At 42.9% G+C, this 131,787-nt stretch overlaps 1 protein-coding gene across 1 annotated transcript; it reads left to right on the forward strand.

Moving 5' to 3' along the window:
* Positions 1–15,834: 15,834 nt before the first annotated feature.
* On the forward strand, positions 15,835–99,002 carry LOC139021688 (ankyrin repeat domain-containing protein 26-like). Its single transcript, XM_070432167.1, has 21 exons — positions 15,835–15,848; positions 17,543–17,657; positions 17,820–17,993; positions 19,275–19,372; positions 21,432–21,499; positions 23,350–23,406; positions 27,362–27,418; positions 29,386–29,520; positions 32,330–32,363; positions 37,336–37,423; positions 50,616–50,776; positions 60,952–61,129; positions 63,463–63,903; positions 67,459–67,565; positions 71,755–71,884; positions 78,255–78,536; positions 79,092–79,300; positions 81,443–81,580; positions 96,132–96,296; positions 97,011–97,047; positions 98,370–99,002. Exons 3-20 carry the CDS (start codon positions 17,886–17,888, stop codon positions 97,036–97,038), a joined length of 2,484 nt encoding a protein of 827 aa, XP_070288268.1. The 5' UTR covers positions 15,835–15,848; positions 17,543–17,657; positions 17,820–17,885; the 3' UTR covers positions 97,039–97,047; positions 98,370–99,002.
* The last annotated feature ends 32,785 nt before the right edge of the window (positions 99,003–131,787 follow it).

Raw genomic sequence — 131,787 nt, forward strand, 5'->3', positions numbered from 1 at the left:
TTCTGTGGGGTCTGTTGTTATTTCTCCTCTATCATTTCTGATTTTGTTTATTTGGGTCCTCTCTCTTTGCTTCTTGGTGAGCCTGGCTAGAGGTTCGTCAATCTTGTTTATGCTTTCAAAGAACCAGCTCTTGGTTTCATTGATCTGTTGTATTGTGTTTTTGGTCTGTGGGGGGGCTGTTTCTCTCTTTTCCATGTCCCACATGGAAAAGGAAACAGTCCATTTGCTGAGTGGAGGAGCTGGGGATTAAGAAATTAAAGAAAGACCAAGATGCAGAAATAGATTTTAACCTGGGGCCAGGTGGGCGCCATCCTCTCTGATGGAGAGGTGGCAAAAAGCGGCCTGAGACACACAGCAGGTTTATTTTAAAGGCCTAGATTTACATATCTAGTTCCGCCCCTGCCTGATTAACATGTCAGCCTTATTGGGGAATCATCTTCCCAGGGCGTAGCTGCCTATGCTCTGAGTTCAGCTGAGAATAATTATAAGAAAATGCCTAGGTGTCTCCCAGGTGGCCCTCTACATTGGTCTCTATATCATTTATTTCTGCTCTAATCTTTATTATTTCCTTCCTTCTTTTCACTCTGGGATTTTCTTGTTGCTCTCTTTCTAATTCTTTGAATTGTAGAGTTAGATGATTTACTACCACTTTTTCTTGTTTTTTGAGTTAGGCAGATAGAGCTATAAACTTCCCTCTCAAGACTGCTTTCATTATGTCCCATAGTTTTTGGATTGTTGTGTTTTCACTGTCATTCATTTCAAGGATGTTTTTAATTTCTTCTTTGATCTCATTGGTAACCCAATCAATATTTAATAACATGCTATTCAGCTTCAGAGTATTTGAGTGTTTTGGATTGTTTTTATTGTAGTTTATTTCTAATAATGTAAAAAGAAATAGAAAATAAATCAACAGACAAAAACAGGAAAACAAAGAAAAAAAGAGATAACAAAATAATAAAAACTAAAAAAATAAAAATGAAAAAGTGAAGTGTTCCTATGGCTGGTTTAAGATCCCAGTCTTCTGTACTATCGTGTTTCTCAGGTTCCAATTGCTGGGACTGAAAGTCTCTCTTTAGGCCTGTCCCTTTGTACTCTCAGAAACTAATTAGGTTGTTGTTGTTTTTTTAATCCTTTGTTTTTTTGTGTCCATTCAGCTACCCAATGCTTTTTCACTGGAGCATTTAACCCAGTTACATTTAGGGTTATTATTGATAGGTGTTGGGGTCCAACCCCAGGAGGACCAGGAGTCCCCAAAGGTGTGGACGGAATCAGCCAAAAAGGAATGACATGGAGACAGATTCAGTTGATCAGCAGCCTGGCCAGGATCTCTAGCCAGGATATCCAGCCAACTTCTGTCTTTTATTGTCTTACTAGAGGCCCGGTGCATGAAAATTTGTGCACTCGGGGCGGGGAAGGGGGTCCCTCAGCCTGGCCTGTGCCCTCTTGCAATCTGGGACCCCTCGGAAGATAACGACCTGCTGGCTTAGACCTGCTCCCGGGTGGCAGAGGGCAGGCCCAATCCCTAAGTGCAGCCCCTGGTCGGGCTCAGAGCAGGGCCGATTGGGGGTTGGGGTGCTGCCCCCTATCATGCACAGAGCAGGGTGGATCGGGAGGTTGTAATGCCACCACTAGTCACTCTCAGGGTAGAGCCAATTGGGGGGTTGGGGCACCGCCCCCTGTCACACTCAAGGCAGGGTCGATGGGGAGGTGGTGGGGCCACCCCCTGTCACACACAGAGCAGGGCTGATCAGGGGGTTGGGGGACTGCCCCCTGTCACTCACAGAGCAGGGCCCATCAGGGGGGTTGGGGCTCTGTACCCTGTCACGCACAGAGCAGGATTGATCAGGGGTTTAGGGAGCTCCCCCCATCACACACGGAGCAGGTCGATCAGGGGGTTTGGGAGATCCCTCCTGTCACACACAGAGCAGGGCCCATCAGAGGTTTGAGGAGCTCCCCCATGTCACTCACAGAGTAGGGCCAATAGGGGAGTTGGGGGACCGCTCCCTGTCACACACAGAGCAGGGCCGATCAGGGGTTTAGGAGCACCCCTCCTGTCACACACAGAGCAGGGACCATCAGGGGGTTGGGGAGCTCCCCCCTGTCACTCACAGAGTAGGGCCGATAGGGGAGTTGGGGCACCGCCCCCTGTCACACACAGAGCAGGGCGGATCAGGGGGTTGGGACGCAGCCTCTATCACACTCAGGGCAGGGCCGATGGGGAGGTTATGGCTCTACCCCATCACACACAGAGCAGGGCCTGTGGCGGGGGGGTTGGGGTGCCACCCTCTATCACCCAGAGAGCAGGGCTGATCAGGGGGTTAGGGTGCCGCACCCTGTCACACACAGAGCAGGACTGATCAGGGGGTTGGGGCGCTGCACCCTGTCACACACAGAGCTGCAGGGCTATCGGGGTTGGGGAGCTACCCCCTATCAGGCACAGAGCAGGGCTGATCAGAGGGTTGGGGCAACTTCCCTGTTATGAACAGAGCAGGCCAGATAAGGAGGTTGTGGCCCCGTCCCCTGTTTCACACAGAGCTGCAGGGTGATTAAGGGGTTTGTGCGCTGCCTCCTGTCACGCTGATCCCGGTGCTGGGAGGCATATTACCTTTTTACGATATAGAATAGAGGCCTGGTGCACGGGTGGGGGCTGGCTGGTTTGCCCTAAAGGGTGTCCTGGATCGGGGTGTGGGTCCCCACTGGGGTGCCTGGCCAGTCTGGCTGAGGGCCTGAGGGCCATTTTCAGGCTGGCGTGTGACTGAAGCTCCCAACCTCTCCTTTTTTTCTTTTTTTTTTTAAATTCTGGGCCAGCTTTACCTCTTAGGCCTCGGCTGCTGAAAGCAGGTTTCTGACCTTTGTTTACCTTCTGTATTTGATACAATGTTGCAGTCCAGCTGGCTGAATCCCGGCTGACTAAAGCAGGTTTCTGGGGTTTTGTTTAGCTTCTATATTTGCAACATAGTTGCTTAGAGTTGCAGCTGAGAGGCCGGCAAGTCAGGCAGGGAACGTTGGAGTCTGCTGTCACTGGAGCAAGCAAGCCTCCCTGTTCGCTTCAAGCTGAATGGCTGCCTGCCACCATCTTGGCCGGCAGATAGGTACTTATTTATTGCTATTTTAATTCTGTATGCCTAGGTTTCTCTCTGTGTTTATCCTTCTCATTACAGCAGTTCCTTTAGCACTTATTTTAATGCTGGCTTGGTGGTGATGTACTTGGTTAGCCTTTTTTTTTTGGTCTAGGAAGTTTTTTCTTTGACAATCTATATTGAATGATAGCCTTGTTAGATATAATAATTTTGTTTCAGATCCTTGTTTTTGATTACCTTGAGTACTTCATACCATTTCCATCTGGCTTAAAGGGTTTCCTTTTTTTTTTTCCAGCTAATTTATTCTTTTTCTTTTTTTTTCTTTTTTTTTAATTAAATCTTTATTGTTCAGATTATTACATTTGTTCCTCTTTTTTTCCCCCCATAACTCCCCTCCTTCCAGCTCCCACCCCACCCTCCACCCTCACTTCCCACCCACTGTCCTCATCCATAGGTGCACAAATTTTGTCCAGTCTCTTCCCGCATCTCCCACACCCCTTTCCCCCCAAAGAATAGTCAGTCCATTCCCTTTCTATGTCCCTGATTCATTACAATCACCAGTTCATTCTGTACATCAGATTATTTATTCACTTGATTTTTAGATTCACTTGTTGATAGATGTGTATTTGTTGTTCATAATTTGTATCTTTACCTTTTTCTTCTTCTTCCTCTTCTTAAAGGATACCTTTCAACATTTCATATAATACTGGTTTGGTGGTGATGAACTCCTCTAGCTTTTCCTTATCTGTGAAGCTCTTTATCTGACCTTCAGTTCTGAACAATAGCTTTGCTGGATAAAGTAATCTTGGTTGTAGGTTCTTGCTAATTATCACTTTGAATATTTCTTGCCACTCCCTTCTGGCCTGCAAAGTTTCTGTTGAGAAATCAGCTGACAGTCATATGGGTATTCCCTTGTAGGTAACTGAGTTTCTTTCTCTTGCTGCTTTTAAGATTCTCTCTTTGCCTTTTGCTCTTGGCATTTTAATTATGATGTGTCTTGGTGTGGTCCTCTTTGGATTCCTTTTGTTTGGGGTTCTCTGTGCTTCCTGGACCTGTAAGTCTATTTCTTTCACCAGGTCAGGGAAGTTTTCTGTCATTATTTCTTCAAATAGGTTTTCAATATCTTGCTGTCTCTCATCTTCTGGTACCCCTATAATTCTGATGTTGGTCGTTTGAAGCTGTCCCAGAGGCTCCTTACACTATCTTCGTATTTTCGGGTTCTTTTTTCATTTTGCTTTTCTGGTTGGGTGTTTCTTGGTTCTTCGCATTTCAAATCTTTGACTTGATTCTTGGGCTCCTCTGGTCTGCTGTTGGGAGTCTGTATAATATTCTTTATTTCAGTCAGTGTATGCTTACTTTCTAGATGGTCCTTTATCACACCATCGAGGGTCTCATTAGATTTCCTGTACATCTCATCAAGTTTATCGACAGACTCTAGAAGCCTCTTGAGAGACCTCAAAAGTGTGGTTCTGAACTCAATATCCTCCCTTGATAGTTTTGTGCTGTTTCTTTGTCTCCGCATTTTTTACGCTTTCTTGGTGCACCCCCTAGTGGTCTTTGTGTGCAGTCTTGTTGTAGTTAAGACTTGATTGTTATAGTTAATACTAGAGGGATTTTACCTCCAGGCCGACTGGCTGTGAGAATCAGCTGTGTTTGCAGTGGGAGAACTTCTGTCCTCTAGGGAGGTGCTAATCTAGCCTTTGCCTGAGGCTATCCTGCAAATGCCTCTGTGCAGGGCTTGGGCGGGGCGGGTCCCAGGGGATCAACAGGGTGGACGAGAGAGCAGTCATGGCTGCTCTCAGTCTGTCCCCAGGGGCTCTTGCCTCTCTGTCCCAGCAACTGCTGCAAACCTCGGAGGGACCGAAGCCAGACAGTCCCGCTTCTCCCGTTTGAGTCTGGGTCCCTAGAGACTCGCCCGGATCTGTAGCTCAGAGTCTGAGGCTCCCTCCGGATTGAAACAGACAACCACGCCCTCAGCCACCAGCCCGCGCCTCGCGCACTCTGCCCCTTAGTATTTTACTTCAGCACTGCGCCTCCTCTGATTCTCGGTTCCTCCTAGTTGTAGAACCTCCACTCAGCCAGCCTTCCTGTGGTTCTGGATGATGTCCGTTTTGTCTTTTAGTTGTATTTTTGAAGTGGTTGTTCGAGGCAGCAAACTCCGGCGTTAAACTATGCCGCCATCTTGGTTTCCCCCGCTTAAAGGGTTTCTGATGAGAAATCAGGTGTCAGCATTATGGGATCTCTTTTGTAGGAACAGTTTGCTTTTCTCTTGCTGCCCTTAGGATTCTCTCTTTGTCTCTAAATTTTGGCATTTTAATTATGATGTGTCTAGGGATGGGCCTGTTTTGTTTCTTCTTACTTGGGGTTCTCTATACCTCCTGAACTTATATGCCTTTTTCCTTTACCAGGTTAGTGTAGTTTTCTGCCATTATTTCTTCAAACATGTTCTCTATTCTTTTCTCCCTTTCTGCCTCTTCTGGTACACCTGCTATTCTAAAATTGTTACATTCCATGTTGTCCCACAACTCCCCTAAACTGTCCTCCTGTTTTTTAATTTTTCTTTTTTGTTGTTGTTCTCTGATTGAGTGAATTTTTTCAATCCTGTATTCTAATTCACTGATTTGATCTTCAGTTTCCCCTAATCTGCTTTGTATTTTTTCCAATGTGTTATATCATTCTTTATTTCCAACTGTTCTTTTTTCAGTTACTATATCTTTTTTCATGCTGTTGAGCATCTTTACCGTCATCACTCTGAACTCTGTTTCAGATAAAATTCTTATCTCTGCTTTATTTATCTCTTCTCCTAGATAATTCTCTAGTTCTTTATGTGGGGGTTGTTTCTTTGTTTCCTCATTTTGGCTGTCTGTTTGAGTTTGTAACTATAGCTCTCAGTTTCTGGTGCAGAACACTGTTAAAGGCTGTTTCTGATTAAGTAGACCAGGTAAAGACTCAAAGCCTCCAGAGACTGCCTCTGCCTAGAATCGTGGTTCTCAACCTGTGGGTCGCGACTCCTTTGGGGATCAAATGACGCTTTCACAGGGGTCGCCTAAGACCATCAGAAAACACATATATAATTACAGATTGTTTACAGTAGCAAAATAACAGTTATGAAGTAGCAACAAAAATAATTTTATGGTTGGGGGTCACCACAACATGAGGAACTGTATTAAAGGGTGGCAACATTAGGAAGGTTGAGAACCACTGGCCTAGAGACTGATAGACTTGAATTGCCTCCAGGCAATCATCCTCAGGTGTGGTGAGAGATTTTTCAACAGGGTGGGACAGTTGCTTCTGCCTGGAAGCTAATTGTTATTTTTTTGTCTCTTAGGTGGCCTCAGGGCATGGTCTTTTCCAATAGGGTGAGTCAACTGTCTTCCCCCGAGGCAAGGCAGGTGTCTATGTGGGAAAGATGTCCTTTGCTGCATGAGAGAATGACTCAGCCCAGGAAACTGGGGGTGTTTGTCTTTTGGGCTCTAATCCATGAGTCTACAATCCTGGCTTCTGCTCACACAGCTCCAGTCCACTCCACCCTCCCTCTGCCAGAGCACAAGGTGGGAGACTCCACAGGGAATGTTTTGCATTGGCCCTTTAAGAAGGTGCCTGAATTTTCAGCTGTCACTCCCTGGCAGATAGCAACCTTGCTGCTTTTCACAGCCAGATGGTATGTGGGTACCGTCCTCAGTTGTGTTGCTCTCTGCTGAGGGGCCCAGCTTGGGGATTAGATTCCAGAGTTCTTAGAGGCACCCCCTTGCTCCCTCCCCTCCCCCCCCGCCACAGCTGAGATATCTCTCTGCAACTTCAGTTGCTGTCTGTAGGCATCCAACCAGCCCTTCCCCACCTCTGCCCCTCCTACCAGTCTTTATGCAGTCTCCACTTTCCGTACTTGGGTATCAGGGTTCTCTCCTGCAAGTCTTCCGTTGATTATTCAGGAAGTTTTTTTGTATTTTAGTTGCAATTCCAGTTTGTTCTTGGGAGCATATCCATGCACCATCCTCTTACTCTGCCACCATTTTTAATCCCTGGGAGTTGATTTTCTTTTTCAAGGGTTGTCCTTGTTTTGTCTAATAAGTTTCCTCCAGCAAATTTGTGAAGTTTGTCCCTTCTGGAGTGTGCAGACATTCATGTATGTCCATTTATAAAATGTTTAAATCTTGCTTCCTAAGATTTGCTGCTGGGTCTGCATTGCTTAGCATTTAGCCAAAGATTGGATCAAAGTTCTCTTTACACCTCATCAGTTAGGACTTCCACTTGCTGATGGATCTGTGTGTTGGCTCACAAGGACATTCAATGATCAGGTCATTTTCAAGTCTTCCCTGGTTTTGCACATCCCAGAGAATGAATGAATCGGTTGTGGAAGAGTGTTCCACATGTTTCTTGGTTGCTCTTACAGGGAAAACACATTAATGACAGCCTTTGAACTGGAATTGGAAAATGTTTGCTAAGGGATTTGGTAAGGCATCCATCTCTCAGTCATTTTTCATTACAAAACAAATACTAGTCTACACATTATGAATTCCATTAGCATAACTTAAATGAGTGTGCAGGGAAAGCTGAACCAGGGCATTATTTGAGTCTTAGATAGGCATGAGGATTCCAAGCAATACCTTTCTACAGGGCATCTGCTCTGGGTCCAAAATTAGTTCCACAAAAATCTAGGAATGGGAAATTTTAAATTCCAACTGCTCGTTTGTCCAAGGAAACACAGAAACTCAGCGTTGGCCTAACGTTTACTCTGAGTTTCTCTGGTCCATAGAGAAACTCTAGATTCCACTGACCTGGAGTCCTGGTGACTGGTTCCTACCTCTCTGCAGCCGGGTCATGTCTTTGATCCTCAGTGCAGGCTGAATCAGGAATGCCAGAGCCTTCTGGTCACCTGTCACTACAGAGAGCCTCTCCTGTAAATCTGAGGAGCAAATAAGGTACAATAGGTCATTTTCTAATTGGGCTGCTGAAGGAGGCAAATGCTTGGTCATCATAGTTTAAAACACTCCCACACCCAAAAAACCAGTTGGTCTAGCTTAGCTGAGTTGTCTTGAGAATGTTTTGTTGTTGATTTGGTTAATTGTTTTTTTACCAATGAAGGCACTCATCCCTCAGCAGGGACCCCTTCACCAGCAGCAATTTTTGCGGAAGGTCCAGGCACTCAGCTTCTGAGTTTCCATTTCCAAGCAATTTTGTGAACTATTGAACCAAAGAACAAAATGGCAATAAATGGCCTCAGAAGAATAACTCCCTAAATTAAAATCTATGTGTTTGTCTTGCTGTAAGATGTGTTTACCAAACTTTCACATTTTCCTGGTGCATTTTATGCAATGTTGGTTTCTGTTACTCTTCATTTTGGCTAGCTCCTGAAATCATTAGCAAATGTAGTAGGAATGTGGTGAGCTCTGAGTTAGATGGTTTTGCATTAGCTGTTGCCTTGGGCCTGCTCCTGCTCCTGTGCGTTTCACCCACCATAGCAGGTGTGGTCCTATTGGAATTGCTGGATCAAGAACTACACTAAAAGGAGTCTCTCTTGGCACTCACATGTTTATACCATTTACTGTGGAATATGGAGTCAACCTATTTTACCTTCCTAAGAAATGGACTAAAGATGAAAAGACAGGAGTTGCTGATAGAGAAAGATGTAAGCAAGGGGAAATGAGTATTTAGATTTTAAGTTTGTAAATCTTAAAGAATATAGAACATGTATGGAGCACAAGAGGCTTCATAATGGTGAAGATGATCAGCACAGTAAGCGAATTACTGAAAAATTTGGCTAAAGCGATTTGAGGAAAAAATAGATATTTTATGTCATTAAAAAAATTATCTTACCCTTCAATAAAAACAGCCTCTCTTGCTTGCATTTTGCTTTTCTTGTTTTTTTTATCTGCATCATAAAATTCCTCAATAAGACATCTTCCTGGTGAAATCTTTACCATCCAGTTTGCCTTCCCTGCGAACCTTCGATAAACTGTCAACTCCTTCACCAGTTACAAAAGTACAGCTTGAAAACTTCTTCAGTCTGATTGTCAACTGTAAAGATATTAATATAATAATAATTTATAATGATAATGGAAAAGTATTCCATCACAATAAAAAATGAAAAATCCTGATATGTCTAAAGTGGGCAGGATTTACAGAAGGAAAAATACTACCACATCGCCAATAGTGTCAACAACAAAAACAAACCAAAAATCCAAACATGAAAGTATCGCCCTGCCTGGGAGCTCAGTTGGTTAGAGCATCGTCCAGGTATGCCAAGATTGTGGGTTTGAATCCCAGTTCAGGCACATAGAAGAAGCAACCATGAAAGAATAAATAAGTGGGACAACAGATGTTTCTTTCTGTCTAAATAAATAAGAATATTTTAAAAAGCTTTATTTAAAAAAGTAACTACCAAAAGATAAGAGGAACATATAATAGGACTTAAATAAATTGAGAGACATCATATGTATCTGCATATACTGATTCGAGAGATTATCAGTTAAAATTAATTCTCAAGCTAATTAAAATTTCACTAAGATTTCTTTTAAAACTTGGAATACTGATTAGAACTTCATTTCAAATAATTTCAAGGTAAACATGGCCAGGAAGAGACAGAAAAAGAATATTAAAGAGGGGGAACATTGTAACTGTAAAACACTACAATACGTTTTATAAAGAAGTTAAAATAGTGCGGTGCTGATGCAAAAAGAATCAGACAGTCCAATGGATAAAACAGACCACCCCAAAACAAAAAAACATAACCTGAGAGTTTAATGCACGGTAAAGTGACATTTTAAACTAGGTGAGAAAAGGTGGTTTGGGACAGGTGAATAGCCATTTTTTAAGGAAGTTCTTAAATGTGAACACCATGCTCCAAAATAAATCTTGGATTGATTAAAGATTTATTTGGCCCACCTCTTACACAAATTAAAATGTAAGAGGTGGGCCAAAGGGGGAGGATTAAGAGGCCTGCGGAAAGGTGCTTTCATCTGGAGAGCGGGCACTGGTTTCTCATAAATTTGCACCTGCAGACACATATTTCCACAATCTCTGAAACCATGAAAACATCCTTCTGTTGTTGCATCTGCTATATTCCCTGGAGGTTGTCTGGGGCCAGAGGGATGTGGAACAGATATAAACGGGGGCACTGGGAGATTTAGAGGTGTTTTTAATGGGAGTTTTCTCAGGGACCAGACCTTGAGCATCCTGAAGTTCTACACCACCCTGTTCATAAGCAAAGACTCCTTTTTCACCGGGGTAACTATTGCAAGTCTCTGGAAACACCTGGCCAACTCCCAGGGATGTTTGAAAAGAACCCAGACCTGCCCACAGACAATCACTGAGATTTTTTTAATTTTAATTTTTGTTAATCCTCACAGAGTATATTATTTCCATTAATTGTTTCTTTGTGGAAGGAAGGGAAGGAGGAGGGGTGGGGGTGGCAGAGAGAGAAACACCAATGTGAAGGAGACTTTGGTTGACTTCCTCCCGAATGCACCTGATGGGACCAGGGATCTATCTGCAACCTAGGTTCATGCCCTTGACCAGTTATGGAACCCACCACCCTCTGATGCTCAGGCAGAAGCTCTAACCAGGGAGACACATCCACCAGGCAGTCTCTGTGATTTGAGTTACTTGGGCTTTGCACATGGGCTCTGGCTGCCCTTGACCACAAGGTCCTATGCACATGCCTAGTGATGTCAGAGGCCGTTGCTTGGTTACTGTGATTCCGAGGGGAGAGATGTTAAACTGCCAAACTGCCCTGCTTGAATGCTGTGGCGTGAGGTGGTTGGCTAGAGAGCTAGTATTGAGCTCAGGAGGCGTGAAAAGTGGAGGGAAGGTGAGGCTTCTCTGAAGCCCTGACTCTCCACCATGAAGAAGGTGTTTTCTTTTCTGAAAAGTCCCAGGGTGGCGGCCATGGACTCCCCCACCAATCCTGGGAGGAGTGGCTTGGGAGCCCCAAGGCCTCTCTTTCGAGACACAGATATGGGAGCGATCCACAAAGCTGCCAGCGTGGGCAACGTGCGGAAAGTGAAGAAAATCCTATTGTTCAGGAAAAGTGGCCTGAACGATCGGGACAGGATGAGCAGGTAATGGGGACTGGGAGGATGGGGTCCTGGGGTCCACTGGGAGGAGGTGGGTGGACTTGGGAGAGACACCCCTTGCAGGTCTCAGCAGGTGGGAGCAGCCTCCTGTCAGCCAGGGCGCTGTAGCTCCTCCCTGGTGGACACCTGACCTGGGGTCTAGCCCTCAGACCAACTTTATGAGCAAAGACAACAACATAAGGACCCTCTCACAATGCCTCTTACAGAACACTTCACTGACAACCTTTAAGTGATGTAACTGCATATCAATAATGGAAACACAATTAAGTATATACAGTATTTTGTATTAGACAGAGGCCTGGTGCACAGGATTTGATCACTGAGGGAAGGGGGGAGTCCCTCAGCCCGGCCTGCACCCTCTCACAGTCCAGGACCCTTCACTCCTTACCGCCAGCCAGCCTGCACACTGCTGCTTAGTGCTGCCGCAGAGGCAAGAGAGGCTGCTGCCACCGCTGCTGCCCTCACCAGCCTTGAACCCAGCTTCTGGCTGAGTTGAGCTCCCCCTGTGGGGGCACACTCACCACCAGGGGGTAGCTCCTGCGTTGAGCATCTTCCCCCTGGTGGTCAGTGATATCATAGCGACTGGTCATTCTGCTGTTCGGTCGATTTGCATATAAGGCTTCTATTATATAGGATGTACACATTTTTACACTATAATGTTACATGCTATAGAAAAATGCATAATGAGAGAAATAATTCCCATAATCAATCACCTTCTGAGCTAAAAGTTCTTTGGATAAAATCCAATACCCGCTTTATATCAGTGTGCACCTGTGTTCTTTATGGAGGGACCTCAGAAGGAACTTTGAGGTGGGAAGATGGCTGTGGTCCTGATTAAGAAGACTCACTTTCTCAAAGTGTGTGCTCTTCCTATGTTTATCAATTTTACAACCAAGTAAATATGTTTTAAAATTGTTTCACTTACATGCTATCTTTCATTGATCTGGTGAAATTAAAAACATTTTGTATAATAGACACAGGTTTATCCTTCTAGCTATCATCAGGTGCTATAAACTTTCAGAAAGTATTTATTTACAGATAAATAGTTGGAACAGAATGGGAAATGCCCAAACACCCCAAATATATGTAAGACCTTAGAAATTGATACTGGTGACATTTCATGTTTGTAGAAAAAGGTCAATTAAAAATGGTGGACATTTTATGTTAAGTATTGGGGGGAAAATAGCTAGATTAAAATAAATTTCCAATTAAAAATTTTAAATATAGAAAGTGAGAAAAGTACCAGAAGAAAGCACAAAGGTTTATTTATGCATTTTTAAAAAAATGTTGACCAAGACTTCAAGAGCAAGATTTCAGGAGGTTGATTGAGCAATATAAAAAATTCAAACCCTCTGTGTATTTGAAAATAATATTATCAAAATCAAAGAAAATGTGCTTGCAAAATATTTGCAATGTATGTGTATCAGAGGAAAAAGTATGCCTTCCTTTTACAGAGAAGCCTTTAAAATCAACAAGAAAAAACTCTAATTTGAAAGTGGACAAAGTGCTTTTTGCATAAGTATAAGTGACCAGCAGACAAAGGAAAAAATATTTAGTGTTCCTGGTAAGAAAAGGAATAAGTTAAAAGAGGAGTTAAATAATATTTTCCATCCACAAAATTTGTGAAGTTGACCAGCGATTGTCTTTATATTGCTACTTCAAATTTAAGTTGCTTTTGATTTTGAAATAGGGAATTTGATGCTGAGTACCACACTTAACATATGTATTCTCTATACCCATCAATTCTCTTTATACTAAAATATCATTATGAAATAATTAGATAAATTACACAATTTGTTTTACTCAGCACTTCTTAAAATAGCAGTGTATTAATAAGAAAGACTCAGCTTGGTTATACATACAAACAGACTATGATCTTCTGTTATGGAAAAATATGTGCAAAATGTGATAAAATTTATTTCTGAGCATTTGTATTATAAACTAGAGGCCCGGTGCACAAAAATTTGTGCACTTGGGGGGTCCCTCAGCCAGGCCTGTGCCCTCTTACAGTCTGGGACACCTCGGGGGATGATCACCTGCTGGCTTAGGCCCGCTCCTGGGGAGATTTGGCCTAAGCTGGCAATCAGACATCCCTCTAGCAGCCCAGGAGCCCTCAGGGGATGTCCATTTGCCAGTGGAGAGCAAGCCTAAGCTGCAGTCAGACATCCTTAGTGCTTCTGAGGAGGCAGGAGAGGCTCCCACCATCACCACTGTACTGGCAGCTGGCAACCTGGCTTGTGGCTGAGCAGAGCTCACCCCTGTGGGAGCGCACTGACCACCAGGGGGCAGCTCCTGCATTGAGCATCTGCCCCCTGGTGGTCAGTGTGTGTCATAGTGAACAGTCATTCCCAGTTGTTCTGCTTTTAGGGTTAATTTGCATATTACCCTTTTATTATATAGGATGAACATTTCCTTTAATGAACATATACAGACATTCTAGTAAATATTATGAATTGATTTCTCACTTTCTGTTTTTTGGACATTTTTTTGAGATTTGGTATCTTCTGACAACTATTGGCCTCTTCAGAAGTAAAGGGAATATTTTTATGTTTATTTGATGTTTACTGTTGACACTGTTACAGATGTCCCCCATTTCACCCCCTTAGTGCCCTTCCACCCAGCCCCCTTCAGCCTTCACACATTGCTGTCTTTGTCCATGGGCTGTGCACATATGCACATATGTTCTCTGGCTAATCTCTTCCAGTTCCCCCACCCCTTCCCTCTGAGATCTGTCAGTCTGGCCCATGTATCCATGCCTCTTCTCCAATTTTGTTTGTCATTTTATTTTGTTTGTTAGATTCCACATGCAAGTGAGATCATATGGTATTTGTCTTTCTCTGACTGGCTTATTTCATTTACCATAATAACCTCCAGATCCATCCATGCTGTGGCAAAGGGTATAAGAGCTCCTTTTTTACAGCAGCGTAGTATTCCATGGTGTAAATGTACTACATCTTTTTCATCTACTTATCTACTGATGGGCATTTGAGTTGTTTTTCACCTATGCCTGTAAGCACATCATATGTGTTTTACTTCATATAGCTTTATTACATATAATATGTAAATGATTATAGATAAATATTTTTAGTTGTGTGGTTATAAAAATGAAACATTCAAAATAGTGCCCTGACTAGTATGGCTCAGTTGGTGGGAGCATCGGCTGGTACCCCTCCTGTACACTGAAAGGTCTCAGGTTCTTCTCAAGTCAAGACTCCTATCCAGGTTTCTGGTTTGATCACTGCTTGGGTGGGTGCCTATGGGAGGCAACCAATTGATGCTTCTCCTTCACCTCGGTGTTTTGCTCACTCTCTCCCTCTCCTTCCCTCTCTCTCTCAAATCAATTAAAACTAATTTTTAAAAAACATTTAAACATGTTCTTTTTGTTTTATTGTTGACAGTATTACAGACTTCTCCCATTTTTTTCCTTTTTTGTCCTCCCTCCACCCAAACCCCACCCCACCAGGCAACTTTCCCATATTATTGTCTGTGTCCATGGGTTATGCATATACGTTCTTTGGTTGATCTTTTCCTGTCCTCCCACTACCACCCTGATATCTGTTGATCTATTCCATGCATCCAAAGCTCTGGATATATTTTGTTCATCAGTATGTTTTCTTCATTAGATTACACATATAAGTGAGATCATGTGATGTTTTTCTTTCTCTAACTGGGTCTTTTTCTTTAAAAAAGTAATAAAACAGAAAATATAGGAGAACCATGGCCTGTGGGGATCGGCCAAAACAGGCAGTCCAACACCACCTGCCACTCCTGCCTGCCACTTTGGCTCATCCCAGCCCACTGCACTTGCCCCCACCGCTGTTCCTGCTGCTCTGCTGCAGTCTCCGGGCTGTGGCGGCCAGCCATAAGCCCTGTATCTGGCGCCTGTCCATCAGCTGAGCCACACTCCCTCTGTGGGAGCACACTGACAACCATGGGCAGCTTCTGTGTTCAGTCTCTGCCCCCTGGTGGTCAGTTCACATCATATTTACTGATCGAGCACTTGCATAGGCTTTTATGTTTATACTAGAGGCCAGCGCACAAAATTGAGTGTGCCTGCCCACTCATTTGCGCTCCACTAATCGACACCCCCCACACATGTGTGAACCTCACTGTGCCCGCCTCACTGCGCCCACCTTTCCACAACCACCCGCCCACCACCCCGCCATCTGCTGGCCACCAGCTTTGCTGTGATCAGAGCTTGTGGGTTGTGGGGGAGGGACTGAGAGATGCTCCATGCACCTCCTGGTGACTGGTCATTTGGTCATTACGGCATGAAGGCATTATGTCCACTGGCCTTTTTATAATATAGAATAATGGCCCAGGGCATGAAATTCGTGCACATTAAAAGGGAATTAATTAGAGGAAATATTTTAATATTGCTATTTGCCCTTTCTCTATAAAAGAAGTATCAGAGCTGAAAGAAAATTAGTAAAGTGTATATGAAAATCTTCCTCCTCTCAGAGTCTGGAGAACACCACGGGACCCAGAGTCAAGTTCCCAGCCACCCGCTGCACCTCGAAATCGAACGAGACCCAGACCCAGCAGAACCTAGCCCCATTGGGCAAGATCCAGCCCCAGCCAGCCCCACCACCATCAATCCTCGCCGGGTGGGGAGGAGGGGGGCGCAGCTTCAGGTCCCTTGGCCTGGCACCAGGGCAGGGGGCATGGCCTGAGATCACCCATCTACCTCCACCAGGTGGGTGGCGCAGCCTCAGGTCCCCACCCCGACTCAGCACCATGCAGCCCCAGGTCCCTGCTGATCGCTCATTACGGCTTGTTATGGGAACCCTGCCTTTGCTGTGGGCATAGCCATCTTGTGATGGCCTGATGGAGTGAGGGTCAATTTGCGTATTATCTCTTTATTATATATAGGACTAGAGGCATGAAATTCGTGCATGAGGGGTTCCCTCAGCCCCACCTGTACCCTCTCCAATCTGAGACCCCTCTGGGGATGTCCGACTGCCGGTTTAGGCTTGTGGGATCAGGCCTAAACTGGCACGGATCAAGCCTAAACCATCAGTAGGACATCCTTCTCACAATGCGGGACCCCTGGCTACTAACCGCTCACCTGCCTGCCTGCCTGATTGCCCCTAACCACCTCTGCCTGCCTATCTGATGGCCCTTCACTGCTCTCCCCTGCAGGCCTGATCACCCCTTACTTCTCTCCTCTGACAGCCTGATCATCCCTAACTACTCTCCTCTGCTTGCCTGATCACCCCTAACCACCTCTGCCTCAGCCCCCACCGCCATGGCTTTGTCTGGAAGACATCTGGAAGGACATCAAAAGATGTCTGGTCTATCTGGTCTAGTTAACATATTACCCTTTTATTAGTATAGATGATAATATTCCATTGTGTAGGTATACCACTGGTTTTTAATCCATTCATCTGCTGCTGGGCACTTAGGCTGTTTCCAAATTTTAGCTATTATAAATTGTGCTGCTATGAACATAGGGGTGCGTATATTCTTTCTGATTGGTGTTTCTTATTTCTGGTGATATTTTCCTAGAAGTGGGATTGCTGGGTCAAATGGAAGTTCCATTTTTAATTTTTTGAGGAAACTCCATACTGTTTTCCACAGTGGCTGCACCAGTCTGCACTCCCACCACAGCAGTGTACAAGGATTCCTTTTTCTCCACATCCTCACCAGCACTTGTTGTTTATTGATTTGTTGATGATAGTCATTCTGACAGGTGTGAGATGGTACCTGGTTGTCATTTTAATTTGCTTCTCTCGGGTGATTAGTGACTTAGAGCATCTTTACATATGTCTCTTGGCCTTCTGTAAGACATTCTGAATTTAAAATTGGATTCCAATGTCAGAGATGTTAAAGTGAGAGAATATAAGCATTTTAGAATAATTGAAATTCTGTGTTCTTTCTAATCTTTAAAACACATATGCAAAGTAGGTATAATGATATCAGTTTGCTAATTGACATGTTGTCTTTGTAAAGTGGCGGTAATAGTAATAATGATACTAATATCACAATTATTAAGCTGTTTTTTATGTGCAAGTTAATGTAGTAAACACTTTGCATAGATTCTCATTAAAACAAACAGCGGTGTCCTGTGAGATTCCTATTATTTTTATCCCCATTTTGTTGATGAGGAAATTGAGGCCCAGAAAGGCCAAGTGACAGCTAATAAGTGACAATTAAAACAGGATCAGAACCAAGTTGAGCTGAATTCCCAGGTCATCCTCTCCGTATTCAAATAGGCTTTTCCTTCACTAATGTGGTGAGTAACAAAAACTAATAAAAATTGTACTGTCTCCAGAAGAAAATTAAATATTTGCTTTGAAGGCATAGAGAGAAATGTTTACAATTATGTGGATATTATATGCTTTCATCTGGTGTCCTCTAATTCTCTAAGCAGTCCTCTCACTTTCATAGGACTGCTTTGCATGTGGCCTGTGGCAAGGGCCATCCGAGAGTGGTGAGACTGCTAACACGCAGACATTGCCTATTGAACCTCTGTGACATTGACAACAAAACAGCTCTCATTCACGTATGTATTAGCCAACTATGTCAACATGAGGGGGGTTTAATTTAATTACTTAGAATAAAAATGAGTTTGTCTCATTTAACTAGAAGCCATTGGTGAAACTTGTGGAATGTTTACTTTGAATTCCTAGAACTTTTAATCTATTTCTTGGCATAATACTGACAGGCTATACAATATGACCAAGAGGAATGTGCAACCATTCTTCTAGACCATGGTGCCAATCCAAATGTAATGGACATCCATGGCAACACTCCTCTTCACTATGCTGTCCTTGGCAACAATACAGCTATAGTGGAAAAGCTACTTTCCTGTATGGCAAATATGGAAGCAAGAAATAAGGTATAGACCAAGTAACTTTATTTACAAAATACTTGAAATACATGTTTTTCCTTTAGTTTCAAGCCTTTTAAAAATTATATGTTCTATTAATTTTAAAGAGAAAGGAAAGGAGAGGGAGAGAGATAGAAACATCAATGATGTGGAAGAATTATCCATTGGCAGCCTCTTGCCCATCCCATCTGGGGATTCAGCCCACAAACTGGACATGTGCCCTGACCTCCTGGTTCTAGGGTCAGCACTCAACCACTGAGCCACACCAGCCAGGCACAAGGACTTTCTTTCTCCTTCCTTCCTTCCTTCCTTCCTTCCTTCCTTCCTTCCTTCCTTCCTTCCTTCCTTCCTTCCTTCCTTCCTTTCACACAAAGATTTTCTTTCTCACATACATACACTGAATACAAGAGATCAGGCCCTATCACCATGGAGACACTCCAAAGCCCAATCAGGGAGGGCTGGAGAAATGTAGTGTCCATGGAAGGGGCAAAGCTCTGCCTCCCAGCTACCCTTCCACTCCAGAAGGAAGAACTTCCTGTTAGTGCCTTGGAGTGGGAGATGGGCTCAGAGCCCACTAAGGCTGAAGGCCTGGGGGAGTGAAGTGATGCTGGGGCCTGGCTGCTGTGCTGGCAAGGGCTTAGGAAATGGTGCTGCTGGGGATGGGTGGGAGGAGGAGGCCTAGTCCCCAGCAAGGGGAGCTGGGTGAGTGCAAGAGGGAAGAGGAAGCCCCAGTCCACAGGCAACAAAATAACAACAGGATACCACGATAGGAACACAGATTCTGGGAACCCGTACTGTAAATGTTGGAAGTGAGATTTGGAGAAGGATGCTGCAGTTAATCTGTTGAAGAGGAAGTGCAGGGCATTTTAAAGGGAAGAACAGCAGTGACTGCACAGGGGTGAGAAGATAGGGGATCCTTTTATTTATTTTTCCTCCTCACCAGAGTATTTCCAATCCTCCATTGATTTTAGAGAAAGTGGAAGGGAGGGAAGGATGAGGGGTGAGAGAGAGAAACATTAATGTGTGGGTACCTCTTGCATAGGCCCAGACCAGGGCTGGGGACCAAATCTGCAACCCAGGTACAATCTTTTGAATGGGAATCAAACCTGGACCCTTCCATGGGCAGACCAATGCTCTAACCAGTGAGAACACCAGCCAGGGCAAAAGGGGCTACTTTTTATTTACTTTCTATATTATATGTGTAAGTTCAGAGGATCTTTTATAAGTTTTAATGTTCAGTTTATATTTATATAATTTAATAAATTATAAACTGTTTTTCTGTTTATACAGGATGACTTCACACCACTTTCACTTGCTAAATATGAAAACAAAGAGAAAATGGTGGAGATTTTAGTAACTAGAGCTTCAAAAACCAATCACATGGAAAGGTACAATTGCTCATTCCTTGTTTTATATTTGGAGGGTACATTTATTAAAGCTGGGGCCAGTGAAACAATGAAGGGCTGAGTTGGAACTATTCTAAGCTGTCAGAGAGACTGAAATAAAGCTGCAGGAAAAGACCAGACTTTCTCCTTTGTTACCAGACCTGCCCCCCAAGGACACTAGAACATCTTTGTTCAGGTAATGGAAGGTCCCATGTCGCCTTTCCCAGAGAAGTAGGCAGCAGCCTGCCTGAGACTCCATAACTGAGGTTGGCCCCTCAAAGGATCTCTTTGCCATAAGAATGAAACATTCCCTAGTGAGTTTAATTTACCTCAGGTTTCAAAATATTTTAAATTATGCCTCACATGGAAGCCAGTTAGAAATCTCTGATTCAAGAGTAGGTTATTGGTCCTTACAATTGTTAAGGCCCCATAATGACTCATCAGTATCCATTAGTGACAGGTAGGATTCTGTCATCCAACCCAGTTGGGTGTGGACAGGGATATTAAGCATCATTCTCATAAAGATCTGCTGGTTCACAGTGTGAGTAGATAGGGAAGGGATAGTAGTGGTCCAGGCCACATCCTGACTTCTATTAGTTTTCTGTGGTCGACATGATTCACAACAAAAATAAGGGAGCATTGTGTTATCGGACTTCATGAGGTAATGTGTTTATACATACATTTAGTTGCAAGTTATATAGTAGCTAAAAAACCCTGAATTATAAACCCCAAAGAAAGAATAGGTAATAACCAAAATCCTATATAATAAAAACCTAATATGCTAAGTGTCTGGTTGTCTGGTCATCCATTCAACCAATAAAAGCATAATGTGTTAATGATATGCTAAGGCTGCTCAACTGTTCACTGTGATGTGCACTGATCACCAGAGGGCAGATGCTCCAACTGGTAGGTTAGCTTGCTGCTGGGGTCCAGCCAATTGGGACTGAGCGAGATGGGCCAGACATGCCCTGGAGCTCTTCTGTGGTCCCTCCCTGGCTGGCCAACCTCCTGCTTCCCTCCCCAGCTCCAATTGTGCACCAGTGGGGTCCCTCTGCCTGGCCTGCACCCTCCCTCAATCCAGGACCCCTCAGTGGGGCACATTGACTATCAAGTAGTTCCATCCTATATAATAAAATGCTAATAGGCAAGTCAACCAAATGGCAGAATGACCAATTGCTATGACGCACACTGACCACCAGTGGGCAGAAACTTAACACAGGAGCTTCCCCCTGGTAGTCATTGCACTCCCACAGGAGGAGTGTCACTCAGCCAGAAGCCCTGAGATGGCCTCATGACTACCAAGCACAGAGGCAGTGGCGGGAGCCTTTACCACCACCGCTGCAGCACTAAGGATGTCTGACTGCCGGCTTGAGGGCAGGCCTAAGCCGGCAGTTGGACATCCCCCGAGGGCTCCTGGACTGTGAGAGGGCACAGGCCAAGCTGAGGGACTTCCCTGCCTCGAGTGCACGAATTTTGTACACCGGGCCTCTAGTTAATATTTTCTGAGAACTGCAACATTTGAATGTTAGAAACTATGAAAAACCCACATTGGGATTTCATTTGGATTCTAAATTAGTTTCAAAAAATAAAGCTCATGATGAGAGTTTTCCTTTGCCTTGCTGTTTCTCCAAGCATCTCTTTTTGCTGTATTATGTCATTTAATTCTCCAAAAAACCTTCAAAAGTAAGGTAGTAAAACTATTATTTTGTAGAGGAGGACCTTGAGCCATAGAAAAGTGACTTGTTTGAGAAAAAATAGCTGTTGGTTATAGAACAGGGATGTCTGAGTTCAAGAGACTTGCCATTATGTCAAGTTAACTCTAGTTAATTCACCAAACTATGTTACCCTCAAATCCTGACTGTTTCGTGCTTTTAAAAAAAAAATTACATGCTTCATAAGAAGTTTGTAGAACTTACAAGTTTGAAGTGTATAGTAGAATTAAAGTTTTAATATTGACTCTGATGTTATCTGAAATATTCTAAGAATTTACAATATTAGGGAAATATTTTTATGTGTGTATTGACATAGTAATATTATTTATAACCTTTTTTTTAATTGATAGTGAACAACAACTACCTTCGAAATATAAAGAAGAAAGACCTATAAGATCTTCTGACGGTAGCAATCTTGGTAAGACTTCTGATAGTGAATTACTCTTGGTTGTCCTACCATGGATGAATTAAGAGTAAGTTTTGCTAATGAAAGAGCAATAAAAGAAAACCCACAAATAATGTGTAAGTTGCATGTATAGTTTTTCTTAATCTCTTTCTTAATAGAATAGTATTCGGTATTTTTAAAACAGTTAATTATAGGTAATTTTAATACCTGGGGCAACAGTGAAAAGAGGTTCATTTATTTAGTCCTTAACCCTAAAATCCTATATGATATCTTTATGTAAAAAAGAAAAATGACTTTAAGTTACGTTGTTGTATGTTTCCTCTATATTCATTTTGTAACTAATTGGACTTGTTTTAAAAATGAATCTTTTGTTTAGTTTTTACAGCCAGTAGATTACATTTAGTAAATGAAAACCTGTTTTTTCATAGTGATTTGTCTGACTAAAAAAGTCACTAAAACTGGGAACTCAACAATATTTTCCTGGTACCACAAACAAATGGCAAAAAATAAGAACTACAGAACTTAGTTGAACTACAACGCTCAATGAGATTGTTTTTCTTGATTTCAGAGAGGAAGGACAAGGAAGAGGCATAGGATCATCAATGATGAGAGAGAATCATTGATCAGCTGCCTCCTGCACACCCCACACTGGGGATCGAGCCTGCAAAGGGAGCCTGTGCCCTGACTGTGAATCAAACTTTGATCTCCAGTTTCATAGGTCAATGATCAACCACTGAGCTGTGCTGTCAGGGCCCAATGAGGTTATTTTTCAAAGATACCTACCGACAGCACAGAAGTCAGAAAGGCCAAACCTGTTGAGAATCATGGAGTATTTCATATATAATGCCAACAAGATCTCACTGTTATCACCTTTATTCCTCAAATGTCAAGACAGAATGAGATATGATGATTCAGTAGAACAAGATGTTTCCTTCTGTTTGTTGGATAATTGTCAGGACATTGTCATTTCTTAGAACAAGATACTCTGTTACCATTGATCAGAAGGTAATCATAATAAGTATTCAAATAACCCAATTCAGGACTCCTACAAATTACAATAAAAGTACAAAAGTGTTTCACAATGACAAAAATGCCATAGTGCTACCCAGATGTGGCTCCTAGTTCATTGTGCAATCGGAAATGTATGAGGACACCTTGGACTCGGTAGACCTTTATCAGAGGACTTGTGTAGGCCGGTTTTGCAACTTTTAGGAAATACAAGGATGAAATGGTGTTTTGACCCTGAAGTTTCTCATAATATGAGAGCGCTGTCCCTGGTTTATTTCTGTTTTTTGTGTGTTTTTTTTTCAGCAGAATTTTCAATTTTTTCCCAAAATCTAATTATTAATTTACTTACTGGTCTACTATTTAACTCTCAGGTGCCTTTTAGGTACTGAATGACATTCTTATGTTGCAGAATTGAAATATTTTAAAAACACAGTCCCTGCCCTCTAAGAATTTGTTAATGTCATTGTCATTCCTATTACTTACTATACTTTATTCAGTGCTTACCAGGTGGTAGAATGCACTAGGACTTTATAATTATCATTTATTTTATTGATGTGAAGTATGTGCCAGCCACTTTAAGTCCATGATGAGAATTAGAGTTTTAAAAATGTGGGTTAGGCCTTGGCCCTGTAGGTCAGTCCTTAAAGCATTGTTACCAATATGCCAAAGTTGTGGGTTTCATCCCTGGTCATGCTACATACCAGAACCAACCAATGAATGCATAAATAAGTGGAACAATAAGTTGAAGTTCTCTCCTTTTCTCTCTCTAATCAATGTTTTTAAGTAGTTAAAAATCAAATAAAAATAAAGGTGTGCTTGCACGCCCAAGTCTTTCTCCGTTTCTTTTCCCACAGGGATGTATCTCCCAAACTCTGAGGGACCCCAGGAGGCTTACAACCAGAGCAACAATGGTCAGTGGCAATTTATCCCGGGCAAACCCTATAAACCTGTCCCCAAGACCCTCTTTTGTCTGACTACTTAGTGAGCCTAGGCTAATTTCTCCATCCCTTTCTTGTTTCACTATCCCCAACTTTAATAAATGTCCTCTAAAATTCACACACACACACTATAAAAATTAAAAAAATTAAAATCTGGGTGGGATTTAAAGTAAGCATGCAGATGGAGGAGAAGTTTGCCAGGTAAAGGGGCAGAAAGGTTATGTTTGGCAGGGGGAACAGGTATTGCAATTACACGTTAGGCAGCAGGAACAGCAGGGTAAGAGCTAAGATGCACACGTGAAGTTTATGGGATTCATGAGCAGTACCGTTTCAATGTGAAAATGTGCACTACGGGAATGGTTGGGAATGAGGTGAGTGCTTAGCTAAGGCAGGCTTATGAAAGTCCTTAGTACTACAGAAAGGACTAGATCTTATCTTGTAGATCTTGGGAACTTATCAGATAGAATGCTGTTAGCTTCAGATAATAGGTGGCCTAATTAAGAGGCTGAAACAATAGGAACCAGGATTGTTTTGGTGGCTCAGTGATGACATAAGGATCCCAGGTGTTGTCCCTTATTCAGCTGTGAGGTTGTCAGTGTTTATGTCTGCTTTCCTGGTCAGTAATTGGCTATGGCTCCAAAGCATCCTATTCTCACATGGCAATATGTGAAGGCCAAAGCACTGCTTTGTTCATTTTTAATTTTTTTAAAAATCTACTTGGTACACAATATATTACTTTCAGGTGTATGACATAGTGGTTTGACGTTCACATATCTTATGCTGGGTTCACAGTGAAAAGTCTAGTAACCATCTGTCACCGAGCAAAGTTATTTCAATAATTAACACATTCTCTGTGCTGTGGACTAGATCCCAGTGGATTACATATTTTATAACTGGAAGTTTTTACTTCTTATTCATATTCTTTATTTCATCCCTCTCCTCAACTATCCTCTGGCAACCATCAGTTTGTCCTCTGTAGCTACAGGGTGTGTTTCTGTTTTGTTTGTTTTGTTGTTTTAGATTGCACAGGTAAGTGAGATCAAACAGTACTTGTCTTTCTTTATCTTATTTCACTTAGCATAACATCCTTTTGGTCGATGCATGTTGTCCTAAATGGAAAGATTTCATTCTTTTTTATGTCTGAGGATACATGTATATACACACATATATAATCTTATATACATATAATATATATATACTGCACCTTCTTTATTCATTTATCTATGGAAAAACATCTATGCTGCTTCCATATCCTGGCTATTGTAAATCCTGCTGCAGTGAATATGGGTGTGAATATCTTTTCAAATTCGTGTTCATGTTTCTGTTGGATACATATCCCGAAGTGGAATGGCAGTTCTATTTCCAATTTTTTGAGGAGTGTCCATGCTGCTTTCCACAGTGACTGTACCAATTTACAATCACTTGAACAGTGCATGAGGCTTTCTCTTTTCTCCATATTCTCGCCAAAACTTGTTAGTTATTCATATTTTGATGACAGCCATTTTGAGAGGAGTGAGCTGGTACTTCATTAAGGCTTTCATCTGCATATCCCTGGTTAGTGATGTTGAGATATGTGCTTTCTTTAACTTAAAAAAATAAAACAACAAACAGACTGTCAAACTACAGCAGGAAGACCTGGGAGGGTTGGAGAGGGAGGGGGTAAGAGATCAACCGAAGGACTTGTATGCGTGCGTATAAGCATAACCAATGGACACAAGACACTGCGGGGTAGGGGAGGCTGGGGAAAGTCAAGGGGGGGGAAAAAGGAGACATATGTAATACTCTTTGTAATACTTTAAGCAATAAAACAAATTTTGAAAAAAGAATAATAACCGAGATTGAAATGTAATTGAACTCTTTATGTGATTAAAAATGTTTTGACAAATTAGTTTACACATCAAAAAAAATATGGTTTTATTGATATTTAGTGAGAGAGGATAGGAAAGGGAGAGAGAGATGGAAATAGCAATGAGAACCATCACATTGATCTGATGCCTACTGCCCACCCCTTCTGGGTATCAAGCTTGCAACCCATGTGGCCTGACCAGGAATAGAACCAGCGACCTCTTGGTGCATGGGACAATGCTCAAGCCTCTGAACCACACTGGCCTGGCCTATGTGTTTCCTGTAAATAGGGAGAAAATGGACAGACTTTCAGTTGACTTCCTCTAGCAGTGGTTCTCAACCTTCCTAATGCCAAGACCCTTTAATACAGTTCCTCATGTTGTGGTGACCCCCAACCATAAAATTATTTTTGTTGCTACTTCATAACTGTAATTTCTCTACTGTTATGAATCATAATGTAAATATCTGATATGTGGGATGTGTTTTCATTGTTACAAATTGAACATAATTAAAGCATAGTGATTAATCACAAAAACAATATATAATTATATATGTGTTTTCCGATGGTCTAAGGCCACCCTTGTGAAAGGATTGTTCGACCCCAAAGGGGTCGCAACCCACAGGTTGAGAACCACTTTAGAGTGAAGTTTTATAGGCCTGAGTTACATCACATGCTCATTCCTAAACCAGTTATTGGTAAACTAGGTACTGTGATGAGCTTAGTATAATCATTTCCCTTTTTGGAGCTGGGGAGACACCACCTTCTTTGTGTATCAGGACAGTAAATGTCCAAATACAGTTGTGGTTGTCCAGCAAGAATGAAGACTGACGTAGGAAGCCAGCAGTGTTTACTGCAGGGATTCATGGGAGTTTTGAGCGGAAGAGGAACAAGATGAGATTTGATTATGGCCCTCTGGTTGTGATAGGACGGAGGGATCAGCAGGCTTTTTCTGTAAAGGGCCTGATTTTAGGCCATGTGGTCTGACATGTCTACTCAAGTCTGCCACTGTGGTGTGAGGGCAGTCCTAGAGAGTCTGTAAGTGAACAGGCATGGCTGTGTTCCAGTGAGACTTTATTTGTAAAACCAGATGGCAGCTTGTATTTGGCCTTGGGCCCTCCTTTGCTGACTGACCCCTCATGTAGTGGGTACATAGAAGGAAACCACATAAAGAAACGTGGAGACAAGGGAAGCTTTTGCCTCCTTGAACTAGCATCAGTCCATTATGAAGTTTTTACCCATCCATGCAGAAATGAGTCAGGAAACTATATTTACTCCATTTGAAATGTTAGTTTTTTTCTAGGTCTATGTCTTTCTCACTTTTTCTGCTTAAAAAAATCTTATTAATTTAATATGGAACAATAATAGTTGGTGGTATTTCCCTCCCTATGAAAGCCATTTCTTAAGAGCCCATGTTTGACGGGCAGTTGACAGTGGCAAAATAAGTGGAGACAGTAGGAGGCTAAGTTCATATGATTTCCTGGTGATTGCATGCAAAAAGTGGTGAGGAGAAAGAAATCTAAGGTGACTGATAAGTTTCCAGGTAGTGCACTGGCATTTAGGTCGGACATGAAGACTAGGACTTTTTCATATGAGCAAGAAAGAGCAACAGTTCAACTGGAAAGAGCAGTAAGTTCCCATACATGTTGAGTTTGATGGAATATCCATGGATATCCCTACATTTTGGATACAATTTCTTTACTTTGACTTGGCCTGCCAATAACTGCCTTAAACAGGTGAACCATGATTTTAGTTTTATTATAAATTAGGAACAAGTTAGGGAAGAATTCTGTAAGCACAAGGATACTATTATACTAATATGACAATTATTGTTTTTCTGTAGTTATCACAGTTACTTGATTGATTCATAACTATTCTAAAAAGGAATTAAGCCCTGTTTAGTTGAAGAAAATTGTCAGTGTGATGTTTTCCTTTTCTTGAGCGGAACTTCCATGTTATAGAACATGTTGCCAATCATTAGAGCTCTGTATTTTCTATTCTGCGTAAATAGGGTTGTTGCTTGTTTCACATTGTTTTCTGACATCATTGTTTTATTTATCCCTTTCTATGCCTTTCTTCCAATAGCTGAAGATCTACAGGGATCTCCAAAACAAGCACTGAGCAAAACAAAATCAAAGACAGGTATTCTGTGCAATCAGCTTCTGACTGTAATTATATATAACACCTCAAATCAAATAATAACAATTTCACATAATGCAATTTTGTTAAAGATCCTAAACCATAACCTAAGTTTGCTTATTCACTAGAGAGATTTATAGGACTCAGCATATAGTCGTGCTCATACCTGAGATTTATTACAGTGAAAGACCAAAGTAAAACCAGCAAAGAGAAAAGGTTTGCCTGTGACAAAGGGTGGAGGAAACCAGGCACAAGCTTCCAAGAGTCCTCTCCCTGTGGAGTTAGCAGGAGGTCTTCATTACTCCAGGGTCAAATTCTGACAACACACGTGAACTGTCATCTACCAGTCCGGTTAGACTCAGTGCCAAGGTTTTTATGTCATGCTAACCACATAGGCATCTTCCCCATAGCATGTACCAAAATTCCAGATTTCCAAAAGGAAAGCCAGTGTTCAACGTGAACACCATAGGTTGTACAAAATGTTTAGGCACAGGGAGCCTCTATTATCAGTTTGGAAAATGTGAGAACCCTGATCGGATTCAGATTTTCAGACACCAACTGAAGGCTATGCGTTTAAGCAGGACTTTCTAAGGATAGTAGACTTGAGCCTGCTGCATGAAATGTTTCTGCACAGCAGGTATAGCCCTGACTGAATCTTTGGCGCTCACCTACAATTTTATTTTAAAAGCAAGTAATATAACATGGTATTAGTTTCAGTCGCATCATCCATAATTGCCTGCAATGCTGATTACATTTGTGACTCTCGGTGAGTATTTAACAGGTATTTGTACATAAGTTACTAGTGCAATATTAGGGAATGATAAACGTTTCTTTTTATCCAATTACCGTTTCAAGATAATTTTTAGATAAAATCAGCATAATAATTTCTGATTTAAAATTAGAATATAAAGTGTCTTTTAATTACAAATAAAAAATCACTTTTTGTTTGTGTTGCACTAAATCCCCATTTATAATTATCAAGTAAGATTGGTATACTTACCAATTATTTTCTTGTCCTAGTTTACAATTAAGATTATTGGCTTTATTTACGTCTTTCCATATGCTTCACTCAATTTGGGATAATACCCATATTCTGATCTTTATGTTAATTTCTAAGGTGACTGTGTCTTCAAAATAGCATTAATATGTTGATATATATTAATAGCAGATTCAGCGGATACATTTTTTAAAGAAAAATTAATAAGCCTTATTTTTTGAGCTGTTTTAGATGCACAGCAACATTGAGCTGAATGTACAGAGTTCCCATCAACCCCAAAGCCCCTACACACACAGCCTCGCTCATTTTTTATTTCCTGCACCAAAGTATATTTATTACAACAGATGGACGTGCATTGACACATCAGTATCAACGAAAGCCCATAGTTTACCTGAAGATTCACTCTTGGTGTTGTACATTCTATGGGTTTTGACAAATGTATGATGGCACATATCCACCATCAAGAGTATCGTATAGAATTGTTTCATTATCCTAAAAATTCTCCCTGCTCTGCTTATTCATTCCTACCTCCTCCCTAACCCTTGGAAACCACTGAATTTTTTTTTTTTTTTTTACTGTCTCCATAGTTGTGTATTTTCCTGAGTGTTGTATAGCAGAAATTATGCAGTGGATATCTTTTTGAGTGTTTAAAAAATTAAAATGCTAAGGTAATTGGATGTAGTGATCCAAGATGTTCTTTGAACTTTGTCGTTTGTTGTTGTTGTTCATCAGCATAGGCTATGATGACATATGCGGTACAAGCTGAAAGAGAATGATTTCTGTAGGCATTTGCCACCTAATGTTGAGGGTTGAGAAAAATGACCTCACGCTCTACTGCAGAGCACTAACTGTCTGGACCACCCTGCTCTATGAGCTGGGACAGATATACTGTAGCAATGGAAGGAAATAGTCTCATGGGTTCTACTTTATCAAATTGGACTCACAAAGTCTCTCTTACTTACCTTGCAACTAGAGTCTCGATGCATGAAATTGGTGCAATGGATCCGGCTCCCACCGTTTTGGAGGCTGCCTCGGCCCCCGCCTGCCACAACAACAGCCTCTGCCTCAGCCACTGCTGCCAGGGCTTCATCCGGAAGGTCATCTGGAAGTACGTCTGGATGTCCAGTCTAATTAGCATAATACACTTTTATTATTATAGAATGGAAATGGGGCCAGAAAGAGTCTGCTTCCTATGTTTTGCTGTGCTGGAATGTGTAGTGTCTAGTGACCAAGCTTCCTTTTGATGGAGTGTTCCATCCTAAACTGGCTGTATTCACTGAGAGCTGGAGAGGTCATACTGTGCTACGCAAAGTAATGTAACTGCTCCTAAGGGAAGGAGTCCAGAAAACTAATGCTATTTAAGTTTGACATTGTTATTCTATGACTAGAGGCCCCGTGCACATATTCATGCACAGGAGGAGTCCCTTTGGGTGGCCTGTGGGGATCGGGCTGAAACCCGCAGTCCAACTCTGCCTGTAGCTCTTACCTGCCACCCCCGCTCATCCTGCCCCACTGTGCCGGCCGTGGGCTGGTGCCCATTTAGTCCCTATCCAGAGAGGCTCGTACGCCAGCAGCAGTGCTTGCCACCCCTGAGCCCTGCATCTGGCGCCCTCCTGAGTGGAGTGGCCTCCAGGATTGGGTCGAAACCGCCTCTCCAACATCCCCCAAGGGGTCCCAGATTATGAGAGGGTGAGGCCAGGCCAAGAGACCCCACCGGTACATAATCAGGGGTGGGAGGGACCTCAGGAGGGCTCCAGGATGTGTCCGGCCCATCTCACTCATTCTTAATAGGCCAGACACCTACAGCAGGCTACCTATTGGTCAGAGTTTCTGCCCCCTAGTGGTCAGTGCAGGTTATAGCAAGCTGTTGAGCTGCATTAGCATATCATTAGCATATTATACTTTAACTAGAGCACCAGTGCACAAAAATTTGAGCATTCGTGGCGGGAGGGGGTGCCCTAGCCTGGCCTGTGCCCTCTTGCAGTCTGGAACCCCTCAGGAGATAAGGACCTGCTGGCTTAGGCCTGCTCTCGGGTCACAGAGGGCATGCCCAATACCTAGGTGCAGCCCCTGGTCAGGCTCAGAGCAGGGCCAATCAGGGGGTTGGGGAGCTCCCCCCTGTCACTCACAGAGCAGGGCCCATCAGGGGGTTGAGGAGCTTCCCCCTGTCATGCACAGAGCAGGGCTGATCAGGGGGTTGGGGAGCTCCCCCCTGTCACTCACAGAGCAGGGCCCATCAGGGGGTTGAGGAGCTCCCCCCTGTCATGCACAGAGCAGGGCCGATCAGGGGGTTTAGGAGTTCCCCTCTGTCACTCACAGAGTAGGGCCAATAGGGCAGTTGGGGCACCGCCCCCTGTCACACACAGAGCAGGGCCCATCAGGAGGTTGAGGAGCTCCTCCCTGTCACGCACAGAGCAGGGCTGATCAGGGGGTTGAGGAGCTCCCGCCTGTCACTCACAGAGTAGGGCCAATAGGGGAGTTGGGGCACCGCCCCCTGTCACACACAGAGCAGAGCGGATCAGGGGGTTGGGGTGCCACCCTCTATCACCCACAGGGCAGGGCCGATCAGGGGATTGGGGCGCCACCACTGTCACACTCAGGGCAGGGCCAATGGGGAGGTTATGGCTCTACCCCATCACACACAGAGCAGGGCCCATGGAGGGGGGGAGATGGGGTGCCACCCTCTATCACCCACACAGCAGGGCAGATCAGGGACTTGGGGTGCTGCACCCTGTCACACACAGAGCCACAGGGCGATTAGAGGGTTGGGGAGCTCCCCCATATCAGGCACAGAGCAGGGCTGATCAGGGGGTTGGGGCACCTTCCCTTGTCACAAACAGAACAGGGTGGATGGGGAGGTTGTGGCCCCGCCCCCTGTCACAGACAGAGCCTCAGGGCGAGCAGGGGGTTTGGGCGCTGCCCCCTGTCATGCTGATCCCAGTGCCGGGAGGCATATTACCCTTTTACTATATAGGATAGAGGCCTGGTGCACGGTTGGGTGCCAGCTGGTTTTCCTTGAAGGGTGTCCTGGAACAGGGTGGGGGTCCCCACTGGGGTGCCTGGCCAGTCTGGGTGAGGGGCTAAGGGCCATTTTCAGGCTGGCAGGTGACTGAAGCTCCCAACCGCTCCTTTTTTTCTTTTTTTTTTTTTATTAAATTCTGGGCCAGCTTTAGTTCTGAGGCCTCGGCTGCTGAAAGCCAGTTTCTGGCCTTTGTTTTTCCTTCTGTATTTGATACAATGTTGCGGTCCGGCTGGCTGAAGCCCAGCTGACTGAAAGCCGGTTTCTGGGGTTTTGTTTAGCTTCTATATTTGCAACATAGTTGCTTAGAGTTGCAGCTGAGAGGCTGGCAGTGGCATGCGGGGGACGTTGGAGTCCGCCATCACTGGAGCAAGCAAGCCTCCCTGTTCGCTTCAGTGCATGGCTGCTGGCCGCCATCTTGGCTGACAGTTAATTTGCATAAGGATATGCTGATTAGCCAATGGGAAGGGTAGTGGTCGTACGCTAATTACCATGTTTCTCTTTTATTAGTGTAGATTGGTTGAACAGTTGACTGGACTACCAGACACTTAACATATTAAGTTTTTATTATATAGGATTCTTCTTCTACTAATGTTGCCATTTTCTGTCAGCCTTATGGGATTTGGTTGGGATTATGTTCATTATAGATAACAGTTAATAGGTAGGTATCAAATTTTGAAAGAGCCCATTCTCTTTTATTCTTGGATTTGATATATTTAAAAAGCGAAAGTAAGTGTTGTTAATGGCCTGCTAATAATATAATTAATAGTCCCTCTGGTATAGTCTTTGTGTGTGGTCCTAAAGGAATACTTTATAACAAAGCATTACTCTGATACTTTTAGTGTCTTGTATTTTTCTATTGTTGTTTTAAAATGTATTTTACTTTTTTCCTTAATAGTGCATGATCTCTCTGAAGAAGACCCTTTATGCAGGTAAGATTTTATGGGTTTTTAAAAGCTATAAGTTACCTAAAGGAAAACAGAGAAAAGAAACTAAAAGTTCTAGAGTGTTCTACTGTGTGCTAGACCATATATTATATATAACCTGTGTTATATAATCATCACAATAGCTGTCAATGTAGCTGTGTATTGTAGCCTACTTTTTATTAATGAGGCAACTATAATTCAGGGAGGTGGATGAATTGACCCATGATTCTATAGTTAGCAAGTGGCCAACCTATGACTTGACTGTCAACCTGTTTGACTTCCCAGTCTATTCTGTTGTCCCTCAACATACACTGATAAGTTCCTATGTAGCGCTGGCATTGAGATATATATGTGAATCAGACCGACTCAGAAAGTGAAGTCTGATTGTGTGTTAACTCTGATTTAGAGATTTTCTAAGAGGCTTAATTAATCTAAGCATTTATCTTACTCTCCTTGACAATTGTAGTGGTAAATAGGACCTTGCTCTTTTTACCAAAGCTTTTAGGGCCCTTCTCAGTTAGCTATGGCCACAGAACCAAAGGTTGTACCTAAGCAAGGCCTCATCAGTCAAGCGTTGTTAGGTAAAATGATATCTATTTTTCTTGGAATGAATTACAGTGGGGCCTTGACTTAGGAGTTTAATTCGTTCCTTGACGGAGCTCGTAACTCAAATTACTAGTATGTCAAATCAATTATGAACGAGTGAGACACGTGATGATGGGCTGATGTTGTGGCGTTCACTGTGACATTTGCTGTGCCAACTAGCGGTGGGGTATCTGAAGCTGGCTCATAACCCAAATTTTAGCTCGCAACTCATAGCAAAAAATCGGCCGAGAGACGGCTCATATCTTGAAAAACTCGTTAGCCGGGACACCCGTAAGTCAAGGCCCCACTGTACTTACCTGTAAGTAAAGAATATCTATGTATAGTTCATGTCATATTAATTAAATTCAGCATGTATTTAAAGGATATTTGTAATTGATTCCTCTATTTACTGACTTCCCAGCTTGGTTTTCTCTTCAGGCTACGACCTTTGCCTAGTTGTATGAGGTTTTTTCCTTGATCCTATGGTATTTTTTCCTCTTCCATGAATTCTTGATTTATTTTATTTTATTCTCTGCTTTTTTTAGTGTTTCTTTCATTGTGCTTTTTTCCCCCAATGCTGCCAGCTATGGTGTTCTCCATTTTTCTATAGACAGAATCAAAGGCACATAGAATTTCAGTAGTTTAAGGAAGCCTAGTAATTAATTAAACAAAACTGCCTCTAGCTATTCAACCTGTATTTAATATCATGCCTAACTAATTGTTGGCATAGAATACTGGAAATGAAAAGAGATTAAAGTGACTCATTGGGATATATAAGGTGGTGAAACTGACTTATAAAATCAGGTTGCTAAGTGTAATACACTACCTTCTTTATCAAATCTGTAGGAAAGTTTCATAATAGAAAGATGGGGAGTGGTAGTGAACACAGTCAATAGGGGGTAAAAATGGAATTAGCAGGAGAATCCCAAGTTTCAAGTGGAACACTAGGTTGGGATTGAAGATGAGAATATTGGGGTTTGTGACAAGTTAAAGGTAAGTTATAATAAGGAAGGCCATAGGATGTTGGGAGTTCTCTAGAAAGGCAGATTAAAACATGAGGCTCAAGGAAGTCCTGAAGAGATTGCTACTCTTCTATTTGTTTGTTTAATAGAAGGAAATAGCACCATTCAAGGTTTCTTTTCAAAGATATTTAAAACATTGGAGCCATTGGAAAGATTCTTTTGATCACAAATAGGACTGTGGTCGCATCAACCTGAACTCTGATTCACAGAGTGGGACTTAGGTACCCTTGAGTCCTAGGGTGGGCTCAAATGGAAAAAAAAATAGGAGCTCCCTATTTCCCTGGCAAACAAACTAAATGGAGTCGGAGTGATCCACTCATTACATAGGTGTGTTACCCAACTCCATTACTGATGTGACATCTAGTCCTTCCCCTGCCCAACTCTCTGTGTACATGGGAAGCACATCAGCTAATTGGTTTATCCACATGCTGCTACACACAGTATACAAGCTGTTGTTTAAAGACTGACCCCATGTCAAGCAATTCATTCCAGCTCAATGGAGTGCCTGCCCAGATTTCTGTTTGGGTGTTCTCCTTTTGGAGCTAATTGGGTCATGCTCTGAAGCCCTCCACTGAGTGTGTTGTTTCTGGGGCCTCTTGGGAGGGACACTCTTGCAAGTCAATGTCAGCCTCTGCCTGTGACTTCCCCTGGGCTACCTGTGTGGAACAACAAAGCGATCCAGCTTGTGACTGCCTCTGCTGGGCCTGGATGCACCTGGGAGGGGCCAAGCTGCAGAGCAATGCCTCCTTCTACCAGCACCAAGCCCATGGGGCAGCTAAGCAAAAAGCCCAAGTCACTCCGAGATCTACCTCCACCTACCAGCTTTCTGTTGGGGCCAGTCTCTGAAAGAGCTCCTGTTGGTATGTGAGTTGCATGAGGTAAGTGAGTCATCAGGTAGGTGCCAGTGGTGTTTACCATGTTGTTGCCGATTCAAACTTGGCTTCATTTTTTGGTATTAGGCCCAGTCAGCAAAAGTCCCAGGGTACACAAATGCCAGTTATCACCCACCAGGTACCTGTGGACCTTTGTGTTTGATGGGTCTCAGGGAGTCATTAGGATAAGGCCAGCAGAATTCATCAGGCCCCCAGGTATCAAGATTTGGCTGTGTGAAGAGAGGGCTCAGCACTGGAATGGTGGCCTCAGTTAGACCAGTAAGGGAATAAAAGCCCCAACCCAAAGTCACATAACTCAATCTCTGATACCCCCTGGGTCCATCCCGACCTCCTTAAGAGACCTCCATGAAAGTCTACACCATGGGCCCAGGCAGCTGGCTCCTTTGTACTGTATAGCTTTACAGGGTCGGGGACAAGGATTCAAGATGTATGTTCCCCAGGCTGAGGCCATAAGGAAGGGAGGGCTTGACCCAAGGGTGATGGCATCTGCGAGAGGGACTCAGCACGGGGAGGGCACACAGAGGCCATCCCCTCAGCTCTCTCCCAGAGCCACACAAAGCAGTCTCTCATCACATGACTCCCAGTGCACTCTGAGCCACCCTTTCTTCATAGGCCCCAGGGTGAGTGGTGGGACCTTGTGTACCGGACCTTTAAGAGGGCTCTTGGCTTCCTAGCAGACTCTCACCTTTCCTGGGAGGGCAGAAGCCCTGCTTATTTTCACAGCCAGATGTCCTGTGAGCTCCTCTTCCAGGCTCTGGTTCTCAGGGCATTGTGATCATTTTCAGAAGATGACCAGGGAGAGTCTACTAGGGACTCAGGGTCTGCTTGAGATGGAGGAACAATTTTGAGAGTGGGTTCTCATTCAGGAAATATTTGTAATGCTGCAGAGACAGACATTCCAAATGCATCTTTCCTTCACAATCAAGCATTTTACCTGTCAAATTAGAAGGCATTTGTCTTAAGCTTGCTCCTTCTTTAGAGTTATCACGTAGTGGCTCTTCCTCATGGCATTCTGTCATTTTGAATTTTACAGAAAATTCATGTGACCTCTGCTTTGACTCATCTTTGGAAAGTTGCAAGTTCTTCCTCTGCTCTAATGTGCCCTGTTTGATGCCCATTTCCTCCTCCTTTTGCACAGAAGTGTGTCCTGAATATGCAGATGTATCCTCTTTGTCACATGCCCTATTTATTTGTGATTCTTGAGACATTTTTTCTAAATGCAAAGGTGGGAGATGAATATGCTTGCTTTGATTTTCAGATGTCTTTGCTGTTGGGGTATATGTTTTTGAAATAATTTATCCTTGAGTAATCAAGTATGGACAAAGATAAGTTAGAAAATAATTAAAATTTAACTGTTAGGATTCTTAATCTATGATTAGTTAGTTCCAATCACAGGATTGAAACTAAGAAGTAAAGAGTAATAATAACTTGCCTTGGCCTAAATACAAATAAAAATATGAACCCTCACACCTAATTTTGGCACTATTGGAATTATACAATTTATTAGATGCTAAATCTATCAAAATTAAATTACTAGCTGAATTTTAACATTACAGATGCTTCCTTCCTCACTTAAAATATTTCACCTCACCATATCCTAACAGTGAGCCCCTAAAGTGCAGAATTTGTTAGGGGTGCTCCAAGATGGAGGCAAAAGAGGTGAAAGTCACACTCACCTCCTCCCTGGGCCAAATTGGAACGAGAACTAAATTATATAACTACCAACCTGAAGACTATCTGAACATTAGTCTTATACCCAAGTTCTACAGAAGAAGCCTCAGCTACACTGGCAGGAAGGACAGAGATTCCAAAAGGGCTGGCCCCACATCCACTTGTGGTGGCTGAGAATGCAGAGGCATGTCTCAGGGCAAAGGTCCCCCTGAGGAGCATGTGGTCTCAACTACATGCTGGGCTCCCACCCTTGTTTCAGGAGTCTGTGCCCTCATAAGCTGAAGATGTAAATGTTCTGGAGCCTGCAGAAGGGTGATCTGGGAGTGGGAAGGCTAGCAACATAAGCATTTGTTTTTTGACATTTGGACATAGAACTTTCAACCATTTCAGGAACTTCCTGTATAGTTTTAAGGTAAAAGGAAGGAATGGGTTCTCCTTAATAGGTGGTTTCCATGCTAAAGAAGCAAGACTGCCATTTTTGACTGACATCGTTTAGTCTTTGGACCAGAGACAGATGATGAGGAAGGGACAGTGTATCTTCCTACCTTGACTTAGGTCATCAGATGTGTTCCAGTTTAGGGAATAAAAGTTATGTCTGCCATTAATTGGTGAAAACAGATTAATCTCAGGCAGAGTGTGTCTTCATTAAATAGCTCACAGGTTGGAAGAGGTAGCAGCAGAAATAGATAATGGAAAGTATTTAAAAAAAAAAAAAAACTAAGGCCCAGTGTTAATTATATTAAGAATCTTTATTTGATATATAGATAGCTGATTTTTCACTTAAATTGTTTTGTTGTTTTTTCAAAGAAATGGACTCACTCATTTGTGTTGTATATTTTACTACAAATCTCGCATTATTGATTCATGCCCTACATCAGACCATGAAGACTTGAAGGTAAAGTGATCTCTTGTGAAATTAATTTTCCTGTTCTGAATTGAATTATGTCTATCACTTACTCTTAAAGTTTCCTAGTGGCTTCCCTATCATTGTTTTATGTTTGTAATGCAAAATTAGTCATATTATTGTTAAATCCTTCAGTGAGGAAATATGTTTTGAATTGATTTTAGAGAGAGAGGAAAGGACTGGGAGAGAGAGAGAAAGAGAAACATTGATGTGAGAGAGAAACGTTGATTGGCTTTCTCCTGCATGGCCAATCATGGGAATGAACTGACAATCTGTGTATATGCCTTGACTGGGAATTGAACCCCTGACCCTTCCGGGCATGGGACAACACTCCAATCACCAAGCCCCACAGGCCAGAGTAGAAAATATATTTATTTTATTGTGTGGTTCTTTTTATATACAATGTCCACAAAAAGGTGGGTCCATAGAGACACAAATCAATCAAACAGGTGGTTGTCAGAGACTTGGGTAGGGGGGATGGGGAGTCTCTATTTCATCGGAATGAGGTTCCCTTCTGGAGAGATTGAAAAGTTTTGGAACTAAATAGAGGTGATCATTGCATAGCATGGTGTATGTGGCAAATGCTACTGAATTTTTTACTGGTTTACTTTATGTTTGGTGAACTTTAATCATTAAAAAAAGAATACTGTCACAATCAATCAATCAATCAAATGAAGATAATGTTACCCCTTTTAAAACAATCCAATAGACTTATTTAAAACATGTCTCCTGGTGAAAGGTTACAGTGTTAATTTGAGACTTGTCCTGTTTCTTGAGGTAGGCCTATATGGTTGTGAATTTCCCTCTTAGGGTTGCTTTCATATGTCCCATAGATTTTGGGTTGTCATATTCTCATTTCATTTGTCTCTAGGTATCTTTTAATTTCCTCCTTGATCTCATTGTTAACCCATTCACTTTTTAGTAACAGGTTGTTTACCCTCCATGTGTTTGTGTGTTTTCAGCGTTAATTTGGTAATTGATTTCTAGTTTGATACCATTGTGGATGGAGAAAATGATTTCAGAGAGAGAGGAAGGGAGAGGGACAGAGAGATATAAACATTGATGAGAGAGAAACATCAATCCTCTGACTCCTTTATGTTCCCTGCAGGGATTGGGCCCACAATCTGGGCATGTGCCCTGAAAAGGAATCAAACCAGTGACCTCTTGTTTCCTGGGTCAACACTATTTCCTATCTCCTCCCTATCTCCTCCTTCTGGTACTCCTATAATGTGGCTGTTCCTATACTTTTTGTTGTCACAGAAGTCTTTGAAACTAGCCTCATTTAAAAATATTTGTTTCCTGCACTAATGGGATATTACCTGCTCTCTTGTCTTCTAAATCAAAGATTCTATTTTCACCCAGCTGTCATGGCTCAGTGGTTGAGTGTCAAACTTTGAACCAGGAGGTCATGGTTCAATCCATGTCAGGATATATGCCAGGGTTTCAGGCTCTGAACATGTTTTAAACAAAAATGAGGAGAGTTTTTATAATGATACAGAAAATAAAAAAGTAAGGATCCCAGTAGTTATGTCTGAAGTGAAAGAAGACCAAGACTTTGCTATGCAGATGAAAAAAAATATGACCCCAAATACCATGGATTGGAAATTAGGCATGTGGGGCATGCAGTAGGCAGATGATCAGTTATTCTCTCTCATCATTGATGGTTGCTTTTTTAATATTTTTATTGATTTTAGAGCGGAAGGTAGAGGGAGTGAGAGACAGAAACATCAATGATGAGAGAAAATCATTGGTTGGATGCCTCCTGCACATCCCCTACTGAGGATAAACTGGAATCAAACCCAGGACCCTCAGTCAATGCTCTATCCACTGAGCCAAACTGGCTAGGGCTCATCATTGATGTTTTTATCTCTTCCTATCCCTTTATTTCTGAAATCAATCAAATGTATTTTTTTAAAAAAAGATTCTGTTCTCTGCTTCATCTAATCTGCTACTGATTCTTTCTAGTGTATTTTTCATTTCAGATATTATATACTTTATGAGTGGTTATTTTATATGGTTTCTTTGTCCTTTTATATACTTGCTATTTCTTTGTTGAAGTTCTCACTACATTCCTTGATCATCCTTGTAATCATGTTCTTGAACTCTGTATCTGGTGAACATTTTTCCTCCATTTTATTTAGTTTGTTGTTGTTTTTTCTGAGTAATTCTCTGTTTGTGTTTTTGTTTGTTTTTTTGTTTTGACTTGGGTTATGTTTCTTTTTATTACCATTTTAGCTGCCTCACTGTACTTGTTTCTGTGTATTGGGTATATCTGCTTTGCCTCGCACTCTTGGTATAATGGCCTTATGTATTAGGAGTCATGTGAGTCTCATTGGCATATTCTTTCTGATCACCTGAGCTAGGTGCTCCTGAAATGTCACTTGTGTGAGTTATTGTGTTAGGTGAGCCTGCCTTGGTAGAGTTTTCATTGCTGTTGGTCTGTTCATGGAAATTGGGCATTGTACCTACACCTCAGTTTAGTGATCTGAAAAGCAATCTTCCTTTGTGCCTTGTCTGTGGCAATGGTTCAATTAAAAAGCCATGATATGTCTGCTGTTACAAATACTTATAAAGAAACAAAGCCAAATCAAGACTTGTTCCACAAGCCATTATGTGCAAATAATTGCAGTGCTAATTATTGTAAAAGCATGGACTCTAAATTAAAAGATGAGAGTTCCTCTGCACTGCACAATGACAGAATAGCTGGAGTACCTATAATAATAAAAGCGTAATATGCTAATTACACTGGACAGCCAAACAACCTTCTGAATGTCATTCTGGACCTCCTTCCAGATGAAGCTGCAGCAGCGGAGGCCAAGGAAGAGGTGGTTAGGGGTGATGAGGCAGGCAGGTGAGCATTTAGGGGCGATAAGGCAGGCATGCAGAGTGGTTAGGGGCGATGAGGCAGACAGGCTAGCGATTAGGGGTGGACAGGCAGGAAGATGAGCAGTTTGGGGTGATCAGGCAGGCATGTAGAGTGGTTAGGGGTAATGAGACATGCAGGCAAGTGGTTAATGACAATCAGGCAGGCAGGCAGAGGGGTTAGGAGTGATCAGGCAGGCAGGAAAGTGGTTAGGGGCAATCAGGCAGGCAGGCGAGTGGTTAGGGGCAATCAGGCAGGCAGGCAGAGGTGTTAGGGGTGATGAGGCAGGGAGACAGCATGGTTAGGGGCAATGAGGCAGTCAGACATCTCCTGAGGGGTCCCGGATTGTGAGAGGTTGCAGGTTGGGCTGAGGGACCCCCCTCCCCATGCATGATTTTCTTGCACCAGGCCTCTAGTATTTAAATGAAGAACTACAGCAAGATATACAAAGGCTTAAGAATGACATAGACATGGTAAAAGTAGAGAGCCTGGCTTGGAAAAAAGAGAAATTTCAACTTCAAAAAGAGGTATATTTTCACTTGCCTTTGTTCTCTTTACCAATTCTCTGATCCATTCTCATTTTCCACTACTAAAAAAAGTTTGTGTATAAAATGGGTTTGTCTAAATATGTAATTCTGCCGGAACCGGTTTGGCTCAGTGGATAGAACATCAGCCTGCGGACTGAAAGGTCCCAGGTTCGATTCCGGTCAAGGGCATGTACCTGGGTTGCGGGCACATCCCCAGTAGGAGGTGTGCAGGAGGCAGCTGATCAATGTTTCTCTCCCATCGATGTTTCTAACTCTCTATCTCTCTCCCTTCCTCTCTGTAAAAAAATCAATAAAATATATTTAAAAAAATAAATAAATATGTAATTGTATATTTAAGTAGATTCTATCAACTAAATAATAGTTTAGGAAAACATTCTCAAGTTTGTTTTTTAATTATGTCTCTCTGTTAGTCGTTCTTATGAATTGGGAAACTAAGTTAGCTTTGTACATGTGACCTTCTGAACCAGTGAAAGTATAAAGGAGATTGCTGAAAAAAAAAAAATGTAATAAGCACTAGAGTTTTGTTTTGTTTTAAGTCCATTGGTTTAAGTATAAATTATACCCCATAGCCTGGCTGGTGTGACTCAGTGGTTGAGCATTGACCCATGAACCAAAAGTTTCCTGTCTGGATTCAGGGTCAGGGCACATGCCTGTGTTATAGCTGGATTTTCAGTAGGGGGTGTGTAGGAGGCAGCCAATCAATGTTTATCACTCATCAATGTTTCTATCCCTCTCCCTTCTGCTCTCTTTAAAATCAACTTAAAAAAAAACACCCATAAATTGCATCCCAGAAACAATAAAATGGAAGGAAGTTATGACTGAGAGAAGGGATATAAACAAATAGCCCCAGCTAAACTCATCTATTTTTGTGCTATAGTGTGTGCAATCTTCAATGGTTTACTGAAAACCTTGGAACCTAGAATTCCAATATGATCACTTCAAGATATTTTTATTTTATTTTACTTTTGGGTTATTGTTTCTGTTCAATATTATTTTTATTAGTTTCACATGGACAGCATAGTGGTTATTCATATACTTTGCATCACAGTCCCCCCAACTTTGAAGTACCCACCTGCACTGTACCTAACCATTGGAATATTATTGCGATATTTTACAAACAAACATATATACTTTCATGTATATTTGTTATCACCACTCTCAGATGTGTTTGTTGAGTCAAACCTTTATGTTGTTTAATAAAGTATGATACTGCCATAAAAAAACAAAATCTTACCATTGTGACAGCATGGATAGGCCTAGAAGGGATTATGCTAAGTGTAATAAATCAGACAGAGAAAGGTAAGTTCTGCGAGAGTCCACAGCCAGTGTGGCTTTCGAGGGTTCTAAGGCTTGGAAGAAGAGCTGACGCACAAATGATACACAAGATGAAATATTATTTTTAATACCGGGATAACCAGAGGACAACTTAACCATAGCAGTCAAGTTCTCCCTGTTGCTCCTTTCCCGGCTGCTTTTATTAGCTAGAATACACAATTGCCTTTAGGAATGCAAACAGACATACCAATGGTAATTGTTTATTAAACAGTAAGATTGTCAGGTTTGGGGGAATTTTGCTTTAGGCCATTGAGTCAGCAGCAGGTAACAAAATGTAGATATTCATCCTGTGAATGTCAAAAGGAGTCCTGGTCAGCCTTCTGCCAGACTCCTCACATTTATATCTGTTACTGTTGATCTTGGTCTCCAGCAAAGTTCCATCTGATTTCACTTACTAGTATATGTGGAATGTAGAAAGTAGAATAGATGATCTAATAAATTTAAAACAGACTCATAGGTAACAGAGATCTGACTGAAGGATGCCAGTGGGAAGGAGGTTGGTGGACTGGGTCAAAAGTAAAGAGATCAACAAGTACAAATTGGTAGTTACAGAATAGTCACAGGGATGCCAAGAGAATATAGTCAATCATGTTGTAATAAGCATGAATGGTGTCAGATGAGTATTGAAATATCAGGAGGATTACTTTGTAAAGCGTCTGATTGTCTAACTATTTGCTACACAACTAAAACTAATGCAAATAATGTTGAATGTGAATTGTAATGGAAAGATTAAAATATATAAAACCATAGAATACCAACCATAGAATACCTTCCAAAAATAAAAGCATAGCAATTATTATTTTTAAAAAATATTATTTATTTTTCTTTATTGATTAAGGTATTACATATATGTCCTTATTCCTCCATTCCCCACCCCCCCTCAAAGCTCATGCCCTCACCCCCCTGGTGTCTGTGTCCATTGGTTATGCTTGTATGCATGCATACAAGTCCTTTGATTGATCTCTCCCCTTTATTCCCACCCTCCCATACCTTCCCTCTGAGGTTTGAGCATCTGATCAATGCCTCTCTGTCTCTGGATCTGTTTTTGTTCATTAATTTATGTTGTTCATAATAATCCACAAATGAGTGAGATCATGTGATATTTATCTTTCTCTGTCTGACTTATTTTGCTTATCATAATGTTCTCCAGCTCCATTCATGCGATTACAAATGGTAGGAGTTCCTTCCTTTTTACAGCAGCATAGTATTTTATTGTGTAGATGTACCAGTTTTTTAATTCACTCATCTCCTGATGAGCACTTAGGCTGTTTCCAAAACTTAGCTATTGTAAACTGTGCTGCTATGAACATAGGGGTACACATATCCTTTCTAATTAGTGTTTCTAGTTTCTTTTTTTTAAAAAATATATTTTATTGATTTTTCAAAGAGAGGAAGGGAGAGGGATAGAGAGCCAGAAACATCGATGAGAGAGAAACATCGATCAGCTGCCTCCTGCACACCCCCCACCGGGGATGTACCCGAAACCAAGGTACATGCCCCTGACCGGAAGCAAACCAGGGCCCCTGAGTCCACAGGCCGATGCTCTATCCACTAAGCCAAACCCATTCTGGCGGTATTTCTAGTTTCTTGGGATATATTCCTAAAAATGGGGTCACTGGGTCAAATGGCAGTTCCATTTTGTTTGTTGAGAAAACTCCGTACTATTCTCCACAGTGGCTGCACCAGTCTGCATTCCCACCAGCAATGAAGGAGGGTTCCTTTTTCTCCGCATCCTCTCCAGCATTTGCCATTTGTTGATTTCTTGATGATAGCCATTCTGACAGGTGTGAGATGGTCATTTTGATTTGCATCTCTCCGATGATTTGAGCATGTTTCCATGTCTCTTGGCTTTCTGTATGTCCTCTTTCAAAAAAATATCTATTTAGGTCTGTTTCCCATTTTTTGATTGGATTGTTTATCTTCCCTTTGTTAAGTTCTATGAGTTCCCTGTAAATGTTGGAGATTAAACCATAACGTTGGCAAATATGTTCTCCCATGCAGTGGGCTTTCCTGTTGTTTTGTTGATGGTTTCTTTTGCTGTGCAGAAACTTTTTATTTTGATGTAGTCCCTTTTCTTTATTTTTTCTTTAGTTTCCATTGCCCGATATCTTCAGCTGTATAGGTGAAGATATTGCTTCAGTATATGTCTGATATTTTGCTGCCTGTGGATTCCTCTTAAGATTTTTATGATTTCCTACTTTATGTTTACATAAGTCCTTTATCCATTTTGAGATTATTTTTGTGTGTAGTGTAAGTTGTTGGTCTAGTTTCATTTTTTTGCATGTATCTTTCCAATTTTTCTAACACCATGTATTGAATAGACTGCCTTTATCCCATTGCATGCTCTTGCCTCCTTTGTCAAATATTCATTGAGCATAGTGGTTTGGGTCAATTTCTGGGTTCTCTATTCTCTTCCATTGGTCTATATGTCTGTTCTTCTGCCAGTACCAGGAAGTGTTGAGAACAGTGGATTTGTAATACAGCTTGATATCTGGTATTGAGATCCTCTTACTTTGTTCTTTTTTCTAAAGATTGCTGCAGCTATTTGAGGTCTTTTTTTATTCCAGATGAAATTTCAGAGAGTTTGTTCTAGTTCTGTGAAATATGCTGTTGGTATTTTAAGGGGGGAGGTGCATTGAATCTATAGATTTCTTTGAGTAGTATGGACATTTTAATGTTGATTCTACCAATTCAAGAACATGGTATGTTCTTCCATCTGTTTATGTCTTCCTCTATCACTTTTTTCAGTATCCTGTAGTTTTCTGAGTACGGGTCTTTTACCTCCTTAGTAAAGTTTATTCCTAGGTATCTTAATTTTTTTGGTGCAATGGTAAATGAGATTCTTTTTTTAATCTCTTTTTCTGAAAATTCACTCTTGGTGTATAAAAATGCCATAGATTTCTTGGCATTAATTTTGTATCTTGCTATATTGCTGAAATCGTTTATTAAGTATAACAGTTATTTGATGGAGTTTTTAGGGTTTTTTCTATGTAAAATATTATGACATCTGGGAATAATGACAATTTTAGTTCTTTTTTTCCAATTTGGGTGCCTTTTATTTCTTCTTGTCTGATCGCTATGGCTAGTACTTCCAGTACTATGTCAAACAAGAGTGGTGAAAGTGGGCGTCCCTGTCTTGTTCCTGTTCTTAGGGGAAATGTATTTAGTTTTTGCCCATTGAATATGATCTTGGCTGTAGGTTTGTCATATAAGGCTTTTATTATGATGTGTTATGATCCCTCTATTCCCACTTTGAGCAGTTATCATTTTGACATGTATGTTATTATCATACTAGAAACCCAGTACATGAATTCGTGCACCAATGGGGTCTCTTGACCTGGCCTGCAGGATCAGGCTGAAGCCAGATCTCTGAGATCTCTTGAGGGGTCCCGGACTTTGAGAGGGCACAGGCCAGGCCGAAGGACCCCACCAGTGCATGATGAGGGCCGGGGAGGGATCTGAGAGGTTGGCTGGCATGGGAGGGGCCGCAGGTGGTTGGCCATCCAGGGGGAGGGACCACGGGAGATTGGCTGGCCAGTGGGGGGGGACCACAGGAGGTTGGCCAGCCATGGGAGGTTGGCTGTGGGAGGATACTGACCATCAAGAGGAAGTTCCTGCATTGAGTGTCTGCCTCCTGTTGGTCAGTGCACATCATAGTGACCAGTTGACTGGTCGTTCAGTCATTCAGTCATTTGTTCACTTAGGCTTTCATATATATAGATAAGTCACAGAAATTATTTGCAATCCTCCTATATAATAAAAGGGTAAAATGCAAATTGACCCTAACAGCAGAACAACCAGAATGACCTCTGGACCAGTCACTATGAGGCACACTGACCACCTCTTGGTCTCTTTCCCTGGCCAGCAGGCTCCAATTGCCTGATGGCCACCCACGGCAGGGGAGGGGCTGACGAGCGGGCGGGAATAGCCAACCTCTCAGTCCCTTCCCCCAGCCATCAGGCACTAATCACGTGATGGTGAATGGGGAATTGGCAGTGGGTTGCGGTGGGGGGTGGGGCCAGCTGCAGGAAGCTGGGGAAGATGCCCTGATCACAGGCCAGACCTTGGGACTGTACCTGCTCATGAATTTCATGCGCTGGGCCTCTAGTATCTAATAAAAGAGTAATATGCAAATTAACCATCATTCTGTCACTCTGTCACAAAGATGGCAGCAGGCAGCCACAGAGCTGGAGTGAGCAGGAGGCTTGGGTTGCTCCCGGCAATGGAGGAAGCCAAGCTTCCAGCCTGCCCTGGCTGGGCCTGGGCTCCACTCAAGGCTACAAAGTTTCAATTATAGAAGATAAATAAATCCCAGATACCTGCTGAAAAAATAAAGAAAAAAGGAGAGGCTGAGAGCTTGGGTTGCCGGGGGCATGGCCAGCCTGAAAACAGTCCTCAGCCCCTCACCCAGGCTGGCCAGGAACCCCAGTGGGGACCCCGACATTGAAGGGGGTGTGGCTAGCCTGAAAATAGCCCTCATCCCCTCACCCAGGCTGGCCAGGCACCCCAAGGGGACCTCCTCCCTGATCTGGGACACCTTTCAGGGCAAATCAGCCGGCCCCCACCTATGCACCAGGCCTCTATCCTATATAGTAAAAGGGAAATATGCAAACTGACCCTAACAGCAGAATGACTGGGAATCACTGGTCACTATTGTACACACTGATCACCAGGGGGAAGACGCTCAATGCAGGAGCTGCCCTCTGGTGGTCAGTGCGCTCCCACAGGGAGAGCTCTGTTCAGCCACAAGCCAGACTGATGGCTGCCAGCACTGCGGTGGTGGCGGGAGCCTATCCCGCCTCCTCAGCAGCGCTAAGGTTGTCTGACTGCAGCTTAGGTCTGCTCCGTGCTTTCAAGTGGACATCCCTCGAGGGCTCCCAAACTGCCAGATGGATGTCTGACTGCCACTTAGGCCTGTTCCCCCGGGGAGCAGGCCTAAGCCAGCAGGTGGACATCCCAAAGGGGTCTGAGATTGTGAGAGGGCACAGGCTGGGCTGAGGGACACCCCCACCCTCGAGTGCACAAATTTTTGTGTACCAGGCCTCTAGTAAACTCAATATTTGTCTCTAAAGAAGAAAACTGAGTTTTGAGTTGGAAAGAGATTGAGATATTATGCTCCTTATAAGAAAAAGTGGATGCCACCTCTCATTACACTAGGCATTAAATTACTTTTCAAAAGTTATACCTAATTTATGTGATTAATTTGATGAGATTTTATGTTTATTTATCTGATTCAGCATTATAGAATTATATCCTTTCTTTTGGTGCCATAAAATGCTAGGTAATGCACCTTTAAGAACTTTGGACAGATCATTAAACCTTGGTTTCATTTCAGTTATCTGTAAATATGGGGCTAACATAAGTATATGTCTACTTGTATATCCTCTAGCTATAAGATTTTATAGTGATTGTTTGTGAAATTATGAAAGCATTACTTATTTTCCAGAATTATACATTAACTAACAATTCATTGATTTTCCTCTCCTCCAGTGTTATGGTAAATTTTGGTTCATATATATTTTGAATACCACCACTTTTTGATACCCTCAAAGATCTTAGAAAAATTAGTTTTAAAAGGCGATGGGGGAAGGAATAGGATCCTGCAAAAAAGAGGATATCTTCCTATTTGTTACTGATGCACAATGTCATATCCTCTAAATCTAGTGGGTAATGTAAGACCCAAGTGAGAAAGACAAAAGGGGCAAATTTTGCATATTTTGTCTTTTTATTTCCTTGTCTCTGTCAGATAAACATATAGGTCACATATATTATTTGCAATAAACTTAATATTTGTCTCTAAAAAAAACTGAGAAGAGAAACTGAGTTGGTTTTTTAATTTAAATTCTTAATTGTTTAAAGTATTACATATGTCTCCTTTTTCCCCCATTGACTTCTACTGGGCTGCGCCCAAGCCTCCCAGCACATACCCTCACCCCCCTACTGTCTGTAGCCATGGATTATGCTTATATGCATACATATATATCCTTTGGTTGCTCTCTTACCTTCCCCCCCACACCTCCCCTGCCCTCCCTCTGAGGTTGTATTGTCTGTTCAATGCTTCTCTGTCCATGGATCTATTTTTGTTCATAAGCTGATGTTGTTCATTATATTCCAGAAAGGAGTGAGATCATGTCATATTTATCTTTCTCTGACTGGCTTATTTCACTTAGTATAATGCTCTCCAGGTCCATCTATGCTATTGCAAATGGTAAAAGTTTCTTCTTTTTTATAGCATCACTAGAGGCCTGGTGCATGAATTCATGCAGAATGGGGTCCCTCGGCCTGGCCGGCTGACTGGAACTGTCTTGCCCAGTCCCAATCAGGGCAATTGGGGCCATCTGTGTATGTGTGTGGCAGGGGGTTGTATTGTGGAGGTTGGTCAGCCAGAGATAGGGGCCGATCGTGGCCATTGGTGGTGGGGTAGGGACACGGGTGATTGGCCGGCTGGGGTGGAGAAGAGGGACATGGGACGTTGGCTGGCCAGCCCCGTTGGGGGCCGGTCCATGGGGGGGCGGGGAGGGAGGGACCACAAGAGGTTGGCTCTGGGAGTGTACTGACCACCAGGGGGCAGCTCTTGCATTGAGTGTCTGCCCCCTGGTGGTCAATGCGCATCATAGCAACTAGTGGTTTGGTCACTTAGGCTTTATAGAAATATAAATAGAACTAGAGGTCTGATGCACAGAATTCATGCAAGGGGCTCAGGCCTCACAGCCCCACCTTTGTCCAGAAGGTTGTCCAGACTGTCATTCTGCTGTTGGTCTAATTAGCATATTAGCTCTTTATTACATAGGAATCCATTGTGTAGATATGCCACAGTTTTTTAATCCACTCACCTGCTGCTGGGCACTTAGGCTGTTTTCCAATCTTAGCTATTGTAAATTGTGCTGTTATGATCATAGGGGTGCATATATCCTTTCTTTTTTTTTACTTGAGGATATTTTTCCATTGATTTTTAGGGAGAGTGGAAGAGAGAGGGAAAGAAAGAAAAAACATTAATGTGAGAGAAACACATTGATTGGTTGCCTCCTGCACAAGCCCAGACCAGGGCCAAGGCCGGGGAGGAGAATGTAATTGATGTATGTGCCCTTAATTGGAATTGAAGCCAGGACCGTTTGTTCCAAAGGCTGATGCTCTATCCACTGAGCCAAACTGGTTAGGGCCATACATCCTTTCTGATTGGTGTTTCTTATTTCTTGGGATATATTCCTAGAAGTGGGATTACTGAGTCAAATGGGAGTTCCATTTTTAACTCTTTGAGGAAACTCCATACTGTTTTCCACAGTGGCTGCACCAATCTACATTCCCACCAGCAGTGCAAGATGATTTCTTTTTCTCCGCATCTTCACCAGCAATTGTCATTGTTGATTTGTTGATGGTAGCCGTTCTGACAGGTGTGAGATGGTACTGCGTTGTTGCTTTGATTTACATATCCCAGATAATTAGTGACTTTAAGCATGTTTTCATGTCTCTTGGCCTCTGTATGTCCACTTTTGAAAAGTACCTATTTAGGTCCTTTGCCCAGTTTTTGATTGGTTCGTTTATTTTCCTTTTGTTAAGTTGTATGAGTTCCTTATAAATTTTGGAGATTAAACCCTTATCGTATATAACTTGGTAAATATGTTCTCCCATGCAGTGGGCTCTCGTGTAGTTTTGTTGATGGTTTCTTTTGCTGTGCATAAGCTTTTTATTTTGATGTAGTCCCATTTCTTTATTTTCTCCTTAGTTTCCATTGTTCTAAGAGTTGTGTCAGTAAAGATATTGCTATGCCATATGCCTGATATTTTGCTGCCAGTGGGTTCCTCTAAGATTTTTAAGGTTTCCCATTGTGTGTTTAACTCCTTTTTTCATTTTGAGTTTGTTTTTGTGTATGCTATAATGTGGAGGTCTAGCATGTATCTGTCCAATTTTCCCAACACCATTTATTGAAGAGACTGCCTTGACTCCATTGTATGCTTTTGCCTCCTTTGTCAAATATTCATTGAGCATAATGGCTTGGATTGATTTATGGATCCTCTGTTCCATTCCACTGGTCTATATGTTTGATCTTGTGCCAGCACGTGGCAGTTTTGAGAACAGTGGCTTTGTAATATAGCTTGATAGTTGGTATTGTGATCCCTCCAACTTTGTGCTTCTTTCTCAAGATTGCTGTGGCTATTTGGGGTGAGAAAACTGAGTTTTAAGGTACGTTTTAGATGATATGTGAATAGCAGCACAAAATTAAGAAAGCTCTTTGAGAAAACTTGAAAAATTCTGCTTCTTTATTAAAAAAGAAATGAAGCAGAATTTATAACAATTTTAATGATAAAATTAAACATACAAAATACTTTTATTGATTCAAGTCATAGCAACTAAACTAAGATTCAAATGATCAAATTAATGAAGTATTTTTAGTTAATAAAGTAATAACAATATCCTTAATATCCAACTTTCATCAAAGGTTGAAGAAAAAAAGGAGCAGAAAGTCAGTAAAAGGGAAACATCCAGAAACATGTATGATGGTGCTGATGACAGTGACAGTGGTGGATTGAGTCAGCAGAGCAACAGTGAACAAACTGATAAGCACCAGGTTTCTATTACGGAGAATGAAGAGTCTGACAGGTAAGCCTACAGCAGTACTTAACAGTAGGTAATCTTTCTTTTCCTATAAACAAATTCCAACTTGAGCTAATATTCCTGATTACCAAATTTTTTATTTTTACTAGACAGAGAGAACCTTGCTTGTAATCAGAAAGATGCAAATCAACGAACAATGAGATACCATTTCTTGAACTAATAATGATAATTATTTTATTAAAGAAAATAAAAACCAGAATTGGCACGTGGGAGGAAAAGGCATTCTCATGCACTCTCTGTAGATGAAATTGGCACTTTTTTTTAAGGGAAATTGAACAAGTTTTGAAATTTCAAGTATTTCATTCCTTTATCCCAATAGCTTCACTTCCAGAACTAGATCCTACAGGAAAACATGACTTGTATAAACACACACCTACACATTCAAAGGACATTAATTATATATTATTATGTATATAAAACATACAGTAGGACACTGTAATATATATATATATATATATATATAGATATATATATAGATATATAGATAGATATAATATGACATAGATGTTCAAGATATATAATATACACATATGCATTAAGGATATTTATATAAATGCTACAAACATATGTATGTATGCTAAGGATATTTCTTACAACATTGCATACCAAAAAGTTGCATATATTGTAAATACCTATCTATAAGGAAATGCATTATTATACCTACAAAATAATGTAGTATGCAGCCAATGGAAAAAAATGAAGGTAGCTCTGGTCTACAGTATAATGATTGTTTCACAATGGAAATGTATTTAAAGCATTGGGTTTATATCATGTCTTCAACAAATTTTGTGAGAATACTTTTAATATCTGCTCAAGTATAAAAGGAAGTCATATGCAACACTGTCACTCTACTTTGTTTCTATCTAAATTGCTAGATACTAGTTTTTTGTGTTTTGTTCCTAATACCGGCGTGCTCAAATATTGGACACTCAAATTAGTAGGAAAGCCCAGGGATTTTCACAAGGCAGTTTGTTCCATGTCTTATCTACAAAGTAGAGGCCTGGTGCATGAAAATAATGCACTCGGGTTAGGGGATCCGTCAGCTTGGCCTGCAGCTATGGGGAGCAGGCCTAAGCCATCAGTTGGACATCCTTAGCCCTGCAGCGGAGTCAGGAGAGGTTTCTGCCACCGCCGCTGTGCTCACCAGCCGTGTGCCATGCTTCTGGCTGAGTGGCACTCCCCTGTGGGAGCGCACTAACCACCAGGGGGAGGCTCATGCATTGAGCATCTGCCCCCTGGTGGTCAGTGCATGTCATAATGACTAGTCCTTTGGCCGTTTGGCAATTTGCATATTAGTCTTTTAATATATAGGATTTCGATATATTGAGTAAAATCTATTAAAACACATCATGAGGCTAATCTGCTAGACGAGGGGTAGACAGACCTTTTCTATAAAGGGCCAGATAGTCTGTAATACAGTCTCTATGAACCATTAGGTCTCTGAAATCTGTCATAGACACTAGGTAAAGGAGTGGGATTGGCTGTGTTCCAATAAAACTTTATTTACAAACACAGGCTCTGGGCTGGATTTGGCCTGCAGGCATTCCTTTGTTGACCTTTGCATTATAAACCAAGGTGTTCCTAATGTAGTGAATATTCTTTTTGAAGGTATGCATGCATACTTTTATCTTTCTTTTTTAAGAAGAATGCATTTCAGTATGCACCACACACAATTTGTCAACAGGGACATCATATTACACAATTGACAAAAATTCAGTTTGTAAAGTAAAATTATTACCTGCATGTTCCCCCTTTATTTATGTTACACAATTTAAAGATTACTAACTACAGTGTACTTTGTACATTTGAGTAGTGTAACATATTCTAGGATTGGATGATTTTCATCTAGCAAGAAATCCTCCTGTCGTCTTAGTAAACACGAGAAACATGATAATCAGGTTATATAATATTATATATCTAGCAACATTTCATGGGATCTTTTAGTTGTATAATTTTGTGAATTTCTTTTTTTAATTCTTAGCCTGAAATGTTTTAAACCAGTTAGTGCCACAGGTATGTAATGAAAAAATTTTTAAGTATTACAAAAATGCTTCATGGTCACTATGAAAGGATTGAAAGTGACAGCTAAACATGAAGATGATGAGATCATCCAAGATTGTGCCATTTAACTACAAAGTCCTGGAAAAAGAAAAGGTCTATACTCACTGATTCTAATTTCCCTCCCATGCTCTCTTGAACCCACTCACATAATTTTTAGTCCCACTTCTTCTGAAAAATTGTTTTTCTCAAGGTTAGTACTTATTCTCCTCTAATAAATCTGGGGTTAATGTTTTAGACCTGGCCTTACCTAACCTATCAGCAATATTTGAACCAAAGAAAAACTTTTTTCATTCATCTTTCAGGACTTTGAGTTTTCAGGGGGTTCAAACAGACTAACTCAGTTTCCCCCTTGCTCTTCCTAGTCTGTCCTTCTTAGTCTGTTTGGTTTCTCCTCATCTCCCACCTTTTACACATTCAAGTATCCCAGCATTCAGTCTTTGATCATATTTCTCATGACTTTTATTATATAATATATACTAACTAGAGGCCCAGTGCATGATTTCGTTCATGGGTGGGGCCCCTCTGGGTGGTCTGCAGGATTGGGCCAAAAACCGCAATCTAATGCTGCCTGCAGCTCCTACCTGTTGCTCCCACTCATCCCGGCCCCACTGTGCCTGCTGCGGGCTCACCTCCAGTCAGTCCCATGAGTCCTGCATCTGGCACCCTCCTGAGGGGTGTGGCCTGTGGGATAGAGCTGAAACTGGCTCTCCTTTCACCCCCTGAGGGTTCCCGAATTTCAAGACAGCACTGGCCAGGCTAAGGGACCCCACCAGTGAATGATTGGGCCTGGGAGGGACTGTGGGAGGGCTCCAGGGCATGTCCGGACGTGTCTTGCCCAGTCCCATCAGGGCCAGCTGGCTGAGAAGAGACCGCGGGAGGGCTCCAGGGTGTGTCTGCAGCAGTTGACAGTTGACAGGTCTCTGGATGACTGAACACTTAGCATATTAGGCTTTTATTATATAGGATTAGATGCTAGCCTAAAAGTCTACAAAAGTTACCAAATAATTTAATTTTCAAAGAAAATCATAACTAATTGGATTATCACCATTTTCTACTATCCTATCTAATAAAAGAGAAACATGGTAATTAGCTGTACCTCCGCTACCCTTCCCAATGGCTAATCAGGGTGATATGCAAATTAACTGCCAGCCAAGATGGCGGCCAGCAGCCAGGCAGCTTGAAGCGAAAATGAGGCTTGCTTGCTCCACTGATGGAGGAAGCCAATGTTCCCCGCCTGCTGCTGCTGGCCTCTGAGCTTGCAGTTTGAAACATTGTTACAAATATAGAAGTTAACAAAACCCCAGAAACCTGCTTTCAGCAGGCAGGGATCTCAGAGCTGGAGTTGAAACAGTGTTTCGATTATAGAACCCAAACAAACCAGATACCTGCTTTCAGCAGCTGAGGTCTCAGAGCTGGAGCCAAGCCTCAGAGCTAAAGCTGGGCCAGAATAAAAAAAAAAAAAAAAGAAAAAAAGGACAGGTTGGGAGCTTCAGTCACCCGCCAGCCTGAAAACAGCCCTCAGCCCCTCACCCAGACTGGCCGGGCAGGGTGGGGATCCCCACCCTGAAGGGTGTGTGACCAGCTGTAAACTGCCATCATTCCCTCACCCAGGCTGGCCAGGCACCCCATTGGGGACTCCCACCCTGATCCAGGACACCCTTCAGGGCAAACCAGCCGGCCTCCACCCGTGCACCAGGCCTCTACGCTATATAGTAAAAGGGTAATATGCCTCCCAGCACCAGGATCAGCGGAGCCCAGAGGACTCCCGGAACTGGGATCAGCATGACAGGGGGCAGCACCCAAACCCCCTGATCGCCCTGTGGCTCTGTGTGTGACAGAGGGAGGGGCCACAACCTCCCTATCCGCCCTGCTCTGTTCTTGACAGGGGAAGGCTCCCCAACCCCCTGATCAGCCCTGCTCTGTGGGTGATAGAGGGTGGCACCCCCCCTCCCACGGGCCCTGCTCTGTGTGTGACAGGGTAGAGCCATAACCTCTCCATCGGCCCTGCCCTGAGTGTGACAGGGTGCAGCGCCCCAACCCGCTGATCTGCCCTGCTCTGTGTGTGACAGGGGGCAGTGCCCCAACTCCCCTATCGGCCCTACTCTGTGAGTGACAAGAGGAGCTCCTCAACCCCCTGATGGGCCCTGCTCTGTGCATGACAGGGGGGAGATCCCCAACCCCCTGATGGGCCCTGCTCTGTGCATGACAGGGGGGAGATCCCCAACCCCCTGATGGGCCCTGCTCTGTGCATGACAAGGTACAGAGCCCCAACCCCCTGATTGGCCCTTCTCTGTGCGTGACAGGGGGTGGCGCTGCAACCTCCCCATCGACCCTGCCTTGAGTGTGACAGGGGGCGGTGCCCCAACCCCCCAATTGGCCCTACCCTGAGCATGACTGAAGGTGGCATCGCAACCTCCTGATATGCCCTGCTCTGTGCATGACAGAGGGCGGCGCCCCAACTCCCCAATCAGCCCTGCTCTGAGCCCGACCAGGGGCTGCACCTAGGAATTGGGCCTGCCCTCTGCCACCCGGGAGCAGGCCTAAGCCAGCAGGTCATTATCTCCCGAGAGTTCCCAGACTGTGAGAGGGCACAGGCCGGACTGAGGGACCCCCCTTCCCTCCGGAGTGCACAAATGTTTGTGCACCGGGCCTCTAGTCCTATATAATAGAAGCCTAATATGCTAAGTGTCTGGTCAACTGGTCGTCTATTCAATCAATCAAAGCATAATATGCTAATGACATGCTAAGGCCATTCAACTGCTCACTATGACATGCACTGACCACCAAGTTGCAGATGCTCCAACCTGTAGGTTAGCTTGCTGTTCGGGTCCAGCTGATTGGGACTGAGTGACATGGGCCAGACATGCCCTGGAGCTTTCCCACAATTTCTCTCTGGCTGGCCCACCTCTCATGTCTCTCTCACATTTCCATTCTTGCACCTGTGGGGTCCCTCGGCCTGGCCTGCACCCTCTTGCAATCAGGGACCCCTTAAGGGATGTTGGAGAGCCAGTTTTAGCCCTCTCATGCAAGCCAGGCTGAGGGACCCCGCTGGTGCATGAATTCATGTACCAGGACTCTAGTATATATATATAAAATGGTATGTGAGTATTTTATTTTTTCCAATTTCTAATTTTTTCTAGTTTTTTGAGATATAATTGACAGATATCATTGTATATCTTGAAAGTATACAATTCTGTTCATTTTATACACTTTTAGGTTGTTATACTAGAGGACCAGTGCATGAAATTCATACATGGTGGAGGGTGGGGGGGGGGGTCCATCAGCCCAGCCTGCACTCTCTCCAATCCGGGACCCCTTGGAAGATGTCCAACTGACTCTCACAATCTGGGACCATTGGCTCCTAACCACTCACCTGCCTGCCTGCCTGATCACTCTTAACCCCTATGCCTGCTAGCCTGATTGCCCTACCTGCACGCTTGATCACCCCTAACTGCTCTCCTGCTGGCCTGTTCACCCCTAACCGCCTCTGCTTTGCCCCATACCTAGGACCCAGGATTCCCTCATCTGGCCAGTTGTAGGCACTTGGGACCCAGAATTCCCTTCCTCTGACTGGCCACAGGCAACCAGGAACTGGGCTGGTTTCACCCAGGCTGGCTGCAGCCACAGGGGACCATGGGCGGGTGGCTTTGCCTGGTAGGTAGCCATGGCCGCCTGGGACTCTGGGGTTGACAGCTTGTCCCTCTCCCAGGTGGCAGGCACAGGTGCAGCTGCTGGCACCAAGGACTGTGGGGCTGGTGGTTTGTCCCTCTCCCAGGCCACAGCAACAGCCACTGGCACCTGGGACCATGGGGCGGGCAGCTTGTCCATCTCCCAGGCCCCAGCCTGACTGGTCTCCATTTCTCTCTTGTGAGCTCATTTGTGTCTGGCTGGTCCCCATTCCTCTCTCAGGAGCTCATTTGTGCCTGGCTGGTCCCCATTACTCTCTCCCAAGTGTTCAGTGTCTGAACAGCTCCGGTGCAACAGCAGGAGGGCATGAGGGCGTGATGACCATTTGCATATTAGCTCTTTATTAAATAGGATTAGAGGCCCAGTGCATGAAAATCATGCATGGGAAGGGGGTCCCTTCAGCCTAGCTTGCACCCTCCTCAATTTGGGATTCCTGGGATCAGGCCTAAACTGGCAGTCAGACATCCCCCTCACAATCTGGGACTGCTGGCTCCTAACTGCTTACCTGCCTGCCTGCCTGATCACACCTAACTGCCCCGCCTGCCAGCCTGAACACCCTAATCACCACTGCCTGCCAGCCTGATCGCCCCTAACTGCCCTCCCTGTTGACCTGGTCTCTCCCAACTCCCCCTCCCACAAGCCTGGATGCACTTTACTGCTTCCCCTGCTGGCTTGGTTGCCCCTAACTGGCCCCCCTCAGGCCTGATCGCCCCTTACTGCCTTTTCTGCAGGCCTGGTCACCCTGAACTGCCTTCCTTTGCTGGCCAGGTGGCCCCTAATGCCACCTCTTGCTGGCCTGGTTGCTGCTCACTGCCCCCTCTGCGGGCCTGGTCGCCCCACACAGCTTGCTGTTCAGTTGTTTGGTCATCCCTCACTAACACCCCTGTCAACCTGGTTGCCCCACGCAGCCTGCTCTTCGGACATTTGGTCATCCCTCACTAATCCCCCTGCCAGCCTGGTCGCCCCATGCAGCCTCCTGTTCGGTTGTCCATCGAGTTGTTTGGTCGTGATGTCTGGCTTTTTATATATTATTAGAAGCCTGGTGCACAAAAATTTGTGCACTCAGGGGGCGGGGGGAGGGGGGTCCCCAGCCCAGCCTGTGCCATCTCGCAGTCTGGGACCCCTCGGGAGATACAATCTGCTGGCATAAGCCTGCTCCCGGGTGGCAGAGGTTAGGCCCAATCCCTAAGTGCAACCCCTGGTCAGGCTCAGAGCAGGGCCGATTGGGGAGTTGGGGCGCTGCCCCATCATGCACAGAGCAGGGCGGATTGGGAGGTTGCCGTGCCACCCTCAGTCACGCTCAGGGTAGGGCCGATTGGGGGGTTGGGGCACCACACCCTGTCACACACAGAGCAGGGCCGATCAGGGGGTTGATGCACCACACCCTGTCAAACACAGAGCCGCAGGGCAATCAGGAGATTGGGGAGCTCCCCCCTATCAGGCACAGAGCAGAGCTGATCAGGGGGTTGGGGTGCCTTCCCCTGTCATGAACAGAGCAGGGCAGAGAGGGAGGTTGTGGCGCCTTCCCCCGCCACACACAGAGCCGCAGTGCGATCAGGGAGTTTTGGCGCTGCCCCCTGTCACGCTGATCCCAGTGCCGGGAGGCCTTGCTGGTCCGCTGATCCCAGTGCCAGGAGGCATATTACCCTTTTACTATATAGGATAGTGGCCTGGTGCACTTGTGGGGGCTGGCTGGTTTGCCCTGAAGGTTGTCCTAGATCAGGGTGGGGGTCCCCACTGGGGTTCCTGGCCAGGCTGGCTGAGGGGCTGAGGGCCATTTTCACGCTGGCAGGTGACTGAAGCTTCCAAACGCTCCTTTTTTTCTTTTCTTTTTTTCATTCTGGGCCAGCTTTAGCTCTGAGGCCTCTGCTACTTTGTTTACCTTCTGTATTTGATACAATCTTGCGGTCCGGCTGGCTGAAGCCTGGCTGACTGAAAACTGGTTTCTAGGGTTTTGTTTAGCTTCTATATTTGCAACATAGTTGCTTAGAGTTGCAGCTGAGAGGCCGGCAAGTCAGGCGGGGAACGTTGGAGTCTGCCATCACTGGAGCAAGCAAGCCTCCCTGTTCGCTTCAGTGCATGGCTGCTGGCCGCCGTCTTGGCTGACAGTTAATTTGCATAAGGATATGCTGATTAGCCAAAGGGAAGGGTAGCAGTCGTACGCTAATTACCATGTTTCTCTTTTATTAGTGTAGATGATGATTACCACAGGATTCTTTGTCCACATTTCCATTACATTGCACAGTTACCAATTCTTTATTTGTGGTGAAAATCTTTAGATCTACTCCTTTAGCAACTTTCAAGTATATATTACAGTATTAACTATAATCACTATGCTGTACATCAGACAGGGTTTAATCATATATGAAGATATATGACATTTATTCCAATAATGCTGACAATATGAGAGAGCAGCAGGTCATCCAAGAAAATTTGCTTTGCAACCCCCACACCAAAAGCCAACTTATATGTGGTAGTAAGACAAAGATTACATGGGTAAGGAGGCAAAAAAAAAATAAGAGTGGGTATGATTCAAAAGCAATAAAAATGGATATTACAGGAATGGGAAGAAGGCAAAAGAAATAAAATTGGATATAATGGTTACAGATTACACCAATGCAGGCTGGGACTCCATTGTTTCACCAACAAGGTTATTAATCTTTCCATGATAATAAGCAGTTAAGGAAGATGGACCACATTTCCAGGGTAGCTCTCAAGTCTAAGGGAGCTGGGGGAAATTCCCAGACAGATGAGAATATGTTGTCTTTAACCAGAACAAAACAATCACTGTTAATAAAGCATGATTGATATTTCTTATAATTATTTTCCACTATTCAATTTCTGCCCTTAGGAGTAGGATTTCCTTCCTTCTCATGCCTCATAAAATGCCTCTGTGTGTGTGTGTGTGTGCATGTGTGTGTATTTGTGTGTATACACACATATATTATATATATACATACAGATACATATTCATATATATAATACACACATACATACAAACATATATACATACCACATCTTCTTTATTTGTTTATGTATTGGTGAACACTTAATTTATAAATTTTGCTATTGTGAATAAGGTTGTAGTGAACATGGGAGTGCAGCTATCTCTTTGAAACAGTGATAAAATATGTATGACTGTTCTATAAATGTTTGTTATGTCCATTTGGTCTAATGTTTTGTTCAAATTCAACATTTCCTTGTTGATTTTGTGTCTAGTTGATCTTTCATGGCTGAAAGTAGAGTATTGATTCCCCCTACTATTATTGTATTGTTGTTTATTTCTACCTTTAGTTCTGTTAGTATTTATTTAATATTTTAGGGTAACCAATGTTGAGTACATACATATTTATGATTGTTATATCTTCTTTATAAAGTAACCCCCTTATAAAAGACCTTCTTTGTCTCTTGTTCCAGTTTTTGGATTAAATTCTGTTTTGTCTGATACAGGTATAATTACAACTGTTCCCATTTGATTTCTACTTGCAAGGAATATCCTTTCCATCTCTTTGTGTTGCGCCTTTAAGTATCTTTAAGAATGAATTGAGCCCTGGTCTGTATGGCTAGGTTGATTGGAGGGCCATCCATTATACCAAAAGTTTATAGATCCATTTCCAGTCAAGTTTGATATCTGGTCTGGATATAATGGGAGGCAGCCAATCAATACATTGGCTGCCTCACATTGATGTTTCCCTGTCTGTCTGTCTGTCTGTCTTTCCGTTTCCCTCTTTCTAAAACCAATGAGCATATCCTCGGGTGAGGATTAAAATGTTTTAAAAAAATAAATGAATTGAGTCTCTTGTAGGCAGCATATAGTTTGTTCTTATTATAATCCATAAAGTCATTCTAGGCCTTTCTCTTTATTGAATTTATTGAGGTGCCTTCGGTTAACAACATTATACAGGTTCCAGTTGTGCAGTTCTATAGCACACTCTCTGTCCACTGCATTGTGTGTTCATTACCCCGAGTCATCCTATGCCTTTTGATTGAAGTCAATCCATTTACAAAATAATTATTGACAGGTAATGACTTACAATGCTCTCTTGTTGTTTTCTGGCTGTTTTGTAGTTCCATTGCTCCATTCTCCCTCTCTTGCTGCCTTGCTCTGTGAACTGAAGATTTTCCATAGTGTGGTTTGATTTCTGCTCTTTATTTTTTGTGAATCTGCTGGGGGTTTGGCTTTGTGGTAACCATGAGGTTTAAGCAAGACATCACCCTATATAATAAAGAGCTAATATGCTAATTAGACCAAACAGCAGAATGACCGTCCAGACGACCTTCCGGATGAAGCTGTGGCTGCAAAGGGGCTGCGAGGGTTCAGCCCCTTGCAAGAATTTTGTGCTTCGGGCCTCTAGTATAAATATAACAGGCTATCTTATGTTGATCACAGCTTTGGTTATATTTAACTGCAGATTCACCTTAAGAGAAGAAAAAGAGAAGAGACGAAAAGCTGATCTGTTATATGAGAAAAATAGGGTGCAGTTAAGAAAGAAAGAAGAGCACTCTATTAAAGAAGTTGAAATGAACCCACAACTTGAAACCACTATTAGAACACAAAACATCACATTGGATATTATAACAGAGAATGAGGTAAATTTATCTTTGGGAAAAATCTCTTATATCTAACAGTACTTCATCAATATTTATATCCCTTTAATTTTAATGTATATTATTATGTTTAAAGCAAATCCAAAAATGTCATCTCGTTCAAAACCTGAACTTTGGCCAAAAGCGGTTTGGCTCAGTGGATAGAGCATCGGCCTGCCGTCTGAAAGGTTCCAGGTTCGATTCTGGTCAAGGGCATGTACCTGGTTTGCAGGCATATCCCCACATCCCCAGTAGGAGATGAGCAGGAGGCAGCTGATCGATGTTTCTCTCTCATAGATGTTTCTAACTCTCTATCTTTCTCCCTTCCTCTCTTTTTAAAAATAAAACAATCAATAAAATATGTCGTTTTAAAAAAATCTGAACTTTGACATTTATGACTAAAATTATTAATTTGTTACTAGTCATGGCATATAACAGATGATCTGTGTATGTTTTTTAAATGAAGAAATGGAAAATAAATTGAGCTTATTCATTAACATAAATGCTAATTTTGGCTTTTAAAAAATGTTAACATACAGGCTAAATTGCTTTGAGATGGTGATGGAACTATTAAAATGTTCATAAAGAAATTTTATTTCAGAATACTGTATTTTTGCTCTATGACAAATGCGGCAATCACTTAAAATTTGACTTTTTCATGGGGAGGAAAAATCACTGTGCTAAAACAGGCTACTTCCTTTTCACAGTTTGTTTAAGGTACTGCTCTTAAGCTTCGGTTATATTTTTTAATGGTATGAGACCAAAAACTCAATGAAATGTGTCCCTGGGTTGTAGAAGAGTGAGATTACACTCAGAGCCAATTTTCTCAAGAACAGAATGCCAGAATATTACAAGATGGAATTCTGACCAAACACCTTTGCAAACCAAAAGAGATAGAAATAGCTCATAAGAAAATGAATTCTGAGATAGCTTATTTAGTCATTTTCAAATGTGTGTGAGCATCCATGGGTGTGTATATATTTAAAAAAAACAATACTGTACATATGGAAACTATAGAGGATTTAGAAAATGTGTGTGTGTGTGTGTGTGTGTGTGTGTGATAGGGGTGACATTTTGGGTCCATTAGATAAAATGATATTGTTAATTCAAATCCATTTGTCTCAAACAGTCAAGTAGTGACTTCACAATGGCCTCATCCTAAGGGGAGGCTTTTAATATTTTCCGTAGGAATCAATGTGTTTTCCATAATCTCAAAGATATTGTTACTAACAACAGATATTCCAAATTTGGGCAGTGATTTTATTTCCTTGATATATCAATAAGGAGGCTAGTTTTCACTTCCACTGAAGGAGGGTATAACCAGTTCAAAGATGTTATTTTAGATGTCATTCTTCTACTTTTGAGAAAAGTAACACTTTGCTCTAAGTAGCATCCCATTTTAATACAGAGGACTTCTGAAAAGAATGGCATGCTGCAATATATACTTAGTGACAACTTATTGATAATTATCTTATTCCTACTAAAGTAGTTCAGTGTATTCCTTCTCCCCCCCCCACACACACATTGCTCATTTAGTATTACTTTAAACATCATGAACAAGAAATGAAAGTTATTGCAGCAACAAAAAACTCATGATTTTCTAAGAAGACTCTGTAAATTTCACTTATTCATCATTTGATTTTTGAAACATAGGCTTCTTTTGTGTTTTTATATCCACACTGGAGAGGAACTATGGACTGGTGCAAGAGCACGAATTGTGGAGTCTGAAAACCTGGGGAAAATCCTGAACTTGTTTATCTTTTATCCCCTCCACTCCAGATTGTGATAACTGAATGAGGTCATTGATGGATGTAGAAGTGCTTAGGAAAATGCTTGGTTATCCGTTGTTCATGGAGGTAGTCTTTATAACTATCTAGGAATGTATTAGAAAAATAGAATATCTATGGGATAATATTGGGGAAAAAATTTTAAGAAATTTAGTTTATCCTAATATATATAGGGTTAATACTCTTACTGTGGAGCAGCTGTGTGTTCAGACTGTAATCTCAATTTTTAAGTGTAGGAGTTAGTAATCAATTACTTAATGCATTCTGGATTTGTGGTGATTCAGGAAAACCCTTTCCAATTTTGAGACTCTTATAATTCTCTTGTGATATTTTTCATTTTAAAAATTCATAATTGTATATTAAATTTTTGAAATTAAGAGATTTTGTGCTTGGAAAAAGTTAAAGAATTGGATCCAACTCTATTTTTTCCAGAAGGATACCTACTTATTGCAATTTTTGAAATTATAAACATAGTTATTCTTTAATTTCAGAAGCTATCATGGCATGTTTTTCAATGTTGTAGCTAAAAGTCTCCTTTGTGTTATTTAGGTTCCTGAAAGTTCTGAAAAAGAAGAAAGTCTATTGCGTGAAAATTGCATGTTGCGGGATGAAAATGCCAAGCTGAGACTGGAAATAGACACGGCAAAAAATCAGAAGCAAGAAATGGAAAAAGAACATTTTGAGGACATTGCAATTGTCAACAAAAAGAATGACCATCTTCAAAAGACAATAAGAGAAACAGTATTTCCACACAATGAGCAGCTTGAAGTTCTGAGAGTTGAGAATACTGTGCTAAACAGTAAACTGGAGGATGAACAACAAAACAGAGGAAGACTGGAAGCAGAAGATGAATCATACCGGTCTAGACCGGCTACCGCTGCACAGGATCTTGAGCATTGCCAGACATCAAAAGGAGACCTACAACTTGCTTCCCAGACAGCAAGAGATGAAGGGTTTTGTGCGGGAAGGTCACTCTACAAACCAGTTGAAGTAGGCATATCTTTCATTTTTTCTCACTTGGAAATATTATGAAAGCATGGAAATGTTCAGATCATTGGAATATGTACATCCACAAATGACAACTAAAAAAATTAATTCTAGATCCACTAATGGATATTTTTAAAATATTGATATAATTCACACATTGTATAAATTATATGATTCAATATTTTAAACATATTCAGAAAGTTGTGCATCTATCACCTCAGTCAATTATATGATATTTTTATCACTCCAGAAACAAACTCCACACCACTTAGCAGTAACTACCAGTTCCTTGCAAAAACCAGTCTCATTTCTGTCTCTATTGATTAGCTTATTCTGGATATTTCATATATATGCAATCACAGAAGTTATAGTCCTTTGGACTGGCTTCTTTCCCTTAATCTCATATTTTAAAGTGTGTGCACATTATGGCACATAACAATATTTTATTTCTTTCTTTTTATTGCCGAACAATACTTCATCATGTGGCTCTTCCACTTATCCATTTATCAATTGATGGAAATTTGTATTGTTTTCACTTTTTGGTTGTTAGTAATTCAACTATGAGTACTATTTGTACAAGTCATTGTGTGAACACAGGTTTTTCTCTTCTTGTTATGGGATTTATTTTTTGAATATACTTTATTGATTTTTTACAGAGAGGAAGGGAGAGGGAGAGGGATACAGAGTTAGAAACATCGATGAGAAACATCGATTCAGCTGCCTCTTGCACGCCCCCTATTGGGGATGTGCCTGCAACCCAGCCACATGCCCTTGACCGGAATCGAACCTGGGACCCTTCAGTCCGCAGGCTGATGCTCTATCCACTGAGCCAAACCAGTCAGGGCGTTGTCATGGGATTTTTATCCTCTGAGATAACTGGCCTGATTTCAGCATCTCTCTGCCTTTACTCATGCTGTCCATTCTGTCTTTTCAGTTTCTTTCCCTCCTGCCTCATCCTATATCTATTCGGACCTGGCTCCCAATCCCCCCTCTATGAAGCATTCTCTGTTTCAACTCTCACTGACCTCATTCATTTCTGCACTTGTCATCTCATTTGTGTGGAATGCTTTAGCCTTGAATTCCCCATTGTCTTAATTTTCTTCCCAAGATATAATCTTGTCTTTCTATGTGTTAATTTGCCTGTGGGGGATATTATTTGATATAAGTGTACCTATCTGTGTATACATTGAACACATTTGAGCTTAACTATAGTTAAGATACAACTAAATACTTGATATCAGTGGCAGTCTTGGAATTCAAACCAAGATATTTGATCAACAGAATGTTGAGGTAAAGAGTCTTCTGCATTGGCAAGAAGAAGATAGCTCTAGCTTTCCCAAGCCTTCAAACAATATAGTTGAGATAACATGTGAAAAGAACTTCAGAAGACTTTTATTGGTCAGGTATCTATGAAATAAGAATGTATTATTATTTTTAAAGGCAAGTAATTGATAATCTGCCACTTGCAAAAATAACATTTGCATTATAAGAGAAAAACAAGACAGAGAATGCTGGTCAACATCCTAAGGGTGAAGGTGCCCCCAAACTCAGAACACAACAGTAGTACACTCAAAGTAACGCCAGTAAGAATCAACATAAAATGTACAAGCTTAGCAATCTACAAGGGCGATCCAGGTCACTCATGGTTTATGAGTGTGTGGTTGAGGATATTGTTTATGAGGAGCAAGAAGGGAAAAGGAAAAGTACAGATGACCTCAGTAAAGGGGTCAAGGCTAGAAATGTTGATTAGGGAATCTGGTTTGAAGTGTTGAGATTGAAGTATCTCTGAGAGAATTTTAAGAAGGGAATAGACTGCTTTCTGGAAGTCTGTTTCTATTTTGCTTGGTAGTTCAGTTTGTTCATTAAATTCCATATATGTGTAAAATCATATGGTACTTGTCTGCTGCTTGCTGTGGTGGTGTTGGGGGATGGTGTAGGGATGGAACAAAAAGAGAAAAAATTAGAGAGAACTCATGGACATGGACAACAGATGATTTCCAGGTGTGTGATGGAGTTGGGTGGAGATGGAAAAGGCCATAGTGGGGATACATTGTGATGGAAAGAAAATAAAAAAGAAGTAAGGTAGAAAAGAAATTAAAAATAAAATTGTAAACCAGGGCGATGAACCTATGGAGGGCCAATATAATATTCTATCTTCTTTTGTTTGTTAGAAATTTTCCATACTAAAAGGTGAAAAAACACCCTATTGTCTCTGGTGACCACTGTCTCTAGCCACTGCTGGACTGGAGCTCCCCTAATTTATTCTTCAGGGTATTCCTCTTCTGTGTATGTCTGGGAGTTGATCCTATTAGCTTTCTGTCTTTTAGGGATTCCTTGTTAGATGCTATTATCTTTCTGTCCTTTTGAAATTCCTCATAATTTCTGTGGTATTGATTATATACTTATTTTCTCATGCTAAGTACATAATCTTTAGCCCTTATCTTTAGTTTAAATATTCAAAACAAAGGTTATCAAATTGTAAAACCAGGTATTGAGTTTCTTAAACTTGTTACATCTCCCTTCAACCTCAATGTAGTTCTAGTCTATGGCATTCAGCAGGGTGAAGAAAAATAAACATGCAACCACTTCTTTCCCCCCAAAACCAAGCAAAAATAAATAAATAAAAAAGCAATAGACAGTGTGGAAGACTGTACATCATGTTTACTGTTTAGAAATGATGCGCAGTTGAAGGACTGGAGGGACAGTGTGTATATGATCACTGTTATCAGTCTCTGCTGAGAAGTAAAGCATTAAAGGACTAAAAGAAGATGACTCTCCAAAAAATTTTAGTGAAATTATAGAATTGAAAGTCAGCCTCTTATGTAAAAAAAAAAGAAAGAAAGAAAGAAAGAAAAAAGATTGAGTGGTGAAAATATGAATAAATGGGTGAGACCTTTGCATTAAAAATAATGTTATATTTAATGGGTGGGGACAACAGGATGACAGAAAAAGCTACAAAAATCAAGTAAAAGTTATGATTTTATGTAACATAGAGAAGACATTTTATTTAAAGAGGAAAGTGTTTAACAGAAAAGTAGAAAATGAAACCTATGGAAGAAGCTTACAGAGAATGAGATTCTACCTCATCCTAAAGTCAGATTACCCCCATAAGGTAATGGGGACTGCATGGGAAGCTTTCAAAGATTACCTTAGTAAGATGTGATTTAATTGAACCTGGAATATCTTGAACTATTGATGAAAATGTTTCTAGGGCATCTTTAGAAACTAAAAGGTCAATGTAGCCTTAAAAAGTATTTTAGCCCTTAGTAATTTATATATCAAAACCTCTGTTTTCACAAACTTTGGCAATTTAATTTCCATAAAGAAAGTGGTGAAAATGTAAAATCAATTTAAGCTGCTGTAAGAAGTCATTATTTTTTAAATCTGTCCTATTGGCATCAAGTTTATAAACTAGATTTTATAAACCTGTCTACTACCATTTATAAACTTGTCTACGCATGTTATTCATGAATTCATTAGAAATCATATTTTTAAAAAAGAAGAGTCTCTAGATTTTTAAAAATAATTTTCTTTAAATTTTTTTTTTAAAAATGTCAGCACAAAAAAGAAGAGTTAAAGAAATATATTGACTTAAATATATTTCTGCAGCAGAGGTTGCAGCAAGAAGTAAATGAAATTGGTGATTTAGAAAAAGAGATTACTCGGTAAGATTTTAATATTTCAGAACATTTCTGCCATGAATTAAGATTTAACTTTCATTTTACTTTATTAAAACTAAAATAAAATTTATTTCCTCTGTGAATTTTTACAATTAAATTATCCTCTTTAAAAACTTACTGGAGAAACACACACCACAATCTGAAACTGCTTTGAAGGACATGATATTGTACTTACTTTTTTATGATTCGTAAAACCATAATGAGGATGCCTTTTGCATATCCTGTCAATTGTGCTTTTCATGTCTACCTTGAGTTGTTAATTCTGCTACATATCGGCTCTCTTTGGTGATATTCCCTTCTTCTCATAGTGTGCATTCCTTCTGCATGCAAATCTATCCTATCTAATAATAGACAAACATGGTAATTAACTGCAACTTCGCTACCCTTCCCATTGGCTAATCAGCGAGATATGCAAATTAACTGCCAACCAAGATGGTGGCCGGCAGCCAGGCAGCTGAAGCGAAGAGAAGGCTGGCTTGCTCCAGTGATGGAGGAAGCCAAGGTTCCCCACCTGCTACTGCCGGCCTCTGAGCTGCACTCTAAGCAACTATGTTGCAATTATAGAAGCTAAACAGAGCCCAGAAACCTGCTTTCAGCCAGCCGGTCCTCAGAGCTGGAGCTGTAAGAGTGTTTCAATTATAGAAGCCAAACAAAAGCAGATACCTGCTTTCAGCAGCCGAGGTCTCAGAGCTGGAGCCAAGCCTCAGAGCTAAAGCCATCTCTCAGTTCCAGTGACAGCCATAGAAGGTAAATAAATCCCAGAATCAAAAAAAAAAAAAAGAAAAAAAGGAGAGGTTGGGAGCTTCAGTCACCCGCCAGCCTGAAAACGGCCCTCAGGCTCACCCAGACAGGCCAGGCTCACCAGTGGAGACCCCCACCCTGAAGGGGGTGTGACCAGCTGCAAACAGCCATCATTCCCTCATCCAGGCTGGCCAGGCACCCAAGTGGGACCCCCAACCTGATCCGGGACACCCTTCAGGGCAAACCAGCCAGCCCCCACCCGTGCACCAGGCCTCTATCCTATATAGTAACAGGGTAATATGCAAACTGACCCTAACAGCAGAAGGACTGGACTGGCTGGTCACTGTGACACATACTGACCACCAGGGGGCAGATGCTTAATGCAGGATCTGCCCTCTGGTGGTCAGAGTTCTCTCACATGGGAGGAGCTCTGCTCAGCCACAAGCCAGGCTGATGGCTGCCAGTACAGCGGTGGTGGTGGGAGCCTCTCCTGCCTCCTCAACAGTGCTAAGAATGTCTGACTACAGCTTAAGTCTGCTCCCCGTTGGCAAGTGGACATCCCCCAAGGGCTGCCAGACTGCCAGAGAGATGCCTGATTGCCATCTTAGGCCCAATCCCCCGGGGAGCGGGCCTAAGCCAGCAGGTGGTCATCCCTGAGGGGTCCCAGACTGCGAGAGGGCACAGGCTGGGCTGAGGGATTCCTGCTCCCCCCTCCCTTGAGTGCACAAATTTTTGTGCACCGGGCCTCTAGTCCTTCCTAATAATAGGCAAGCATGGTAATTAATGATACCTCCGACATGCTTCCCATTGGCTAATCTGGGTGATATGCAAATTAACTGCCAACCAAGATGGCGGTTAACTGCCAACAAAGATGGCGGCTAATTTGCATACTACAGGCTTGACAGGACAGCACCATCCTGCCTGTCCCGCTGCCATCCAGGCCTGCTATCTGCGACCCGGGTGGCAGGAAGAGCGTATGGGACCGACCCAGGGCTGACCACAGAGATCTGCCACTGGACACACCCAAAAATGGCCCACCCGGGGATCCCGGGTTGGCGGGTGCTAATGCACTGATCAGCCACCTGCTGCACCTGCAAACGGACCGCCCAGGGATCCCAGGTTGGCAGGTGCTAATGCACCGATCTGCCAATGGCCACGCCCAGAAATGGCTCTCCTGCTGGGATTCGTGGCTGGCAGGTGCTAATGCACTGATCAGCCACCAGCAGCGCCCACAAACAGCCTTCCCGTGGGGATCCCAGGTTGGCAGGTGCTAATGCACCAATCTGCCAATGGCCATGCCTAGAAATGGCCCTCCCGTGGGGATTCTGGGTTGGTGGGTGCTAATGCACGGATCTGCCAACACGCACACCCGGACCACCTTTGCTCTGCACAAACTATGCAACTGGGAGAGGGGAGTGGGCCCCCTGGGAGCAGGGTGGGAACTGCCCGGGGTTTGCGTCAGGCAGCCCAGAGCGGTGTGCGAACTATTGCTACCAGTAGTTGCTTGCTCATTCATTTACTTGCTCATTCATTCACTCATTCACTCGCTCATTCATTCAGTCATTCACTCACTCAGCAAACCCTCTCAGGTCCCTGGTACCAGGGCAGGCACTGAAATTGAAGCAGGATAAGACAGAGCTATGTTCTCAAGATGTTAGGCGGCCAGGAGAGGGGCTCCAGGCATTGGGAGCAGGGCGGGAACTTTCCCACGTGGGCTTCAGGCAGCCGGGAGTGGGGCCAGAACTTCTGCCCTGTTGCCATGGCAACACAGCAGAAATTCCTGCCCCTTAGCTGCTTGCTCATTCATTTACTCAATCATTCATTCACTCATTCACTCACTCATTATTCACTCACTCAGCAAACCTCTCAGGTCCTTGTCACCAGGACAGGCACCGAAATTTGAAGCAGGATAAGACAGAGCTATGTCCTCAAGATGTTAGTAATTCAGTAGGGCAAAGCAGGCACATGAATGAGGCAGTTGTATGCACAGATGCAGTGTACTGGGTTCAGTGAGGGCTGTAACTAACGCTGACTTTGTTCTCTTGATAAAATGGGGCCTCAGGAACCAGGCCACCCCAAGCCTGTAGGCCTGTGCCTAGGCCAGGAGTGGCCAGGGTCTCGAAACATGACAGAGGATGCAGGTCGGGCTGAGGGGTCTGGCCCCACCCCTCACCCTCACCCCCAAGTGCACAAATTTTTGTGTACCGAGCTACTAGTGTATATATAAGTGACTGTTACTACCGGTTGACTGAACGACTGGTCCACTGGTTGAAATGATACCCACTGACCACCAGGGGGCAGATGCTCAATGCAGGAGCTGTCCCCTGGTGGTCAGTGCACACCCAAGGCCAACCTCCCGCAGTTGGCCTACCTCCCACAGTCCCTCCCCTTGGCCAGCCAGCCCCGATTGGCCCCAATTGGGACTGGGCAAGATGGCCAAAATCAGCCCCAATCACTGGCCAGGCCGAGTGGTGCCACCTGTGCACGAATTCGTGCACTGTGCCTCTAGTAATTTAATAACTAAAACCTATCTGTGTCACTGTTTAACAATGCCAATAATTATCTTGATTTGGCCTATGTTTCTTTCTCTTTTTTTAGTTATAAAAGAGATCACATATACAAAATGTTTGTATGATTTAAAGAAGCTGGGTAATCCTGTGTTTATCACTCATAGAAACACAATGGCATTTTTCCCATGTCTGGGGAGCCCCCACATGGCTTCCTTTCTGTTTGTTGGCTGAATTCTTAAGTTTGTTCTTTGATTCTCTCAGTGTGTTTCCTCTCACTTTACTGTCTTTCTCTATATTATAACCCTTTCACTTTCTTAACATTGTGCTAGCAAAGATCTTTTCTTAAAACAGTCTTGAAGAGACTTTTCCACATTATCTCTCTGATTTACCTTCTTCTAAACCCCTGCCTCTTTCTGCTTTCCCCTTCCACTCAGACTTCAAAGATTCTTCTTTCTTGTTTCTCCTTCTATTTTGAATGATCTCCTGGATGTTGGTACTTTTCTTCCTTCTTGTAGACTATTGTCAGTAGGTACCAAAAGATATTTTTGTGTCTTTCCAAAACTTTCACATGTAATTGTGTTTTCTTTTTCACCTTGGATACTGATTTCTGGTTTCTAGTTGATATTTAATAATAGGTTAATGTTTTATATTAACATAGTCAAATGAATATAAGGACTCTATATAGTTACAATATTAACTATATACCCATATCACATATGTCATGGCTTTTTTTCATTTTATTTACAGAAGATTATAATTTAGCTAGTATGCTTTCAGAAAATATTAGATTAGAACAAATGAGAGCATCATAATTTATAGATTTGTTTATTTTATATGATTTTATAAACATAATATCTGTTTAAATAATAACTAAATACTTAATCTTAAAGAATTTGACATATTTGTTTTGTACATTTCTTCAGACTTAAAAAACTCCTAAAAGTTGCAAAACAGAAATTACATGAATGTGATAATGAAAAGCTTGGTTTCCCTGGAGATTCAAAACCAAGTCCAGCTGACATGGAAATTCAGTCTAAAAAGCCAAAACAGAAGGTAATTTTAAATCAGTTTTGGGACCCAAAATTCACCTAATTTGGGGAAATAGATATCATTCAATGCTTTAAGTAGTGAAATATAGATTTTTCTGTTAATTTTATAGACTTGGTATAAGTGAAAAAGACAGCTTTTTCTTTATCACTTTTCTATAAAAAGGGCCTACTGTTAACTCTCTATGTCAGTGGTTCTCAACCTGTGGGTCGTGACCCCTTTGGCGGTCGAACGACTCTTTCACAGGGTTCGCCTGAGACCATTCTGCATATCAGATATTTACTTTACGATTCATAACAGTAGCAGCATTACAGTTATGAAGTAGCAATGAAAATAATTTTATGGTTGGGTCACAACATGAGGAACTGTATTTAAAGGGCCAGAGGCTTGAGAACCACTGCTCTATGTCCTGAACCCTGGCACCAGCACCAAGTCCAAACAATTTTGGTGGCAGCTTTACTGAGACATAACGAACATACCATGCAGTTCACTCATTTAAAGTGTACGGTTCAGTGCCTTTTTCTGTATTCACAGAGTTACACAGTCATCATCACAGTCAGTTTGGGGACATTTTCATCCCCCTAAAAAGTAGCCCTGTGCCCTTTACCAACCACCCTGTGCCAGCTTCCACCTCCCCACTCTTCCTGGCCCTCAGGAACCACTACTGTCCTCTCAGTCTCTCTAGATTTGTCTGTTCTGCACATTACATATCAGTGGAATCACACAGTAGGTGCTCCTTTGTGACTGCCTTTTTTTATTTAGCATAATGTTTTCAAGGTACATCTCTTTTGTAGCACGTATCACCAGTACTTCATTCCTGTTTATTGCTGAGTAACATTTCATTGCATGAAGTGACCACATTTCTTAAAATCTACTCATCATTTGATGAACCTTTGGGTTACGTCCACTTTTTGGTGTTGTTACTAACACTGCTTTGAACATTCCTGTCCAACTTTTTATGTGAACATATTATTTTCATTCTCTTGGGAATATAATTATAAATGGAATTGCTTGATCAGATCTTTAACCTTTTGAGAAACTGCCTGATTGTTTTCCACAGTGGCTGCACCATTTGTATTTAATTGACGGTGCATGAGGGTTCCAATTTCTCCACATTCTTGCCAACACTTGTCATTACTTTTTTTTTATTGTGGCCAACCTAGTAGGTGTGAAGTAGCATCTTATTATTGGTTTTGATTTACAATTTTCTAATGACTAGTGATGTTCACCATCTTTTGACATGTATATATTCTTTGAAAAACTATCTATTCAATTCCTTTGCCCATTGTTAATTGGATTGTTTTTGTATTATTGAATTGTAAGAGTTCTTTAAATGTCCTACATACAAATCCTTTATTAGATAAAGGATTTTCAAATATTTCTTCCATTCAGCAGCTTACCTTTTCAGTTTCCTGGTAGTGCCTTTCAAAGCACAGACGGTTTTGATTTTGATGAAGTCCAGTTAATCTATTTTTGTCTTTTGGTTTCACATCTAAACTTGAAGTAAGGCAGAGGAGACATTGTATTTAAATGGTGCCAAATCCAGTCATGAAGATATACACCTATGTTTTCTTCTTAAGTCTTTTATAGTTTCAGCTTTTACATTTTAAGTTAACTTTTATGTATGGTCTGAGGTAGAGGTCAAATTTTATTCATTTGCGTGTGGATATCCAGCTGTCCCTGGACAATTTGTTAAAAAGACTATTCATATCTGATTTAATTGTTTGGCACCCTTGTCAAAAAGCAGTTGGCCACAAATTGGGCTTAGGTTTGGTGTCTCCCTTCTACTTCACTGAAGAATAAGTCTGTCCTTATGCCAGTACCAAATCAAATTTTATGAGTATCTTTCCCAGTCATCTTGCATAGTACCAGCTGTTTTATGTAATAAAAAAAAGTCAGTGTAGTGGCATGTTTTTACCTCTACTTTCATGGAGATTTCTTGTTTCTTGATAAAGCTTATTGCCAGCTTATGTTGTGCTGACTCTGTGACATGATGGGAAAGTAGGCTTACAATGATAACACCCATTCCTTTTTGTCTGCATTTAAACCTTCAGCCTCTAACCCAGTGCCTCCCACTTCACTTCCATTTCCATGAAATTCTAGTAACAGGATCTGCTGACTTAGCCATTTCTTTCATTGTGTTTAACTCATAATTCATAGCCTTGCCAGTAGCTTTCACCACCTGGGGAGGAGAAGATTAAAATCTGGACTGTCACCTTACCTCTTTAGAAATGCCTGACTTTGAAATTTCAAATTTTATTTTATTTTTAAATATCTACACTAATAAAAGAGAAACATGGTAATTAGTGTACGACCGCTACCCTTCCTATTGGCTAATCAGCATATCATTATGCAAATTAACTGTCAGCCAAGATGGCGGCCAGCAGCCATGCACTGAAGTGAACCGGGAGGCTTGCTTGCTCCAGTGATGGCAGACTCCAATGTTCCCCGCCTGACCTGCGGGCCACTCAGCTGCAACTCTAAGCAACTATGTTGCAAATATAGATGCTAAACAAAACCCCAGAAACCGGCTTTCAGTTAGCCGGGCTTCAGCCAGCCAGACCACAACATTGTATCAAATAGAGAAGGAAAAACAAAGGTCAGAAACTGGCTTTCAGCATCGAGGACTCAGAGCTAAAGCTGGCCCAGAATAGAAAAAAAAATAAGAAAAAAAAGGAGCAGTTGGGAGCTTCAGTCACCCGCCAGCCTGAAAAGGGCCCTCAGCCCCTCCACCAGACTAGTCAGGCACCCCAGTGGGGGCTCCCACCCTGATCCAGGACACCCTTCAGGGCAAACCAGCCGGCCCCCAAAGGGTAATATGCCTCCTGGGACCAGATCAGCAGAGCACCGAGGATCCAGGCCCTGGGATCAACGTGACAGGGGGCAGCGCCCAAACCCCCTGATCGCCCTGCGGCTCTGTGACAGGGGGCAGGGCCACAACCTCCATATCTGACCTGCTCTGATCATGACAGGGGAAGGCGCCCCAAACCCCTGATCAGCCCTGCTCTGTGCCTGACAAGGGGGAGCTCCCCAAACCACTGATCGCCCCGCGGCTCTGTGTGTGACAGGGTGCAGCACCCCAACCCCCCTCCCCGCCCATTGGCCCTGCTCTGTGTGTGACTGGGTAGAGCCATAAACTCCCCATCAGCGCCGCCTTGAGTGTGACAGTGGCGGTGCCCCAAACCCCTGATCGGCCCTGCTCTGTGGGTGATAGAGGGTGGCGCCCCAACCCCGCTCCATAGGCCTTGCTCTGTGTGTAACGGGGTAGAGCCATAACCTCCCCATCGGCCCTGCCATGAGTGTGACAGGGTGCAGCGCCCCAACCCCCTGATCCGCCCTGCTCTGTGTGTGACAGGGGGTGGTGCCCCAACTCCCCTATTGGCCCTACTCTGTGCCTGACAGGGGGGAGCTCCCCAACCCCGTGATCGACCCTGCTCTGTGCGTGACAGGGGGTGGCTCTGCAACATCTCCATCGACCCTGCCTTGAGTGTGACAGGGGGCAGTGCCCCAACCCCCCAATCGGCCCTATCCTGAGCATGACTGAGGGTGGCATCGCAACCTCCCAATACGCCCTGCTCTGTGCATGACAGGGGGCAGCGCCCCAACTCCCCAATCGGCCCTGCTCTGAGCCTGACCAGGGTCTGCACCTAGGGATTGGGTGTGCCCTCTGCCACCCGGGAGCAGGACTAAGCCAGCAGGTCGTTATCTCCCGAGGGGTCCCAGACTGCGAGAGGGCACAGGCCAGGCTGAGGGACACTCCCTTCCCCCGGAGTGCACAAATTTTTGTGCACCGGGCCTCTAATATATATATATATATATATATATATATATATATATATATATATATATTAATTTTATTGGGGTTCATGGCATTTGAAAAGCCACCTCACCACTTGTTTTTAGAGAGGAAGGGGGGGAGAGAGAGGGAGAGAGACATCAATGATGAGAATCATTGATGGGCTATCTCCTAAATGCCCCCTACTGGGGATTGATCCCACAACCCAGGAATGTGCCCTTACTTGAATGGAACCCATGACCCTTCAGTCTGCAGGCTGTCCTCTATCTACTTACCCAAACCAACTAGGGCTGAAATCTCAAAATTTTAAAACCAATTTGTTTCCTATGGAGAAACACTGTGGTATAACACATGAACAAGCTTGAAGTGAGCTAGAGAAATTGTATTTAAATGGTGCCAAAAGGCATTGCTGTTGTTTTGCCACTGATATTTAAAATGATTTCATAATCCTCTCTGTTTCCTCACTGAGGAAAGGAAAGCTTAGTCCTGACCTTGGAGTGCTTCTCTGTTGCCCTTGGCTGTTCCCTCTGAGACTTTGCTCTGTCCTTTTCATAAGAAATGGCCGGTGCTTGCAGCTCTTTTGACAGCCTGCGTCCTCCCTGTGGAACATCTAAGGCCCAGAGGCCCTTTTGATTGTGTACTGTCTTGGTCTCCCTTCAGGAGGCCAAGCTAACATTCTCTTAGGAACTTTGAGTGTCTGTCCAGTTAATTTTATTGGGGTTTCATGGCATTAGAAAAGCCACCTCACCACTTGTTTTCAGATCAGCTCTTCACCTGGGCTTCCTGGAGGTGTTATAGAACAGTGTCGTTAAAATTCTTACATTCTGAAAATCCTTTGAGGCACCACGTAAATGTTTCTAAGGTCTTAAGAATTTTATGAGTTTTGGCTTCATCCTTCGAACATGTTTTCTGGACATCCTGGATTTGATGTTAGCCCAGAAGCCATTTCTTTATGTTAGGATTATTTGACAATTGGACATGTGGGAGAAGGTATAAACAAGAAATCAATATTTTAACCCGGTAAATGGGGTCCTTTTATATTTATTTGTCTATTTTTAGCTTATGTTTCTCATCAATTTCACTTTCAGCTGCTTCCTAGTGAGAATCCTTTCAGTGTCATTGTGTTCACTTGCCCAGAAGCCCTTGCTGTCAACCTCCTCAGGGGCCATCAGGCCTCCACTCACCCTTTCTTGGAGGCCCTTTTGGTTTCCATTCTCATGCTTCTCTACATTATGCCGGGTTCTACCTGCCGCCTGTTCAAAGGTGCTCCCATATGTGTGTGTGTTTCTTTTTTAGTGTCAGCACTCTATTTTTAATGTCAGTATCTGTGCCAGTTACTTATTGCTGCTCAGTAACCACCTCCAAACTTCGTGTTTTAAAGCAGCATTTACTTGTTCACAAATCTGCAGTGAGGCCAGCTCATTTCTTTTCCACTTACCATCAGCTGGGATGACTTGAAGCTGGGAAGTTGAATCATCTCTAAAGGCTTGGTCATTCACGGGTTTCTCAGGTGCAGCGGGCTTTTGGCTGGGGCGTTCGCTGGGACAGTCTCATCTGGACACTTGTGTGAGGATGACCATGTGGCTTGGGCTGCTTCGTTCTTCACAACGTGGTGGCTGGGTTCCCAGGATGAGCTTCCCTGGGGAGAGAGTCCGATGGCACCCAGACATAGCAGTCACACAGCAGTCACCATATCCTATTCACCAGAACCCAGGTAGCACTGAGGCCAGCACCTATTTCCTGGACAAGTGCCAGAGAATCTGGAGACGTGCTTCAAAAACTCGACATCCCTCACCTTGTCTTACCAAGTAATCATTGTATCTGAAGGAAAGTAGTTCTTCCCAAGTCATGATCACTGACATTCCAGCAAGTTTGTTGTTGTTGTTGATGATGTTGTTTTGTTTACTATGTTTCCTTAGTTTGTGGGAAGTAACAGAGAATTTCAAGATAGCACTATTGGATTAAGACCCATCCCCATTTTTTTTTATTATAAAAAATGTAGGGCTCATCTCGCTAAACTTTTACAGTGAGAGATGTAATTTCTCAGTAACGCAGGGAATCATTTCTTTTTGGAACGCAATTCAAATTAGCATCAAACGTTCACAGTTCAATAAAAGACATATGACATTAGAGTCTATATTTATAAGATTAATTAGTCTCATTTCCAAAGTCTTATTTTGTGAGGCATTTTTTGACTCAGTCCTGAATATCTGAATACCATACCCCTAAAACTTTTGTGTTAAGATTATGAAGTGTTAAGATGGGGGAAGAGATATGAGACTTTCTATTCAGGAGCAATGCATAGTCATTTTGTGGAGGAAAGACATGAAATAGTCATAGAAAAAAAGAGTATAAAATCAAGGGCAGAAGAGATGTTGTGTGGCAAAGATGACAACAGTAAATACATTTTTGTGACTCCTGGTTGTTTTAACTTTGATCTTGATTCTGAGCAATTGAAGGTTTCACATTCTAAGACCCTACCAGAGTATAGGTAACATTTTATTGCCACTGAATTCATTTCAAAATTTCATACTGGTGTCCACACCTTCATAACCAAACTATATTCTTTTATTCATGCAGAATGATGAGCTTATAGCAAAACTGCAACCATCATCTTCAAAATGTATATGTCTGGATGAGGAAAAGACACCTCAACAGGAGTTATCAATGGAACCACTTCTAAAGCGACGTGAAGAACTAAAGGATAGAGTAAAGAAGGCGAAACAAGAAGCAGTAAACCTCAGAAATATAGAAAAGAATATGGTAGAAATCTGTGAATTAGAAGACTATAAAAAGAAGCTTGAAGAAAGAGCAATACGGGATGTAGCAGACAAAGTAGAAAAAGTCAATTCACTTTTACAGGTTAATTTTTTTGATTTATTGTGCTTTAATTCATTTCACTGCAAATTACCTTTTCGATAAATACAGTATTTTTGCCTCTCCTTTACTCCCTTTAATAGCAACTTATTTTGAAGATTTCTGGAAGGAAGGTGGCATTTGTTTTTCCTTTTCACTATTTTAGTTTCTAACATTATCACTAAATTGATCTTTCCAAATGATCCTTCATTTTAGTTTTAAGACCAGTTGATGTAAAATAAGACTATTAGGAAGAAAAGGTAAAAAACATGATTTCAAAATTGTACCATACTCTTGAATTAAGTTATATTTTTTAACTTTTAATATCTTAAACTGATTCTATTATTCTTTGAATTATCAGATTACATGAGTACTAATAGAATAATGATTAACTTTATAACTCAGATTCAATTCAGTGGACATTGATGATAACTATTTTGAATTTCAGCTTTTTTCACACTTAAAGCTTATCTCTGAGTTGATGACTCAAAACTAAAGAAAACAAATATAAGTGTTCAGCTTATAATTACTTTAAGAATGTATCCTTTTTATTTGTTGTAGAGACAAAGAGCATCTCAAAAAATGTCAGAGCAGATGATAAATGATCAGGCTTCAACAAGTCACTTGGAACTCAGAAATAAAGAGTTGGAGTCAGAAATCTCTAAAGTGCAAACTTCTCAAGATGATATCGAAAGAGAATTGAAAAAATATGTGCGACTCTACCAAGAAGAATTGGAAGGCAGAAAGTTACTGGAAAATCAGCTAACTGAGTAAGTCAAATGCAGAATCAGAGAAAATAAATTTAATTCATTAATTAGCCTCTAAACTTTAAACATAGTTACTATTGGGCCAGGTTCATAGATTAGTAGGGCGTGAAAGCCAACTAGGTCGTTTAACTTTGGAAAGTGATGTTAGTAAATAAACTCACCTTTCAAATGTCCCCTTAAGATGGTTTCATCTCTCCCCCTTTTTTGCTTTTACCTGCCTTTATTTTCCCAACTTAATATTTCCATGTAGTTATCTGGGTCTACTACTAGTCTTTAAGCTGAGTGTCTTGAAGCTCTAAAATGTAAACAGCGATATTATTATAAAACTAGTGGCCCAGTGCATGAAATTGGTGCACAGGCGAGGAGGGGTTATCCCTCAGCCCAGCCTGCACCCTCTCCAATCTGGGAACCCTTTGGGGGATGTCCGACTGCCAGTTTAGGCTTGATCCCTATGGGAATCCCCACAGGGATCGGGCCTAAACCGGCAGTCAGATAACCCTCTTGAAATCTGGGACCGCTGGCTCCTAACTGCTCACCTGCATGCCTGACTGATAGCTCCTAACCACTCTGTCTGCCAGCCTGCTCGACCTCAGCTGCCCCCTGACCAGCCTGATAACCCCAACTGCCCTCCCCTTTTGGCCTGATTGCCCCTAACCACCTCTATCTTGGCCCCACCAATATGACTCTGTCTGGACAGACATCCAGAAGGTCTCCTGGTCTAATTAGCATATTACCCTTTTATTAATATTGAAAGAGGCCTGATGCATTGGTTGGGGCTGGTTGGTCTGCCCTGAAGGGGGTCTCAGATCAGGATGTGGGTCACCTTGGGGGGCGTGGCCGGCCTGGGTGAGTGGCTGGGGTGGTTTGCAGGCCAGCCATGCCCCCATCAGGGTGGGGGACTTCACTGGAGGGCATGGCCAGCCTGGGTGAGGGGCTGAGGGCCGTTTGGGGGCAGTTTGCAGGCTAGCCAAGCCTCTGGCTTTGTCAGAAGGTCTTCAGAAGGTCTCCGGTCTAATTAGCATATTACTTTTTTATTAGTATAATTGCTTGTCAGAAGCCCCCGAAATAGAAATAGTTAAGATAAAAACTTAAACACAAAGGGTTAAGTTACTCCAACACATTCTGGTACTTGGTATATTTACTTTCTTGATTGTGAACTTTGTTATTATCAATAGACTAGAGGCCCAGTGCATGAAATTGGTGCACAGATCGGGTCCCTAGGCCTGGCCAGCGATGAGAGCCTATCAGGGCTTTTGGGCTGCCAGCCTGGGCCTCCCTTCATTCCTCACCACCCCCTGGTGGTGAGCACACATCATAGCAAGTGATCAAATGCCCGGTCTTTGGTTGAACTCCCAAGGAGACACTTTGCATAACTAGAGGCCCAGCAAGCAAAATCACACAAAACCCACACCCGCCATGCCGGCAGGACCCCAGGCCCACCGTGTGAGAGTAGCTCACTGCCTCTGCCGCGCAGGCCTCAGACCCCGACTCTGTGCCAAACGGCTGGCGGGCTGGGGGCAGCAACTGAGAGGTGCTCCATGCACTTTCTCGTGATGGGTTGTTTGGTTGTTCTGGCGTTCCAGCATTATGGCCACGGGCCTTTTATAATATAGATAGATGGCCTCTAGAGCTGTTTTCATACATTTGATCAGCAGCCAGGATATCTTGTTCTCCCTTACAGGTTGTTGTTCTAAATAATGCCTGGGTGTTAAATGATTAATATCTCCAAGGTAATGAGTGTATTGTACAAGGGTGGTGAAGGCAAATGCTTGACAATGTCTTTGAGAGTTTTTTTTTAAATCTCTAAAGTGGCTACTAAATATGTCCAAGGGCATCTTAAAAGGTCTTGTAAGTACAGCCCTTCCAGAGGCAGCAAGTATTACCTGATAAGCCGTCTGCATCACTGATAGCCTCCCCACTTTGGATTAAGTACTTAGTTAGGAACCCGCTCCCCCTACTGCCTGGAAACATAAGTATTTTTTTAGAAAAATTAAGAACCTGTACTTGAATAGAGCAGATCTGCTCTGACACGTTTTCATTGCTAAAATGCTATTTAATGGGCAATTCCACTTACTATCCTGGCTACTTTAAAAAATTGCAAGTCACTTAGAGAAAAATAAAATACTAAGCATTTGTTGTTTACAGTTTTCCTAGGATTAAGGAGAAGCTAGCAGAAGTCAGCAACAAACTTTTCTGGGAGAAACAGCTCAGCAAGAGAAATTCCATTCCAAGAGAAAACTTGGGGATTCCTACCTCAAATCCATGCACTTCAACTTACCACAGGTTAGTTATATTATCTTTTTTCCTCTTGGGTTTCAGATTTCTGATATAATTCTTGTGTTTCATTTGGTGAAATTCCGAGTTGCTTAATTGACTAGTACACACTAATAAAAAGTCTTAATTATTGTGCTAATGTAGAAAGGAGACAGAAATTTTATAATCACTTTTAAGTCCCTGGATGTCTCATTTGCAAGAGATACCTATCATTAACTTTATTCAATTACTATGCCTGAAGTGACACATTTTAAACTTCTTAAAAAGCTGCATGTCACTTTGATTTTAGAAATTATATATTCTTGCCTAATAACCAGTGGTGTACTTGGAGATGCTTTGGCTTACTTTCTAATGGATTTTAAATTGGTGATGGTTCATAACCATTTTTAAGTTTTGTTGAACCCCAACTTTTCCACCCCTAACCATAAGTGAATGATTGACATCTAGATATTTAACCATTTATGGATATTTGCTACTTAAATGAAATGGAGATAAATCATTTTAATGAATTAAATAAACTTGTAGCACTAAAAGGTTAAATTTCTCTCTTTAAGTGAAAATGTTTGTCATCTTCTTAGGTCAAAGGACAGTGTTAATTGCTATTTACTTCTGCAATTTCATTCCAATTGTTATAAAATGTCTTGCTGAGCAGCTGGTCATTCATAAAATAGTTAAATTTAACAAATATTTGAATTTTTATTTTTAAATTTATGTATTAATATTTGAATTTTTAAATGAAGTGTACTTCTGTCTGTTTATCTGGACAGCACTTGAATGATTGATGACTAAGATGGCAATGATAGGGAGTCTTGAAAAAGCAACTAGCTTCCATTGTGTATCAGTGCTATTAAAATATTCCTTCTTCATCTTATTATTGACTTCTTCAGCAGCAGAATTTCTGTTTGGTTCTTTTTTATACTTCTCATCTGTTTGGTAAAGTACTGCTTCTGTTCATTCATTTCATTCCTGAGCTTGTTGAACTGATTTTGAGTTTTCTTGTATCTCGCTGAGTTCCTTCATGACTATTTTGCTATTTTGATTTCTCTGTTCATTTAGATCACAATCGTCCAGTATTCTGAGTTTCCTTCTGGAGAATTATCATTTTCTTTCTGTGTTAGTGTTACTATGGTGGTCCAGGCTGCTTGATGGGTTGTTCCTCTGCTGGCACATTTGAAGTGCTGAACACTTTTCTTAGGAATGTTGTGATTTTCACAATTCAGCAGGTTGATAATTTCAGGTCTTTCTTTTGTTTTCCAGTAGATGGTCTTATAGTGCAGTTTTTCTTTTCTCTTACCTGTACTACTGAAGCTTGGGGAGGGTGTGCAGTGAGTCAAGGTGTTTGAGGCTTACCCTTGGACATGGGAGTGGCAGCCTGGGTAACTAGGGTGGTGGGTGCCAGTGCTGTATCCTGGTCGCCTGGGCCTCAGGGCACCCCATGGTGGTAGGTGTGGGTGTGGCCAGTTGAGGGGAGCCAGTTTGTGAGCCCACTGAGTTGCTGCCTCATTCCCTTTGGCCACTGGCAGCATTGTGCTGTGGCCTGGAGGCTGGAAACTTGGCTCTGCTGCTGCTCCTGGTCTGTGGTGGTGTGAGCACAGCTGCAGCTGGGGAGGGATCTGGATTTGGGGAGGGGAGGGACTCCTACTGGGCAGTGGTATGGGCAGTGCACCCTGCCTCCTCCACCAGTACTGTGTTTGCAAGGGCTATAAGTTCAGCTGTGTCCTTGGAGAACTGCAGTAGGGGCCTGTCCCTGCTCCTCTCTCCATCCTGCCTCTCCTGCACATCCCAAGACGTCCACTATCCAGGTGAGTAGAGGTGCCTTTGTTGGGTTCTAGATGTTCCACTTGTTGTAGATTTAAGAGGAGACACACTTTGTCATGATGCTGATGTCACCCACTGAAATACCCATTTCAATCAATGCACGATGGTTTATGGTTTTCATTATTTTTTATGGTGTTTTCATGCAGGGAAAGGTAGCACAGGCCTGTGCTAAATGAGACTTCAACCTCTTTTTCTTAGTTTGCTTCATCATAACACAACATAGAAGAGCAAAGCTAAGAATTTCTAGACAGCCTTTAGGCCAAATACAGTCTCAGTTGTTAAAAATTTGTAAAACTGGGCTACTGGTACAAAAAAAAAATCAAATGCTTTTGTAAATTGTTAAGCAATACTATGATGCAGACTTGAAATGTCCTCACCAGAAAATCAGAAAATACCTCATTTTGCAAAATGAAGAGGGAAAAGAATGCAAATGCAGAAGCAATGCAAGGGAAGATATTTATGGAAATGTTTTTGTTTAATATTTTGGAAGGAATGAGGTGCTTACTCTTAGTATTTCTATATGAATTGAAAAAAATAGTTGATTTTAAACTTAACATTGTAGTTTCAAGGTATACATAGTTTCCCTGAGGGGCATTGGTTTGCCAAATCATGCTAGACTCAGGAAGAGAGAGTCTGAAGCACCAATCTATCAAGATATAGAGATAGGCCGCCAAATTTCTATAGCAGTTGGGGTTTACAAAATTCTTAGACTTGTGGAAAGAAGGTGCCTTGTAGAGTCACTGGGAAGGTAATTATTGCCATTAGGAAAACAGCTAATTCTATGAGAGATGGTAACATGCCTAAAATAATAGAAAGGGGTGGGTTTGGGGATAGGGCATTATAAAACAAACAGACTTCTAAAGATTATTGAGTTATGATTCTAAAGAGTAAATATTACAAATGCATCAATATTGAATTTGTTTATCAATCCCCTTTATTTGCAAACTTTAAACATTTTGAACTATTCCTACTGTAGTGCTCTGTCTTATTCGGCATTGTTTTTCCAACTTTAAGGACAATCCTATCTAATAATAGACAAACATGGTAATTAACCGTACCTCCAACATGCTTCCCATTGGCTAATCAGGGTGATATGCAAATTAACTGCCAACCAAGATGGCGGCTGGCAGCCAAGCAGCTGAAGTGAACAGGAGGCTTGTGCTCCAGTGATGGAGGAAGCCAAGGTTCCCCGCCTGCCTTGCCGGCCTCTGAGCTGCAGTTTAAGAAACACTGTTGTAATTATAGAAGCTAAAGAAAACCCAGAAACCTGCTATCAGCCATCAGACCTGAAGCAGCAGGACCGAAACAATGTTGCAATTATAGAACCAAACAAACCCTAGATTCCTGCTTTCAGCAGCTGAGGCCACAAACTGGAGCCAAGCCTCAGAGCTAAAGCTGGATCTCAGCTCCAGTGACAGTCATAGAAGGTAAATAAATCCCAGAATAAAAAAAAGAAAAGAAAAGAAAAGGAGAGGTTGGGAGCTTCAGTCGCCCACCAGCCTGAAAATGGCCCTCAGCCACTCACCCAGACTGGCCAGGCACCCCAGTGGGGACCCCCACCCTGAAGCAACAAGATGGCAGCTAATTTGCATACTGAAGGCAGGCGGCAGCGGGCAAGGCTGTCCGAAGTACGGACCCGGATCTGTGACCCTGCTGGGCGGGGTCAGTGCTTGAGGCTGTCCGCGGTCTGGGACCCAGATCCATGATCTGCCAGGCTGGGGGCACCGCGAGAGGCTGTCCATGGGACCAAGACAGGGATCTGTGACCCTGTTGGGCAGGGGACTGCACTTGAGGCTGTCCGTGGTCCTGGAACCTGGTTCTGTGACCTGGCGGGCGGGCGGCAGTGCTTGAGGCTGTTTTTGGTTGTAGGACCGGATCTGTGACCCTGCCAGGCGGGGGGCAGTGCTTGAGGCTGTCCGAGGTCCTGGGACCCAGATCCATGACCCTTCCTGTCAGAAGGCAGCTCACACAGGGGCGGATGGGCCGGGGTTGGGCAGGGCAGGACGCCTGGCTTCTGCCCAGCCCCAGTCACTCTGGGCAGGTGAGCAGTGCAGAGAGCCTCTGGACAGGGGAGGCAGGCAGGCGAAGGGCGGCCTGTACTCCACACATGGCGGTGGTGACAGCTGTGAGTGCGCCAAGCGGACCCTTCAGGCTGAGCTGAAGTAGCGCCTGCAGGCCCCCAGGAGGGGCTGTGCAAGATCCTCCTCCTGGCCCAGAAGGTGCAGGATCGCAGTGACAGCCACCATGGCGGGCCAAACTGACGTCCTCCTGGCCACAGCACAGGGGTTTGTGGATCTGCAAAGCCAGAGGCCTCCCATGTGCACATCCCCCCCTGGCGTGCAAACATCCCCCAACACACTGTCACCCTCTCACACCTGCAACAGTTGCAAACCAAGGCGTGCACAAGTTCCCCCCGCCTCTCCACCGCACTTCCATCAACCCGGCATGCCTAACACCCCCACAGGATGTGCACACATCCCCACTGATGGACTCACATCCTTTGGAGAGTGTCTGGGTGTTCTGGGTGTTGAGGGCGGGCGCCTGTGAGATGACAGTGAGAGGGTGGAGTGGTGATGCCCTGTTCCCATGGAGGCCAGTGCAGCTACGAGATCACCTCTGGGGCGTGGTTAATGCAGGTGCTGAGGCGGGAGCAGGTGCAGACAGACACACCTGGTGGGCATGGGGGGCCCTCGCTGAGGTGCCTTCGGTCAGCGTTCAAGATCAAGAACCCAGAGGCAGAGAGGAATTCTGTCCTCTCAGTGAAACAGTGGGATAGTTGGGGCGACTATAGAGGAGGAATATGCACTTTGGGTGCCAGCACCCATAAGCGAAGGCTGCCCTGACTGAGCCTCGCTTGCTTGGGGCCTAGTGCACTCCTGCTGGGCAGCAGATGACAGGACGTGCTTTTCCGAATTAATTAGAGAAAACATTGATTCTTCTGCTGCCCACGAAGGTGGAAAGTGAAGTGGGGAGACATGTGCGGAGTGAGCAAGGTTCCCCGCCTGGGGGTTCCAAATCTGCTGTTGGTTTCTTTCACTGCTGACTAGAGATATACAGGGTGTCCCCCCAAAATGTATACACACTTTGAATACCTACTAATTCCAATGGTTTTAAGCATAAGAAAGAAACAACAACAGGGCTGTTATCTGTTAAAAGTGTGGGCACAAACAGGACATATGGACATTCCCTGAGGGGTTTCAGATTGGAGAGGGTAAAGGCCAGACTGAGGGACCCCTTTCCCCCACCCCCAGCCCAGTGCACGAATTTTGTGCACTGGGCTACTAGTCCTATATAATAAAAGAGAAACATGCAAATTAGTCATTCCTCTGCTAAGCAAAAGCCCTGCTCACAAGCCACAACCACCAGCCACGCCCACCAGTCAATGAAGAGTGAGTATGCAAATTAACCTGACAAAGCTGGTGGGTGATTTGCATACACAGAGCAAATTACTGGGGAGCCCACAGCTTGGGGGGATGTGGCTGCCTCAGTTGGGGAAAACCCAGAACCTGGGGAGCACCAGGAATTCTGGAAATAGTAGTTTTGGTGGCAGCCCCAGGACCTGAAGTGGAATCCCAGAGTGCAGGGAGCACCAGGAATGCTAGGAATCCTAGTTCTTCTAGAGACTAGAGCAGTAGTTCTCAACCTGCTGGCCCTTTAAATACAGTTCCTCATGCTGTGACCCAACCACAAAATTATTTTCGTTGCTACTTCATAACTGTAATGTTGCTACTGTTATGAATAGTAATGTAAATATCTGATGCAGGATGGTCTTAGGCGACCCCTGTGAAAGGGTCGTTCGACCGCCAAAGGGGTAGCAACCCACAGGTTGAGAACCGCTGCACTAGAGCAAAGTGGGCCTAGAGCAAGTTACTGTTGAGGTTGGGGATGAAGCGAAAGCAAAAGTGAGAGAAATAAGTAAAATCAGAGTGTCTAGGAAAAATTAAAGGGAAGATATCCTAAAACTTCCTGGAAATCTCCACCAATGAAGCAAAGAAAAAAAAATGCCTCTATTAATCTGTGAGCAACAAACCAAACTGGGTTGGGGGTCTCAGACAATTCGCTCATATGATTGCAAAGACAGATAGAAACTCTCGGATTAGAGAGGGCTCCCCTGAGGGCTCCCAGATTGGAGAGGGTGTAGGTCGAGCTGAGGTTCCCGCCCGCCTGCCACCCCCTCACCCAAAGTATTGCTCCAATCTGTGATTTCAGTTCTCTTCACGTTCATGATATTTAGATTTGTTGCCTTTGCCGTCATTACATGGAAGTGAGCCTTACCCAATTGATTTCATTGTACTGGTATAGCTTGCTACTTATCTGATTTGTTCATTCTTACCATTAATTTTCACATTCTAGTTTAATTCTGGATGTTTGTCCAATACACCAGAAGTGATTTCACAGTTTTATTTAACTCTGTTATTTAGTTTATTATGATAAATTACAAAAGTTAAAATTAGCTTGAACCGACGTATCACTACATTTTCTTGCACTTGGAATTGTTTTCTTAGAACTGAAAACTTAAAAATTTATTCCCGACAATTTTATAACAGATAGAATTTCTCTGATTTCAAAATTTTTTATATTCAACTGTTTTTTAATATTTGTGTTCCTAACACAATGCATGTCACCTAGTTCCTCATTGTCCTTTCAATCTGTGTTAAATAGGGAGACTCAATTTTACATTGACTGATTTTGGACTTTTGGTGCATTTCTAAGACTTTCAGAAAACATTAGAACTCTAATAATTTATGTAAATAATTTTTTCTATTTCTCAAATGTGTATTCAGTTAACAACTCTTGCTATACAAATACATGAAAGCTAAAACAGTTACTATTCCTAAGACTTTAGCTTTGTACATGGCAGACAGAACATTGTGTCTCCACAAAAGGTTGAGTCTCAGTGCTTCCCCACGAAACACAGACCACATGTTTACATCAACAAGGCAGTGCCTTTCTACTCTGAATTTTACCTCTTTTCAAACTCTCACAGTGGTGATGCTGGTTTCTCAGAAGGCAGAAACAGAGCTTAACAAACTTGTTTATCACATAAGTTATATGCTCTATATAATTCCTCATGTCTTCACTTTATTTTGTCCACTTACACAATTGCCCCGTAGTCGTTTTATCTTTTAAAGGCAACCGATAATTGCTCAACTTCTTCCTATGCTTTTTTTCCATTCATTTTTCTCTGTACTTAACTTTTCAGCTCCTTGATTAGCAAATTTTTCCTTGGTTCTTTTTTTTCTGCAATAAAATACATGTTTTTGATATTTACAAGCTGATAATGTATTTCCTTCTCACATTAACCTTTTTACAATTAGATAATGAATTGCTATAGTTCAAATGTGCAAATGTACTTGATTTTATTTTGTTTATATTACATTTATTTTTATAACTTTTAAAATAAGGATGATACCAAAATTTAACTTAAAAATATCAATAGTTACTGACCATATATCACACACGGGAATGTAGATGTGTGTGTCGTTTGTATATGTGTATCAATTGGTCTCAAAAGGAGAAGGCAACATTATTTTTCAACCTGTAATATCAAATGTAATAGAATGGTAGCCTATCAATAAATTAGTGTTAAATGAATGAGCATATATTTGCATTTTTTGTGTTTTGCTGTTGTTGTTGGCTTCTCTGCATTTTTCTATCAAAAATATAACTTTTCCCTCTTTAAAAGGGGGTTGTTTTGAACAACGTACATTAAGTATAAAGTCAAGGAAGGAGAAGACATTTCTGTAAGTGTAGAGTAGTCATCTTTCTTGTTGGAGCTGTGCTGGAGTAGATGGCAAATGACAGCCCTGCTTCCCTTTTGAGATTAGATCATAGAGTCAGGCAGATGGAGATGGACTTACTAGCTTGGTTACTCACACATAGTAAGGAATTGGAAAATGTGGTTTAGATGTGGGGTCACAGGGCTTCTGAACACTCATCCCAAATCAGGCAGTTTCACACCCAGTTGGGAGTGGAGGGAAGAAATACCTGACACCTGTCCCTGGGCAGGCTGCTCCCTGCAGAGATGAGAGCAGACCCAAGTTCATGTGACTGTGGGCAGCCATGTCTTTTCAAAGAAGTGCTTTGGGGCTAAGCAAGCATCCCCAGTTCCTTCTCTCAAGTGCACACATCAGATATCTCTTCTGTCCCCTAGTGAGGAAGGTAGAGAGAGCCTAAGGCCTCCTGTGGAGACTGGAGGGCAGAGAAGTGAAGGTGCTCCTATGATTTCTGATGGGGTTAAGTCATAATGGAAATTAAGTTCATGTCTTGTGTACAGACCAACTAAGGATGAAAGAGGTTGGGCAGAAGTATGCCAAACAGTAAAGAGAAATCTGTTTTGTGTTTTAAATTTTGCTATAGATAACCCCCAACACAGATAATTCATTTGTTGGTTGATTTGGGTAAACCAAGTTTTATTTGGAGGGAATGGATAGTTCCTTTAAGGAAGAATTTCCTTAGTTTAACCAAAGATTTTCTCCTTCAAGTTTCTTGTCCTGTGGCTAAATAATCTGTGCTTTATTAATTGAGTGTAATGACTGCTACAAATAGGATGTATGATATTAATTTCTGTTTCTATATTTTTACTCATTGCTTAAAAATTGATAGTTGAGTTACAACGCTATTATTTTGTGTCTCATGCTAAAACATTATTGAGCTACATGACAGTTTTACAGATTCATTTTCTCTGAGTTATAGTTAAAGTTTTGTTTATTTTTCCATAAATATGAGGAAGGAGCCGGCACAGAACCTTAGGCCTTAGAGCCCACTTTGGGCCTGCAGCTAATTGGTTTTCTGACCTCAGGCAACCTGTAATCTCTCTGAGCTTTTGTTGCCTCTTAGGACAAATTAGGAACTTGGACTAAGTCAGTGATTTTCATTGATTATGCTTATATGCCTGCAACAAGTCCTCCGCTGTCCAAAAGAGACAAGAACCAGAAAGTAAATGAAACTCTGAGTAACCACAAGAGCTGCCACAAAATAAAAACATTAAATATTGTGCAGTTTATTCAGGGGACATTAAAGCCTTCAAGCAGAATTGTGTATTTGGAGCCAAAGTTTCAAAGTTTGCTTATCTGGTTTCTCAATTACTAACATATTAGAAATGACAATTAAGGGGAGGTAAAAAAGACTAGCTGCTAATGATAGACAAACTGACATTAGCAAGAAATACAAGAGAGAAATAGAGCATGAAGGAAGATATACCAATTCCAAATCCTGGCAGTTTGTGCATATATTTTTGATGTTTTTGTAACTTTATTTTTCAATTACATTTTACATTGAATATTATATTAGTTTCAGGTGTACAACATAGTGATTAGACATTTATATAACTTACAAAGTGATCACCCCATAAGTCTGGCACCCCCTGGCACCATACATAATTATTACAATATTTTTTTTAAATTAAATCTTTATTGTTCAGATTATTACAATTGTTCCGCTTTTGTCCCCCATAGCTCTCCTCCACCCAGTTCCCACCCCACTCTCTGCCCTTACCCCCCACCACTGTCCACATCCATAGGTGTACGATTTTTGTCCAGTCTCTTCCCATACCCCCCACACCCCTTTCCCCCCAAGAATTGTCAGTCCACTCCCTTTCTATGCCCCTGATTCCATTATATTCACCAGTTTATTCGGTTCATCAGATTATTTATACACTTGATTTTTAGATTCACTTGTTGATAGATGTGTATTTGTTGTTCATAATTTGTATCTTTACCTTTTTCTTCTTCTTGCTCTTCTTAAAGGATACCTTTCAGCATTTCATATAATACTGATTTGGTGGTGATGAACTCCTTTTACTTTTTTTTGTCTGTGAAGCTCTTTATCTGAACTTCAATTCTGAATGATAGCTTTGCTGGGTAAAGTAATCTTGGTTGTAGGTTCTTGCTATTGATCACTTTGAATATTTCTTGCCACTCCCTTCTGGCCTGCATAGTTTCTGTTGAGAAATCAGCTGAGAGTCATATGGGTACTCCCTCTTAGGTAACTGACTGTTTTTCTCTTGCTGCTTTTAAGATTCTTTCTTTGTCTTTTGCTCTTGGCATTTTAATTATGATGTGTCTTGGTGTGGTCCTCTTTGATTCCTTTTGTTTTGGGTTCTCTGTGCTTCCTGGGCTTGTAAGTCTATTTCTTTCACCAGGTAGGGGAAATTTTCTGTCATGATTTCTTCAAATAGGATTTCAATATCTTTCTCTCTCTCTTCTTCTGTCACCCCCATAATTCGGATGTTGGTACGCTTGAAGTTGTCCCAGAGGCTCCTTACACTATCTTCATATTTTTGGATTCTTTTTTCTTTTTGTTTTTCTGGTTGGGTGTTTTTTGCTTCTTTGTATTTCTCATCTTTGACTTGATTCTTGCAATCCTCTAGTCTGCTGTTGAAACTCTGTATAATATTCTTTATTTCAGTCAGTGTATGCTTAATTTCTAGTTGATCCTTTTTCATAACCTTGAGGGTCTCACTAGATTTCTTGAGGGTCTCACTAAATTTATCGGCAGTTTCTAGAAAATTCTTGAAAAACCATATAAGTGTGGTTTTGAACTCTATGTCCAGTAGTTTGCTTTCCTCCATTTCTGTCATTTGTGACCCGTTCCTTTGTCTCTGCATTTTGGCTGCTTCTCTGTGTTGATAGATTGGCTTTCTGTGCTAGGTGTCCTATAGGGCCCAGTGGCTCAGCCTCCCCAGTTACCTGAGGTGGACACTCTTAGTGCACCCCTTTCTGGGTTTTGTGCACTGTCTTGTTGTAGTTAAGCCTTGATTGTTGTAGATATCACTTGGAGGAATTGACCTCCAGGCCAGTTGGCTGTGAGAATCAGCTGTGTCTGCAGTGGGAGAACTTCTGTGCTTTAGATACCCCTCTGGGGCAAAACTTGCTTCAGTGGGGCTTTGGTGCTCACTGAGTCTGCCCCCTGAGTGTGTCCCTTATGGATCTGAGGAGTTGTAATCTGGATGGTACCAATCTGACCACTGGGTACACTGGCTCTTGGATCTCTAAGGAGGTGCTAATTTAGCCTCTGCCTGAGGCTACCCAGCAGGAGCTATGGAGAGATCTGCAGATTCCTCTTCTTTGTTTGGGGTTTGGAGGTGCCCAGATGAGGCCCAGCTGTGAAGCAATGCAAGCTGCTGTGGGGCCTTGGGCCTTCTTTTGGAAGTTCTGGGTCTCTCTGACCAAGCTGCAGTTTGTTAGGTAATTTTCAGGTTGCAAAGTGCCAGGCCTTTCATATGCAAATGCCTCTGCACACAGCTTGGGTGGGGCAGGGTCTCAGGGGTTCAACAGGGTGGAGCAAGCAGCTATGGCTGCTACTCAGTCCTACCCTAAGAGGCACCGTGTCTCAGTGTCCCGCAGTAATCACTGCAAGCACCTCTGAGAGGAAGTCGCCCTCAAGTTCCAACCGATGCCAGACAGTCCAGTTTTTCCCTGTATGAATCCGGGTCCCCAAAGACTCGCCCAGAAGTGGAGTTCAGAGCATTTGGGAGCTTGTGACTTTCTCCTGATTAAAAAAGACAACCAGGTCCTCAGTTGCCTGCCCTTTTTGCGTGCGCCTCCCTACCTCTGCACTTTACTTCCGCACCTCCTCTGAGTCTCAGTGTTCTTTTCTCTTTCCTTCTAGTTGTAGAATTTCCACTCAGCCAGCCTTCCTGTGGTTCTGGATGATGTCCTTTTTGTCTTTTAGTTATATTTTTGAAGTGGTTGTGCAAGGCAGCAATTTCTGGTGTTTACCTATGCCGCCATCTTGGTCTCCCAATTTGCTCATATTTACCTTCACTATGCTTTTTGTATGAAAGCAGAAATCTATGGAACTTTCCATTAAATATGACATATATATGCTTGATAAAAAATTAAAAAAAATAAATCAGTGATTTTCATACCTTAAATATTTTTTTAGACTAGAAATTTTATTTTTAGAATTTGCATGAAAATGTTTTATATAATACAGACAAATCGAGCTGCCTAACTAAGGGGGGATGGAGACTCTGAAGCCCTGCAATCCTGCAGGTGTCCACAGGGGAAACAGATTCCTATGGGAGAGAGTTTGGGAACTACCAGTTCTGAGAAAAATCCTTCTAATGACAAATCCTTTGAATTGAATGTTGCTGATACATTGTTTTAATGTGTATACTTTTTTCACCTTTTTATATTGTTGAAAATGACACAATAGGAATAAAATGGCAGATGTGTTCTCCTTATTAATGTTGGAACTTCAAGCTCCTTCCACCCTCTGGACAAAGTCCTCACCTAGAAATAAGCATAAACATCACAGAAGTAAATATTTAGGAAAGGAGCTTTTGTGGGAACAGAGAATAATGTTCCATGGGTAGTTTCTTAATTCAAGTTGTGTAAAAGTGTGATTCAAATAATACCTATTTTATTAATGGTGACAGAAAATTGATTCAATAAAGGCCTTGGTCTTTATCTAGTATCGAGCTATTTATTTTACAAAGTCTGTCTAGTAATGTTGCCACATTATCCATTTAATAAGGCCTGTCTGTCATGCTATTGTCATAAGTGTTAATAAAAACAGCCTCCAAAAATACTGGGGAGCATGTTAGTCATAAAATTTGTCTTCATACCTGAAATTTGGCATTGGGTATCACATGATAATGATCACCACAGTGTTTAATGCTTAATATACTATTTTAAACCCTGTTTCAGGCATTGAGTGAAAAGATACCTTTTTAAAGAAAAATTTTATTAAGAACACTCTAGATCAGGACACTTTTAATATAATTGGAAGTATTCCCACACATTTCATTATTAAGTAGACTATAATTATAATTGTTTGTTTCCAAATGTAGCTCTAATTTCTAGAAAGAAAACAAGGTTATTACAATTACAGAATTATATATTGATTTTTGTTACTGTTATTTATCCTCACCTGAGGATACTTTTTCCATTGCTTTTCAGAGAGACTGGGAGGGAGGGAGGAGGGGGAGAGAGAAAAGAAACATCCATGTGAGAGAGAAATATTTAATGGTTGCCTCCCGCATGCAACCCTACTGGGGGCGGGGAGCAAACCTGCGACCCTGGTAATGCCCCAGACCAGGAATCAAACCTGCAACCCTTACGTCAAAGGGCTGAAGCTCTTTGAGGAAAACCGGCCAGGGCCATATATTGATTTTTTTATTCCTCAAATCAAAGATTTTCTGAAACTTTTGTTGTTCATATGAATAAAGAAATGTCTCAGTCGTAATACAGACAGTAGCATAGTTTCAGTTATCTTTTGCCAGCAGAATTTTCATGTGACCTTATGAAAGTACCACTTTTGTAATTTTAGATTGAAAAATTAATAGCATAGAACATATCTTAAACTTTTAATTTTCTAAAAGTATAAGAATAGAAAGCTCATTTTGTTATTATTTTTTGTCTTTTTGAAACAAGTTTATTAATTTGTTAGTAATATATATGATTGTTAGGCAGAATGTGAAGATGAAGGGTTGCTCTCTCCTACTGGCAAATCAACTACATAATACGTTACAGTATGTGCAGACGTGTACATTGAGGAACTTGGCAAAAGTTTAATCAAATCCCGCTTTCAGTTTATTAAAGAATTTCTCAAGAGTGCCCTTGGGGGAGGTGCAGCAACTTCATGACCAAGTCACAGATCTCTTCAGAATTCATTCTTATAAAGGCAGTTTTGATTATGTTGATCCAAGTTATGCGGTGGTGGCAGGATGGGTAAAGGCAACGTTTCATTTTTAGTCTCCCCAAATGCTGTCTCACTTGATTTAGGAGGGCTTGGGAATTATCTTCCAGGGAATTTCTGCCATGTGAGTAATGTTCCTGAAAGTTTGTGCAGTCATGAGGAATGGGTCTCTCATTATCTGTGCATGATGGGGAGCTGCTTTCTCTGATAAAACTTTTCCATCTCCTAGTAAAGGGGAAGCTGTGGTAAGACAAAGAGTTTTGCCATTTGGTGAGAGAGGGGGGTGTCTTTTGTTTGTTGCAGTGAAATTCGTCAAGTGCAGTTGTGTGCTGTCTTTGCCAAGGTCTTACGGGAATCCTACGGGGCACAGGCTTTCTTGATGGCAGTTGGGGTTTTCAGTTCAATCTGTACTTGAGTCACCAGATGCAAATTAGACATTTCTCCCTTCAGCTCCCAGTATACATTTTGCATATCATCACTTGAAATACTTAGTCTTTGGAGAGCTCTGCTCTGCAGATTGTCTTCCTGAGATGGATGTGTTTGTTTGGCTTTTTGAGGCTCTATTCTGAGAGAGTTACATTCTTTTTTCATCAGTTCTAGTTCTTGTTCCAAGCCATGGATCTTCAGGTCACAACTCAGCTTTTCCACCTCCCAGTTTGATGAAGGTGGATTTAAATTCCTTATCACCTGCAGTGTTTCCACCTCTGTTCTTAGCCTGAGGACTTCTATTTCTTTAGACTGCTGCTGTTCATTCAATACTTTTAAACATTCAGGTTGCCTTTGTTCATTTTATCCAATTTTCTCTTTAAATTATCTCTATCAATGCAAACCTCTCGGCAGGCATGATAAAGCCTTATTTAATTGTTCTCGGCGCACAGAACATGTTTTTTCATCTAATAGAGCGCCTGTAAGCTTTTCTTCCAAAAATCTTACTCATTTTTTTAGGAAAGGGTTTTTTTTTCTCTGAATCCTTAAAGCGTTTTTTGATGTCTTCATCAAAAAACAGTGACAAGGGCAAAATGTGAAGCAACAGACTCATCTGAATATATTGAGTCCGAAGTCACTTATCTCTCCTATGGGCTTTTCCATGATTTAGAATGCAGACACTGTCTTCTGCCAGCATATCCATGACAACTCGAGTCAGGCTGCCTCTGGATCTCCAGCGTTGGGAACAGGGTCACCAGGGGTCACCACGGGCTCCCTCCGGTTTCCTGGAAGACACCAGACACCGCCTCTTTCCCAACGAAGGCCTCTGCTCCAGGTACACCGTGGAAGGGTCCCCATTGCCTTGGCCTGGGCTGTGCCAGGACCAACCACTGGGCTGGGGCCTGGGGATCAGGAAGGAGTGGCAAGAGGGGCAGGAGAAGCTGAGGCGCCCCCGGGAGCAGACCCCTACCCAGCAACATGCATGCAAGGCACAGAACCACGTGTGGCCCCTCAGCGCCCCCATGGGCAGCCCTCTCCCTCCGCCCCCCAGCAGGGAAAGGCAACTCAGGGGGGCTGTAGGCTAGCAGCACCTGGCCTGAAGGGGGATGTAAAGATCATTTAAAATAAAAATCAATTCAAGTAAAAAAAAAACTCACAAAAACCTAAATTTTTATAAATAGCATTTTTTCTTGGAATCGCAAAGTAATGCATTCAGTGTTAAATATGACTTGACTTGTTTAAACTTCTTTAAACCAATGGTATCAAATATTACTTTTCTGAAGTTATGGTTATTCAATGGACCAATAATAATTGTATTTCTATCAGATTAATCTAAATAGCATTATATATGCATGCTCTCTATTATCTAAAATTAAAATGAGTCTGAATTAATTTTGTTTATGTGATTATTTTTCTATTTGTGCAATCCCTAATGCTCCAGTCTCTAAAAGTAGTATTTAAAAGACACATTTCATAAGCTATATATCATTTCTCTAATAATGTCTCTTATTTAACCTAAATACTAAAAATAATATTTGACCTATTTCAGATATGGCAGGAGTATGGAGAAACCCTAACTAGAGAAGGTATGTTGCCAAAACTTATTAGATATCGTTGATTTTGTAAATAAACTGAGAATAGGAAATGGCATCTGTTTCCATGTTTGGATAATATATACTGCATTAAATATTTTTTTCCATGTGAATGAAAAATGTGAAATATAAACAGTCATAAGGAAGAATATACTTATCCCACATGTAATCACCATGTTCTATGGCTCTTTAAAGACCTCAGAAGTCTACCAGCATGCATCTCTCTTCATTTCTGGCTATTCTCTTCCTTCCCTCTGCCGTGGACTGTCGACCTGCACACTGAAACTATGGTCAGAAAACTGGCTTCATCACTTCTCATGTTTTTACTAGTGATATAAGGCCAAATAACCAGACTCATCTAGTAATACTGTCAAGCAGTTACAGTTCATGTAACTGTCAACTGAGGGGAAATATTCAAAACTCCAGTCATTGACTTGTCATTCTTTTACCTTCATGAAAACTCCAAATTCCTTTACGTGGAGTAAAAACACTGAAGTCCATTTAGTTGTTGCCAAATAATGCAGCCTTCTATTTGCTGCTCTGCCCCTTTGCTCTAGCAGCTAAACTAGACATTTCCAGTTCCACAAATGTTCTTCCTCATTTCTAGTTCTCGCATCTGCTTCATTTCTCTTTCTGGCATACTTTTTTTTTTTTTTGTCCATCAGATATCAACTTACATATCACCTCCAGCAAAAAGCTGACAATATTGACACAAAACTGGGATGTCTCCTCTGTGTGCTCCAATAGTGCCCTGTGTTATATTGGTTGGTGGTATCTATGACTCTGAGTGAAATTGCTTGCTCGTTTGTTGCTTTTTCAGTTTACAGTAAACTAGAGGCCCGGTGCCCGAAATCTGTGCAAAGGTAGGGTACTTAGGCCTGGCTGGCAATCAGGGTCGATTGGGGCCTTCCAGCTCTGGGCCCGGGCCTTGCTTCATTCCACGCCACCTCCTGGTGGTCAACACACATCATAGCAGCGTTCGAACTTCCGGTCTCCCAGTCAAACTCCTGAGGGGACACTTTGCATATTAGCCATTTATATATATAAATGATTGTTCAGGGGTGGGCTGTGTCATCTTCATCTTGTAACTCCAGTGCTTGTCACACTACCTTAGTGCATGGTGTTGAATATGGGGAAAACCAGAAGCTCTGATACTTAGCCATGATACCAATTAATACAGTGTGCAACCACTGAATTAATAATTACGTTTCATAGTATTCTTGTGTTGTATATTGTACCCAGATATAGAAGTCTTTATTGTTTTTAACACTTATACTTAGTTGTAGTTTAAAGAATACAATTCTTTTTCTTTCCAGATGCTGCTAAATTTGAAGCTGAATCCTATAGAGTTTGTCCTGTAGGATCTGTAGGATCAATCAGTCAGTCAAGTTCATGTCAAGATTTACTTTTGAAAACACAAAAAGAATATAAAGAGATTTTGCTGAAAAATTACATGATCTGAAACATAAACAGTAAAAAATTATTTACTGTACTGTTTACATAACATTTTGTTTTCCATTAGACACATGACGTGAACTTGTATTAAAGAAAAAAATTTTTGATCATATATTTGATGAAAATTTATATAGTATTTTAAACTGGAGTATTTTGGGGGCATCTAAGTAAGTTTTAAGCAGATTTTGTAAATGAAAGCCAGCACTATTGAATTATACACATTCAAATTGCTCAAATACCAACTGTTTAAACAACATCAAAGCAAACAACTTGTCCTTCATATTTTAGTGAAGCTAGTTGATAGATATTTTTACATATTCCAATTTTATCACAATATTTGATCCTAAAGATTTAGACAGAGATAATTTTGGTATCTGCTGCTATGGCTTCTGTTTAGCTATATTAAAATGTTATCATGGCATTGGACTTATGCAATTTTAAACACATATTTAAAAATTTTTCCTTGTGGGGGAAATAAAGTTTGCCTAAGGCTTTTCTACTTTTCCATTTATTGAATGAATTTTTAGAAAGAGTCTTAAAATTACAGAAAGTTCCAAGTTTTAGTTCAAAGAACTCTGTTTCCCTGAACTATTTGAGAGTAAATTGTTACACTGTGCCACCGTGCTTTATTGTTTTAGTACATTCCACTTGTCTACCATACCACCTCCACAATCAGAAAATTCACACTAATACATTCTATTGTTTCATCCTCACATCCTTTTCAAATTTTGCCACTTGTCTGTATAGCATGAAGACCCTGTTCAGATCCATAGGTTCCATTGAGCTGTAGTGGCTATTCTTTTCCTTCAGGCTGGAACAGGTCCTTAGTCTTTCCTTGACTTTCATGACATTGAATCCTTTGAAGAGGAAGTTCAACTAATGTATGTCGAACGTCCTTCAATTTCAGACCATGGATTTTTCTGATGTTTCCTTATGATAATACTAGAGGCCCAGTGCATGAATTTGTGTACCAGAGGGATCCCTTGGACTGGCCTGCAGGATTGGGCTGAAACCAGCTCTCCAACATCCCCTGAGTGGTCCTGGATTACGAGGGGGGGGCGCGGGAGGTTGGCCAGCCAGGGAGGGACCGCGGAAGGGCTCCAGGGCATGTCCAGGCCATCTTCATCAGCCAGACTCAAGCAGCAAGCTAATCTACTGGGTCGAGTGTCTGCTCCCTGGTGGTCAGTATATGTCATAGCAAGTGGTTGGCCTTAGCATAGCATATTACACTTTGATTGGTTGAACAGATGACCAGACACTTAGCATATTAGGCTTTTATTATGTAGGATTCAGATCAGACATTTTTAGCAAGAGCATCACAGAAGTAGTCCTATACTCTTCTCATTGCATCCTGTGATGTGACCTACAGTTTTGATTTGTCATTCTTTGTGATGTTAATGTTCATCAGTGAAGGCAGTATCTACTGGGTTTCTCCACTGTAATGTTTCTTTTTTCACTTCACAATTATTGCTTTATAGGGAAGTTTTTAGAGTCAGTGTAAATATCTCTTCTTCATTAAACTTTTAATTTATTCATTTATCAATATGAATTTGTGGTTTATTTCATAAAATGGGTTATAATGTGTTAAAATTATTTTTAAAATTTTTCTTTTAGAAATATTTTGTATTAGAAGTTTCAGTCTTATAGAAAAGTTATAACAATAGTACAAAAAAATTCCTAAAACCATTCCTCAAATGTTAACAATTTACTACATTTACTTTATCCTTTCTCCCTTCCTGTCTATTGCCTAAATAAATGTAAATGTAGGTCTGTTAGATATAATATATGAACCATTTGTAAGTTGCACACATGATACCTCTTTACTCCTAAATACTTTAGTGTGCATTTCCTAGGAAAATAGAATTATCTTACATAATCAACACTAATAAAAGACAAATATGCTAATTAAAGCAAAAGAGCCACAGAAGTCCAAAAGTGCATTTGGTATCTTAGTAGTAGTACTATTAGTAGTGCAGTATAAAAATTTTAAAAACTATTATAGTTTAAAGTGAATACTTATCTAATCTAATAAGAGAGAAACATGTAAATTGACCTCACCTCTGCTATGCCCATGCCATGCCCACCAGCCAATCAGAGCGACTATATGAAAATTAACCCAACCAAGATGGTGGCTGGCAGGCACGGAGCTGAAGCAAGCAGGAGGCTTGGTTGCCCTGGCGATGAAGCAAGCCAAGCTTCCCACCTGCTCTGGCTGACTGTGGCCTCCTCAAAAGGCAACAAAATTTCAATTATAGAAGCTAAATAAATCCCAGATACCTGCTTCCAGCCAGCCTCCACTGGGAGTTTGGGTGGCTGGGGGTTGTGGCCAGCCTGCAAACAGCCATCAGCCCCTTACCCAGGCTGGCCAGGCCCCCCAGCGGGGACCCCCACCCTGAGGGGCTGTGACCAGCCTGAAAATGATCCTCAGCCCCCTCACCCAGGCTGGCCAGGCACTCCTATATAATAAAAGGGTAATATGCAAATTCACCCTAACCGCAGAACGATGGGAATGACTGGTCACTATGACACACACAGACAACCAAGGGGCAGACACTCAACGCAGGAGCTGCCCCCTGGTGGTGGTCAGTGCAGTCCCACAGGGGGAGTTTGCTCAGCCACAAGCCAGGCTGATGGCTGCCAGTACTGTGCTGTTGGTGGGAGCCGCTCCTGCCTCCTCAGCAGCACTAAGGATGTCTGACTGCAGCTCAGGTCTGCTCCCTGCTGGCAAGTGGATATCCCCTGAGGGCTTCTGGGCAGCAAGAGAGATGTCTGACTGCAAGCTTAGGCCCATTCCCCCAGGGAGTGGGCCTAAACCAGCAGGTGGACATCCCCCAAGGGGTCCCAGACTGTGAGAGAACACAGGCCGGGCTGAGGGAGCCCTCGAGTGCACAAATTTTTGTGTACCAGGCCTCTAGTTATGTTGTGTTTAGGATGTATTCCTTTTGATTTGCTTAGTTTTGGGTTTTCATCAATTGTGGAAAATTCTGTGTTTATTTTTTCAAGTATTTCTTTGGCATTCATCCTATTCTCTTTTTCTGGAACTATGACTAGATAGTTAACATATGTTGCTAACCCTAGTTTTCATATTATCTATTTTTGTCTGTGTGTATTACATTCTCCATAATTTCGTCAGACCTATTTGCTAGTTTATCAATTCCCTTTTTATTACTTTGTTGCCTAGTCTAGCTACTAAGTTTTCTATTTCAATTACTATACTATATCCTTCATTTCTAGAAATTCAATTTGTTTCTTAATAAAATATCTTTGTTCACTTTTAAAATAGTTAATTTATTTTGTGCTCATAATTGTTATCATCTCAACTTCTTTATCGATACCAAAAATATGTTATATTATATTTTCATATAATGCAAAATGTTGGAATCTGTTTCCTTGTTCATGTTGTGATATTTTTTGGTTTGTTTTGCAATAGTAACCACTTCCTTGGAACTTTATTGTTGAGAGTTGTTAGAGCCTTAGGTTGAATGTGAGTTTTGCCAGATAGGGTCTGAATTTGCTTCTATTGAGTACTCAGAAGCCAATATTTCAGGATCACTTTTAGACAGATTTTCTTCACTGACTTTGGAACACAATTCAGCATGAAGTTATACATTTTTAGTGGATACTCTCCCACAGATAGGTTTAGCTGCTGGCCCCATCTTTAGGGCAGGTTTACCTCAAATTCACCATGACACTGGGTTCCAGCTTTGTATGGATAAGGGAGAATGATTTCTGCTATTACAGGTCTCCCAAGCTAGGCTCTAGTGTAGTCTCCTATACTCTCATAGTTCTTAAAATAAATTTCAAGTTCATTGGTGTTTTATGGAAGCCTTCAGGGTGAAAGCTAGATTAAGGGCTTATTTCTCTCTCTTATACTTTGTATTGGTGTCCTGATGATTTCCTGTTTCCTTGATAGATAAAATATACATTAAAAAAAACTTAAAATATTTTTCAGATGTTTTCATTAGTAAAAGTAAAATTTTTCATTGAGTCTTATCTACCATATTGCTAGAGATCGAATACAACATTCCATTTTTTTTAACCCTCATGGAATTGTTCCAGATTTTCTAGGCTTATGATGCAATTACAGTTAAATAAATAAAGGGCCTTTGGTATTTTCCAACAGCTATAGGGGCTGAAATTTCTATGCAGTATTAGAGGTGTAGGAGCAGGAATTGCCAGCTATTAAATTTTACTTTCTCACAGCATAAACCCACTTTTATACTAAATTCAGCCAGGTAGAATTAGGGGTTTTCCACTTTAATAAACTTTATTATCTCACTAGAGTCCCGTTTGCAGGAAGGTTCCTGCAAGAATAGGGCTTCATTCCTGTCTCTGCAGTTCCTACGCCACCCGTCTCTGCTACTCCTACCCTGCCCTTCTCTGCCACTCCTACCCCACCCTTCTCTGCCGCGTCTCTCCCACCCATCTCTGCTACCTCGGCTCTGTTGCTTGGCTTCCTTCTACGATGTCTTCAGTCTTCACTCCCAGCCAGTATATGCAAATTAGCTGCCATCTTTGTTGGCGGGTTAATTTGCATATTGCTCTGATTAGCCAATGTTGGGCATAATGAAGGTATGGTCAATTTGCATTTTGTCTACTATTAGGATAATGAGATCTGGTTATCCACTTATTGATGAGAACAAATAATTACTGTGTTAATAAGTATACTGTATATTGGCAATATACTTGGGCAATAAACATACTTTGATAATATAAATTATATATTGACTAGAGGCTCAGTGCACAAAAATTTGTGCACTCGAATGGGTCCCTCAGCCCGGCTTGTGCCCTCTCGCAGTCTGTGGCCCCTCAGGGGCCCCTTCCCCTGGCTGCTGGCACCAGTTTTCCTCCAGGGCCCGGAACCCAGTCATTCGCTCTTTGCTGGGAGGGGCCCCGGGCCCCGGGGGCGTGGCCAAGGCCGGCGTGGCGGGCTTCCCTCTTTGCTCTTCATTTGCCACACCGGCCTTCGCTTGCTGCTCCTGCCTGGGGCCAGCCAGCTTCCCTCCGTCGCTTGGCGCCTATGTATGCAAATTAACCGCGCCATCTTTCTTGTCAGTTAATTTGCGTATCGCCCTGATTAGCCTATGGGAAGCGTAGCGAAGGTACGGTCAATTACCATTTTTGTCTTTTATTAGATAGGATGGAAATAAACACTGTGTCAATTTAAAATTTTTTTCTACATTAAGACAACTTTTTTAAACCTCGAATTTTCTTTTTCTTCCCCATATTCCCCATATTCAAAATACATAGCAAATGTACATTTATAAGATTTCCATAAATCACATTTAATTCAGTTAATAATTTACTTTTCATTTATGATGTTGGTAATTTGCATATTCACATGCAACATTTACTTCTTAAGAAGAATACTTATTTATTCTGAATGGGCACAGGAAGTAGTATAGGAAAAATGCAGTCTTGTAAGCCTTAGAAATAGAAGTACAGGAAAACAAGTGAAAAAGTATGTATATACTGAGTCACATTTCTCTGGTACTTTTATGGACAATGACTATAGAATTTTTTAAAAATTAGTCTCAAAAATCACAGCATTAACTTATACCCCATCTTTATCTGTTTTACTGGAAATGTTTTAACTGGAAATGTGCCATAACTTAAATGGTGCAAGTTTAAAAAAATATTACAAAGGATATTAAAGGTATTAAATTATCTGTAGCCATATTGACTATATGGCTATATTTTGGAACATAATTTTCGCTATGTGTTTTAAGTGAAGTTTGAGGTTTCTTTTTCTCATGGTAGTTTAGAAACATACCTAATTTCATTGAAAACATATCAAGACCCTAAAGTATATGTAATGTATTATACTTGGCATCCAGTGCCCCAGTTGAGAATGGTAAAAATGTTAAGAGTTCCCAAATGAAATGCAACTACAAAGAAGTGAGTCTGATTTTTCAATGAACATAATTTCTAGATCAAATGTGTTACTTTTTCAACATATTTACTTTGGGAGGCAATATATTTATTTTGGTGATGCTGTCATTCCTCAATACAATTTGTAAAATTATTTTTAAATTTGCCTTGACAGGCAATTTTCAAACCCCTTCCCCTTTTTCCTATTATACTACACATCCTCCGATGTACATAACACACACATAAACACAAACACATGCACTTCCTTTCTTGAAAAAAGCCCAGTATTACTTAATTTGAACATCCATTTATTCAACAAATTGGTATCAGAATAATGTTTGGCTGCCTCCAAAACCAAATCTATGCCTAAAAGACAAATAGATCTCAACCCTAACAATATTCAAAACCAGGTTGAAATAAATTCCCCTCCAAAAAATTCCCCCAAATATTTTAAGTAATAACACCTTTATTGGAATAAGTTAATTGCAAACCAAGATCTTTACTTATAAAATGACACGATTAATTCGAAAGTATAAACTGAGCTGTGTTCCCTCAAACATCAGTTGCATTAACTCACAGTAATAACAAACAACTCTTATGTAGTGCTTTTCTGTTTACAAGCAATTTCTAAATCACTTTTCTCATTGGATCCCTAACATAATCCTGTGAAATAACTCAGATATAGTAGCTTAGGGACCTTAGTTATTTCATTGTGTTCATGGATATCTTTTAAAATCCTTAGTCTCAGCAAAATCTGTTAAAAATTGATGTTACTTGAGAGTTTTCATGACAAGAATTAAAATTGTAACTACGTGAGATGATAAATGTTAATTTAGCTGTTGTATAAATCATTTCACAATATATACATACTAGAGGCCCGGTGCACAAAAATTTGTGCACTCGGGGGTGGGGGGTCCTCAGCCCGGTCTATGCCTTCTCGCAGTCTGGGACCCTTCGGGGGATGACCACCTGATGGCTTAGGCCTGCTCCCCAGGGGATTGGGCCTAAGCTGGCAATCAGACATCCCTCTGGCAGCCTGGCAGCCCTCAGGGGATGTCCAGTGGCCAGCGGGGAGCAGACCTAAGCTGTAGTCGGACATCCTTAGCGCTGCTTAGGAGGCAGGAGAGGCTCCCACCACCACCGCTGTACTGGCAGCCATCAGCCTGGCTTGTGGCTGAGCAGAGCTCCCCCATGTGGGAGTGTACTGACCACCAGAGGGCAGCTCCTGTGTTGAGCGTCTTCCCCCTGGTGGTCAGTGTGTGTCACAGTGATCAGTCATTTCCAGTCTTTCTGCTGTTAGGTGTACTGGGCTGCTGTGCTGTCTGTTCCTGGAACAGACAGATAGGAAGGTACTGACATCAGGTCAGGCCTTGAGATATGGTCTCATGGTCCTTCCTCAATATACTGTGCTCTCTGTTCCCGGAAAACATAGATAGGAAGGTGATAATGCTATACTGTATCGGGAACAAATTGCGTAAACAAGGCTTTGTAACTTTGTAGTTTTTGCAAATAAATATGCTGTAACTTTTGCAGTCTACACCACAGTTCAGCCTTTTGCTTTGGCGGGGTGCTGGGACTGTGGTCAGCCGGCCGGCTTAATAAAGGCACCTAAATTTAAATTCTGAGTTGGTGGTCTATCTCGCTGAGTCAACCCATAACATTTGGAGGCCTGCAGCGAGATTCCCGGCAGGGAGGAGAGGGACCCCTTGTTTAGGACAGGAGGCTCTCCCACAGCAGGGAGCAGAGGGACCCCCTATTCAAGGCAGGAGGCTCTCCCCCACTTGTTGCCGGGCACTCAGCGAGATACCCCACACCTGTGGAGAACGACTACCAAGGAGGCCTCCAGTCCACCCAAAACTTTCAATTCGGAAACCGAGCCACCTGGACTCTCAAGAGAGGTAAGGACCTGTTGTTAAACAGGAATTGGGACGTCCCACGGAAGGACCTATATGGAGGGCTGGACACAGCGGTACTCCTGGTCCTGACCCGGGGCCACGACAGTGGCCGGGGTCCCTGGTTTGTGCGGCTGTAGGCTGCACTGGGTTTGTCTGTCTGGTATATGTTTGTCTTGCTGTTTATTGTTAAAAAGTTGTCTGCTTCTGTGTACACCCTGCTGCAATGTTTTTTGAAAAATTTCAGGACTTCAAGGAGCAAGCTGCAGGTTCCAGGCAACCTTAGGTTGCATTTGGCTGATTTATTTTGTCTTTGTTCTTTGTTGTCTTTGTCTTTGTCAAATGCGATAGGGTCAGTTATCTTTGTCGACCCCCGATCAGTCAGGCCCACTCCGGGTGAGTGGAAGGGGAGCTTGATCACCTCCCGGGAAGCTATAGAGCTCCCTCAGGAATTAGGAAATTGTTAGGAATTGTGTGGATTGTTTAAACTCTGAGTGAATGTCTGGTGAAAGTGTGTGAGAGTGGAGGGAGGGGGCCTGCCCTCTCCTCTCCTTTATGTGGCTCAACAACTACAGTTATGGAGTCCGAGTGGGCCCCAACCTGCAGTTCCGTGATTCGTCATATGGCATAACGGTGACTCACCCCCATGTGGAGGTGACCAGGCCCGGGGTTTATATGGGTGCACTTTAGCTACAACGAATCTAAGCTCCCAAGGGATGCGGCCAGGCGGGCATCTGCATGAGGATCTGTGGAAACAGGTCATCCCCTCGCTTGTCTGTCTCTCATCACCGATCATCATGGGGTTGGGACAAAGTTTGTTTGTGTGGGACTAGCCAATTTACTACAGAGAAGGAGGAAAAAAGTGTAAATCATTACTGGTCTGTGTGAAGTAAGAGCTACTTTGATTTATTCTGCTTTCTGTTGATATACTTGGCTGAACGTTTGGGCTGGTCCCTTAGCAGTCTGCAAATAGTCTCTCGGCAACTGCAAGAATTATTTTTCTCAGAGTCTTTTGCTCACTGTTAAGGAGAATCAGCCCACTTAGTTAATAAAGATTTCTGTCTATCAGCTGCTCTTCCCTAGGTTGTAATTTACTGTATTAAACTGAAATTCTAGGGTAGATTTAAAGTTTATAATGTTAATTCTTTTGATTTACAGTGATTCTGTGAATGAGTGGCCCACTTTCCAGGAGAGGTGGCCGGATGCAGGGTCTTTTGACCACTGCCTACTGGGTCCATTACGTCATACACGGCCACCCAGGGCATCCTAATCAAATTCCTTATATTCAAGTTTAGGTTGACATATTGTCCAAGAAGCCCTGGTAAATGAGGGCTTGCCTCCCGAGGGAAAATTGGGACAGAGACAGACAATTCTTTTGGCCTGGCCCCAGAAGGGAAAGGCTCCCCCGGTCCTTCAGGGAGAGCAGGAAGAACCCATTAGCCGCCCCCCCCCCCTATGGTCCCCTGGCGCCGGATTCAGGTGAGCCCGGGCCTCAGGCCCAGGCCAAGCCACCAGCTCGACCCAGAGCCCCTGCCTCCCCTGATGCCAATTGTCTTCCCTCTGCACCCACCGACAGGAGGGGCTTTGTCGTCCTTCAACCCCTTCAGTCCATCCCATACTAGACAGGGACAGCGTATGGGGGGGGGGGGGGAGAACCTGCAGGACCTTATGACATCCGCCAGTCCTGCAGTTCCTATGTTGCCACTACTGCAGGCCGGCCCTCTAGATCTGGGCTAGACAGGCAGCCCTCTGGGGAAGCAAGGCAGACCGAGGATCTATTCCCAGCTCCAGACCAGATTAGGGAGTGAATGATCAAAGAAGGGGGGCTGGATGCCTGAGCTGCCTGCAGTGACCCTAAAAAAGAAGCAGCAGCAAGAAAATAGACCTGACATTAGCTTGCAGGCTACAGCAGTTAAGCCATAAGGCTGAGATCTATAAAAGCTGCAGATAGAGTTAGTAAAAGCTCCCTGCTTGCAAATGTACTGAAAGGGTTTAGTACCTGTTCCTGCTGGAAGAGGAGGGGCTGATATCCCCTTTCAGTACACTCCCTTCAAAGAGGCCTGGTCACTGCTCTGCCATAAAGGGGACTGGTGGGAAGACAGGGAAAGCAGGGCCCTGTAAATATAAACAGAGTTAAGAAAAAGGCACTCTCCCTGGACCTGGGAGCCATCAGGACTTTGAAATTCTCCAAGAGTGGAGAAGTCTGACTCAGAGACTAGCTGAAACCTCGTTGAGTTAGGAGGACCGGAGGCTGCATATTGAACTTATAGACTGCAATTTGCTAGGCAGAGGTCCAAGCCCAGTTGTATAGGGATTAAGCTACCTATGTACAGCAAAACAACTTTCTCCTGTGCCAGAATACATTTTAAGGACATTGGACAAACTGTATTTGTGGCTAGAAAGAAGAACTGGCCTATGTGTAAACTGTCCATGAAAAAGGCTCTGTGGAATGAACTCAAAAAGTAAATGGTGTCTAGCTGCCGAGAGGGCAGTTTCCCAGGTGGGCAAAGAAGAATACCTATTAAATTTTGGTCTCTTGCCGAAACCGGTTTGGCTCAGTGGATAGAGCGTCGGCCTTCGGACTGAAAGGTCCTGGGTTCGATTCCGGTCAAGGGCATGTACCTGGGTTGCGGGCACATCCCCAGTAGGAGATGTGCAGGAGGCAGCTGGTCGATGTTTCTCTCTCATCGATGTTTCTAACTCTCTATCTCTCTCCCTTCCTCTCTGTGAAAAATCAATAAAGTATATTAAAAAAAATTTTTTTTGGTCTCTATTGAGAGACAGTTGACAGTTAGCAACCTGTATACTGTCTTATAGGCTTGTGTAACCATGGCCATGTCAGGGGTGGCACAAAACCTCAACTGTAGGAAACTGGGGAAGGCCTGTCTAGAACAGAGGGGGTTAATAAAGTGGTGAATACTAGCCTTCTGTTACAGGAATTACAGACCCTGTAAGGTCCTGTGACAGATAAGACCCTGTAGGGAAATAAAGCTACTTTAGTCCATTCTGAAAGAACAAATAAAAGACAGATTAAAGGCTGTGTTTTCCTCCAGGCAACCCAACTGGAGCCCCTATAGTGACAGGGGAAAGGAGGCTCTCGATCGGTATCGCCAGACTCTATTAGGGGACATCCAAGCTGCTGCTTGGAGACCCACAAACCTCTCTAAGGTGACAGAGACAGTCCAGGGGCCTAACCCTGATGCCCTGGAAAGTCGGAGGGCTGTCAATGTTGCATTTGTTTCCAAGTCGGCCCCAAATATTAGGAAAAAATGACAGAAGTTAGAAGGCTTTGAGGGGAAATCAATCTCTAAGTTGGTTGAGGTGGCCCAGGAGGTTTTTGACAATCTGAAGGACCCACTGGCAGGTTTAAACACCTGGATGGCCAAGGTCCTCCTGGCCCTAAATGAGGAAAATGGCCCAAGGGGCCAGAGAGACAACAAGGGCAAAGAAAAGCCTCGTGGAATAAAAGGAGTTCAACCCAGGCTTGGGAAAAATCAATGTGCATTTTGCAGAAAGGAAGGACATTGGAAAAGGGAGTGCCCTGAACCTGCGGGGGAACCGACTCCCTCCCATGCTGGTGGAGGAGGTGGATTGGGATTGTCAGGGCTCAGCTGGCTCCCAGGAGCCCAGAATAACCCTGACAGTGGGGGGTCAAAAGGTGGACTTCCTTGTGGAACTCATAGCACTCACTCAGGCCCTCTGGTAGGGAAAGGGGAAAAGAGTAAACATTTCAGCTTCCTGAAAACAGCTGCCTTGAACCATGCCACACTCCTCCCTGACGAGAAGGCAGAGGCCCCTTTGCCTGACTGCGAGGAGACACTGACTACCCTTACTTCCCTCCGTGAGGACCTTGTGGACCAGCCCTGCAGAATCCGGATGAGACCCTCTACACGGACGACAGGAGCAGCTTCGTAGAGGAAGGTACCTGGTAGCGGGGGGTACATGAGGAGCCAGGGGAGATCTAAGAAGCCCTGGTAAGTGCCCTGACACTGGCCCTGCCAGACCTACCTAGGGACTACAGGGATATATCTCCTCACACTGCCCTTACAGGAGGACACGGGAGCCACCTTAAAGAAGTCTCCTGACCTCAGGAGGAAAGGAAAAAGCTCCTGAGATACTTAACCACCTGGCAGCCATATAGGAGCCAAGGAATTGACTAAAAGACCAGTAGGGCCCCTAGAAGTTCTCGTAGCCCTGCCAGCACGAAGGCTCCCAGAGAAGCCTACTCATCTTCCAGAGGAACAGAGGCTAGTTGAGAAACTAAGGGCCGGGAAAGGAAAGGCTGGATGGCTAATTCTGCCAGATAGGAGGCCTATAATGCCAGAAGCCCTGGGGTGGACCATCGCTTCCCAGACCCACCAGAGCACCCACCTGGGGGAATGAAGCTATCAGAACTACTGGGAAGAGAATTTTACATCCCAGGGCTCCCGAAAATATCTCAAAAGTTGGCTAGAAGGTGCCAAGTGTGTGCCCGGGTGAATCAAGGGCCCCCTGTTGTGGCCACACTGGGACAGCGATTCCGAGGTCAGAACCCCAGAGAACACTGGGAAGTGGACTTCACCGAGATACCAGGAGGACAAGGAGGGTATAAATTCTTGCTGGTTTTCATTGATACCTTCTCTGGCTGGCCTGAGGCATACCCAACCAAGGCAGAGACAGCACAGTTAGTAGTTAGAAAACTCCTCACTGAAATCGTCCCCCGGTTTAGCCTGCCACTATACATGGGGTCCGACCATGGCCTGGCGTTTATCGCCAAAGTTACAATCCATAGTTAAGGCCCTAAGAGTTACTTGAAAATTGCATTGTGTTTATAGACCACAGAGTTCTGGACAGGTAGAGAGGATAAATTGGATCTTAAAGGAAACATTAACTAAGTTAAAATTAGAGACTGGCGAAAACTGGGTAAGTCTCCTTCCTTTTGCTCTCCTCAGAGCTAGGTGCACCCCATACATCCAAGGGCTAACTCCTTTTTGAGATAATGTTTGGGCAACCGCTGCCATTGGTGCCCAGGTTGAGGGAGGAGGAAGTCGCCCATCTCTCTACCTAAAATTTGCTTAAATCCTTACAGGCTTTGCAGAGCAGCGCCAAGTCAGCATGACGGGTGGCGAGAGCCATACTGGAGGAGGACTTGCTGAGATCCAGTCCAACACAGCCTGCCTTCTCTCTGGGAGATCTCGTTTGGGTGAAGTGTCATGACCCTGGCAGCCTGGAACCTAGATGGGATGGACCCTACCAGGTGGTGCTGAGCACTCCAACCGCCATCAAAGTCGCAGGAAAGAGGCACTGGATCCATCGTGTATGCAGGTTAAGAAAACAAACGACAGCGTCGAGGGATGGCGGGTCCAGAAGACCAGAGACTCGTTGAAGAGAGGTTCGACCTGGGGCCCGGAAGAAGAACTGCACGATCGGAAATTGTAACCCTGCCCTCCTCATGCCTCTCGCCTGGTGGACTGACCAATGGGAAGGGGGAAAGACCTGGGGACTAAGACTCTATGTAAGTGGCCGAGACCCTGGCCAACTCTTCACCATTCAACGCCGGACTCTTCCCTGGTGGTTCAACCCGATTGGTCCCTTGCATCCCCTAGACAAGCCAGAGAGGCCGAGCCAGCCACAGCACCCAGCCCCAGCTAAACCTCCTAGTTCCCCTGGGTCACAAAGGTCTGGGAGCCCCAGCCCTACTCCACCTGCAGCCACGACCTCGCCAGCCCTTGGGGACCTACAACAGCTTTTGGATACAGGTGCAGGAAAACCAAACTGGAAGCTGCTGGGAACCTTGGACTTAATGTTTTCTTTCCTAAATCGCACCTCCCCAAACCTGACTGCGGATTGCTGGCTGTGCCTCAACCCTGAACCCCCTTATTATGTTGGGATAGGGGCAGGGGCCCAGCTCGGGAAGGACGCTTCTGCCATCAGAAACCTTTCGGCAGAAAGTCTGCCAGACGGATTGTGTATGTGGGGACACAAACACCAAGGACTTACTCTTGGGGACATCTTAAACCCCGGGACTTGTGTGTACCTTATGAACTACCCCGTTAGCAGTTCCACCTATACAGATCTATGTAATTCATCTATCATACTTCCAAAGAATTATACAGGAGAGACCCCCACCTACTTAGTAGCTCCAGAGGGGACTTGGTGGGCATGTACAACTGGTATAACCCCTTGCATCTTCTCTCCAGTCCTCCAGAATCCGATGGACCCTGGACTATGCATTCTAACTCATATCCTCCCACAGGTATATTATTATTCGGGAGAAGGGGGCAGAGAACATTTAAACCTCGAACCCAGAAGGGTTAAAAGGGCCCCCATCCTAGTCCCCCTCCTTATTGGAATAGGACTAGCAGGGTCCACGGCCATCGGGACAGCCACCCTAGCAACCGGCCACCAGAATTATAAAGAGTTAAGTAGGCAGATAGATCAAGATTTAAGCTCTCTCGAAAAATCTGTTAGCCAACTGGAGGACTCCCTTGGTTCACTCGCAGAGGCAGTATTACAAAACAGACGAGGCCTAAATCTGCTTTTCCTGAAGCAGGGAGGCCTCTGTCTGGCCCTAGGGGAGTCTTGCTGTTTCTACACCAACCACTCGGGGGTGACCAGGGAGAGCCTTAGCCAGCTGCGAAAACGGCTGGCTGACCAAGAAGAGACTAGAAGGGCTGAAGGCAATTGGTATGAGAATTTATTTTCCTGGTACCCCTGGCTAACTACCCTGATCTCCTCCTTGGGAGGACCAGTCGTTCTGCTCCTCCTAGGGTTCATATTTGGCCCCTGCATTGCCAAATGCCTCCTCAATTTCATATCGTAGAGGAGGGCGCTGAATCAAAGATTTGATTCGGGAATAAGACCAGTAGGGAATGTACTGGGCTGCATATCGGGTCCCTCCTCATGGTCCCTCTCATGGTCCCTCCTCAATATACTGTGCTCTCTGTTCCCGGAAAACATAGATAGGAAGGTGATAATGCTATACTGTATCGGGAACAAATTGTGTAAACAAGGCTTTGTAACTTTGTAGTTTTTGCAAATAAATATGCTGTAACTTTTGCAGTCTACACCACAGTTCAGCCTTTTGCTTTGGCGGGGTGCTGGGACTGTGGTCAGCTGGCCGGCTTAATAAAGGCACCTAAACTTAAATTCTGAGTCGGTGGTCTATCTCGCTGAGTCAACCCATAACAGTAGGACAACTAAGTTAGAAAAGTATAGTGAATGTATGTAATATACTGTATGATAAAAATGCTACAAACACCATTTAGTTGCCATCAATAAGAAATTCACTTGTTTTAAAAAAAAATAAAAATTCTGGCATTGTCCAGAAAAATTTAACAGGTTTATTTATTTTACCTAATAATAGACAAACATGGTAATTGACCATACCTTCGCTAAGCCTCCCATTAGCTGATTAGCGAGATATGCAAATTAACTGCCAACAAAGATGGCGGCCAGAAGCCAAGGAGCTGGAATGAGCAGGAGGCTTGCTTGCTCCAGTGATGGAAGAAGCCAAGATTCCCAGCCTGTCGCAGCCGGCTCTAAGTTACACTCAAAGCAACAAAGTTTCAATTATAGAAGGTAAATAAACCCCAGATACCTGCTTTCAGCCAGCTGTGGCCACTGAGCTGGAGCCTTGGGTTGCCCCTGGCAATGGAGGAAGCCAAGCCCCGGCTGGCTCTGAGCTCCACTCCAGGCTAAAAAGTTTCAATTATAGAAGGTAAATAAATCCCAGAAAAAAAGAAAAGAAAAAAAGGAGAGGCTGGGAGCTTCTGTTGCTTGGGAGGCTTGGCCAGCCTGAAAACAGCCCTCAGCCCTTCACCTAGGCTGGCCAGGCAACCCAGTGGGGACCCCCCACCCTAAAGGTGGTGTGGCCAGCCTGCAAACATCCAACAGCCCCTCACCCAGGCTGGCCAGGCACCCCAGTGGCACTCCAGTGGGGACCCCCACCCTGAAGGGCAAACCAGCCGGCCCCTACACATACACCAGGCCTCTATCCTATATAATAAAAGGGCAATATGCAAACTGACCCTAACAGCAGAATGACTGGGAATGACTGGTCACTATGACACACACTGACCACCAGGGGGCAGATGCTTAAAGCAGGATCTGCCCCCTGGTGGTCAATGCACTCCCACAGGGGGAGCTCTGCTCAGCCACAAGCCAAGCTGATGGCTGCCATTACAGTGGTGGTGGTGGGAGCCTCTCCTGCCTCCTCAGCAGCACTAAGGATGTCAGACTGCAGCTTAGGCCTGCTCTCCACTGGCAAATGGACATCCCCCGAGGTTTCCCGGGCTGCCAGAGGGATGTCTCATTGACAGCTTAGGCCCAATTCCCTGGGGAGCAGTCCTAAACCAGCAGGTGGTCATCCCCCAAGGGGTCCCAGACTGTGAGAGGGCACAGGCCTGGCTGATGGACACGACCCCTCCCCCGTGCACAAATCTTTGTTCATCAGGCCTCTAGTATTGTTATAAAGTTGAACTGTTGAAACTTGTTTACTAAAACATTTGACTTGCATAAATGCTTTATGTCCCCACATTTATATTTAAAAAATTCACACACAAATGAAAATGGAAAAACTGCCAATACCTGATTTCTGTCCCCTATTTTCAACTTGCAATCATATATTAGGTTCCTTTTGATCCCATGGGAAAATAAAAATGACACAAAAACCTAACATTCAGAACTACCAATAAGCGGAGGAAGAAACATTTACTTTTTTTTTTTAAACAAAGAAATGCTTCATTGTAAAATGTAGCATGCATCAGAAAAGTGTATAAAATATATATATAAGATGTAATAAATATTTCTAAAGCAAGCATGGTATAACTAGGTGCAGGTCAAGAAATATTGTGATGCTACCACCCCATATCTCTCTCTCTTTTTTTTTTAATTAAATCTTTATTGTTCAGATTATTACATTTGTTCCTCTTTTTTCCCCCCATAACTCCCCTCCTTCCAGCTCCCACCCCTCCCTCTGCCCTCACTCCCCACCCAGTATGTTCATCCATAGGTGCACGATTTTTGTCCAGTCTCTTCCCGCATCTCCCACACCTGTTTTTCCCCCAAGAATAGTCAGTCCATTCCCTTTCTATGTCCCTGATTCTATTATAATCACCAGTTCATTCTGTACATCAGGTTATTTATTCACTTGATTCTTAGATTCATTTGTTGATAGATGCATATTTGTTGTTCATAGTTTGTATCTTTACCTTTTTCTTCTTCTTCCTCTTCTTAAAGGATACCTTTCAGCATTTCATATAATACTGGTTTGGTGGTGATGAACTCCTTTAGCTTTTCCTTATCTGTGAAGCTCTTTATCTGACCTTCAATTCTGAATGATAGCTTTGCTGGATAATCTTGGTTGTAGGTTCTTGCAATTCATCACTTTGAATATTTCTTGCCACTCCCTTCTGGCCTGCAAAGTTTCTGTTGAGAAATCAGCTGACAGTCGTATGGGTATTCCCTTGTAGGTAACTGAGTTTCTTTCTCTTGCTGCTTTTAAGATTCTCTCTTTGTCTTTTGCTCTTGGCATTTTAATTATGATGTGTGTTGCTGTGGTCCTCTTTGGATTCCTTTTGTTTGGGGTTCTCTGTGCTTCCTGGACCTGTAAGTCTATTTCCTTCACCAGGTGGGGGAAGTTTTCTGTCATTATTTCTTCAAATATGTTTTCAATATCTTGCTCTCTCTCATCTTCTGGTACCCTTATAATTCTGATGTTGGTACGTTTGAAGCTGTCCCAGAGGCTCCTTACACTATCTTCGTATTTTTGGGTTCTTTTTTCATTTTGCTTTTCTGGTTGGGTGTTTCTTGCTTCTTCGCATTTCAAATCTTTGACTTGATTCTTGCGCTCCTCCGGTCAGCTGTTGGAAGTCTGTATAATATTCTTTATTTCAGTCAGTGTATGCTTACTTCCTAGATGGTCCTTTATCACACCATCGAGGGTCTCATTAGATTTCCTGTACATCTCATCAAGTTTATCGACAGACTCTAGAAGCCTCTTGAGAGACCTCAAAAGTGTGGTTCTGAACTCAATATCCTCCCTTGATAGTTTTGTCCTGTTTCTTTGTCTCCGCATTTTTTATGCTTTCTTGGTACACCCCCTAGTGGTCTTTGAGCCCAGTCATGTTGTAGTTAAGCCTTGATTGTTATAGTTAATACTAGAGGGATTTGACCTCCAGGCCGACTGGCTGTGATAATCAGCTGTGTCTGCAGTGGAAGAACTTGTGTCCTCTAGGGAGGTGCTAATCTAGCCTTTGCCTGAGGCTATCCAGCAAATGCCTCTGTGCAGGGCTTGGGCGGGGTGGGTCCCACAGGATCAACAGGGCAGAGGAGGGAGCAGTTATGGCTTCTCTCAGTCCGTCCCCAGGGGCTCTGCCTCTCCATCCCAGCAACAGCTGCAAACCTCGGAGGGACCGTAGCCAGACAGCCCTGCTTCTCCCGTTTGAGTCTGGGTCCCTAGAGACTCGCCCGGATCTGGAGCTCAGAGTCTGAGGCTCCCTCCGGATTGAAACAGACAACCACGCCCTCAGCCACCAGCCCTACTGCGCGCACTCCGCACCTTAGTATTTTACTTCAGCACTGCGCCTCCTCTGATTCTCGGTTCCTCCTAGTTGTACAACTTCCATTCAGCCAGCCATCCTGTGGTTCTGGATGATGTCCGTTCCGTCTTTTAGTTGTATTTTTGAAGTGGTTGTTCTAGGCAGCAAATTCCGGCGTTAACCTATGCTGCCATCTTGGTTTCTCCTGGATGTATTGAGACATTTCTTTTTAAAGAATGAAATGTTTTCTGTCATAGAGGATTCTTAAGCACATTCTCCATGAATGCAGCATGCTGTACTACTTAAGCTTGGGGAGGGGATGTTTGTGACTCAAGGTGTGGAAAGCTTAACCTTGCAGGTGGAAGTGGTTGTGGGGTGACCAGGGTAGTGGGTGTTGGTGCAGAATCCAGGTTGCCTAGGTCTCAGGGCACTACCCTCCTGACAGGGATGTGGTCAGTTGAGGGGGGCCAGCTTGTGAGCCCACTGAGCTGCTACCTCATTCCCTATGGCCACTGGCAGCAAGGTACTGTGGCCTGGAGGCTGGAGACTTGGCTTTGCTGCTGCTGCTGCTGGTCTGGGATAGTGTGAGCACCTCTGCAACTGGGGAGGGATCTTGATTTGGTGGGGGAGGGATGCTGCTGAGATGTTGCCCTCTGCTGTTCCTGGTGTGAGGGCTGCACCCCCCAACTCCTCCATCATTACTGTGTTTGTGAGGCCTGTCAGCTCAGCCTTGCTGCAGTGATGTGTTTATCCCTGTTCTCCCTCCCGCGCCCTCTACCCTCATCCTGCCTCTCCTACACATTTTAAAAGCCTACCTTTGAAAGTACTGGCCTGTGGAACTTTTAGTGTGTGGGCCAGAGGAAACTTTGTTGGGTTCTGGATGTGAAACTAGTTGTAGATTTCAGGGGAGATACAAAGGGGTGTCTCACTTGGCCATGATTCTGTCACTCAGTAAAATTCCAATTTCAATCAGTGTACGTCGGCTTATGGTTTTGATGGTGCTTTCATGGTCTTAATGCAGAGAAAAATAGCACAGGCCTGTGCCAAATGAGGCTTCAACCTTGTTTTCCCATTTGGCTTTATCGGAACACATCACAGAGGAGCAAAGCTAAGGATTTTTAGACCGCCCTTTGGCCAAATAAGGTTTAAATGCTTCAAAGTTGTGAAATTGGACAATGGATATTAAAGAAAGAAAAAGAAAAGAATGTCAAATACTTCTGTAAATTGGTAAGCCTGATGCAAACCTAACATGTTCGTGTTAGTTCTCACTGGGAAAGTCAGATAATGTCTCATTTCAGAAGATGAAGATGAAAGAGTATGTAAATGCAAAAGCATTGCAAGAATAAGAGAAGATTTTTTGGGGAAGCTTTTCTTTTAATATTTTGGGAAGAATATGGTGCAGGTTTTTTTGTTTTGTGTTGTTTTTGTTTGTCTCCTTTTTTGTATTCTTATATAAATTTGAAAAAATATTTTATTTTAAACTCAATGTTGCTTCCAAGGTATGCATAGTTTCCTCATAAGACATTGGTTGACCAAATTATGCTAGACTTAATAAGACAGAGTAAAAAAAGCACCACTCTGTCCTGACTGGTTTGGCTCAGCGGATAGAGCGTCGGCCTGTGGACTGAAGAGTCCTGGGTTTTATTCCGGTCAAGGGCATGTACCTGGGTTGCGAGCACATCCCCAGCAGGAGGCGTGCAGGAGGCAGCTGATTGATGTTTCTCTCTCATTGATGTTTCTACCTCTCTATCCCTCTCTCTTCCTCTCTGTAAAAAATCAATAAAATATTTTTTAAAAAAGCACCACTCTAACAAGATATAGAGATAAGTCACAAGATCCCAATAGAATTCCTTGAAAAATTTATACAGTTGTTATTTCCAGAATTCTTAGATTTAGGGAAAGAAGGTGTCTTGTAGAGTTGCTGGGAATTTCATTATTGCTACTGGGAAAACAATACTAAGAGAGGTGGTAAGATGCTGTCTAAAATGAAAGAATGGGGTGATTTTTGGGATGGGGCATTACAATAGAGCAGACTTCTAAAGGTTTTTAAGGTATGATTCTGGAGAGTCAAATGTTAAAAACACCTTAACATTGAATTTGTTTTTTAATCTCCTGTATTTGTAAAGTTTTAACATTTTGGACTATTCCTACCTTGTTTTCCCAACTTTTAAGGACAATAATTATAATAAAGTATCATTTATCCATGCTTTCAGCTTCTCCATTTTCAGAATATTTATATGTGTTCTTTTCTCACCATTACATAAGGTTAGCCTTGCCCACTTGATTCCATTTAGTGATATAGATGACTGTGTATCTGTTTTGATAATTTTTATCTTTAGTGTTCACATTCTAATTTAATTTTGGATGTTTATTGTATGCATCAGAAGCAATTTCAGTTTATTCAATTGTGTTCTTTAATGATATTATAAAATACAAAAGTTAAGATTAGCTTGAACACATATATCACTAGTTAGGTTTTCTTTAATTTTCTGTTTTTCTCATCCTCACAGGAAGATATGTTCCTTTAATTGCTTTTTAGTGAGAGAGGAAGGGAGATAGAGGAGAGAAAGAGAGAGAGAGAGAGAGAGAGAGAGAGAGAGAGAGAGAGAGAGGAACATGGATGTGAGAGAGAGACATGGATTGGTTGCTTCCAGACAGTTGATCGACTTTACAACCTAGGCATGTACCTGCTGGGAATCACAGGTGCTGCAGCCTTTTGGGGTATGGGATGATGCTCTAACCAACTGAGCCACCGGGCCAGGGACCACTGAGATTTTCTTGTACATGGAAGCTTTTACTAACAACTGAAAATTTGAAAATTTATTCTAGGCAGTTTTACACCAGATGAAATTTCTCTGGGTTCAAAATATTTTATGTTAAAGTGTTTTTCATTAGTTACGTTTCCAACACAATTCCTGGCATAATCGTTCCTCAATCACTGTTCTTTAAATCTGTGTTAAATAGGAAGAGTTCCTTTTACATTGATTGTTTTTAGACTTTGATCCATGTTTGACACTTTCAGAAAATATTTTAATGATTCATTTAGGTAATTGTTTTCCACTTCTCAAATGTGTATTCAATAGTTTAGCTACTATGTATACAAATACATGAAGGCTAAAAGAGTTAATATTCCTAAGACTTTAACTTTGTACATGGCACACAGAACATTGTGTCTCAACACATTGTTGAGTCAGATATCTTTCTGACTAAATATAGGCATCATCTTTACACCACCAAGGCAGTGCCTTTCTACTGTGAATTTTAACTCTATTCAAACTATCACAGTGGTTCCCCTAATTTTGCATAAGGCAGAGGTGAGTTTAATAAACTTGTTTATTTAAGTTACTCTATTTAATTGCTCAGGTCTGCACTGCACTTTGGTCACTTACACAATTGTCCTTAGTAATTTTGTCTTTTGAAGGATACAGATAATTGCTCAACTTCTTCCTATTCCTTTTTTTCATTCATTTTCTCTGTGCTTAACTTTTTAGTTCCATGGTGAACAAATCTGTCCTCATTTTTTTGCAGCAAAATACATGTTTTTAATATTTACAAATTTCCCAGTGTATTTTTCACACATTAACATATTCACAATTAGATAATGAATTGCAATCCTTTTAATGGCAAATGTACTTGATTTTATTTCATTTGATATTATGTTTACTTCTAAAAGATTTAAAATAAGAATGCTATCTATCGAAATTTAGCTTAAAAATATCAACAGTTACTGAAAATATATTAAATTTAAAAATGTGTACATGTATGTGGTTTGTATATGTTTATCAAATTGGTTTCAGAGAGAAAATGCAACATTATTTTTTAACCCATAATCTCAGATATAATTTAATGGGAGCCTTTTTATAATATAGAATAGGCCCGGTGAACAAAATTTGTGCACTCGCGGGGGGCAGGGGGCGGTCCCCCAGCCCGGCCTGTGCCCTCTCACTGTCTGGGACCCCTTGGGAGATAACGACCTGCTGGCTTAGGCCTGCTCCCAGGTGGCAGAAGGGATGCCCAATCCCTAAGTGCAGCCCCTGGTCAGGCTCAGAGCAGGACCAGTTGGGGAGTTGGTGCGACGCCCCCTGTCATGCACAGAGCAGGCCGGATCAGGGGGTTGGGGTGCTGCCCCCTGTCACACACAGAGCAGGGTAGATCAGGGGGTTGGGGAGCTCTGCCCTGTCATGCACAGAGCAGGACCCATCAGGGGGTTGAGGAGCAACCCCCTGTCATGCACAGAGCAGGGCCAATCAGAGGGTTGAGGAGCTCCCCCCTGTCACTCACAGAGTAGGGCCAATAGGGGAGTTGGGGCACAGCCCCCTGTCACACACAGAGCAGGGCGGATCAGGGGGTTGGGGCGCTGTACCCTGTCACACTCAGGGCAGGGCCAATGGGGAAGTTATGGCTCTACAGCATTCCACACAGAGCAAGGACCATGGAGGGGGGTTGGTGTGCCACCCTCTATCACCCACAGAGCAGGGCCGATCAGGGGCTTGGGGCGCCGCACTCTGTCACACACAGAGCCGCAGGGCAATCAGGGGATTGGGGAGCTCCCCCCTATCAGGCACAGAGCAGGGGTGATCAGGTGGTTGGGGCACCTTCCCCTGTCACGAACAGAGCCTCAGGGCCATCATGGGTTTGGGGAGCTCCCCCCTGTCACACACAGAGCCGCAGGGCAATCAGGGGGTTTGGGCGCTGCCCCCTGTCATGCTGATCCCGGTCCTGGGAGGCCTCGCAGCTCCGTGTATCCTGGTGCCAGGAGGAATATTACCCTTTTACTATATAGAATAGAGGCCTGGTGCACGTGTGGGGGCTGGCTTGTTTGCCCTGAAGGGTGTCCTGGATCAGGGTAGGGGTCCCCACTGCGGTGCCTGGCCAGTCTGGCTGAGGGGCTGAGGGGCTGAGGGCCATTGTCTGGCTCCCAGGTGACTGAAGCTCCCAACTGCTCCTTTTTTCTTTTTTCTTTTTTTCTATTCTGGGCCAGCTTTAGCTCTGAGGCCTAGCGGCTGAAAGCAGGTTTCTGGCCTTTACCTTCTGTATTTGATACAATGTTGTGGTCCGGCTGGCTGAAGCCCGGCTGACTGAAAGCCAGTTTCTGGGGTTTTCTTTAGCTTCTATATTTGCAACATAGTTGCTTAGAGTTGCAGCTGAGAGTCCGGCAAGTGTGGGGAACGTTGGAGTCTGCTGTCACTGGAGCAAGCAAGCCTCCCTGTTTGCTTCAGTGCATAGCTGCTGGCCGCCATCTTGGCTGACAGTTAATTCGCATAAGGATATGCTGATTAGCCAATGGGAAGGGTAGCGGTCGTACGCTAATTACCATGTTTCTCTTTTATTAGTGTAGACTAGTGGCCCAGGGCACGAAATTCGTGCACATTAAAAGGGAATTAGAGGAAATATTTTAATATTGCTATTTGCCCTTTCTCTGTAATAGAAGTGTCAGAGATGAAAAGAAATTAGTAAAATGTATATGAAAATCTTCCTCTGGTCAGAGTCTGGGGCACACTGTGGGACCCAGAGTCAAGTCCCTGCCCACCCAGGCATGCCTCAAAATCATGCGAGACCCAGACTTGGCTGGCCTCACCCACATTGGGTGAGATCCAGACCCAGCCAATCTCACCCACATCAAGCCCCACCAGGCTGGGGGCACAGCCTAATGTCCCCTGTCAAGCCCCACTTGGTGGGGGGCATGGCCTGAGGTCCTCCATCAAGCACCATCAGTCAGGGTGTGTGGCCTTAGGCCCCCTGTTAAGCCCCATTAGGCTGGGGGTGCAGCCTCAAGTCCCCCACCCCAGCCCAGGGCCATGCAGTCTCAGGTCCCTGCTGATCGATTGCTACGGCTCATTACAGGAATCACATCTCTACTGTGGGGTGCAGTCATATTGTGATAGTGTGACAGAGTGAAGGTCAATTTGCATACTACTGCTTTATTATATAGGATTTGAAAATGTATACATGCATGTGTTTCGTATGTGTGTTTATCAAATTGGTCTCAAAAAGGGAATGCAACATTATTTTCCAACCTGTAATTTCAGATATAATTTAATGGTAGCCTTTCAATAAGTTAGTGTTGAATGAATGAACATCTACTTGTATTTGTTTTGCTTTTGATGGTATTAGCTTCAGTATCATTCTTTATTTTTAAAATATATTTTATTGATTTTTTTTTTTTTTTACAGAGAGGAAGGGAGAAGAATAGAGAGTTAGAAACATCAATGAGAGAGAAACATTGATCAGCTGCCTCCTGCACACCCCCCACTGGGGATGTGCCCACAACCAAGGTACATGCCCTTGACCAGAATCGAACCCAGGAACCTTCAGTCTGAAGGCCGACGCTCTATCCACTGAGCCAAACCGGTGCTGGCTAGCTTCAGTATAATTTTTTCTAAAATGTAACTTTTCCCTTGGTCAAAGTGGTGACTACAGCTGAGTCCCCGGTTTTTGGACTTATGGGTCTGTTGACGCCACAGCTGGCATGACCTATGTCAAGTGATGCCCACGGCAAGGAGGGCTCTGCTCACACCTATCTGAAGTCACACCAAGCAGAGCACTTTAGACCTGAGTTCATCGCCTACCTCCATCTCCACATCAGGACCGAGCCCTTTCCCTGGGGAGATGGTACCATACTCTATTCCATAATCCTCATCTGAATCCACTGCCCACTGGCTATGAAGATGAATAAAGAGAACCTGGACCACTACCCAGTGGGGACCACAGCACTGGTTTGGACCACACTCTGCACACAGACCAGAAAAGTGTATGGAACCTTAAGCTGACTTCTTTCCTAGTGTAAAATGACTATATACTATACTGGTCTTCCATCTCTTTGCTATGGCAGGAGATAGCTTAAATAAATAACTTTGGTTGGTCATGAAATAAACAAACTAAAAAAAACAAATAAAATGTAACTTTTTTGCTGATAGAGTGGGACTTGATTTGGTCAATGTACATTGTGTATAAATTCAAGGAAGAAGAAAACATGACCATACATGTTGTATAATCATCTTCTTGGAGCTGTGGTGGGGTAGGTGACAAATGACAGCCCTCATTCCGTTCTTATATCAGAACATAGGAGTCAGGCAGATGGAGATGAACTTATAAGCTTGGTTACTAACACATCATAACAAACTGGAGGATACGGTTCACATATGTGGCCACATTAGTCCTTCAAACACTTATCACTTCTTCCCACAGTTGTAATCAGAGAAAACAAATGCTTTACACCTGTCCCTGCTGAGAAGCCCAGGAATTCATGTAACTGTGGGAAGACACATCTTTTCCAAGAAGAGGTTTAGTACCAGGCAATTATTCTTTCTTACTTCTCTCAAATTCACCCATCAGGTACATCTCCTCTCCTCTCATGAGGAAGGTAGAGAGAGTCTAAGTCCTCATGTGGAGACTGGAGGACAAAGAACTGAAGGTACTACTACAATTTCTGATGGGGTTAAATCATAATTGAAATTAGGTTTATGTCCTTTGTACATGACAACAAAGGTCAAGAGAGGTTGGACAGAAGTATTCTAGTCGGTAAAGAAAATCCAGTTTTGTATTTTAAATGTTGCTACAGATAATTCACAACATGGATAATTAACTTCTTCATTCATTGGTAAGCCAGGTTTTATTTGGGGGGAAATGAATGTTCCTTTAAGGAAGACTTTCCTCAATTTCAGCTTGCTTGATTTAACTAAAGATTTACTTCTTCAAGTTTCTTGTCATGTGCTTAAAAGAATGCTGTGCTTTATTATTTGAGTGTATTCACTTCCACTATGGATGTTATGTTAATAATTTCTGCCACTTAATGTTTATTCATTACTTTAAAACTTATCTAGTTACAAAGTTACCATTTTGGATCTCATGCCTAAACATTATGGAGGTACATGACAAAGTTTTACATACTCATCCTCTCTGAGTTATAGTTAAAAATCTATGTATTTTTCCTGAATATGAAGAAGAAGTAGCTGGTAGAGAAACTTAGATTCAGTGAGAAGACTTAGAGCCCACTTTTGGCCTGTAGATAATTGGTTTTGTGACCTCAGGCAATCTACAATATCTTATGTCAGTGGTTCTCAACATTCCTAATGCCACAAGCCTTTAATACAGTTCGTCATGTTGTGGTGACCCCCAACCATAAAATTATTTTCATTGCTACTTCATAACTGTAATTTTTCTACTGTTATGAATCATAATGTAAATATATGATATGCAGGATGTATTTTCATTGTTACAAATTGAACATAATTAAAGCATAATGATTAATCACAAAAACAATATGTAGTTATATATGTGTTTTCTGATGGTCTTAGGCGACCCCTGTGAAATGGTCGTTCAACTCCCAAAAGGGTCGCGACCCACAGGTTGAGAACCTCTGTGCTAAAGGGTCTGTTGTAAAAAGAAGAAATAGGAGAGGAAAAAGGAACACAGGCATAAAGAATAAAAATGGCAACAAACAAGTACCTATCAATAAAAACTTCAAATGTACCGTAAATGGATTAATGCCCCAATCAAAAGACATAGGGTACCTGAGTTGATAAGAAAACATGACCCATATATCTGCTGTCTACAAGAGACCCACCTCAGAACAAAGGACTCATACAGACTGATGATGAAGGGATGGAAAAAGGTTTTTCAGATGAATGGAAATGAAAAAAAAAGTTGGGGTAGCAATACTTATATCTGACAAATTAGACCTCAAAGTGAAGGTCAAAACAAGAGATAAGGAAGGCTACTTCATAATACTAAAGGGCACAATTCAACAAGAAGATATAACTCTGCTAAACATATATGCAGCCAACATTGGAGCACCAAAATACATTTAAAAAAAACACACCAAAACAACTCTGGAAGATATCAATGGAGAAATTGACAGCAATAGAGTCATAGTAGGGGACTTTAATGCCCCACTAACACCACTGGACAAATCCTCTAAACAAAAAAGCAGCAAAGAAATATCAATCCTAAATGATTCACTAGAACAGATGGAATTAATGGACATCTACAAAACATTCTACCCCAAAGCCACAGAATATACATTCTTCTCAAGTGCACAATGGTAATTTTCAAAGATAGACCACATATTGAGACACAGGCAAAGTCTCTTCAAATTCAAGAAGATAGAAATCATATCAAGCATCTTCTCAGATCAAAATGGCATAAAATTATAACTCAATTACAATAAAAACAATGCGAAAAAAATCAAACACCTGGAGGCTAAATAGCATGCTATTAAACAATGACTGGATCACCAAAGAGATCAAAGAATAAATAAAAAGCATCATGGGAACAAATGACAATGAAAACACAACAATCCAAAATCTATGGGACACAGTGAAACCAGTCGTGAGAGGAAAGTTCATAGCTCTACAGGCCTGCCTCAAAAAACAAGAAGCCATGGTAATAAATTACCAAACCCTACAACACAAAGACTTAGAAAGAGAGAAACAAGAAAAGTCCAGCATAAGCAGAAGGAAGGAAATAATAAAGATCAGAGAAGAGATAAACGACATAGAGACCAAAAAAATATAAAAGATCAACAAAATCAAGAGCTGGTTCCTTAAAAGTATAAACAAGATTGATGAACCTCTAGCCAGGCTCACCAAGATGCAAAGAGAGAGGACCAAAATAAACACAATTAGAAATGAAAGAGGTAAAGTAACAACTGACAACACAGAAATATAAAGGATTATGAAAAAAATACTATGAACAACTCTATTTCAACAAAATGGACTTATTCTTAGAAAAAAGCAAGCTCGGAGAAACCAAGATGGCAGCATAGGTTAATGCTGGAGTTTGCTGCCTCGAACAACCACTTCAAAAATACAACTAAAAGACGGAATGGACATCATCCAGAACCACAGGAATGCTGGCTGAATGGAAGTTGTACAACTAGGAGGAACCGAGAATCAGAGGAGGCGCAGTGCTGAAGTAAAATACTAAGGTGCGGAGTGCGCGCAGTAGGGCTGGTGGCTGAGGGCGTGGTTGTCTGTTTCAATCCGGAGGGAACCTCAGACTCTGAGCTCCAGATCCGGGCGAGTCTCTAGGGATCCAGACTCAAACGGGAGAAGCAGGACTGTCTGGTTACAGTCCCTCCAAGGTTTGCAGCAGTTGCTGGGACAGAGAGGCAGAGCCCCTGGGGAGGGACTGAGAGCAGCAATAACTGCTCCCTCCTCCGCCCTGTTGATCCCTTAGGACCCGCCCCGCCCAAGCCCTGCACAGAGGCATTTGCTGGATAGCCTCAGGCAAAGGCTAGATTAGCACCTCCCTAGAGGACACAAGTTCTTCCACTGCAGACACAGCTGATTATCACAGCCAGTCGGCCTGGAGGTCAAATCCCTCTAGTATTAACTACAACAATCAAGGCTTAACTACAACATGACTGAGCTCAAAGACCACTAGGGGGTGTACCAAGAAAGCATAAAAAATGCGGAGACAAAGAAACAGGACAAAACTATCAAGGGAGGATATTGAGTTCAGAACCACACTTTTGAGGTCTCTCAAGAGGCTTCTAGAGTCTGTAGATAAACTTGATGAGATGTACAGGAAATCTAATGAGACCCTCGATGGTGTGATAAAGGACCATCTAGGAAGTAAGCATACACTGACTGAAATAAAGAATATTATACAGACTCCCAACAGCTGACCAGAGGAGCGCAAGAATCAAGTCAAAGATTTGAAATGCGAAGAAACAAGAAACACCCAACCTGAAAAGCAAAATGAAAAAAGAACCCAAAAATACGAAGATAGTGTAAGGAGCCTCTGGGACAGCTTCAAACGTACCAACATCAGAATTATAGGGGTACCAGAAGATGAGAGAGAGCAAGATATTGAAAACATATTTGAAGAAATAATGACAGAAAACTTCCCCCACCTGGTGAAAGAAATAGACTTACAGGTCCAGGAAGCACAGAGAACCCCAAACAAAAGGAATCCAAAGAGGACCACAGCAACACACATCATAATTAAAATACCAAGAGCAAAAGACAAAGAGAGAATCTTAAAAGCAGCAAGAGAAAGAAACTCAGTTACCTACAAGGGAATACCCATATGACTGTCAGCTGATTTCTCAACAGAAACGTTGCAGGCCAGAAAGGAGTGGCAAGAAATATTCAAAGTGATGAATACCAAGAACCTAAACTAAGATTACTTTATCCAGCAAAGCTATCATTCAGAATTGAAGGTCAGATAAAGAGCTTCACAGATAAGGAAAAGCTAAAGGAGTTCATCACCACCAAACCAGTATTATATGAAATGCTGAAAGGCATCCTTTAAGAAGAGGAAGAAGAAGAAAAAGGTAAAGATACAAATTATGAACAACAAATACGCATCTATCAACAAGTGAGTCTAAGAATCAAGTGAATAAATAACCTGATGAACAGAATGAACTGGTGATTATAATAGAATCAGGGACATAGAAAGGGAATGGACTGACTATGCTTGGGGGGGAAAGGGGTGTGGGAGATGCAGGAAGAGACTGGACAAATATCATGCACCTATGGATGAGGACAGTGGGTGGAGAGTGAGGGCGGAGGGTGGGGTGGGAGCTGGAAGGAGGGGAGTTATGGGGGGAAAAAAGAGAAACAAATGTAATAATCTGAACAATAAAGATTTAACTATTAAAAAAAAAAAAAGAATGTCTCTAGTTTGCCTGGGGCCTGTGGACAGCCATGGTTGATGGGGACGAATGTGTTAGGGCTGGGGGAGGCCAGGTCCTGGTCCAGTGGTCTAGCTACAGCAAGTAACCAGTGGTATGGCTCAATTAATCGCTTTTCTGGTCTGAGTGTCATTTTCCTTCACTGTAAAATAAGACAGAGGACACATAAGGATCGATAACCTTAGTTGCCCCTAGACAGAGCTTTGTTAGCTGGAGACCGGTTTTAGGTTTCCGCTGTACCCTTGTAACTCTCATATCCTGTGAATTTTACGGACACACTTGTACCAACTTTTCATTAAGCAAATACATGTTTAAAAATCTGTAATCTAGAAGTTGACGCATTTCCTTCCATTGGCAAAACCTGCTGTTGTATTCCTAGCCCATGATCTATATGCTTCCGAGGGTTTATAGGGCCCCCTTCATTTATCACCATCATGATTTTATGAACAAAACTTGAATCTGGCTCTAAGAAAACTAAGTAAAATGACAAAGAAAGCAGCCCATTCTGATGCAGGTCATTAACAGGCATGAGGAGATCCAAAGCTGTTCCCCAGCTTGGAGCACTCATTCCATAGCTGGCAGCACAAAGCACAGTGACACTGCCATGTAACCGCACCTTCTTAATTGGGAGTGCTCTTGCAGGGGCAGCCAAGATGTTCCTGGTGAAGGAATGCTGCCGCCACAAAGACAGCCAGGCTGCCAGACAGAATTTTCACCGTCATCGCATGGAAATTGGTTTAGTTAATATAATAAATTCCATCCCCAACTTCATTTTATAGGAAATGCCTACTATCTGGAACCTGTGCACTAATGCCTGGTGATTTTCCACAGGGGTTTGAGCTGCATTTTGTGGGAAAATGTACGGCAGGTATGTGTCATATATATATTCTCTCAGATGTGTATGTCTGAGTGTACGGAGGATAGAGGAAACAGAATTATGAAAATTGGCAGCAACATCTCAGAAGCAAGATGTGCAAAAGATTCTAAGTAGATTATAATTTTCCAAGTCTAACACAGTCAATTTCCAGAAACATGGCCCACCTTTCATGTTGACAGGAAGATGGCTCCTTCACTGCAGACTGTTTTATGTGAATATTTTTGACCCCTGACCTCGGAGCATCCTCTGCATGTCTATGTTCGAGATTTGAAACCTGAGTGCCAGAGACATGCTGGCTGTTCTCAATCAGCAATAGCAAAGGGATGTGCAGGTTTCCAGGGATAAATTTTGGTTTTGTTTTTCTTGATTTTTAGAGAGAGTGGAGGGGAGAGAGATAGAAACATTGATGAGAGAGGAACATCACTGGTCAGCTGCCTCCTACATGCCCCACACTGGGGATTGTGTCCACAACCCAGGCATGTGCCTCAACCGAAATCAAACAGACAACCTTCTGGTTCCTGGGACTATGCTCAACCACTGAGCGACACTGGCAGGACAAAGTTTTGTTTAATCGCTTGATGTAGGCAGGAAGAAACCATCTCAGAGAGGTTGGGCACTCCCCTGTGGTCACACAGCCAGCAGGGGAAAAGCAGGAACTACAATGCTTTCAATACCTTTGATGGCTCCCAAGAGCTTCCCATCTCTGGCAGGTGGGCATGTGACTTTTCCAGGTCGGGAAGAGAAGCTGGACAGCTGTTAAAGGTAGGGTCTTCCCCAAAGAAGTGACCATAGAAACAGCATGCAGTGGAGGATTTGTGCGGGCCGTTCATGGTTTCTGAATTGTGTCATCTGAATCTTTATCCTTTTTAACAAGTATTAGATTCCAAGAAGGACTGTCGCTGTAGACCCTGCTCTCCGAATGCACCAGCAAGGCAATCATTTTGCAGCGCTGGCACCTGTATTTAGGGTTCTGTGATTTACCCCTTCTCTGACCCACCAAGGATTGTGAGGTGGCCAGATGCTCTGCGCTTCCATGGGAATGACTAAGCAGTCTGATTATTTCAATGGACCACTTGAGTGAAGTAATCACCTTCTCAAAACAGACACAGGATGGGAAGAGGGGATACGGCCATGCAGGTAAGGACCCTGACTGGGCCCAGGCCAGGTGTGGTGAAGACATGCTCACTGAGCACAGTGATACCCTGGGCCCTGTGAGGACCCGGGTGGATGTGACACTGCAGTTCCCAGTGCAGCAGGATAAAGAGGAGGGCAAATAGACATACGCAGGTTGTGGGCAGTGCCTATCCAAGCAGTGAGGATGTTCTAATGCTAACCTATCTTGACGTTTCTGGGTGGCAGGTCTAACCCAGTTACAGACCAACTGTGTATCTGTGTGGGCCTCTGGAGGCACTGTGATGGTGGGAACAGGCTGAGAGGTGGGTCTGTGGGCAGGAGGGAGAAGCTGGGGCAGGTGGGAGAAGCTGGGGCAGGAGGGAGAAGCTGGGGCTGGTAGGAGAAGCTGGGGCAGGAGGGATAATCTGGGGCAGGATGGAGAAGCTGGAGAAGGAGGGAGGCCTGAGCGACCACTCACACCCTCCCACCCCCCACCCCATCCCCTGCAGCAGAAATCCAGTTTCCTCCAGGGAACAGGACTGCACACAGGGGGCTGGAAAGGACAGGCAGCCTCTGAGAGAACAGGAAACACCCCTGTCCAGGTGCCCTGCTTGCCCAAGTCCACCAAGCTGGTGCACCCACTGGTGCAGGTCCCATGGCCTTCCCCAGGCTCGGTAGCAGGTCTACCTCAGCACCCAAGACAAGTGGTGCAGGACCAGCCTCCCCTCCCCAGCACACCAAACCAGCACAGACATCACTCCTGTGGACAGACAGCTTCACTCCTGCGGGGAAACCTAGCCTTGGCTTCTGACAAATGGGAGAAAGAGACCCACAGGGACGCCTGGAGTGAGACCTTCGTCCTTTCACCCACACTGGTGGTGGTAGCTCCCCTGGGGCTCTGCTTACCTGCAGGTCTCCGCAGGGCAGGGTGGTCACAGCCACCCCCAGGAGCCTTCCCCCTGGAATAAAGGGAGCACAGGGACCACAGGGTGTCACCATGTGCACAGGCCTCCCTGACCCAAGCGCTCCACTCCCACAGCTCCTGCCCAGGAGGTCCAGAGCAAGTGCCCAGGGCATCAGACCACATGTTCTGTGTGTCAAAACGCGTGCCCTGTGCATCAGAGCGCATGCCCCAAGTGTCAGAGCGCGTGTTCCCAGTGTCAGAGTGCGTGCCCCCAGCGTGGACAGCGTGTACCCCAGACGTCAAGAGCGCATGTGGCTTCCCCACACCACCAGGCAACTAGAGCAGAACAGAGGTCGCTTCTGCAGGACCCCTTTCAGGACAATACACCAGAGACAGTAGAGAAAGCTGGGGAGCCAGGGGAGCTCCCAAGGAGGAGGGGCCACTGAGCACTGCAGTCCAGG

The sequence above is a fragment of the Myotis yumanensis genome, unplaced genomic scaffold (assembly GCF_028538775.1).
Source record: "Myotis yumanensis isolate MYYU_CA2020_CCGP unplaced genomic scaffold, mMyoYum1.0.hap1 SCAF_1, whole genome shotgun sequence".
NCBI classification, from domain to species: domain Eukaryota; kingdom Metazoa; phylum Chordata; class Mammalia; order Chiroptera; family Vespertilionidae; genus Myotis; species Myotis yumanensis.

Bases quoted from the DNA above. Each gene is read 5' to 3' on its own strand.
- LOC139021688 (XM_070432167.1), top strand. From the start codon at position 17,886: ATGGACATCCATGGCAACACTCCTCTTCACTATGCTGTCCTTGGCAAC. The intron at 78,537-79,091 runs GTTAATTTTTTT...TATTTGTTGTAG, and splicing joins AAGTCAATTCACTTTTACAG to AGACAAAGAGCATCTCAAAA. The intron at 96,297-97,010 runs GTACACCGTGGA...GACCTATTTCAG, and splicing joins AACGAAGGCCTCTGCTCCAG to ATATGGCAGGAGTATGGAGA.